The sequence below is a fragment of the Hipposideros armiger genome, unplaced genomic scaffold (genome assembly GCF_001890085.2).
Source record: "Hipposideros armiger isolate ML-2016 unplaced genomic scaffold, ASM189008v1 scaffold_18, whole genome shotgun sequence".
Taxonomy (NCBI): Eukaryota; Metazoa; Chordata; class Mammalia; order Chiroptera; family Hipposideridae; genus Hipposideros; species Hipposideros armiger.
This window is the reverse complement of record NW_017731368.1, coordinates 3310037-3433578: the sequence shown is the minus strand read 5'-3', so window position 1 is coordinate 3433578 and position 123542 is coordinate 3310037. Positions and strand designations below refer to the sequence as shown.

General features: G+C 52.1%; 7 protein-coding genes, 1 long non-coding RNA gene and 1 pseudogene across 17 annotated transcripts; 2 read left to right on the top strand and 7 right to left on the bottom strand.

Moving 5' to 3' along the window:
• Positions 1 to 4677: 4677 nt before the first annotated feature.
• FAM240A (family with sequence similarity 240 member A) lies at positions 4678 to 6308 on the top strand. The gene is made up of 3 exons (XM_019631144.1): positions 4678 to 4779; positions 5716 to 5861; positions 6076 to 6308. Exons 2-3 carry the CDS (start codon positions 5719 to 5721, stop codon positions 6206 to 6208), a joined length of 276 nt encoding a protein of 91 aa, XP_019486689.1. The 5' UTR covers positions 4678 to 4779; positions 5716 to 5718; the 3' UTR covers positions 6209 to 6308.
• On the bottom strand, positions 5867 to 20443 carry LOC109375659 (uncharacterized). 2 transcript variants are annotated; one of them, XR_002122613.1, is made up of 4 exons: positions 19473 to 20443; positions 13389 to 13475; positions 6307 to 6612; positions 5867 to 6218 (listed from the first exon to the last, which is right to left on the bottom strand). It is a non-coding gene; the product is annotated as an uncharacterized LOC109375659 (long non-coding RNA). The 2 variants fall into 2 exon arrangements; XR_002122612.1 differs by having other exon boundaries at positions 5867 to 6215.
• A 381-nt stretch (positions 20444 to 20824) lies between these two features.
• ALS2CL (ALS2 C-terminal like) lies at positions 20825 to 44931 on the bottom strand. 9 transcript variants are annotated; one of them, XM_019634250.1, is made up of 27 exons: positions 44858 to 44931; positions 42150 to 42282; positions 40986 to 41111; positions 40024 to 40216; positions 39611 to 39676; positions 39032 to 39197; positions 38417 to 38548; positions 37593 to 37712; positions 35993 to 36051; positions 35788 to 35854; positions 35124 to 35320; positions 33995 to 34060; positions 33470 to 33568; positions 33209 to 33370; positions 32409 to 32520; positions 31206 to 31283; positions 30248 to 30378; positions 28950 to 29123; positions 28710 to 28806; positions 28344 to 28501; positions 27737 to 27805; positions 26683 to 26856; positions 25644 to 25686; positions 24773 to 24834; positions 24516 to 24665; positions 24104 to 24200; positions 20825 to 23727 (listed from the first exon to the last, which is right to left on the bottom strand). In XM_019634250.1, exons 2-27 carry the CDS (start codon positions 42271 to 42273, stop codon positions 23677 to 23679), a joined length of 2973 nt encoding a protein of 990 aa, XP_019489795.1. In that variant the 5' UTR covers positions 42274 to 42282; positions 44858 to 44931; the 3' UTR covers positions 20825 to 23676. The 9 variants fall into 9 exon arrangements, with proteins under 9 accessions (XP_019489795.1, XP_019489800.1, XP_019489814.1 ...); XM_019634255.1 differs by having other exon boundaries at positions 28710 to 28788; XM_019634269.1 differs by having other exon boundaries at positions 42150 to 42225; positions 44858 to 44924.
• Positions 44932 to 49842: 4911 nt separating this feature from the next.
• Positions 49843 to 58855, top strand: TMIE (transmembrane inner ear). Its single transcript, XM_019631120.1, has 4 exons — positions 49843 to 50090; positions 53703 to 53820; positions 57116 to 57265; positions 57569 to 58855. Exons 1-4 carry the CDS (start codon positions 49995 to 49997, stop codon positions 57652 to 57654), a joined length of 450 nt encoding a protein of 149 aa, XP_019486665.1. The 5' UTR covers positions 49843 to 49994; the 3' UTR covers positions 57655 to 58855.
• A 1112-nt stretch (positions 58856 to 59967) lies between these two features.
• On the bottom strand, positions 59968 to 64430 carry PRSS50 (serine protease 50). Its single transcript, XM_019630954.1, has 6 exons — positions 64286 to 64430; positions 64041 to 64205; positions 62556 to 62718; positions 61273 to 61556; positions 60797 to 60963; positions 59968 to 60336 (listed from the first exon to the last, which is right to left on the bottom strand). Exons 1-6 carry the CDS (start codon positions 64428 to 64430, stop codon positions 60106 to 60108), a joined length of 1155 nt encoding a protein of 384 aa, XP_019486499.1. The 3' UTR covers positions 59968 to 60105.
• A 2179-nt stretch (positions 64431 to 66609) lies between these two features.
• Positions 66610 to 81132, bottom strand: PRSS46 (Putative serine protease 46). The gene is made up of 6 exons (XM_019631231.1): positions 81051 to 81132; positions 79414 to 79427; positions 78087 to 78250; positions 77651 to 77910; positions 76689 to 76852; positions 66610 to 66864 (listed from the first exon to the last, which is right to left on the bottom strand). Exons 1-6 carry the CDS (start codon positions 81130 to 81132, stop codon positions 66610 to 66612), a joined length of 939 nt encoding a protein of 312 aa, XP_019486776.1.
• A 4971-nt stretch (positions 81133 to 86103) lies between these two features.
• PRSS45 (Putative serine protease 45) lies at positions 86104 to 91955 on the bottom strand. The gene is made up of 6 exons (XM_019630943.1): positions 91826 to 91955; positions 89742 to 89768; positions 88715 to 88862; positions 87906 to 88180; positions 86880 to 87043; positions 86104 to 86555 (listed from the first exon to the last, which is right to left on the bottom strand). Exons 1-6 carry the CDS (start codon positions 91953 to 91955, stop codon positions 86322 to 86324), a joined length of 978 nt encoding a protein of 325 aa, XP_019486488.1. The 3' UTR covers positions 86104 to 86321.
• A 1874-nt stretch (positions 91956 to 93829) lies between these two features.
• PRSS43 (serine protease 44) lies at positions 93830 to 98000 on the bottom strand. Its single transcript, XM_019630931.1, has 5 exons — positions 97652 to 98000; positions 97193 to 97349; positions 96252 to 96517; positions 95334 to 95497; positions 93830 to 94741 (listed from the first exon to the last, which is right to left on the bottom strand). Exons 1-5 carry the CDS (start codon positions 97998 to 98000, stop codon positions 94508 to 94510), a joined length of 1170 nt encoding a protein of 389 aa, XP_019486476.1. The 3' UTR covers positions 93830 to 94507.
• Positions 98001 to 108931: 10931 nt separating this feature from the next.
• LOC109375520 (serine protease 42-like) lies at positions 108932 to 116927 on the bottom strand (annotated as a pseudogene).
• Between the last annotated feature and the right edge of the window lie 6615 nt (positions 116928 to 123542).

Below are 123542 nucleotides of genomic sequence, written 5' to 3'. Positions count from 1 at the left end.
AACATATTTTATACAAGTTTTGTTAGATTTATACCTAAGTATTTCATTTTGGGGTTATTATAAATGGTATTGTGTTTTTAATTTCAGTTTCAGCAACTGTTCCTTGCTGGCATACATTAATTTTGTGTGTTGATCTCATCCTTGCTAAACTCACTTATTCTAGGAATATTTTTGTGGTTTGCTTCACATTTACTTGAAAAGAACCTGTGTTCTGCCATCGTTGGGTAGAGAGGTTCACAAATTACACTTCGATCTAGTTGGCTGATGATGTTGTTCAGTTTTTCTATACCTGTGATGATTTTTCTACTAATTCCATTGTTTGGAGTATGAACGACGCATGTGCAGCCAGGATGCCAGCCTCGGTGTTCATAAGCACTTTTTAAGGAGCCTCTTTCCAGAGGTCTGCCCACCTCTGTAGTATCCCAGGTAATTTCCAGTTCCTTGGACTCCCCTTTTTTCAGTCCTTTGGCCAGAAAGGACTGAGGCTTTAGTTACCTGCTCTGCCAGTGCACTTCTTGGGGTTGCACTCACATCTGGGGTCAAATGTCCAGAGGTCTGAGAGAGAAAAAACAGCTAGGGTCCGCTCCACCTCACAGAACCACAACGCCTCCTATCGGATTAAGTTTTGCCGTTTTCAGGGCTTTGTGTCTGCAGGCCCTGCTGTTGCCTTGCCAGTCAATTCCATCGCTGCTGCCTCACCTTGGAGTTCCCTGGAGACCTGAGAGGATGGAGAAAGGAAAAACAAGTGATACCCATAATTCTCTGAGCACTGAGTCTCCTTTCTCCCTAGAATCAGAGGACTTCTTGGAGCTCTATCTGGCCATGTTCCCTCTTGTGGGTTCCCGGTTGCCTTGAGTCTAAACTGGGGAGCCCAGAGTAAAAACAGAAAATTTAGCACCATTCCATGGTAATTGGAATTCTGGTCTTTTCTGGGGCACCTGCTTCTGCCTGCTTTTCAGAGTCCTCAGTTAGCTGCAGTGTGTCCAGGTTTTGGAGCTGCCGTGTCTGTGGAGACAGGGTGGAGTGTACTTCCTCCATTTTATCTGGAACTGGAACGCTTTGTTCTGTTTTAAGCTGTGATCTTTATGGAGCCTTTTTAAATGTTGTGAAAAATAATCACAAAAACAGTTGCTCTTCTGAGGTGTTGGATGTACAAGAAATATACTGGTAGCATGCACGGTCGGCTGAGATATAATGAGCCACTCCAGCCAAGAGTCCTGAGAACGAACAGTTTAAGCCAAAATTCTTGTTTTAAAAAACCGCCCCTCTCTCATTCCTCAATTTGGGTTTAATACGCCGAGTAACCTGAGGCTTGGAAAATTAAATGGTTGGTACAGCGTTAGAACTTAAAACAGACAAATGTGCCTTTGTCTTAGTTGGTTCACTGAACATTACTTGGCCCCTCGTGCTGCATAGATGCTTCACAGATGGTAAAAGTTCAACACACTTTGTTTAACTGAATTGAGGTGAAGGTGTTACATGCTGCTGTCCTCTTTAAGCACAAATTAATATTGTGAAGTAAAGTTCATAACTGTCCTTGAAGTTATGGCTTTTCCCAGTTGGTGGTGATGGGCTGGAAGCGGTAGCACCAGTTCTCTCCAGAAAAGTGTAATCTGGTAGCTCGATTCTTGGACAAGGAGTTACAGAGGAATGGAGCAATTTATTTATCAAGGACAATCCCCTGTGTTTCCAAAGGGCTTTCTATCTACTGATATTCTCCTCCTCACATTTCTGCAAGGTAGAGTAGTATCCTCATTTTAGAAGCCAGGAAAGCGAAACACAAATACTCACAGAAAACAGGTGACGTGAAGGAACAGGCTGACCCTAACAATGAGATACTGACAGGGTCTCCCAGTAGGTTACAGCCAGGGAACATGGATAAATCTCTAATCCAAACACAGAAGACATTTTTTCTCTCTACTTTTTTGAGGCATAACTTACGTGTAACAAAATTCACCCATTTTGAATGTACAGTTTGATCAACTTTGGCAATTATATACAGCTATGTGACCATCACTAGAAACAAGATATAGAACATTTCCATAACCCTAAAGTCCCCCATGGTCCTTTACAGTCATTCCCCTCCTCCATCCCGAGCCCAAACCACCCCCATCTGCTTCTGAGGTTGTCAGTTACACTCTATTAGCTTTGGCCGATGATGTCCTTATGCCGGACACAGAGAAAACCAGAGGGCCAGGACCGAGCTTGTCGGAGTTGGACACACACAGTGATGCTCAATGCCCATTGGTGTTGACCATTTTCATGAACATGATCTGATTTAATCTTCAGAACAACCCCATTTCACAGATGACAAAACTGAGGTTCAGAACACATAAAGAAAGTCCCAAAGCTCTGAGGTGATGACCAGTGCCCCCTCCTTTATGGGGGGTGCCTACCCTCAGCTCTCTCATTCCCCTGCTTATTGAAATGTGAATCTAGGGCCCAGGCCTGAGCAGGGAGCAGACAGCATTAGGCAGGCAGGGCCGGTGCCTCTGTTCATCTGCTAGAGGTGAGGTGAGGTTTCATAAATATCAACTTCCGGAAGCTGTCAGGTGGGGAGGACAGGAGGGCAGCAGACTAGGGTAGCCTTTTCCGTCCTAAGGCACAGGATGTGGCTTGGAGACAGGAGAGGCCCAGAGGCCCAGGGTCACTCTGTAGCAAAAGCAGACAGAGCTGGAGAGTGCCAGGCATGCTGAGGAGGGCTGGGAAGCAGAGGTGGGCATTTCCAGATGGTTAAAGATTAAATGAGTTAATGGATGTTAGAACAGAGTAGATGTTCAATAAATGTCGGTGATGGCTGCCAATTCCTGGACTGCTCCCTCTTCACTGGGTCCCCAGCGTACAACTGCTGAATGAGCACTGATTGAATAACTGGGTGGTGGGAATGGCAGGCAAGTGGGGGAGGAAGAGTGTTTTGATGCTCTTGGGTAGGGCATGGATGGACTCTAGCGTCCACATCCCTCAGCTCCCTGCCAGACACAGCTGCTTCACTCCCGTGTGATGCTTGCCTGTCCCTAGGGTGCTGGGTCTGCGATTCTGCCTTAACTTCCCCTGTTCTCAGTGCCTCCCCTGGCCTGGAGCCCCAGAAGCTCAGCCCAAGAGGAGGCTGAAGCAGACGTAGCAGGAGTGGTTTCCGGAGCTCGCTGCCTGCATTCTTCTGGGCCCACCCCGATGTGATTTTCGGCTTGGCAGGGGAGGCTGCCCTTGTTTTCAGCAATTCTCTGAACCTGGCTCCCAAGTCCGGAGCTTGGGCAGCCTCCGGACCCACACGCAGGAAGAGCATCCTGACGAGAAAGTAGGTGTGAGGCCCAACGGCACACACAGTCCCTGTTCAGGCTCTCGCCGCTCGATTCTTCTGAAGTAAGTAGACACTTCAGAGTAAAAAATGAACCTTCTAAATTTGTGGGGAAATAATCTAATGTGCTCGTAACTTCCCCAAATTGTCTCTCCCCCCGGAATGCCAGAAGCTTCACGAGAACTCAAAATGACCAGAGTCACTGTGTGGCAGTGAACTCCAGTCAAAGACTGTGCAAACGGGAATGCCTTCCTGTCCTCCCTGAGATGCATGTCCATGGTAACACGTGCCGCCAGGTCCACCAGGGCCACTAGGCAGGCAAGGTGACTCGAGGGAGCCCCCACGTTGTCCCTATGGACTTTTCCTCAATGCCTGCAGCACTGTCAAAGGGACCACTGCCACTTCTGGGCCAGCTTTTGAGAATACTGTAACTTGTGGGGGTGGAGAAAGCATGTATTCGATCCAACAAGTATTTATTGGCCATCACTACACACTTGAAGGTATTTAAATAAAATATAGGATGGTTCCCATTTCCAAAGAACTCTGCTCTGGGGTGCGGGGCTCACTGCAAAGTCAGATCTCTGCTATTTTGCCAGGAAAGCATGAGGTCACTGAGCACTTCCAGGAGGCCAGGAAGTCCTCCTCCTCCCTAGGGGACAGTTAGGGGGCAGGAGATGGACCTGGGCCCTGAGTATCAGAGCTGCCCCTCCTACTAGCCGGATGACCTTGAGAGCATCAAATTGCTACCCCTGAACCTCAGCTTTCTTGCCTGCAAAATGGGAAAACGATGCCTACTTCGCAAGATGGCTGTGACTGTGCCATCCCTATGCCCAGCCTTAATCACCTCAGCCTCCCTGGGGCCAGCTCTGGACTCAGATGTGCCCAGAGCGAGACAAGACAGGATCAAAGACTGCAGTTCTCCCCTTGGCTCATTCATATTGGAATCACAGGGGGAGCTTTAAGAACCCTGATGCCCAAGACAGTCCCAGTTCATGGAATCAGAGTCCCTGGGGATGGAGGCCCAGCATCAGGTTTTTGTAAAACTCCCAAGTTGACTCCAGTGGGCAGCCAAGGTCAACCGCCACTGGTCCAGAAGGAAAGAGAAGACAAGTGGAATTATTTCATCCCTACAGAAAGAATGTTGGGGGAGGTAATTATGACTACTCATTGTTGATGACACCATTTTGCCCTGTACAGTTTGAAGTTTAAGGACTACAAAAGCCATATTCAGAACTTTATAAATTGCAGAATGCTTTCAGGTCATGATCAAATTTGATCTTCAGAGAAATTTTAAAGCTGAGGAAACTGAGGCCCAGAGAATTTGTTGACAAGCAGAAGGCGCATCAAGTCAGTGCACAAACCGGTCTGGAGTAAACGTCTGGCTTCAAACCCCTCTCCCCTTCTACCGTCTCTGCTGCCCAGTCACTCTCTGAGAGGGAGCTGTGGTCGGACCTTCATGCTGGGTTCCAGACCCGTGTGTCCAGGTGCGCTTTCTGTATTTCCCGAGGGTGTTAGCGCCCAGGCGACTCACACTGCATCCCGCACTACTTGAGCCGCCCCCCATGAGCCCTGTGCTGGTGTTACCCACCTTTGCACAGACACAGCCCCTGGAGGCTCCACTGATACCCTCCACCTTTGTTTACCACATGAGTTGGCACCCTCGCAATATCCTGTGAGCCCGTCCCCTTTCATTATCGGTGCTTCTATCCCCCTGGGCACTGCTTCACCCTGCACGTTTCCCGTAGCCCACTAACTCCTTTCTCTCACTGTCCAGGCCCTGCTTGTGACCTGCCCGCTGGACCCACTGAGGTCTGGGAGCTGGGCAGAGTTTTTTCATGTAAAAAAATGAACATTCTTGAGTGTCTGATGTGTATCATTCCACACACACACACACACACACACACACACACACACACACCTACATACACACCTCAAAGCTGCTTGCTCTGGTGTGCCAGACACTGGGACAGTCCTCTGTGACAAACCCCTTTAAGAAAAGGCTTGAAAACATCCAGAAGGATGCAGCCTGCCGTCTGCCAGTCACGGCTGGGGGACTACAGGCAAGTTCTGTAACTCCTCAGATGTCCCACCTCTAAAATGGGGAGGCGATGTCCACTCATGAGAAAGTTGTGACAACTAAATGCATAAAATGCCTGCATTCACTCCTGTTGATAACAAGCTGAGAAGCTGTTCTTCTGTGAGGAGGAAGGAAGGAAGGATGGAGGGACTGCCAGGTCCCTCTGACCTGCCACGCTCCAGTGGGGAGCGTCTGCATTCACATCACTGGACCCTGACAACAGGTGGCTGCGGTCATCCCAGCTGTGCCTGGCCAGGGTCTCCCTCAGGTAAAGGACATCTGTGCCCTCGGGAGCCCGAGGGAGCGTGCTCTATGGAGGTTCGGCTGATATTTTCTGTTTCAGGGGATGAACAATCAGTACGTCCGCCGGGAGGTTTTCTGCGGGAACACCTGTCACGAGCTCAAACGCTTCTGGGAAAGAGAAATTGGCAAACAGACTTACTACCGAGAATCGGAGGAATACCGCCTTGGGAGAAGTGCGCTGAGAAAGTATGTGACTTGGTTGTCTATTTTTTATTAATTAATCTTTAAACATAGACTTCATTTGTTCAAGCAGGCTCACAGCAAAATTGAGCAGAAAGTAGAGAGTTCCCATATCGCCCTCTCCACACGCACGACCTCCCCACCGTCAGCATCCCCCACCATGAACACAACCACCAAGAGATGAACGCTCCATGTGTGTGTGTTTTGTTTCTATTTTCAGGCTCAGAGAAGAATGGAGGCAGAGACTGGAAACCAAGCTGAGGCTGAGGAACAGCACAGATGAGACTGAAAAGCGGGCAAATGTTGGCCGAGAACTTCTTGGTTCATTGACACAAGACGATACAAAGCACTGAGGCAGCTCTGCTGGGAGAAACCAACACGGATCACTGAGTCCCTTTGCCTTACCAAACAGATCGCATACTAGTGTCTCCCCCACCTGCGAGGGGCTTACCTGCAACTCCCTTCCCAGTGCTCAGCGGGAATTATCAGCCACATCAGTCCTCTGCATGGAGGCCAGGATATTATCTCAAATGTCTCTAAAGATGAGACTATTTAATACCAAAGTTCCATGCAGCATCCTTTACTTCTATATAATTATTGTCTAATTTTGAAATCCAAATATTTTCAATTCTAAGCACAGCAGGTGGGGGATGATCTAAGCACAGACGGCTTGAAACATCGCATAGTAGCTTTGCTCCACATTTCTCATAGGACACAGTTTTATGTTTTCATTTGACGTGAAGAAAAATACACCTATCTGCAGAAATAAAAAATATTGTAAATAGTCATTTAAATAAGGTTTGCAAATAAATTGGTCTAATACTATTTTTGCTTCATACAAAATTAATTGGCTTGTTCAGAAACATGATTACCTAGACCCATTGAATAAGCTCAGGATAATTTTAATAAAACTTGGTTGCCTTGCCATCACTGGTGTGCGTGCTCTTAATCTCATTGCTTTATTTATTTATTTTTATTTTTTTTATTTTTATTGGGGAACTGTGTGTTTTTCCAGGACCCACCAGCTCCAAGTTGAGTAGTTGTTTCATTCTAGTTGTGGAGGGCGCAACTCAGAGGCCCATGTGGGGATCGAACCAGCAACCTTGGTACTACGAGCACTCTGCTCCAACCAACTGAGCTAACCGGCTGCCCCTTCATTGCTTTATTATAAATGTCCACGTGCTTACACTGGTTAGCTCCCTGTCAACTCAACTAAAGTATATCTGGCCACCCCAACAAAATGTTTGCCATATAGAATCTGAACTTTGACATGTCACTGTCACTCCCCAGCCATTTCTCAGGTCCCCAGCATAGGGTTGCTACTTCTGAAAGTGAAAACTGGAACTGGGCCTGGGGCAACAGTTTCCAACCAGGCCAGGGAGCAGAGAGATGCATCTTGTAAAGTGCGTGATGGTTGTCGGTGGCACCTGCCAGGCTTTCCACACACACACACGCAGGGCAATGTGACCAGGAAACACAGCGAGCACAGCAGGGGACATTCTGGACAGTAGCAAGTGCAGGCTGCAGTCCTCTAAGTGCCCTGATGTGCCATGAAGTGCTTCCATCCACATTGCCAGAGCCCGAAAGCCTTCATGAGGGCAAGGGGGGCCACCAGGAGGCAGGAAGGGTTGAGTGGGCGTCTCCCCTGGTCCCACACTTCTATGATCCAGGGAACAGGGCTCAGAGCCCCCCTCCTGCTATGGTCTCTCATGCAATCTGGGATTCAATTCAGCTAATAAACTCCAAATCCCAGCTGGGCTCATTTGAGAGCAGTTTAATGAAAGAGAAATTTTTCTTGGGCATAGGAAGAAAATAGGAATTAAACAGAGGGAGGAGAAAGACAAGGCTTTCAGGCTGAGAGGCTCTCAGAAGCAGAGGTCGGCCATCACAAAACACCGCTGCTGGAATCTAAATGCAGTAGAGTGGGGCAGGAAACGCAGGTGAAGAGTCATTGTTCATTTACTGGCTCGCCACATGCCAGGCCCTGTGTGTGCTATACAACCAGAATACAGCAGAGAAAACCAGAAGTGCTGGCTCAGGAGGCTACAGTCTAGGGAAGACAGCAGAAAAGGCAAGGCAATTAGTGTGAGGGACTTTAGCCCTGGGAGCCCCAGCAGGTAATGGGTCCCCTGGCCTAGGGAGAGTTCCTTAAGAACAGGCTAGGTAAGCCCAAGCATCATCTGAGCAAAGGTGACATTCCGGGTTCACAGGTCCTAGGTGCTTTGAGGGAATACATTCAGCCAAGCTAGAATGTGTGTGAAGAGAAGGTGTAGCAAAAGCTGAGTCTGCAAAACTCAGCAGACAGGGTCTTGTTGACTGACAGTCTGCACTTTTCTCAAAGACACAAGGAGCCACTGAAGTGTGTTGGCCAGGGGAATGCCACAACGGCCATGGTTCTGGAGGGTATCCTGCACCAAAAGGTGGCAGGACATAGGTGGGGAGGCCAGCCGGGAGCTTCTGCAAGGGCCCCACCCTCATGACCTCATTTAACCCCAATTACCTCCCAAAGGCATCCTCTCCAAAGACCATCGCGTTAGGGTTTAAGGTTTCAACATATGAATTGAGGTGGGGGCGGGGAGGGCGGCTGGAGGGAGCACACAATTCAGCACACAATGGGATGCTTTAAATCTGTGTAGTGAGTCCTGCACACATCCATTTATAAAACGAACCAGGATCAACGTGGCAAACACTGTGAGCTGAACTATGGTGTAGAATACGGCCCAGGTTTCAAACTGGCCTCTGGGTAGCCCACTAGCACAGACCACAGCAGCACTGCAAAGGCTTTGAAAAGGAAGTGACATTTAAAACAGCCCACAAACATGGGCCAGGACACGCGTTCTTAACATAAATAGACTGACAGCCCGCTAAAATAGACATGTAAAAAGGAGGACAGTCTTGTAACCTCATACTCATAGTGTCCAGGGTATAGTCCCAAATTACTCACTCCAAGAGCCAAGAAAATCTCAACTCCAATGAGAAAGGGTAATCAACAGACACACAGATGTTGGAATTATCTGACAAGGACGTTTAAGCAGTTATACCAATGCACCAACAAGCAGTTAAAAGCACTCTTTAAACAAATTTAAAAAGTGAAAAAAGTCTCAGCAAAGAAATAAAGAAGAACATCATGGAGATTTTAGAAAGGTACAATAACCAAAGTAAACAAACTAACAACAAAATAGCACTGGATGAGCTCAACAGCAGAATGGAGAATACAGAGAAAAGGATCAGTAAGCTTGCATATAGTAAAAAAAAAAATATCTAATTTGAACAACAGAGTCAACATAGTTTCTTTTTAAATAAAGGTACAGAGTCTCAGGACCTGTGGGACAATAACAAAAAATCTAAACTTTGTGTCACTGGAGTCCCAAAAGGAGAGGACGCCCACTTTTACCACTTCTATTCAATATAGTAATGGACACTTGGCCATCAGTTAGACTAGAAAAAAATAATAAAAGGTTTATCTCCTTTTTGCAGATGACATGATCTTATATACAGACAACCCTAAAGATTATACATACACACACACACCAAAAAAAACCCCTATTAGAACTAATAATAAACAAGTTCAGAAAAGTTGTAGGATACAAAATCAACATGCAAAAATCAGTTGCACTTCTAACACACCAACAATGAACTATCTGAAAAAGATTAGGAAACAATTCCATTTGCAATTTCATCAAAAAGAATACTTAGGAATTAGCATAACCAAAGAGGCAAAGACTTGCACACTGGAAACTACACAACATTGCTGAAAGAAGTTAAAGAAGATACAAATAAAGGGAACAGGCATCCCGTGTTCATGGATTGGAAATTTTAATATTGTTAGGATGTCAAGACTACCCAAAGCAACCCACAGATTCAGTGTAATCCTATCAAAATCCCAATGGTATTTTTTACAGAAATAGAAAAATCTGTCCTAACATCCACATGAATCTCAAGGAATTCCAAATAACGAAAATAATCTTGAAAAAGAAGAATAAGTTCCTGATTTCAAAACTTTTAGCAAAGCTAAAGTAATCAAAACAATGTGGTGCTGGCATAAAGACAGACACATAGGCCACAGGAATAGGATAGGAAGCCCAGAAATAAACCCTCACATACGTGGACAAATGATTTTGAACAAAGGCGCCAAGACCATTGAATAAGGAAAGGACAGTCTTTCCAACAAATGGTGCTGGAAACACTGGATAGCCACATGTAAAAGAATGAAGGTGGACCCTTCCCTTATACCAAATTCAAAAGTTAACTCAAATTGGGTCAAAGACCTAAACACAGGGCTAAAACTATAAAACTCTTTGAGGAAAATATAGGGGAAAAGCTTTATGACATTGGATTTGCCAATGATTTCTTGGATATGACTACAAAAACATGATAACAAAAGGAAATAATAGATAGATTGAACTACATCAAAATTTAAAACTTCTGTGCATCAAAGGACACAATCAACAGAGTGAAAAGGCAACTCATGGAATAGTAGGAAACGATTACAAATTATATATCTGATAAGGGGTTAATATCCAGAACATGCAAACAACTCTTACAACTCAACAACAAAAAAATAAAGAACCCAATTCAAAAATGGGCAATGGACTTGAGCAGACATATTCAAGTAAAAATTCAATAGATATCTCCAAAGAAGATGTCACTAATGGCCAATAAGCACATGAAAATATGTTCAACATCACTAATCATTAGGGAAACGCAAATTAAAACTACAATGAGATACCACCTCACACCCATTAAGATGGCTACTATTAAAAAAAAAAACAGAAAATAAGTGTTGCTGAGGATGTGGAGAAATTGGAACCCCACTGTTGGTGGGGATGTAAAATGGTACAGCCATTGTATGGTTCCTCAAAAAATTAAGGATAGAATTACCATAGATCCAGCAATTCTACTTTTGTGTATATACCCGAAAGAATTGAAAACAGGATCTTAAAGAGATATTTGTACACCCATGTTCATTGCAGCATTCACAACAGCCAAAAGGTGGAGGCAACCCAAGTGTCCACTGATGGACGAATGGATAAGCAAAATGTGGTATAATTCACACAATGGAATATTATTCAGCCTTTAAAAGGAAGGAATATCTGACACCTGCTACAACATGGATGACCCTAGAAGACATCATCCTTGTTGGGGACCAGTCACGCTCCTATCCTTGTCTGTTCTGAGCAGCACCCAACCAGAGCTAAACTCAGAGAAGACTCTTTCTGCCTAGTCCTCTCCAAATCTGTGGCCCCCACAACAGGGGTGTTTATACCACATAGCCCTACCCTGACTCAGGCTCAGAAGAGAGCACAGTGTGGACCCAGCAGGCATTTTCCCAGTGTGTGGGGTGGGACCAAGAAAGAATCCATTTTCTTCTGAGCATGTGAGTGAACACCATGGGAATATGAGGGCTCCAGGGGCCACTACGGTGACCAGAAAGCAGAGAAATCTAACTGCTAGGAAGAGGGAAGGAGGTGCTAGAGAAAATCATTACGGAGGACAAAATCACTCTCCAGGGTTCTCAACAGCTTTCCACTCCCGGTTCTGGTCCTTCCCAGACCATATATGCCGCATCCATATAATAAATTCCCTTCTTTTGAGCTGGCTGGAGTTTGTTTCTCTTGATCACAAAGTCATAAATAATATAGATTAAAAGGGGACTTCAGGGCCTGGATCAGGGAGTGGGGCTGTTCTTCAGGGAGGTCCTCCCACATCATCTGTAAAGTCGGCTGGGACCTCAGGCCTCAGAGGTCAGACAATACTCTAGAAAGCCAAGTTACACCTCTAGGGGAAAGCGTCAGTCTGAGAGCTGTGGTGTGATGGGTTATTTGCTGGGAGGAGAGCACCCAGAGCCCACTCAGCTCAGGGACTAAATTCTGCAAAGACATTTCAGTTCATCTCAAGGGGGAACCTAATAACCTGAGCTCCCCAGACCAGTCCTGATTTCAAAGGTGCTATTAATATCTGGCCCCATGTTGCACTTTTTGAGGAAGAAATATGGTCACCAAAAGTATACACCAAAGATTTTTCAAAGGCATCTCTCTCAGATTCACTTTTCTCAGCAAGTAGGTAGTACTGTGCACTCGCTGAATGAAGCATCCAGTGATCAGGAGAAGCTTCCAGACAGGGTAGCATGTATTTCACAGGGACCAGGGAGCTGGTGCTGTTTGTTTTTAAGCCAAAAAGTATTGGGCTAACTTTCCATGTAGTGTAACTATACAGAAAGAGAACTCTACTGTGCATAATTCTAACTAGGGGAGCTTAGTCCAATTATTCAACCTCTGGGCTTCAGTTAATAATAGTACATTCTTCATAAGTAAAGTACAGTGCCTGACACATAGCAAGTTATGGTACGTGAACAAATGGTGTAAATGATAGATGTTGTAAACAAGTTAGTGGTTGCTAAGCTTCTAAGAATGATAAATTTTAGAGTTGCAAATGAGGTTCAAGTGAGTGCACTTAAAGACTGCTCCTACGTTTAAATTTTCAAAATCAAAGCATTTTTTCCTTCTAAGAAGGTTTTCCCAGAAGGCTTCTTCACCCCCACCTCCAATCTCCACCTATTCCCAGTCTCATTATTTCCATAAATGATGCCCCATTCGCCCAGTTACTCAGACTAAAATCTAGTTGCCCTAACTCCTCTCTTTCTCTTAACCTTTTATATAAGCCACTCACAAATCTTGCCAGTTCCATTTTCAAAATTTCAGTTCCACCTTCTAAAGTTTACAAAGTTTAGAATCAAACCACTACACCCTAGTTCAAGGGCGACACTAATTTAAATACAATTAAAATGTATCGCCTTTGTACTGCTTAATTTATAAGAGAGGGTCAGAGTCTCCTGTCCAGCCCAAGGTCACGTCCTTTGGGAGGTGCGGCCCCATTTCTATGAGGAATGGCTTACTCAAGATAAGGTGCAAGGGAGCTGGTTTGGGGAGGGTTACAGAAGCTAACCACTCAGGTAGCTTGGTGGAATGTAATATGGAGAAGAAATTCTATTCCCAGGTCATCGCTCAGATATTCTAGAACACTACCTCCTCAGGACACTTTTCAGCTATCTCAAGGCCTGTCTGTTTTGATGTCTGCGTGGTCTTTTAAATGGGGGAGAGATACTTGGCAAAAATCTTGGCTGGTTCTATACTGGCCTCCAGAGCAAAGCATATGACCCATTGGAGCAAATGGTGAACTCATGGCCAAGGGGGTGATGAGTGGGAAGAAGAGGAATTGAGATGCCATTTCCAAAGGGAGGGGTCTTATTATGGGTGTGCTGACAGGTAAAGCAGTTTGTAAATGTCCTGTCTCCGAGTATTAAAAACGAATGTCTAGCTTTTGAAATGCCCAAGCACTGCTGACTTGCTAGGGCTCTATCCTATTCCCGGGCTGAGCCTGTACTGAAGAGATTTTTATTGACTGGTACGTTTTGGTTACAAATGTTTTAGACACTGTTTTGTAAAGATGTAAATACAAGTGGAATAAGATTACTCTTTCAGGGCTAATACATAAAGTCAGATTTTCATGTCTACCTAGATGGATGTAACTCACCATTTTTTTTTTTCAGCCCATCAGTTTTAAAGCTCCAGTGGAATTCTCTTCTAGGAAACCTGGTTTCTATAGAACCTGGTTTAGTTCCTGGAAAATAACACATAGGGTTCATTTGTCCAAGGTCAAAAGAGAGCTTTAGAGGACGAATCAGGCCTCGAAGCTCAGCTCTTGATTCATTCTGCTTCCTTGGCTTGTGTCCTTTCAGTCCTCATTGATTCTCCTTGGAAAACTTGACTCCCTGGAGACAAGCAGACACTGCTTCCTTTTTTCCAATCTATGAAAGTTTCACCAAGACAAAGCAGCTATGGGGTGGGAGGCCAGCTTTGGGAGAACTTCAGAAAGGCCATGGGAGAAGACCACCTAAGGAGAGTTCCGGCCGCATGGTCTGGCTGTGGGCCAGGAAGACCCAGGAGCCACCCCTGGGGCCTCAGAGGCTGACTGTGAAGGAAGAAGCCTTGGCTGCCCTGGCATCTGGCACAGCCCTCGGGTCTGGAACAACATTTATAACATGTTATAAAACTTATCTATTGGATGAGTGAACGGAGGGTTTGCGTCTAGCACAAGCACACTGCTTTATGGGAAACTCCCCAATAATACCCCATTCAAAGCAGGACTGAGGGGACTGAGTAAATGTCGCTGGGGGCTCATTTCCTACCCCTTTCTAGCAGACGGCCTGCCCAGTGTGTCTGAGTCAACATGAAACAGACTGATGTCAGTTGCTAAGCTTTAGAGGCTTCTCCTTTTTACAAGGCCATTTCCTGACCAGGAGGCTTTCGGTATTTCATAATTGTCCAAATCTTTCCATTTGGCCTATAAAACGAAGGGCACAACCGGGGTGTGGTGCTTTTGGAACCTTCCCACAGTGTGCCCAGTTCAGCTGTGCCAGGCCTGCGCCCACCTCCAGCTGTGCTCTGTGGCTTCCCTGCTTGTAGTTTTATCCTAATAAACATAATTGTACGTTTATGCCCTGAGTGGCTTTAGTGATGGGTGGTCCGTGCCTCATGGTCATGGCGGTGTCCCCATCCCGATAGGCCCAGAGGCTGTCTCGTAGGACAGCTCCCAAGTCCACAGAGGGTTTCAGACAGGAAAGGGGAAGGCTACAAAGAAGGCAGAGAACAAAACTGAGGGAAGTAAAACCCACAAAGGAGAGGGAGAGAATCGTTTTCTGGGAAGACTCTGGCATAGGGTTTAGAGTAATTCGTTCTTGATCGGGCTCATCTGACAGACACTGGCCGGAGTCATTCAGTTGACTCACATAGCAGTAAATTAAGCCAACCGTGAACAGGACTTCAAGCTGCCGATGAAGCCAACCTGCGGTATTGACCGTAGGTAGCCACATCCCCCAGGGGCCTGGATCCAACCAGCTGAAAATTTCCCATCAGCCATCAGGGAGCTCTACCTTAGGCAGCCAGGTGGCTTTCCCTTTAAGTTTCTGTGTTGACCTTTCTCCTTGGCCCACAGGATGAATCCAAGGACAGTAGAATGTACTAGAAATTGCAGACTGCACCTTAGCTTGCCAGGAAAAAGTGTAGAGAGATTTTATCACCCACCACAGCCCTGGCCAGTGAGCGGAAGCTGCCCTGAGCATTCTCCAGAGCCCAGGTGGTGTCACTGATCACCTTGGCTGACGCCAGGGACAAATTTCATACTGCCTTTTCTGATTGGATGACTCCCATTGTAGGGACAATGCCCTCAGGGTTACATACAGAGTCTGAGTTATTCTGAAGAGATCTTCACAGTTGTCTGAGGGCTACAGGATCCACTGGTGGTGTCTCCTTAAGCACTCAAAGATTATTTTATGACAACCCTCAGGTGCAAGTCACCTACAGGCTTGATGGGATGGAGACAGGTGTGTAACAGGGAAGGGGGCAGTCTTGTGGGACTGAGCCCTTAACCTGTGGGATCTGATGCCATCTCCAGGTAGATAGTGTTGGAATTGAGTTACATTGTGTGACTCCAGCTGGTGTCAGAGAATTGCTTGGTGATGTGGGGGGAAAACCCATTGCATTGGAACTAGTGAGCAGAGCCTTAGGAGAATCCTTTTCTTTTTTTTTTTTTTTGCCCTTTCCAGTTTCTAGAGACCTCACATTCCTATGCTCCTGCTCCTCCCCCACCTTCAAAGTCAGCAGCATTGCCTGTCTCTGGCCATTCCTTGGTAGTCACATCTTCCTCTGATTCTCCAATCTCCCTCTTCCACTTTTAAGGACTCCTTTGATTAGACTGGGTCCACCCAGACAATCCAGTATAATCTTCCCATCTCAAGGTCCTTAACTTCACATCTGCAAAGTCCCTTATGCCATATAAGGTGACACATTCACATGTTGGGGGAGGGGGGGAATTAGGTCATAGACATCTTGGGGGACAATTCTCCTGCCTACCTACCACACCCAGGAAGTAAAGAACTGAAAAAGCAAAACAAGAGATTCTCAAACAATTATAGGAAGCAGCTTCCTGTCCCCTAGGGCTGGGGGAAGAAATAGAAGAGGCTAAAAATATCAAAACCTCGGAAGATGGGCCCCATGGGGCAGGAACCCAGAACCCTGAGAAAGGGGTGCATCTCAGCTGGTCGAGGGGCTTGTAAGGAGGCTGGGTGATAAACTGGTTCTTGCACATCCACACATAGGCCCTGGAGGCAAGGCTGGACTGCAGCCTGACCTGAGTGTTAGGGAGGATGGTGCTGCGATTATGCCTGGAGCAAGAGGAGACGGGCCCTTCTCGTTTGTCTTCCTGTTTCTCTCACACACACCCAGCTTAGGGGATAGCCTCAGGCTATGAAACTGCTCGGCTGTAATTTGGAGGCAGCCTCTCAATGCCGAAGCCACCCACATCTCGCACTGTCGTCTGGCCCCCTGGTTCGATGTTATGCTGTGGGACCAGCCGGACCAGGGCTGCGGGGGGCTGACATCTGCTGATCTTGCTGATGGCGTCGGTGTAGACAATAAACCGTGTGAACCCACGTGGGCTCAGTGTTTCTTTACTGGCTGGGTCTCTGGATGTGTGGCAAGTTCTCCCTGCAGCTAGAATGGAATTAGCTGTCATGCTGCCACTTGGGGACTGCTTCGCTGCTTGAGAAATTGGGACCCAACATGGGACCCTAAGAGTATATATGGCCTTCTTGGAGAAATGACCAAGAGGCCCAAGAGGCCAAATTGAGGGATGTGAAAAGATCCCCTGGGATCCCGTAGGGCATGCTGTCACCAAGTGGTGGGTGAGAGGAGGGGGTCGAGGGTACCTCACTGTCCCACCTATAATTCAGTGTCTGGAGATGGAGTAGCGTGTGGTGGGATTGAAACCAGCCACCAGAATGTCGCCTTAGTTGTAGCTACGAGTTTGTTGAGGTGAACTGGAGGCTACTTGAAATGTAAGTCATCTCAGAGCGGGCCTGGGGTGCAGAGCTGCTCCCTCCTTCCCCATCTCTACCCCCGCCCCTCCTCTTTTGCCCTCAGTTGCTTTAAGACAAAAATCCCCCTAAGCACAAATACCCTGTGGGCACCAAGAGGGGCACAGGGAGAAAAGCCAAAGGAGAAAAGAAGGTGCCCCCCTCCAGCTCCCCCGCCTCTGCACTCTGGGAGCTCCAGCTGCAGGTAGCACGATCTGCCCACGTTGCTGCTATAATTCCTGAAAAGCACGTGATAACACCGTGGTCCATGTCCTTTGAACAAGCAAACAAAAATGCCTCGATGTAACTGATAAGATTTGGGCAAAATTTACAGTGAAAAGCAGTCCCCGGTGAACTTGTGAGCGGGGCCTTTGGGAGAGTTCCATGTCCTACTGTAGAAATGCAGAACTGAGGTGTTATACACTTGTCCTGCAAAAGCTCATGAGGGATCGGGGCGATTCCACTGTTCAGGACATGGCTACATGTAAAAACGTGCCAGTGGAACAAGACCCTTGCCGTGTGCCACCGGTGGGATCAGAATCCAGCACGAGTGGCTCTACCCTGTGACAAAGCAAGTTCTCACTCTACAAATGAAGTCTTCGTGTTGGCACGTCAGCAGCCTCTCTCAACAGCCTGACATCAGCACACTTCCACCAGCAGGGGTCTGCTTGCCAAGGAGTTTCTTGGAATATGTGGGTGGGTTCCCAGTACTCCATCCCTCTGGCAGCTAAGAAAAGAAATGCTGTCCCTTACGAGGCAGAGGAACGTATGTTTCTGATGCAGAAGCCATTGTGCATCAGAATGTCCCTATTACAGTCTTGAAACTAGTTTGTGTCATGTTTCATTTGATGGACATTCCACACACCCAGAAAACTGATCCTGCTGAGTGCATTATGGAAATGGATGTGTTAAATATAACACTCCTGACTGTAAGGGATGCTGCCACTGGGGAAAGGCCATGGTTAGGAAGGACAATGGCAGTGGGACAAGTGCACAAGTGGGAGCCCAGCCACATGGTGGCAGTAAAGCAAAAGACAAGGGTGGTCGGGGAGCCATCACCAGGCACCAACTGCAGAGCTGGGAGGTGCAGAAGGGCTAGGGCTTCAGGAAACCACCCAGCAGGCTGGACAACTGCCCTCCCTCAGGCCAGTTAGTCCTAAAGAGCCTTTAAAATTACAAGTGTTGGTGGCTGACAATTACACAGACCGGAGCCTATGGCAGAAGGGTGCTGACACTCAGCAAAGGCGACCCCTGGTGTTTTAACTAAGGCAATTGCCTGACAGACACCACTCGGCATATCCCATCTGAGAGCCACTTACTGGCTTGCAACGGGGCACTGGTGGACAATGAGAGACCAGCTTCTCGTGTCTTGTTCCTCCCTGGCATCTCCATTATGGGACAAAGTGGGCCCTGCTCAGCAAGCATCTGGTATTAAATGAAAATACATGCTACATCCAAGAAAGGAATAAATCAGCCATCGATGGACCCACCCACCTGCATGAAAGGTGGCCAGTCACCCCCAGGTGCAGTTATCCCAGATATGGAGGCTGGGCCGGCACCTCAGGCTCCTTGTGAGTGTCAGTACACCAAGGTCCCTGAGGACCCTGCATCCAATTCACAGGTGGACCAGCTAAGTTAAAGCGTTCACAGCAGCTGGGGAGCCATGGGGAAAAACTATAAACTGGGTATGAATAAAAACCCCTGCCTCATGGACAGAGATGCAGACTGTAGTGCTTGTCCTGGAAAACACTCCCAGAATGCACCTTGGTACATTTCACCCACTTGTAGCTGGTGGCCAATGGGCTGTCAGTGTGGTCTGACCCCTGACAACAGAATTGAATAATCAAGTCCCAACCCTCGCAGGGACAAACATTGTGGCAGCAGACTGCATAGGACCCATGCCCTCTGTTCATGACCCACATGGGTGCCTGTGGAAAATGACCCTTTGACAATGAACATCAGTGGGACTGACAAGCTGACCAATTCTGCATCACCCAGGTAAAGACCACAGCCACCTGGACACACCATCGCACAAGGCATGGCAATCAAGGTACAAATCAAAGCCTAGTGATGCCAGCACACAAAGCCAAGGAAGCCTGGCTAATGAGTCTGACTGCCAGCTCCACCATAAGTGAGTGACAGAAGGAATTCCAGGGGGCACAGTCCAGGGACTGGACCTGTCAGTCCTGGCAAAGAGACTCTATAACCCCCTACTCCCCTCCCAGGGGTACCACTGGGTATTGACTACAGTACTTTTTTTGGATGTGACCCAATTCCCATTTGCAGAGCAAACGCAGGCCATATACTATTCAAAAACTCCTCAACGTACAGGTGCATACTTGAACTCCCTGAACACACTGTCATTGAAGCCACCGTCATGATCGAGAGTACCAGCAGCAGGCAGCTACCTGCACATTCATGGGACATATCATATCTCGTATCACCCACAGACAACAGGTGCCATTAAAAGATAAAACGGACTCTTAAAAAAAGAACTGAAAAAAACAAGTAGACCCTAATTGTGGCAATTCCCCAGAAATGTACCACCCACTTAAATACAATATCTAATTATGGGGTGGGGAGGGGGAATGAGAAAAGACCCACACTGGTGGCAAGAGACCCCAAACACATGAGCGCTTTGGGAAACCAGGCTACTGGGACCTGCGGGTGGCGGAGCAGAGCTGGGGGGTGGGGTAGAGTCTCACCTGGGGCCTCTCCTTCCTCCTGCCTATACTTGCTGGATCCGGGCAGTTATGGACATTGGTGATAATCATCATGAGTGTGATCTGGGCAATATTCCAGGATGGCACATTGTAATCGCCTAGGGGTGAACCCAGCCAGAGGGGTATGAGTTAGAAATGGTGACATTTTAAAGGGTGAAGTCCCTGTGCAGCAGGGACAGGTCATGCTGACCATGCAGCTGTGAAAGGGGAGCAGCCCCACTGGTCGGAAGAAGCACCTTGGCCCCTGGGAGGTCAGGGATGGAGGGTGGGACCATTAGCATCTTTTGGCTTACCAGCAGGACACCTGGCCCAGGCTGTCATCCCAGAATGCTGGGATAACCTTGTCCCAGACCGTCACCACTGCCCTCAATCCAACTCCTGGACCTCCATTCTCTTGGGGGACTTTCAGCCAAGGACTATTGACTTGGGAGGCAAGATGGTTTCCACCAAAATAGCGACGCGAGGTTAATTTTCTAGATACCGACATGCTCTTCCGTGGCCTCATATTATTGCCAGTGCCCTGGGGTCTTTCTCTGCTGCCAAACAAACCAAACCCAAAGCTCTCGCATGTGCTTTTTCCAGACCATAACAACTACTGCCCTCAATTTAACTGATTGCTGGATCTGTCATCCCCCGCGTGACCCTGCTGACCGGGCCACCTTCCCCTCTCCTGATCTCTGCCAGCCACCCTTGGACCTGAGGGGGAAGGCTTCAGCTGAGGGCACATGGGAAGATTGCTTTGGGAGACCTGTCCATCTCGAGGCACCTTCTGTCTGTGGACAGGGACCCATGGGGGGAGGGGACAGGTGGCCCAGATGCCACGGCTCTAGGCTCACCACCCATGTGGAGCTGGGACTGTGCTGTCAAAGCCAACCAGAAAAGTTCTACTGGACCAGGCCATTTAACTGACCCAAACCTGACCATGACCCTTACTCTAACCTATCTCATCTTTTTTTTTAGATTTTATTGGGGAATTGGTGGAGGGGAACAGCATTGGGGACTCAGGGAAGGGGAACAGACACGTTGCTGTCCTTTTGTTCTTCAGTCTAGTTGTGGAGGATGTCGCTTCATTGGCCCATGTTGGTATTATCATTGCGCTCTTCCCAGGTGAGGCAGATCGGTCACCGGCCTCTGGATGGCCACTCACGGTGGCTCACGGCAGCTCATGGCAGCTCACGAAAGTGCACGCCAGCTACCGGCCAGCCCCACTGCAGCCTACACCGTCGCTGGTGACTCACGGCAGCCCAGCTCCAGGTCGAGCTGTTGTTCACCATCTTAGCTGTAGAGGGGCGCAGCATCACTGGCCCACATGTGGGATCCGAACTGGGGCCCTGGGGCTCAGAGTTGGCATCCCAAGCCAACTCTTAACCAATGTGCCACTCGGCTGGCCCTACCTCATTCTTAACTCCCACCTTCACTTCAATCTTAACTCCTAACTCTGACACTGACCCAACCCTGACCTTAACCCTAATCCCTCACTTTATCCCTAACACTGACTTTGTCCCTAGCCCTAAACATACCCCTTCCCCAGTGCCCACGAGAAGGCACCCCTCACTGATCCCGCAGTGGACAGCCATCCCTTTGGGACAGCCATGTGGCCCTACACGTAGGTTCCTGCTCAGGGAATACTGGCTTCATCTACACAGCATTGCTGAAGGTCTCCAGCAGCCCCACGTCAGCCCTCCGATTGCCCCCTCATGCTCCCACACCCTCCAGTCTTCCCTGAAGCTCCTGTGGGCAAAGGGCTGCACAGCTGAGCATGAGCTCCCAGCACCCTCGGAGGTCATCCAAACAAACAGAAGCTTGGTCAGAACTCAGGTCCCTCTAGACCCCTGCCAGCTCCCACTTGGACAGCTGTGGACTCAGTTTCTCCAGCTTCCTGTTCTCTCTGCCTAACAAGCACAGGTAGTCTGCTGGTGTCTTCCTGGGAGAGAAAGCCAGCCCTTCTCGCCTAAAAAGGGCTGGGAGTTTGTTTGCCGTGTTCGAGAGCATTAACCCACACAGGGCACAAGGCTGGTACCCAGGAATCTCCTGGTGAAGCTTGTTTACTGAGGAAGGGGAACTTCACAGGGCCACCCTCTGCCCCTCTCAGGAAGACATCGTCTCCACCAAGCACGCTGAGTCAGAGGCTGTGCCGTGGCCATCATGGAGTTCATGCCCTGTAGCAGGTCATGGCGTGGAGATGCCATACCAGACTAGCATCATCACTGTCAGGTGTGGACAGGGCCCTGGGCGAGAGGACCAGGCCTGAGCCCCTGGAGCCCAGGCGAGGTGGACCTGAGCCCCGGAGATAGACAGAGAGGGCGGCTGTCTTCTCTTCCCTTTCTCCTGAGGAGCTGGCATCAACTTCCTGTCTGCTTGCAGCCCAAGTTTGGCTGGACCTCCAACTCCTAGTGGGTCCCTGCCTGTCCCGGTCACGCCTGAGGGGCTTGTTTGCACAGACGCTGCCCTGGCCAGTCTTAAATGCAGCCCCGCCCTGGGGTCCAGGGCCCATCATAGTCTGACCTCCCCTGAGTGAACTTGTTTCCACGCACACCACCCATTGCTGTTGACACTGGTGCAGGAGAGGCAGCCAGCAGCGTGCCCGGGGGGAGCAGGCACCCACCTGTCACTCACCAGTAACGTAATGGGGTCAGGGAAGGGGCCCCGGAGAAGGGCTAGGGAGCAGGGAGGGCTCCTGCCTTGGGTCACAGGCACTTCCTGTGAGATGGGCCTGCGAGGCGGGAGCAGCCTGGAGCCCAGTGGACCTGGAGGAGGACATTTCTGGGACCAGACGAGAGGCAGGAACTCGGGAGCAGGGTGGATTTGGCTGTGAAAAGGAAGCAGTGGGCGAGGGGAAGCAGAGGGTGAGAAGTTGCAAGAGAGACTACATGCTGGGCCAGGGCTGCAGGGGGCGTGGCGGTGGGGTCACCAGGGCAAAGGTGGGTTTCCAGGGCCAGGGCCGCAGTCGGAGGGACTGAGACACATCTGCTCACTAGAGGCCATTTAATCTCTCCAGCGTCTCTGTCTTTCTCAGCCCTAAACCCCGAGGTCCTGTCCAGAGGCTCCAGTTTGGCAGGTGCTGGGTGAGGCCCAGCGAGGGGGCAGGTCCTGGTGAATCTGAACAGCAGCGAGGCTGCCCTGATCCTGGAGGAGGCCGTGAAGTGTGCGGGGCTCCGAGTGAGGCTACGGCGTCTCCCAGACTCGGGGCTGCCTTGAGGCAAGGCTGTTCTCACTTGTCAAGACACAAGAACCAGCCTGGAGAGGATTAAGATACTGGTAAGCGCTGCCGCAGTCCTGGCGAAGCGTGAGTGCCCGTGGCACCTGGACGTCAGGGACCTTCGTGGGGATGTCACAGGGTTTCTGGAAACACCAGAGCTCAAGGCCGTTCCAGCTGCCACATTCGGTGGAACCAGTCAGAGAAAGCCTCACCGCTGCCTGTTCCTCTGAAGGCAGCAGCACAGGGAGGCACCTGGATCTTTCCGCCCACTGCCCCATATCACCGCTGAGGGTCTGTGGGTGCCCCCCAGCTACCCCCCATCCTGAGGCCCCTGGTGGGGATTCAGCTTCAGGGTCAGGTATGATGGGCTTTCTCAGAATCTTCAGTTCCGAGGTCAGTGCTTCCTTTATGGAATGCAAGAACAGCGACCCGGATGCTTCAGCAGCGGGCATGGCAGCGGGGCGGGCCCAGCAGCTGCGTAACACCCTGCTCCTCTGCTTCACCCCTGGAGCAGAGTCGCGAAGGAAGCAGGTCCCCAGGAGACCACTCAGGGGAGAAAGGCCCGGCAAACAGAGTGGTCACTAGCAGCGTGGAGACTCTGATCAGGAGTGGAAAAATAGGGAACGACACTGCCAGTGACATGAGAATTTCAGTTACAGCCCAACAGACCGAGGTCAGACTTCCAGAGGGACTTCAGCAAGATGTATGGAGGGTCCTTTATAAGCTCTCTGGTCCACCATTTTACAGACAGCGACACTGAGGCCCAGAGCGGTTCCAATGACTTGGGGGCAAGGCTCCCTGCCCCCAGCCTGAAGGCTGCTCCAGGTCAAGCAGGTCATCTGGGATGGCCTGGTGGCAGGGGAAGAAGGCACCTGCCCTTTGCTCTTTGGGCCACAAGGGCCAGGCTGGGCCATGTTCGCTCCACAGGAAATCCACGGCGGGCCCTTCTGCTCTGGAGCGTGTCCCGGGGAGGCTGAGCTACCAGGGCTACCTGGGTGAGCGGTGCATGTCTTTCTTCTGGATGTGCTCATAGCAGGACTGGAGGAGACAGCCGAGGCTGAGGCCAGCAGCCACCTGCACAGGCTCCGGGGCCCAGTACTGGGGCACGCCCACCTCCCAGGCCTGGACCACCAGGTCTCCACCTCAGCCCTGTGCAAGGAAATAGGGCCTTCCCTCTCCTATCGTGGTCAGGGACACAGCCTAGAACACATTCAGAGGCCTTGGGTCCCCAGGGCTGAGATGCACTGTGGCCACCCCTCCCCGGCCCCTTTCAACAAGGGCAGGACCAGGGGCTCTGGGAGGACCCCTCCCACAAAGGCACACACGTCGTGAATGGGGGCGAGCTCATCCCCAGGATGATGGCTGAGGCGGGGAAGGGGCCTGCCCCAGTGGCCACGGCATTTCTGTCTCTCACCTCGAGGGCCGTGAGGAGGAAGTCAAACAGGCCCCCTGTGTGGATGGGGTCCATCATGTCACGGATCAGGTGGATCTCGGCCCCCAGGTGCTGGATTCTGCAAAGCAACCACCCCCAGTGAGAGGAAGAAGGGGGGGCACATCAGGGACAGGCACTGAGCAGCTGGCACAGAGAGCCCTGGCCTGGGAGTCTAGACACTGGGGTGTGGTCCCTGCTCTACTTCTGGCAGCCCCGGGACACGGGCTGGGACCCTGGGACCCTCTCCTCCCTGGGCCTCGGCCTCCCCATCTGTACTAAGGAAAGCTGTGTCCATAAACCCTGATGTTCAAAGGCTTCGTTGTTCAGAGTGTGTCTTGGTTGGGGGCGGGGCAGGGTGGGAAGGGACCCAGCTCCTGGTCCGGCTGCAGCTCACTGGGCACGTGACACCACGTAGATGAGCAGTGGCAGCAGGTCGTCCATGGGCAGCTTGTGCTCCTGACCCAGCACCCGAGACACGGTGGCCTCAATCTCCCGGTATGTCCTCTCCAGCACCTCCAGCTTCTCCCGGGGGTCCATCGTGGTGCTGCAATTGGGGCGGCTGGCTTCAGATCAAGGCCCTCAGGTTCTGTCCCACTGGGGGGCCCTGAGACTCCTGCCTCTCACCCCGACCCTGCCCAGGGTTGGACTCACATGACCTTCTGCAGACACTCAATAGCTGACAGGAAGCACTTGTCCTTGACCAGAGAGTGTCTCTGTGTGGTGGGGGGAGCAAGCTAGGTGAGGCCACGGTCCCCTCAGCTTTGTCACGTCCTCCTCCCCACGGCCACCTGGGCCCCTGGCCACCCACCCCATCCCCAACACTGGCTTCAGCACAGCCCTGCCCAGAGGGTTGAGTGACCCAGGGCAAGCCACAGTGCCACTGTGGCCTCAGTTTACTCGACTGTCAAGTGGGGTACATGGTCGGCAGGAGTCTGGGAGGATCAGAATGGATCAAAAAGATAATAATCACAACAGCCAACGGTCCCTGGGTGCCGCCCAGTTCTGAGTGCCCATGTGGCTGGCTCTCGAACCCTGGGGCTTGTTGAAACACCGATTCCCAGTCTGCTCCCTGAGTGTCTGATTCAGTAGGCCTGGACCCGCTTTTCTCACAGTCTCCCCTCTGCGAGGCTGGTCCAGCAAGCACCCTCTGAGATCGCTGCCTGGGGAGAGCCTGCCCACTTCCCCCCACAGCCACCCCATGAGTCAGCACTAGTACAGCAGAGGGGACACTTTCACAGGAGAGGAAACTGAGGCACAGAGATCAAATCCTACACCTGTGAAGGGTGGAGCCTGTGTTTGGACCCGGCCACTGTGGGGCAGGGCTGCACCCTCACCCACCGGAGACGAGAACAAGGCGAAGCTTGGCTTCTCCTCCCTCATCCGCCTCCGCCCCACCCGGATCCTCTGCAGCCTCTGACCAGCAACACGAGGCAAAAGGCTGCTGGGAAGGCCGAGTGGTATCGGCGGGCCCAGCTCAGGGCTCGGGCCTCCCCTGGGGCAGGTAAAGGACCCATCCTCTCACCTGGTTGGTCGTTAGTGTGAGGTCTTTGAGGGGCCACAGATGCCTGGAATTTAAAAGATGAGATAGGAGGCTTTGCCAAGAGGAGGGGCCGGAGTCTGAGGTCAGAGGGCAAATTCCCTGTGCCACCACCATGCCCCCCAGCAGGGCCAGATGCAGGAAACGGGTCCACCCTGGCAACCCAGAGCCTGTGCGTGGAGCCCAACGAAGGGAAGGCCAGGAGGGAATCCTGGAGAAGGCAGCTTCCATCTGGCCCCAAAACATGGGCAGGACTTGGCAGCAGGCGGGGCTGGGGAGGAGGGGCACCTGGGATGCTGTTGGCCACCAGGTCTCTGGGCTGGTGACCGGTCAGATGCAGGAAACATTCACACGTGGAAAGGGGAGACAGGGTGGGAAGCACTGTCACTGTGTGACACAGGAGACCGGCCATGGGATGGGGAGAGAGCTTCCACGCCCTGGTCACTCATAGTATCAATGGATCAGAAGGAGTGCTGAGGAGATAGGATATTTTCCAACCAAAGGTACGAGAGAGGCCCTGACCCCACTTAAGGGTCTCCCCTCCCCCACTCTCAATCCAAGAGCTGGGAGCAGGTGACCTTGCCCCAGTCCCAGTGGCATATGGAGACAGGCCTGGCCAATCTGGGCCCCTACCAGCATTCAGGGGCACACTCAAGACCAAAGCCAAGCCAGCAAGGGACTTCAGGGGCTCTGCTGGAGCTGTTGGGAAGGCGACACCTGCTCCCTGTGGGGACAGTGGGGGCACTGAGCCAGGAGAGTATAAACCTTGCGTGGCTGGTGCCATGTTTGTCACCGTAACGGGGGAGCCAGGCACAGACCAACAGAGAAAGAGAAAGAAAACGGCTTCCTTTTCTCATGCCGTAGACCCAGCCCCACCAGCATAACCTAGGGCTTCATGGGCACATGGCCAATTGGTGCCCTCCTTTTCTGGCTCAAGAAAATTTGAGTGGAGGTTGTATCCCCTGCTACACAAGGGCCCTGGCGAGCGTGGCGCCGGGCGTCGGGGGTGGGGGTGGGAACTTACTTCTGCACGTCCAAGAACTCAAGCAGGTTGGTGTCGGGGAAGAGGCTCAGGTTGGTGATACCCTGGCTGTAGTGACTGTCCTCTCTCTCATGAAGAAGCAGGTAGAGCGTGAAGAGCTCCGAGTAGAAGCTGGGCAGCATGAGGGGCAGCACCAGTCCGTGCACCCGCCGGTCCCTGCGCGACAGAGACCAGGACAGGTTGGGGCCGGCAGGGTGGAGGCTTGCGGGTGGGGATCGCTACTCGGGCTGCCCCTCAACAAGCCCACATTGCTCCTTGTCCCCCCAACAGTGTCCCTGCCTCCAGGCCCCTTCACTCCCTAGAAAACCCTTCCCAAGCCTAGTCTGGGTCACAGCGCAGCCAATGGATCCGCTGGGGCAGGATTTTGATCCCCATTTGATTGAAAGCCAAGCTAGGGCCCCGGATGGACAAGTGACTGGCAGCAGAGCCCTCAGCAGTCCTTCCAGGTTAGTGCAGTCCCGCCTCCTAGTTTTCTGTGCTTCCTAGGACTCCAGGGAGATGCTCCCCTTCATGTCTAACCCCATTTCCCATGCCTCCTTCAAGGCAGTGACAGAAAGGCCTCTCTGATCAGCATCTCTAGGCCTGGAATCTGAGGGCAAATTGTAAGGTTTGATCTCAGCAGGGCAAGGGAGCTGGGGGGACAGAGTTAATGACCCACATAACTCCTGCTGTGTGACCTTAGGCTCAGCCCCTGCCAGGCCTCAGTTTTCCCATCTGTACGCAGGGAGGAGGAGGGTGCCTGGGGCAGCTGAGTACCAGGGAGATGAGATTGGGCTAGCACCTTCAGAGCGAAGAGACACCTGATGCACTGACCCCCTCCCAGGCTGCTCGTGGAACAGAGGTCATGGGTCATTCTGATCCTCGAATGGTCAATAAACAGTGCTTGGTCAATGGCATGAACTCCCAACGTTTCCCCCAGAAGCGCCCCTTTCCCCAAGGGAGCCCCAGGAGAAAGGTGTGAGGCCTCCCTGGACCCGAGCCTGGCTGCCCCTGGGGAGAGGGCCCCACAGATCCCACGGGGGTCTGGGGCAGCTACCTTGCCTCTGTGTCTTCCTCTTCCTCCAGGGCCTGGCCCTTGCGCTGTAAGGCAACCTGCAGCAGACCCCTGCAAAGCAATGAGAGAGGGACGGCGTGGCTGTCACCTCCTACGGAACCAGAGCGCCACCTGCCCTGTCGCCAAGGCAGGTGGCTCCGTCCCTCAGAACTGTGGAGCAGCAGCTGCACAGCCCAGCCTCCTGAGCTGCAGTGCATAGGAATTTGGGAGGATAGGATGCCAGCCCGAGGCCTGGAACCCCACGACACAGGGCACTGCGGCATCCAGGGCCTTATCTGTAATGACTGATGGGGTCACAGGTCAGGTGGAACTGGAGGTGGAGCCTGAGTCCAAGGTCAGGCTCAGCCGGCAGTGGGGTTCGAGTTCCCCTGGGGTCAGGGGTCAGCCCAGAGCCCAGTCGGCCCTCTAACCCTCTTGCTCACCAGCTGCACACTGACCAACCCACCCTCTGATTCTTTCTCGATCCAGAACTGAGGAAGAGGCACCATTCCTGCTCAGGGTGCCAGGCAGAGCCGATGCCTGGAAAGGGCAGAGCCCACCCCCCCGGGGTCACAGGGCAGTGTCCGTCCACATGTGCCACCGAGCTTACCTGTAGGCAGCCCAGAGTTCCTGGGCGTGCTGCTTCACCTCCTCCTGGGCCAGCCCCTGCAGGTGCTTGTTGGCCCCGATACCTGCGTACGTGGCCTGGAAGGTCAGCATCAGCGTCTGGAGCAGCTTTCCCAGGGGGTGCAGCGAGTTGCTCAGAGCCTGGCCAGTGCATAGGCGACGAAGACAAGCTCAGGGCCTAGGGCTGCAGTGCAGTGGGCCCGGACAAGACTCCCAGGACTGCTCCCACTTCACAGACAGGTGCAATGAGGCCCTCGGACAAGGGGCCCATGGGCTTGTCCCCTCCAGTCAGCACCAGGGCAGTGAGAAGATCCCTCTGACATAGGCCCCTCTCCCTGAGGGCCCTCACCTTCCTGAGGCACTTCTGTAGGGCCTCGGGGTCCCGGTGCTGCAGCAGCTCCTCCAGGATGTCTTCCATTCTGCCTGCACTGTCATCCAGTTGGGTACTGGGGCACCACACACACACACACACACACACACACACACACACACACACGTCTCTCACCATGCCTGGGCCCAGTCCACCCCCTCCAGGAAGCCTTCCAGATGCCCCCATGCTTGCACAGGCACACGCACACCTGGGCCTCACCTCTCACAGCACAGGTACTCCTGGGACTTGCGCAGCTCCCTCGAGCTCTGCACATGGAAGCCCAGCAGGGCCTCCTGCAGGTCCCCAGGGCAGCCGGTGTGCACGAAGTCCCGGAAGGGGCCGTAGACGCCCTGCCAGCGGCTCTCCACAGGGAAGATGCCCAGGCCCAGCTGCCTGCGATGGGGGCGGTGGAGGGCAGTGGTGGAAAGGACCCTGTCCAGGGCCCTGGAGAGGTGGGGATAGCCAGCCTGGCCCAGAGTCAGGGCCCAGGAAGGGTGGATGGATCGGGAATACAGATGGGGCTACCTCCAATGCTCCAGGAAGAAAAAGGAGAGGTCGAGAAGGGATGGAGAGAATCTACTGCACGGTGGAGGAGAGAGACAGGGCCACACAGAGCCCTGGAAAGGAGACAGAAAGATGTGGAGAGCTGGAGGCCCAGTCTAGAGAGTAGGCTCTTGTCCTAAGACAGACCAGTGCCCAGAAGTCCAGTATTCCCCTTCCATGAGACCCCGCTCTCCCTCCCACCACACCTGGTTCCATCCTGAGCTTGATCCTGTCTTGGCCAACAGGCTCGGGATCTGGCTGTGTGTAGGTCTAATGGAGCACTGCGCTTCCATGTCACACTCACAGATTCTCCTACACCTGCACCCCACCCGGGCTGGGTCATGCCCCTAAGTTTTGCTGGCTATGCTCAGCTCCTACTGTCAGGGAGAAGAAGCATGCAGGGACGATGGGTCAAGAAGCTAACCGTACCCCCTCCCCACATCTAAAACACTGGCTGGGACTAAACTCTGTTACAACTACCACTAATGCCCTCATTAGTGCAAAACCAAGTCTTCCTCTTCCACTTAGCCAGTTTCCTTCTTCACCTTGGCTGCCAGGGAACTCAGAGCTAGGCTAATGCTCAATTATAACTATTATAAGATCTATCCCCCTTTCTTTTAAGTTCAACTCGCACTTTTATTTTCTGTTTTATTCTTGCTTGCTTATTTCGTTTTGTAAGCTATCTTGCACCCTTCTTAGATTAAAAGCAGGGTCTAAGCAAAGCCTACATGTATTCTTTTTCTCCAGTTTTGTGGCATGTATAGGTACCGCCACATACGTCCTTGATTCCAAGAGTGTCTGACTTGGAGATTGTGTGCCCTGGGCTCTCTGAACTCTCCAAAGAGCTAAGATGAAGTACAGAAAAGCCTCTCTGATGAGACCTGAGACCTTAGGGTGGAAACACAGACATACACACACCCGCCCTTGCCCCCAACAGGCTCTGGAATCCCCAGGCCAGACGGCAAGGCTCTCACCTATAGCAGGTGCTGCTTGGGTCAGGCGGGAGGGCATCTGTGTCCAGCACGCCCTGGGCATGTAGTCCTCTCCCTGCCCCACTGCCAAAGGAGCCCTCCAGGGTGAAGCCATTGGGAAATGTGACCTTGCCCTGGAGGCCGGGAGAGGGAGGCAGGGATGTCTGTCCACTATCTGTCTGTCCATCAGCCCTTCCATGCAATCATGACAGGCCTGTCCATCCGGGGTCATAGAGGCTAGGGACTGGCAGGGGGGCCTTCCCACCATCCATTCAATCTGCCCCACCCGAGGGGCTCATAAGGCTCCACCCATGCAGGAGTCCCCTCACCAAGAACTGTCCCCATCGCCCAGAGGCTCACCTCTAAAGGAGAAGGCAGAGAGAGAGAGAAGGGACTCATAGCTCAGAGTGGAGAGAACCACCATTATGGGGCAGGGGCGGGTAAGTCCAGAGGGAGGCAGGGGCCTGAGGAGGGCAAGGGGCACTACGGGCCCTGGGGAGGGGCAATTCTTTGCTGCATGGGGCTGTCCCATTCCTAGCACTCCTGGTCTCCATCCACCAGATGCCACAGTGCCCTCCAGTCATTACAAAACCAAAACAGCCCCCACACTTCCAAAGCCCCAGCAGGGACACCACTGCCTTTTGCTGGGTCAGCTCAGGCAGGAAAGACAGTCACTCCGGGGACACCTGCCCAAGGCACTGATGGTGGTGGTGGAGGAGGCGGATTCCCAACTAGGGGGCCTGTAGGGATACACAGCCAGGGGACCACCAGCACCCACTGCCCCCCACCAACTCCTGCCAGGATAAAGTCACCCTCCGCAGTGGGAGGGGTCGCTGAGCCCAGTCCTGGGACTCAGTGGAGATGGGAGAGGCCCTCGCCTGCCTTCTCTACCCACTGCCCACACCCTCAGCCTGGGTCCCAGGAGGTCACAGACTCCAGCTCGGGTCTCAGTGGCCCTCACCTTCCCCACGAGGGTCAGGTCCCTGGTGAAGGTGCCCTCGAACAAGGAGTCATCTTCAGAGAGGAGAATCCCTGGGCCCTAGGGAAGGAAGCCGGGGAGAGGAGGGGTGGCAGGTTTGGAAGGACCAGAAGTCAGGGGTTGGGGAGGGGACGGTAGGGAAAGGGGGGTGGGCATGAATTCATGGAGAGCAGGGTCCTGAGCCCTGGCACACCCCCCAGGACTGAGCTAGGTGGGATGCCAGCCCTTGCCTGCTGTGCCCCAAGCATGAACCCCACAAACCTCATCCCCACGTTTTTCCTGGGACCTGGCTCCTCCTCTCCAGGGGCCTCTGGGGGGCCTGCCTTTCACTCCTAATGGCTCAGGAAGTGCTGTGCTTCCCCTGAGCCAACCCCAATTCCCTGTCACTGACCCGGGGAGTAAAGGAGGGTGGCCCCGTGGAACTGATCAGGTGCCCGTACTGCACTGGCTGCCAGGAAGCTCAGAGCCAAACGGGATACAATTTCTGTTCTACTTATTTCTGAATACATATTATGTGCCCATTCTTGTCTTTTCTTTCTCCTTTGAGCCTTTCCAGAACAAAGTGCAGCATCAATAAACAAACAAGCCACAATACCAATGAGAGCCATCGGGCCAGAGCCCTACTATGCGCCAAGCCCCTGGCAGGGGTAGGTGAGGCGAGGCGAGGTCGGATGCCCCAGCTCGGCCATTCGGTAGAATGCGACATTGGATGGGTTCTCTGACCTCTCTGAGCCTCACATTTGTCATTCATACACTAGGAACAATGACACGACCAGCAGGGCCACTGGGAGGATCCCACAAAATCACGCTGAAAGGCTGGGCCCACCCAGAGCGAGGCTATCCAGTTACGGGGTGTGTAAATGTCAGTGGCAGAGGCTGCTGGCATCACCGTTACCACGCGCTTCATTCTTGCTATTTCACTGAGTCTTTACAATAAGTAGTTGACCTGATGGGGAACCTGAGGCTGGGAGGGGCAGGGACTTGGCCGAAAGGCCAGGGTAGGTGGCTGGCAGAACTGGACTCCTGCCCAGGTTCTGCCCCCGCCCCCAGCACCTAGGAACCCAGCTCGCCATCCCATCCACCCCCGACCAGCCTCAGCTTCAGAGACCCCAAGCGGGGTCTCCAGAATTCAGCCCCAGTGCAGGGAGAGGGTAGCTCAGGACACGTGCGGGTCACCCCACTCACCACCATCTTGTCTTCCTGGAAGGTGCCTTGGTAGCAGACTCCTGCCTGGGTGACCACAACCCCGGGGCCATGGCGCTGGTCAGCCTGCCACAAGCCAATGTAGAGCTCCCCCCTGGAGAGAAAGGGGGTGGCCAGACCTGGATCAAAATCATTCCCATGCACCTTCAGTGTGCTCTGCTGGCATGGGGGGAGGGGCAGATAAGGACCAACGACATTGCCTGAATCCACTCAACTCAGACACGGGGCAGGTGAGGTCAGGACCCCCAAGAGGGTGGAGATGGAGGAAGCCTGCCTGGAGGTGGAAAGAAAGACAGATGGAGTGGGGGTGCCATCCACACAGGCAAAGCCATGGAGGTAGGAGTGTGTGACAGATACGTGGGGGTGTTCAGTGGCTTAGAAGGTGGGAGGGGTGCAGGGCTGTCACAGCAGGGGTGAGGTCAGAGGGGGTAGGCAAGGCCTTAAATGCCAGGCCCGGGACCCCGAGCTTTGTCTCAGCCCAGAGCCTTAAAGGGGACCTTTAAAGAGACTTAAAGGAGAGCCTTAGATGGGACCAGATCTGGGAGTCAGAAACCCCTCTCAGACAGCGCAATGGAGGGGGGACGGAGAGGAAGGCTCCCACAGTCAAGGAGGCCAGGGGTCCCTCATCCTGAGCCCAGAGACAACCGAGGGAGTGAGGGGGAGGTGAGGGACTTCAGGGAGACTCCATGGGGACACACAGAATGGACTCACTCACTTGAGGCAATTTGGTATGTGAGGGTCTTCTCTGCCCCCATCCTGGGGGGTGGCCATGAAGCACTCACCTGTCACTGTCCTCCTGGATGCCATAGCCGTCCCTCTGGCCCCTCTCCCAGTGGCCCGTGTACTTGCAGTGCTGAGGGGCCTGCTGGGCGCTCTCAAGGACCCCAAACCCATGTCGCAGGCCCTCCTGGAAGTAGCCCTTGTACACCTCGTCAATGCCGTACCTGGGGAGTGTCACCGACAACTGGCCCTGCCTCCCAGAGCTCGGCCCAGGAGATGTGCCCAGCCCTTGAGCCGCCCGCCATCAGGCCGAGGGTACTTACTCACAGATGCCGTAGCCACACATGCTGCCTTCCCGCCAGTGGCACTTGTAACAGTCAAACTTGTCCTCAGAGGCCTGAGGCACCAGGCAGATGCCAAAGCTGTCAGCGCAGATGGCCAGGGAAGGAAGTCAGCACCATGGGTGCCCCCGCCCTGACCCAAGATCCTGGGCTACACCCCCTTCACGCCACTCAGGAGTGTCCCTGCCTCCAGGGGCTGCTCAGACGATGGGGAGAGTCTCACAGGTGCTCAGTCCCTCTCTGCTTTCCAAGGGCCCCTCTCAGGACACCCCCTCCATCGTGCCCCCATTCACCCTGGGAACTCCTGGCTCTGGGCCACTCCCTCCATGGCCTGCCCCTCCTCAGGGCCTCGGTTCCCCTTTGGTACAACGAGGGGACCTGGACCAGATGGCCTCCAAGTTCCCGCTTGTGGTTGGGGAATTTAGGAAGGGGCCGGACTGGTGGTGACTCTGGCAAGTGTGGAAATCACTCTCCTACCCACTGCACGCTCATTAGCCCCAGCCTTACCCGTGCTCCAGGCCTTGGCAGAAAGTCCCCACGTGATTCCGCCCATTGGGCCACTTCAGGGTTCCCCTGGAACACAGGTGAGGTCCACGGCATCAGGCACACCAGGCGCAGCCTCCTACACATATAGGACCCCCAGCCAGCCTCCACCCCAGACGCTCAGGGGCCTAGACGCCCCTTGGACTGCACTCTCTGCCCCACCCAGCCCTTTTCTCGGAGCTCTGTAACCCCACAGCTCTCAGCCCTTCTCTATTCCTGGCACAACTGCCCCAGCGGCCTCCAGGGGCACACTCACCACTCCCTATATGGAGGGCTCTGGAAACATCCAGGTTCCCTTTTCCCCTTGATGAACAGGAAGCTCAGAGCTAAACTTCAAGCTCAGGCCAAATGCTAGTCAGTGGGGTTTCTACCAGCCTCCTCTCCTCTTCTGACACGGCATTGTTTTTTCTGTCTCTTTGTTCACAAGCTTTCTCAAGCCCTTTCTGGAAGTCTCAGGGATCAGAACTAACAGATGTGCTTGGGAGCGTAACCTTGGGGAGTCCCTAGTGCTTCTGGGCCTTGGCTGTAGCACAGGGTGGGGCCACATGTTCTTCAAAAGCCTACCTACCTGGGGGTCAGGTAGGCCTGAGATTGTGGCCAGGGTCACCCTATAACCTGCCCTGAGGCCTTGGGCAAGTCATGCCTGTCCCAGGCCTCAGTGTGTGCACCTATCGAATGGGTGACACCACTCCCCCAGAGCACTGTTGTAAGGACTGAGGAAGGCAGGATGGATGTCTGTAAGCCATTTCCACCACCGCCACACAATTCTACGTAGATATGAGGACCACCCATCCTTTCACCTCCTGAGAACAGAAGGGCAGCTGCAGGCCCTGCAGGCCAGCCACCTGACCTCTGCCCCACGCCCTGACCATCACCAGCACCATCACCATCAGACTTTATATGGCACAGGCCTACTATGAGCCAGGTCCTGTCCAAAAAGACGCTACGGGACGAACAGAATTGACCAACTAACCGTAGGAAGTAACAGCCTTTGGTTCGTTTCCGAGGCACTTAGGTCTATGTGGGTCCTGTCTGCCCATCAGACCCCCAAGAGGAGCCCTGCCTTGCCCGGCTCAGAGCCCCAGTCACTCACTTGCCATGGGGCCTGCCCTGGTACCACTCGCCCTCATAGGTGGCCTGGCAGAGCCGGCCCTCCGCGAGGAAGGTGTATGCCATGGAGCGGCAGATGGGGGGCTTGGAGGACTCCAGGCCTGCCCCCAGCAGCGGGAAGTCCTTCTTCCCACGCAGGGCCTGGCACACGGCCTGGGTAATTTTCCACTGCCAGACCACCTGGTGGGGACAGGGGAAACACCAGACAGGTCATTGCTGCTGGAGGCAGGCCCTGCAGGAAGACTTCTGAGGTGGCACCAGTGTGACTCTCTCCACCGTACCCCCCGCCCCAACCCCACTCTGTCACTTGGAGGAACCTCCAACTGTTCCACGCTGCTCCCTAGGGCCCTCCAGCCAGATCTGAGATCCTTGTCTGCAGTTTCAGGGCGTGCCCAGAGGGGACAGACAAAACCACCGGGCAGGGATCAACACGGGCCCCAGTGCTGGCTTCATAGAGAAAACTACCTGCTCTCTATGGCTTTCTGCTGCCTGACTCCAGGCTGAGCCCTGGCTCACTCGGACCAGGACACCACAAGTCTGACCCCCAGGAGCCTCCTGCGTTGTGCACGCGCGCCGTCCCCTCCCTGCTTGTGGCCTTCCTCATGCCCCTGGCCCCACCCCCCAATTCAAAGTTGACCCACACTCACCTGGTCCTGGCGGTACTTGGAGCCAAAAAAGAACTCTTCCTCGGGCGTGAGGAGGTGAAACACACACCTAGACAGATGGAGGTGGTGAGTAGGCCCCAGCTCTGTCCAGGAGGGTGTTGGGGAGGAGTCGGAGCCTTAGGGCGCAGGCAGGTTTCATGGGATAGGGGGAGGGAAGGCCTGGGGTGTCACGGAGGAGGCTGCTCACCCGTTCTGCTCAGAATCCACCCAAACCAGCTTCAGATCGAAGGTGTGGACATTGTGGCCCTGGAGGAAGACAGGGCATGGGTGTCGTGCAGAGCCCAGACCAGATGCTCACCTGCTCTTCTGGCCCAGCCTTGTCCCCAAGCACCGGCCACTGGCACACCCCTGGCGTCCCCAAGCTGCTCGGTCCAGTATGCCCAGTGTGGAGTCCCTCACCACCTCAGCCTGTTCCCCATCTCCAAGGCAGTTCCTCCAGCTCCCTTCCCGCCTAAGGTTCCGGCCGGGAACCTGGGCTCAGCCTCCCCTGGTGTCGTAACACTGCTCCATCACGGGCCCCAGAATGGCCTTCTGGAAACACAGCTTAGGCCCCATCAGCCCCTGCTGGAAACCTCTTTAAGGCTCCTGCTGCCTGGGGAATGGAGACCTCACTGCTGAGCCTCGCACCTGAGTCCATCCAGACCACGCCCAGCTCGTGTGCCACCCCCCACCCTCTCCACACCACAGCATCACTGCCACTCCACACTCACACCTTCTCAAGTTTGCCCCAAAGTCTCCTTGATCTGATGTTCCTTCTGCCTGAAACACCATCCCTGCTCTGAGAACCAGACTGAACGTCCCTTCCTCTATGACATTTTATGTAGTGACCTCCCGCCCAGCCCAGCCCAAGGGTCACTGCCACAGGAGGCAGAGAAGGCACCAGGCCAGGGCTGAGTGAAGGGGGAGTGGGCCAGACACAGGCCAGGGACAAGAGCGGGTCCAGCAGAGACCAGAGGATGTGCAAAGGTCCAGAGGTAGGAGAGGGCTCAGTGCATTTAAATGACAGTATCTCCTCAGCGTACCTGGAACACAGAGTGTAAAGTCGGGAGTGGGAAGGAACGCAAACTGAATCAGAACCCCAAACCAGGCTTCAGGGGACACAGGTTTGGGGGATGTAAGTAACATCCCTCTGGGCCTCAGTCTCCCTGTCTACAGAGGAGTTCCAGACTGATATTCCAGAGCAGAAGAGAAGGCAGTGCTGTGACTGTCACAGGAGCAGTTAAGAGTTCAGGGGGTGAAGCACAGTCAAGGTTACTGGCCGCGCAACAATCGCAAACCCAAGCCTGGCTCCTCCTGGCTCCTGTGAACCTAGAGCCCAGGCACTGCTTCTGGGTGGCGCGCTTCTCAAGAAGCCTGCGCACACCTGGAGTGTTCGTCCAGCCCTCCTCAGCCCCCCAGGGCCACCCATGAGCCCCCATCTGGGGTTTCTCTCCTATCTGAGGAATAGAACTAAGAGTTGTCCAGCATCTGCTGAAGGACAAGCTCACTCACAATTATCCCATTCTCCAGATGAGGCACCTGACATGGTGACATTAGCAGGGACAATGTCAACGGCTGGGAAGGATTGAGGCCAGATGCACCTCGAGCAGCCCTCCCCCACAGCCCACGTTCCTTCCGGGCCTCTCTCACCTGCGGCCCCACCCTGGGCCTCTGCCTTTCTGCCCCATCGCTTCCCCCACGAGTCCCAGTTCTCGCTCCCCTCCTGCTTGTCCCTTTCCTACTCCTGTTTCAACCAGACCCCAGATCCCCGCTGTGGCCCCTAGACTGCCGGTCAGCACCATCCCAACCTGCAGAAGGACGAGGATATCATCAAAGAGCAGCACACGCTCTGCCCGCAGTGGGGTGACCGTCAAGGGCATGTCCTGGCTGTCTTGCAAGAGTCGGCGAGCAGGGGTGTAGAGTGCATCCTGGGGAGGTGATGGGGGAGATGCAGGATTCAGGCACCCCTGTCCTAGATGCTTCCGGCCACTCCACTGCTGTCTCTACCCTGGACCCTCCACCCTGAGCATCTCCTGGAGGCCCCCAGGTCAGTGATGGACACAGATGGACAGTGACAAGGCTCAGGTCTGGAAGGTCATTCCTGGCCACTCCCAGCAGGGCAGCACAACTTCTTTTAAAGTGTCACTTTGTCCTCCTTCACCTACCTCGAGCCATGGCCTCAGTCGAGCCCCCATCAGCTCTCACCAAGTTCTGCAATGTCTGCCTCTCTCTGACAATTTGTGTCCCCTTGACCTCTTCTCCTGATTCTCTACACTGGGCCTCAAGCCTGTCATACCCTCTCAGGGCACAGGGACTGTCCCCTCTGCAGGGACAGTTCGTATCACAGTAGGCAGGAACGTGGGGATGCAATCATTTGGTGACACCCCAGGAGAATGGGTCAGTTCTGCTGACTGCTCTTCCCCTGAGCCAACTCACGCCTGGCCCAGGAGGTGCTCAGCAAATGGGTGAGGATGGCCAGACAGAGGGACATCACAGCCACCTGGTTCAGCCACCACTCTGCTTTTAGATGGGGAAACTGAGGCACAGAGAGTCCAGCAAGCAGCTCGAGCCACCCAGCAGGTCCTTGGCCGACAGAACCCCTTCCCTGACCACCCTCAGGCCTCAAACTCACCCTCAGCCGGCTGCTCAGGGTGCGCCAGAGGCCCTGCGTGGCCACGGCCTGGTCCAGCGCCTGCCTCATGAAGGACTGTAGGTTCTCAAAGAGGGTGGTTGCGTGCGCCACCAGCTCGCAGGCGGGGCGATGCTGCAGGAGGACAGAGCAGCCAGGGCGGGGAGCTTATCAGCACCTTTCCCGACCCCATGGGGGCTGCCCCAGCCCTGGCCTGCGTCTAAGCCAAAGTTCACCCCTCCTCCCTGCCAGCTCGTCCTCAGAGGAGCAGCCAGTATGAAGGTGCGATCTGGGGGGTCAGGATCATGCCGCGACTCCCTCCGCTGGGCCTGGGCCCTGTGCTCTCACACCCAGTCGTATACGATTCCACGGCTGCTCTCTGGGTCTCTGGGGACTCAACCAGGACAGGGCCAAGTACCTCAGCTCCCGCGGGGCAAAAACATGTCCCTTCAAACCCCCAAGAACACAGCTGTGTCCACAAAGCCTGACCTGGTCCTTCTCAAACCAGGGTTCCTGAGAAAGGCGGGTGCCCTGAGCCAGAGTCCCCATGGGTCCCCTCCCTCGGCTTCCCCACAGGTGACAAGCATGGCGAGCAGCGCCTGGCCCCCTGCCACCTACCTCTCCCGCGGTGTCCCTGAGGCTCCGGAGGAGGGACACATACTCCTGCACGTGACGAGTGAGCGGCTGGCAGAGGACCTGGGCCAGCTTGGTGTCCATCGAGCCCTCGGAGGTCATGCCCCACAGTTGCTGCTGCAGCGCCTTCTGCCGGCTCCGCCAGTAGTCACTGAGTGGAGAGAGGGCCACATGCGACCGTCACCCTCCGATCCCAGCACCAGTCTCAGGCCCCAAACCTCCCTCCTCGCAGGTAAATGCAGAGCCTGAGTGGCCCTCTTGGCAATTAAGTAGCAATAGCTCAGCATTTCAAGGGATCAGTGATTAATTACAACCACCCACCCTGAGTAGCAGTGTCCCCCTTCTCCACCCCAGGGTCACCCCTGGCTAGTGGATACCAGGAGTCTGCCCACTAGGATTCCCTCCCATTTTTCTGGTGTAGATCCGTGAGGAATTGCTAGAGCCAGGGTTGCTCAGAATGCATCATACACTGTGATACTCGCTGCTCTGGACCGGGGCCTCCCTAGCCCTTCCCTCCCAGACACCCCACCCCCCCAGAGGCCCACTGCAGCACCCCATGCTCACCTCCTCTTCTTCACTGCCTTCTGAAAGGCCTGTGTCACCACGCAGCTCGTGTAGGACTCGATGTACCTGCAGGCAGCATAGAGACACCCTGCATACCCAGCCCCTGGCTCCAGACCCAAGTCCCTGCCCTTCTGGGGTGCCCAGAACCCACTCACTGAGTGGCTGCAGCCCTGAGTGGCCTAGACAGTGGCCTGGCTCTAGGCACTGGTGACCTCAAGTCTTGATCCACCCCACAAGACATTTCTAATTCACAAGATCTTTCCTCCCCTGGAGGCCCCAAGGCTCTGGTCTGGAGTGTCTGAGCCAGCACCAGGCTAAAGCCCTAGTCTCCTGAGGCCGACCCCAGGTGAGGCCTGGTGCCAGGTGGCATCCTGATACCCAGGCCGAGCCCCAGCCCCTCCTCGCCGTCTTACTCCATGTAGACCTGTAGGACACGGTCGGCACCATCCAGCAGCAGCAGGGATTCTAGACCGATGGCGTCCGGGTGGCGTAGCCTCTCCCGCAGTGAATGCAAGCTTTCCTCTGTCACCTTCCAGAGCTGCTGGGAGCTCTTGCGCAGCTGCTGCAGGAGCTGCAAGCATTCTCTGCTCTGTGGATCCGTGGGCTCTGGGGCAGGGGCGGGAGCACAAGCACACTGTGAGGGGGGACAGGGTCGCTCCACCTTCCAGGGAACACACAGAGGCCCAAGGTGGTCACCTGAGAGCCAGCAGCACCCCACAGCCCTGGAGCTGCTGCCAGGGCCCTGTATCCCTGGGATTAGATGCTGATGTGCCCCCTTAGAGCTCAGCAGGGGCCAGACAGGCTGGAGTGGTGTAATACGGGCACATATCTACCTCTTCACTAAACAGGGACAACATGACGACCTGGGACACCAAGTACACTAATGTCCCCAGATTCTCGGCTTCCTCGGACCCAGAATGTGGAGTCCATAGGGTCCTGCAGTCCCTGCCATTCACAGACGCATGGACAGAGCCCCCAAGAGGAAGGCACCTGCCCCAGGTCACGTGACAAGTGAGACCCAAGCTGAAAGTAACACCTAGGCATCCTGCCTGCCAGTCATGCCCTGCAGGAGAGCAAGATGAGAATACAGCCCAAGAATCCAGGCCTGTGCCCTGGGAGAGGTGGAATTTCGTGTCTATGCACAGCCAGGTCTGGGCTAGGACGGGGTTCATGGCCTGGCCCCTCAGAATCCCTCTGAGAAAGGAGCAGTCAGCACCTGGGGGCCAGGACCCCAGTCCCATCAGAAGATGCTGACACCAAGTGTCACCACTTCCATTTGAGAACGCTGAAGCTCTGAGGGCCCAACAAGGTACAACTCCTGTCCCTGGACGGTTCCTGTGTCCCTAACCCTCCTCCCAGGAGAACTGAGACTCACCGAGCATGAGCAGGGGCTGGAGCACAAGGCTGTCAATTCGGGCGAGGGTGGCTGAGAAGACCTCCTCCAGCTGCAGCAGGGCCGCCTCCTCAGGTCTGCCCATGGCCAGCGTGCCAGCCTCAGGGCCTGTGAACGGGGCACAGATTAGAGCGGGACAGCATGGAGGGTGGAGCAGGGTCAGCGCCCATCCTCTCAGGCGTGTACCAGAAGTAAGACCCATGATCGCCCCGTATCAGAATTGAGCAAGGAGCCCAGGCCACCTCAGAGGGAAGTCCCCTAGCTGGCCGCTGACCCCTGCCCCACTCTCCACTTGGACCCAGGTGAGGCGAGCCTGAAGGAGTGGAGACAGGACTCAGAACTGCCAACGGAAGCATCCCTTTTTACCCCCAAAAGCAGATGCTCCTCAGGCCCAGGCCCAGTTCTGGTCTGCTCACTCCTGGGTTCAAACACCCACCATGGCTCCCAAGGGCTCAGAGTGACCTCTAGCAGTGCTCTGGCCTAGCCCCCTCTCCACTGAGTTTCTGGAAACAAGGACATGCTGTCATAGGAGCCCAGCCTTTCTCAAGGCCATGGCTCAGGACTCCCTGTCACCCAATAGGGCTGGGAAGGCAGAGAGAGGTCTGCATGGCTGGGGGGGGGAGGGGGGTTCTGCGGGCACCATGAAGGATGAGCAAGAAATAAAAAAGCAGAGAGAAAGGCAAGGCATGCAGGCGAGGGAACCATGGGAGCCCAGGCTCTGCAAGTGGCCCACCAAGAGCAGGTGGTCGACAGAGGAGCCATGGAAGACCTCAGAGAAGGGAGCGGTGTTAGTCAGACTTGGGGAGATGGACTTGGTGACAGTTGCAGAGGAGATGGTGCCAAGCAGTGACAGGGAGAAGTGAGTGTGGGTGGGAGTCAGGCCCGCCATGCCCCCCACCCAGGCCGACCCTCCTGGATGAGTCCCACTTAAGATGGGGGGGCTGTGGGGGGTGGGCAGATGGGGTTGACCTTCGGACTTCCTTCCCTGGGGTGAGGACCCTCCAAGCAGGCAGGGGTGACCTGCGAAGGCAGCATCCTGCCTGGAGGGTGGGGCAGCAAGGGGCCTGGGCTCAAACCCAGCCCCACAGCCAGGCTGCGGCCTCCAGGTGGACTCAGCCCTCTCCTGCCGGACCGTGCCGCCCTCACCTGACAAAGGAGATCTGCCCAGACTCGACCTCTCCCTGGTGCTGACCGTCTGAGGCTCTGGAGTTAGCTGACCTGGCTGAGGCGGGAAACATAACCGAGGCAGCTGATGATGGGCAGGCGACATAGGCAGACCCTAGCGGAAAGAGGTCTCATCCGTCCCCACCCAGGCCCCGAGGAGCCTACAACTCCCAGGGCACTGGCTCTGGGGCAGAACGGGGCAGGTACCTCAGAACTCTGGCCAGGGGCCCAGGCCCAGGCATTCCTGCCCCACCTTTCCTGCTGCCGCTGCTTCAGGAGGGCGAGGCCTTAGGAGGGAGCGGCAGGAAGGGGAAGCCGCTGGACGCCCAGCTGCAGCCTTCGCTTTCTGCCAGCCCCTGTAGCAACCCCAGCCCCCGTCCCCCGGGGGAGACAGGCAGGTGGTTTCAGGTCAGCTCAGGCAGACCAGGAGAGCCCAGCCAAGGGGTCAGGGGTGCAGCAAGGGTGACCGGGGCCCACCTGACCCTCGCCCATATCTCCAGAAACTGATGGAATGGAAGCCCTTTGGGGGATGAGCTTCCCGCCCTCAGCTGGCAGGCAGTCGGGGTCTGAGCTGAGAGGTGTGGATAATGGCTCAACACGCAGTGGGGAGAGTGCGGCCAGGATGGCAAGTGCAGGCTGGGAACCAGATCAGGGTGATCAGGGGACCTGCGGTAAATAACTCACTTCTACAAGGCGCTGAACACCAGCGTCCCCCACACTCACCTGGGGGCCAGGCAGCCCTACCCACACCAATGCCACACACAGGGCACAGAGCTCTCTGCCCCTGTCCCCCAGGGGCCTGGCAGTTGCTCCCCTATGAGCTATGGCCCATACCTCAGCTGCTCCCACAGGACCCCCTGTGGCCTCCTATCCAGCTGTTCAGCCCTGGACATGCCCCAGCTTAGCCACAGCCCCCTCCTCTCTGGGCCTGAGTCACCTCCTCTATGGAATGGGGGTCCGAATAGATCAGAGCTTTTCAAATATTTTAGTCCTCCCTAAAAAGGATAAACTAGTGGAGGGAAGTGGCTCTGGGTTTGGGGACCTGGTCCTCAGCCTCCTCTGAGGCTGGGGCCCCTGGGGATGACTCTTACCTACCTGGCTGGCAGACACTATTTGAGCCCTTCCAGGTCTGTGGCCCCAAAAGGGTCTCAGACCCCTCGCTAGGAAAGTGAGTCACACTGTCTGGAGGAAAGACCAGTTGAGGCCGGGGTGTCTAGTCTGGTGCCCCATAGGTGAGGGAGCTTTGGGCTTCATCTTGGAGGTGACAAGGAGAGTGTGAGGGTAGGGGTGAGGCTAGGTGTGAGTACACTTAAGTGTGTATGTTTGCAGGCGGGGCGGAGGAGGAGGTGCTGAATGAACCTTAACATGACAGGGACCCAGCAGGAAACGTCCCCTCTCTAACCCAGTCGCACCCCCACCCCACCTCTCTCTGATCAGGGGCATAGCCTCTTTACGCTTTCGCTCCATCCAGTTATAAAGTTCCTCAGTGGTTGGCTGTACATGATTTATATATGGGGAAACCGAGGCCCAGGAAGGAACAGGAGACCCCGGAGACACTATCTGCAGAGCATGTGTGGGAATCAGACCCAGGCCTCTGGCTCCCAGTCCCACTAGCCTCACCTCAGCTAGGTGGTTCAGAGAGGCTGGGCAACTCACCTGAGGGCACACAGCAGCAAGTTCCCGGCAGGGCCCAGCCTCTTACCTCCCCAGGCAGCCTTAATGCTCACCATGGAATGGAGTAAGCACAAAACTAGCCAGTCTTGGCGTGCCCAAGTGAGTCAGCTACCTGTCCCTGTGTCGATCTAACCAGCAGCCAGACCTGCTCTCCCCCCTGCATTCCTGGCCTCTGTCCACAGTGGGTCCCTCTCAGGCAGGGTCACTACTAAGTCCTCCCCTGCCCTCTCCAAGGCCTGACCCCTCTGGCCCCTCGGCCACACCCTGTCATGGCACTCATTCTGGTATTTCCTGGTCTGGACAGGCAAGGAAGCTCTGCTTGCTGTGGAGAATTTTTCCTGGGCTGCTCTGGAGGCCCCTTGATCCACCAGCAAACCTAATGGTAGACAGAGAGAGGGGCTGCCCAAGGGAGGGGGCACTGAACTGTCACAGCTGACCCCTCAGTCTCCACCTCGACCTCTCCCCAGGCACCCCTTCTCTGCCCCTCCTTGGCTCCAAGCTTCTTGTCCTCGAGGCTCCCCAACTCCTGTCCGCTGGTTGCGTGCTTCACAACTTCCCTTCCTCTCCCAGCCCGGGCACACACAATCGCTGGAGTTTCCCAAACATGGGCTCCTGTTCCAGCCACCAGGCATGCGCCCATGCGGCCCATGCCGTTCTCACTGCAGGCAACACCAGCCGGTGTCACCTCCTCCTGGCAGTCTCTCAGGCTGGGTGACGCCCCGCGGCCCTCGCACCACGGCCCAGGCCAAGCCCCAGGGTACTGCGCTCCTGCCGTGCCCGGGCGCGCAGGGGCTCTCCCTGCGCTGCCCCTAAACCCGAACCAGCCGAGTGACCATGAGGCAGGGAGGACGAAGCTGAATTCCGTTGGGTCCGATAAACTCGGACGGCATGGGTGTGAGTGCCGCCGGGACCCAGGAGCCAGAAGAGAGGGACAGCGACGCCGCAGCACGAAGGGCGCGGAGACAAACGTCCCACCAGGAGCGCAGAAAGCGCGGAGCAAAGGAGCCCGCCCTTACCTGTGCAGCGCGGTGCGGAGCGCTGGCAGAGCCCAGCCGCGGTTTGCTCGCCGCCGCCCGCACGCCCGCCCGGGTCGGCCCACCGCCCACCCCGCCCCTCTGGGCATCACCACGCCCCCGCCCCGCCCCTCCACGCTACGCCACGCCCCCGGGTTTACTCACAGTGTCGGGAACGAGGGGGCCAGGCTAGGAGGAGGCGGGACGCGGTGTCGGTCCGCCCCGTGCCGGAGGCCTCTCTGAGGTCTCCCGATGTCCTTCAGGGTCCGGAGACTCCCGGGAGCCAACGAGGGGAGGGGGAATGGGGCGGGGCACGTGACCCTCCCACACTCGCTCCCGGGCTCGCCTCGCTTCCCGGAACTCTGGATGGGTTCCTGAAATCTGTAAAGTGGGCAAACCGAGGCTGCCCGCCCCACACCCTGCCCGTTAGGCCGGGCGTCCACGGCCAGCCGCCACGCCTGTCTGTGTGACCTTGGGGAAGTCCCCTTCTCCCCACTCCTGGGCCCGGTAGAGCGTGAAGCCAGCAGTTGTCTGCGCTAGGGACTTGCGACCTTGGAAAGGGTTTCGCGAACCTAGTCCTGAGGACCTCCCGGGAGGGGGAGGGACCCTGATTCACGCTTGTAACAAAGGAGCCCACTGTCTGCCACCGGGTCCCCCTCTGGCTGCCAGGCCAGTTCCCCCTCACTTCCTGTAGCACTGTGTTTTCAGGAGATGGCTGGTGTCACTGGGCTGCCTCCGCCCCTTTCACTTGCGGAGAACACTGAGGTGAAGAGGGCCCTATCCAGAGAGAGACCGGCTGTAGAAGAGCGAAAAGGGTGGCCCACCAGCCCCCTCCCCAAGTCTGAGGCAGTGGGAGTCAGGCTCCATTCTGCCAGGCCGAACAGAGGTTCCTGGTGGAGGGGGCACATGGCAGATTCGTCGGGTTTCTTCGTGGATGAGCAGGGTCTTGGTGGGTCTGTGGGTCCCCTGGCACATGGGGGTAGGGAGGCAACAAGATCTCTGGGGCCTAGGAGGAAGGGCCGAGGGCTGGAGCGTGGCCATGGCCACATGTGGAGAGAGCACGCTTGTCCAGGAGCATATAGTCTCACCACTTATGACAAGTGGGGTCGGCGGGCAGGGCTCAAGGCAAGAGGGATCTGATCTTGTGCTGGGTGTCTCTGGGCCAACCCGTCCCCTCTCTGGGCCTCAGTTTTCTCATCTATATCTGTAGCTGAGGGAAGTCAGGGCTGCCTGGGCTCAAGCAGGAAGGGAATGGCCCTCTCAGCTTCCTCCCGAGTCCCAACTTCCTGTTCAGTCACATCTAGGGGAACTGGAAGGTTGGAGGCCTGTTGTCACGCACCCACTCCCCATTCACTGGAAGACCTCACGTGCACTGCCAAGTCCAGTTGATTATCTGCCAAATGGGGCAGGACAGGCCCAGCGTCTCTCCGAGCCTGTCCTTGGCTTTGAGCCAGGTAATTTGAAGTGCCCTGGGTAGTGCCCAAAGGACAGCCTCCACTGGGTCTACCTGCCCTTGGCCAACTGCAACATAGCCAAGGGCCCTTGCCCAGTCCTTCCCCGCGCCCACAGCCCCTGCACCCATATACAATTCCACAGTAATGAGAATGTGGTGGCACGTACACTCACTTGGGCCACACAGACCCATCTACTACTAGTGAACTCACTGGCAGGGCCTCCATGTTACATAACTCAGGTGGCAGCCCTGCACATGAGCTCATGTGTTCAGATCATGTGTACATCCACATGCACTCAGATTTACACTGCTCCACATGCACACTGAGACTCACACCCAGACACAGGCACATGCAAAGTGCATGTGTACTCTCGTGTACACAAGTGACTCGAGACACAAGCGCATGCTTGTGCATGCACAGGTATCACCCAGGCTCGGCCCAGGTGATACAAAACTATTCTGGGTCAGGCCGAGGGCCAACAGGGTCAGAGACTGCCAGCTCCCAGCAGGTCCCAGCCGCTGTGTTACAGGCCTAGGCTGCCCAGCCCCCATCCCCAGCCTAGGCTAAGTCCAAGATGCACCAGATCCCAACCTGACTCTGTGACTGGGAGAATCCCACTGCTTCCCCAGAGCTTAACCTCGAGCCCTGGAGTTTCAGGCTCCAGGAGAGAACTCTCCAGTGTCCCCTGGCCATTGCCAACTGACTCTGCTCATGGCTTCCAACCCAGAGGCCCTGGAAGCTGGACTGGGTCCCTACAGGAAACCCACAGGGGCTAAAAATAGTACACAAGGGATAAACAGCGTTCTGCAGGCCAGCATTCATGCCACCATGCGTGGAGGGGACACTGTCTTTCAGGGGAGCCAGAATGGGGAACCTGGGGGTTCAGAGCTCCACCACCCCCAGACTTGATGGGCTCAGCTGGGGGTGAGATGCAGGGATATACAGACACCTCATAAGAAGTAAAAACAGTACTGGACAGTGGGCAGAGCCCTGGGTTAGGGGCTGAAGACTGAGTTTGAGACCCCAGTTCCTGAGTGCCCTCAGGCAGGACACAACCCCTCCCTGGGCTTCAATTTTTCAGGAGTAAACAAGGGAGAGGAATAAAAAGATGAATACGGCATTAGCTTTCCAGATGTTCCTCTCATTGTGGAGTTTACCATCGGAGAACTGGAAACAACGCAAATGTCCAACAATAGGGCGTTGATTGAACAAAGTATTGTTGATTTTTTATATGGTATAATATCACACTATCTTTAGTAACAACGACAACAATAATCATAATGATTAGCATTCACTGAAGGCTTGTGGTGTGCAGGTGCTACGATATGTAGTTATACCCATTTTACAGATGATGGATTGAAGCTCAGAGAGGTTAAGTAGCCCACTGAGGGCTCACAGCTGTCAGTATGATTGTGCCCAGAAGTCTTAGCTTTAAGCTTTGATAACTTCAGAAGTTATACAGTAACAAGCTATAAATTTACAAGGAACATAATTTGAAAGTTTAATTACATAAAATTTCAGTACTAGCCTAGCTTTGTGAATTTTAGAAAATAAGTAATTTTTTTCCATCAACTTTTGCCATCTTCAGAGGGCAAAAAAGGAAATTTAGATAATTAAACTTTCAAATGGCATGTCTTATAAATATGTAGCCTTACACTTCTGAGATTATTGAAACTTAAAGCTGCCCTGAGACTTTTGGGACACTGTTGTTTTAAGTCAGTTTGACTTCAACACCTGTGGAACAGTATTTGATAATGCGTTTGGGGGAGAATCTATGATGCTTGTATTGGGTAAAAAGCTCTGGGGAAAAGTTATTAAGAGCCTGCAGACAAGTGAAGCCCATTGGGAACAGTGGCCATCTCAGAGAACAGTGGGGACACACATGATTGTATGCCTTTTCAGAGTTCTTCAGTGGGTTTGCCCTGCTTCTTGGATGGAAAGACAACGAACTTAACAGGAAACAGCGAAAGCCCCCAGCCCCCTGGGCTGAGCAGTCCTATGAGGAGAGCCAGCATATAGTCAGCACCCCCATAATTATTAGCTCATACAGTCCTCCATCAGGCCTGTAATGGCAGTCTTGCCCTCTCTATCCCATAGATGAAGAAATCAAAGCAGAGAATAATGGTTTGCCCAAGGCCACTGTTAAGCCTAGTAACCCCAACCCAGTTTAGCCAAGTCCTCTCTGGCCTCATGTCCCAAGGGTGACTTCCTAGCTGGTCAATGTGGCTTTCTTTAGCCTGGCCCATGACCGATGACATGAGGAAGTAGAGCGAGGACAGACTGCTGCAGCAAGCGATTTAGGCTTTAGTGGAATTCCCATTTGTCTGGCCAGGGAAAGCATGGGGAAGATGAGGTGGCCCAGCCCACCCAGCGCCCCAGACTTTGCCACCCACTATTGAGGGTCTCTTTGAGGGGTCCCTTGGGCCAGCCGTCCTCTGCCAGTGGCTCTCCCCTTTTCCTGCCTTCCCTGTCATCTCCCAGACGTGATGTCCATGGCTGTCCACGGCCGGCCCTTGGCCCTCTGCTGCAGCCTGCCTTGTTCCTGGCCCATCTATGGCGCCTCCAGGCAAGAGCCCCACAAGGCTCTGAACTACAGCAAGCCCAGTTCTGAGGGTGGGCTCAAGGCCCAAAGCAGCCCAGCCTGTGCAGGTCTCCACGGGTGTTCTTGGTGATGAGAAATGAATGGGTCCAACATCTGAGCTGTTTCCCAGCACTCAGCAGGCAGGAGATTAATAATAATGGAAGGATGGGAGGGAGGGAGGGCAGATGGGCCAGAGGAGTCTCCCCACCCAGGCCTCCTCATTCCTCTCCCAAAGTCTTCCTCAGGTGTCCACAGCCCCTTAGAGCCTCCCTCCCTCCATCCCTGGGTTGTCAAGGCTCACCCTGGGGTCAGGCCCAGAGTGTAATGTGGGCCAGGTTCAGTGTGAGGTCTGGGTCAGGGCTCGGGCGTCTTCGGCAGAGGCTGAGGGTCAGCCAGAACCAGCCCTTCCGGAGGGAACCCACCCTGTCCTGCTGGCCACCGATGCTGGCTCCTTCAGGAACCTTTCATGGCACCCGCAGCTGGCGGCTCTGACCATACTGTCTATGCCCTGCTCCCCATCCCCCCTCCAGCTCTGGTGTCCAGGGTGAACAGAGCTGCCTCTGGGCAGAAAGCCAGCCCAGAAAGCCCAGGACAGCCCTGAGCTCCTGTCACCGTGGCAACCTGCTTACCATGCTCCCCCCACCCCCCACACCTGGGTCCAGTACAGTTTTTCAAATTCAGAATGTCAGAATGGGAAGGGCCTCCTAAATCAGCAGGTGCCACCCCCTCCCTTTGTCCCAGATGGAGAAACTGAGGCCTGCGTCAGGAAGGGTGGGTAGGACCTGTCGTTCAAGGCCCTGGCCCCAGCATGTCCTCCCTCCCACCCACTCCCACCCCAGGTCGGTCCTGGTCGGGGTAGGGGAGCGGGGAGTCTGGAGTCTGATCCCCAGGGAGAGGGGCGGGCCCTCCTCCACCCGTACTGATGTGGGGGCAGGCGCCACAGCAACCAGACACCAACGATGAATAAATGATGTCCATTCGCAGCCTGCGACCAGATCGCCACAGCTAAGCGCCAGCTGGCCAAGGGGCAGTCCCCGGGCCAACGGCCCGCCGGGCATCGCTCGGCTCCCGGACCTGAGGCCCGCCGAGCAGCGGCGGCAGGAAGATGGCGGGGCCGCGGCTGGGCGCAGCGCCCCTCTGGGCTCTGGGCGGCGCTGCGCTGGGGGTCTGCCTCGCGGGCGTCGCTGGGCAGCTGGTGGAGGTGAGGCTGGGTGGCGCGTGGGGGCTCCGGGTGGCTGTCACCATCCAGGCGGGGGAGGGGGGCGACTTTCTCACCGGGAGCTGCCTTTTCCCTTCCTCTTGCCCTGCCAGACCTAGCTTAATGGGGTGACCCAGCTCTGCCCCAAGTGCTTCCAGGCTGTGGAGGAGACTCACCCAGAATATAAGGTCCTTGGTCTGATGGGAGAACACAGCCCCTGATTTCAGAGACATTCATCTAATGAAATAGACTCACCCTGACCTGATCTTAAGGATTCCCATTCTGATTGAGGAATACGGCGGTGCCCAGTCTGATGGGAACACTCAGCACCTCTCCTCTAGTCTTTGGTCTGTTGGGGGGCCCTGGGGGTAGGAATCCTTGGTTTCAGTGACCTCTAGTCTGATAGGGGAGATCTAGTCCCTGATCTTAGGGTCTGCTGAAGGAAACAGCTTCTGCCTCCAGACATTCTCCAGAGTCCCCTGTCGGATGGGGGAGACACAGCCTTTGGAAGGAGGTGAAGGCATGCCAAGCTGGAGGCTGGGCACAAGAGGGTGAGGAGACCCTTTATAGAGCAGCCATGTGTTGAGTTAGACTCCATTCCTAGCACCCATCCCTGAAGGGGAGGCGCAGTCAGGGCAGGACTCAGGGCCCTGGGGTCTGTCTTGGTCCTGGCAATAACCAGGAGCTAGCAGAGGTTTCTGAGCAGGGGAGAATCCTGATGAGTCCTGGTTTGGATGGAGGAGAATAAACTGGGAAAGGGCGTGTAGTTGGGAGAACTGAGAGGAGCTGCTGAGAGTGTCCAGGAAGAGGTGAGGAAGATGGCTGGGTGGTTGGCCAGGAGCCTGGCTGTGGCCAGGAAGGGCTGGAAGGGGCAGGGTAGGGACCATCTGCAGCCTCCCTGGTCCCTCTGTATCTCATCGCTGCTGAGCCGGGAAGGCAGACCAGACCCAGAATTCTGGAGCATGAGGCCAGAGGGAGAAGGCCTAAGAGGGTGGTGTGGAGGACGGAGCCTGTGCAGGCAGAGGCAGCGTGGAGAGAGCAGAGAGGCACCCAGGAGCGCTCTGAAGTGGCAAGTGCTAGGGGACAGGATGGGAGTGGGAGGACAGAGCCTTATCCTGGGGGTCTGAGGGGACTCAGCCCTGAACTGGAGAGTCTGAGGGACATGGGCATGGAGCCCTGCACCCCGATGCTAGCCTGTCCCTGCTGCTGACCAGAGGATGTGCTCAGAAGGCTGGGCTGGAGTCAGATGTCAGCTCCAGTGTCCCTGTAAGGGGAGCCAGGCTGGCTTGAGCCACATTGAATGTACTTGGGCCCCTCACTGGCTTCCCTGAGGCCTTAGGTGCAGAAACCGAGCTAACCTGGGTGCAGGAAACCTAAGGGTGGGGGCTGAGTCACTTCTGAGCCAAGGACTCTCCCCAGCCCCCAGGAGCACATCTTATCCCAGCTCATGAAGGGATATTGCATTCGGAGTCCATCTACCTGCCATCGGCCGACAGCCTGAACAAGGGGCTGGCCGAGCCTGGGGGCTCCGGGGAAGCACCAGAAAGATGGGCAGTGCTGGGGTCCATGGCACCACCCACCCCAGCCCTACAGGCAGCATCCTCCATCAGGCTGTGAGGCTCTAATGGAGGCCAGGGTCTCCACGCTTCCAAGTTCAGCGCCCCAGCAGTGACTACCACAAAGAGATGCCCTCTACCTCTCCCTCTACCCCAAGCCCCTATCAGGGTGGGAGTATGGGCCCAGTTCCACCCAGAACAAGGCTGGAACAAGACTTAGTCAGAAGTGAGCTCTGCACAGCCCAGGCTCGGAATGTGAGGTCCTTACTCTGGCCCTCGGAGTCTTCCAGTCCTAAAAACCAGTGAGCCAACACACTTAGTCTGAGGATCAGTCAGGGGCCCCACCACTGCCCACGTGTACTCCAACCACATGTATACCCTGTACCCACAATGTGTGCCCAACCCCATGTGTGCCCCAATCCCATATACAAGTACCCTGAACCCGACATACATGTGCCTGACCCCACAAATGGATCAGGCCCCTGGGATGACGCTGAAAAAGGGTGTCTTCCCATCAATTTTACCACTCAGGTTGGGTAGACAGAGCTTCCCAGAGACCCCTGGAGGGACCCACTCGAGTTACAGATGGAGAAACTGAGGCTTAGCGAAAAGAAGGTGCCCACCCCAGTTCACCCTGGTTAAGAGAAAAGAGACAGGGCATCAGGCCCAATCCTGGCACGCACATCCTCTGGGTTACCTGGGACAGGCTGCTGATCTCCACGTGTCCCCAACACCTGCTAAAGGGTGGTGTTCATTAGATGAGGAAGCACCTGGCTTGTGGTAGGCGCCCAGTCCATGCTTGTGGCCTGGGGAAAGACTGGATGGATGGTAACCTATGGGCTGCCTTTTTCCCCCCAGAAAGCCAGAAGAGACTCCTCCTGCCTGTCCTTGTTTGGTTAATCAGAGGACAACATGTTACACGGATGTCCCAGGGTCCTCTCTCCTTCTAAGCACTAAGTCCCATTCACACCCCTCAGCCAAACTTGGTAACAGAGATCATATCCCTGTCAGCCCCATCCATCATTATAGGTCTTGCTCAGACTCCCCCCTCTATCCCCCCCAGAGAAGGACCATGTCCACTCAGACCCCAGGGCAGGGCCATGTCCCCTAGCTTCCTAGCGCAGGGCCTTGTCTCCTCAATCCCCCAGGGCAGGGCGGTATCCCTTCAGCAACCCAGGGCAGAAACATGTCCTTGCCTCTAGGGCAGGCCTGTGTTCCTTAGTCCTTCAGGGCTGGGCCATGTCCCTTGAGTCGCCCAGAACAGCATCGTGTCTCCTCAGTCCCCCAGGGCAGGGCTGTGTCCCCTCAGACCTCCATGGCAGGCTGGTGTCCCCTCAACCTTCCAGGGCAACGTGGGTCCCACTGGGAAGGCGGGAGGTGGCTGGCTCTGCTCTGCTCAGACTTCTCCAGCTGTACTTATACCTTTTGGCCTCCAGATGTCGCTGCCGTATTGCAGACAAATGATTTATCTGGTCCTGTCCTGTGAGGGAGGATTCTGTCCTAGATTTCTGGTCAGAGGAAGTGACTCTGGTAGGGTGGGCAACTATTGAGGCCACTTGGCGGGGGTCCTGACCGGGCAGCAGAATCAGAGGCCCTGACTCCAGCGCCACACCCCACCCCACACTGGGGGTACATGAGAGTAAAGTCCCCAGGGCAGCACAGACCTCAACATGTCTCTGGCCTTGGTCCTGAGTCCCCATCTGCCTGTGGGGGCTCAGGACTAGAGCAGGAGGAGACACTCACAGGCTGCCTGAAGGGGCCTTGAGCCTGATGGAGACAGGCCGTCCACTTTTGCCCTTTGGGCCTTGGTTTCCCCAAGCACCAACCACCCATGCACTCCAAGTCCCTGGCTCCATGGTTCTGAGACTCTGCTCTTTTCTCTTGTTCGAAATCTGGAACTTTCCAAGGCCCAGGGCATTAGTTGTGACTGTGTAAGACGCTTGATTCTAGGAGATTCTGAAATGCTTGGGCTGAGTCCTTGCTGAGACCTGGGCCTCTCTCAGCCCAGTCCCAGGCCCTGGCCTCTGCCTGGCTCACTCTCCTCTCTCCTGACTTCCAGCCCAGCACAGCCCCACCCAAGCCCAAGCCGCCTCCGCTGACCAAGGAGACGGTGGTGTTCTGGGACATGCGCCTGTGGCACGTGGTGGGCATCTTCTCGCTCTTCGTGTTGTCCATCAGTGAGTAGCTGCTCTCTGTCCTCTCCAACACACCGCAGTGGGAACACAGCACCCCCCCCTGCCCCCCAGCACCGCCCCCAGGGGCTCAGAGCAGCAATTCCGGGCAGTGCAAGCAGGCCAGGCGCCCGCAGGAGGCCCACTGTGGTTTCTGGCACCTCCTGAGCCACACAAAGTCCCTGTGGAGGGCTGACAGGCGGGTGGTGACCTGAAGTATTCATGGCAATTATGGTAATTACAGGGGACTCCATGCACCAGGACGAGGACGTGTCATTTTTCCCTATCGTGGGCCTCCTGATGCTTTTCCTGCAGCTTGGCCAGCTTAAAGGGCCCACACCCAGGGGCCCCAGCAAGGCCACCCTTGGCCACAGCTCAGCCCAGAGGCTCCCCAGATGCCCAGCAGATGTGGGAGCCACCAGGCTGCAAGCCCTGCTTTGTCAAATACCATTTCCCTAGAATGACTCACACCCACCTCAATTAAAAGCAGAGACCCCTTCCTCCCCTGGGACTGCGAGCTGCTTGATGCAAAGTTGCAACAGAAATGGGCTGGGCATGCGCCTTTCAATCGTCCGTCTGGAGTTGGGGGAAGGGGGCAGAGAAATGCCCGCTGGGTGGGGGAGGCCGCCATGGCAGAGTCTGAGGGAGGTGCTTACAGGCCAGAGGGGGTGGGGAACAGGCAGTGAAGCAGAAGGATACCCACTCCCCCTGCAAAGGCTTCAGAGAGGAGGGGTCCTCTGAGCTGCAGATGGGTTGGGGAATGGGCGGGGCTTCCAGGTGGGACTGCTAGAAAGGCACTCCAGGCTGAGGAGATGGTGTCTGCAGAGATGCGCGGAAATGCCCTCCACGCAGGTCTCCTACAGGACGCTGACCGAGTGCGCCATGGGTCTGGGCTAAAGCAGCATTTAAGTTCCAGCCGGAGCTGTCAGGGATGAGGTCCCCTGAGGGCAGGGCCAACAGCAAAAGGCCCATCCAGATGTGGGGGCTCCAAGGGAGACAAGGACATCTGATTTACATGTGCTTCTCTTGGCACCAGAAGTGACCTCCCTGCGGGAAAACATCCACCACACCCTCCACTATTTCTTCACAGCCAGTGGGAGCAGAATCTGAGCAGCAGGCTGCATTTTTTCCCTAGCCAAGGCTGAGAACCAGTCAGGCTTCTCAGTGGGGGCCCCATAGACAGATAGGTGTGGCTGCAGCTCCAACCCAGGTGTCCACAGAGGGGAGCAACCCCCTGCACCAAGAGGCAGGGTGGGGGACGCATCTGCCCTGTAGGGGCCACAGCAGCAGTCTGGGGTACAGCTCTGGGGCACTTTGGGGAGCAGGGGTGAGGGCACTGTGGGGCCTCAAAACACACAATGGCCTCTCCCACGCTCTGCTCAGCCCCACATGGTGGAGGTGCCTGGGGCCACACGAGAAAGCTGCAGTGCTGGACCCAAAGTGGCCCTTGGACACCAGCCACAAAGACCGACTCCAATTCCTCACCCCATTTCCTAGAAAAGGGTAAGGGATGGTCTCAAAGGCCCCTGAGCTGCAAGGCAGTGCTTGTTACCTCCACACAGGGCTCTAGAGAGTGGGAATGACACAGCCCCGTCTCCTGGGCAGGAAGCAGCTTTCTGCTTCCCCATCTGCTTCTGCCTGTGAGGTGCAGCTGTTCGTGGAGCACCACCTCCACAACCCTGTGCAGAGGGGCTGGCATTGGATGGGGTGCCTCTGGGGGTCTCCTCCAGCCTGGGGCCTCGTGTCACAAGCCCCTGCCTGGACCCTGGGACTTGATCCAAGGCGCTTGTTTCTCTCCTTCTTTGAAGAGAAAGTGACCAGGCCAGGCTGGGTGGGGCAGTGTTTGGGCCAAACTCTGGCCACCAGTAGCTGCCCTTTGAGCTTCCTTTGAAGCTCAGGCCTCCCAGGGCCTGGAACCCGTTCTTGTGGAAAGCCTGAGTGTGCATGGTACCAAGGAGGCACCTGATGGATAGCTGGAAGAGGTGGCCCACACCAGTGGGGTTGGGGTCGGGGACCAGCCTTAGGCCTCAGGCATACCCACCGGAGTCTAGAGAACACCAGGACCCAGCACTTTGAATAAGAAAGGTCGGCCGTCCAGTCTACCTCCAGACAGCAGTGTCCACTCAGACCTACTTTGGGGGCCCTCGTGCAGCCCCCTTCCCAGAGTGCTCCTGGATGCTATTGGCTCCCCTGTCTATTCATTCAGGGGTCCAGTCCTGTCCTCAGCAGCAAAGGCTTCGAGCCATCTCATTCATTCATTCATTCATTCATTCATTCTCCTTTCATTCTATGAGTCTTGGCAAGACTCAGTGGGGCCACAGTATTTGGTCGAACAGGTTGCACAAGATGACTCCAGAGGGTGCTCCAACCCAGGCCATGTAGGTCTGACCCATTCTCCCCAAAATAGGCCTGGCTTGTCCTGCCTGGCCCTCCTGGCCCAGGAAGTTGTGTCTGGTCATCTGGTTTATAATAGGAAGCAGCTCCATCCCCTCCCCTGAGGCTGGGGCCAAGGTGGTCAGACTGTGGGGGCCTTAGAAAAATAAACTCAGTCCAGCCAGGTCCTGGCAGCCCTGCCTTGCCTTACCCATCACTAGACAGGCCAGCTCCATGCCCTGGCCCCGCTTGCGTGGGCGCAGCCACCCTTGGCAGGAAAACCACTCCTGGAATAACTGTCTGAGGTGAACGCCCCAGGGCAGGGTCTGTGCCCTCTCATGGCTGTCACAGCCAGGAGGAGTCCAGGCTGGTCTCAGGAAGGCTGAGGAGGATGCAGCCATGTCCTCCGGCGTCTGAGGCCGCTCTGGCCCTGCTCTTAAGGGCCCAGGGAGGAAAAACTAGAATGTGTGAGGAGCCCAGAGGCCTAGGTGGGAAGCGCAGGACCCCTCCAGGAAGCCGTAGCTTGAGTCATGGTGCAGCCCTCTGCTCTGACCTCCAGGAACTCTCAATCTAGTCAGAAGGGCTCTCAGGACAAGGACCAGTGAGAGGGCCAGTGTCAAATGAAAATATGAGACCCCTTGTTCAAAAACGATGAAGAATTTCAAGATAGTGGCAGCACAGCATTAACCCAAGCACCAGGCCCTTCCAAGAGTGGGGCCCTATGTGACTGCACGAAGCCAGCCCTGCGTCAGGAAAGATATGTTGGAAATCCCACGGCCCACAGGGGTTTTATCCAATGTGGAGCTTGCTGCCGGAGTCTCTTGGATAAGACATACATAGGCAGATGGAGGCACACCTGAAGTTTGGGTATCATCCCCGGGGTGTCTGAGCTCCAGCCCTGGCCAAGCCTACTTTGTTGTCCCTACAGTTATCACTCTGTGCTGTGTTTTCAACTGCCGTGTGCCACGGACCCGGAAGGAGATTGAAGCCCGGTATCTGCAGCGAAGGGCAGCCAAGATGTACACCGACAAACTGGAAACTGTGCCACCCATTGACGAGCTCACAGAAGTCCCTGGGGGTGAGCAGGCCTGGGCCCCCAACCCCGCCACCATCCAACCCTGCTGAGCCAGCCAGTGCCTCTGCCCTGCCCCCCAGAGTCACCCTATACCTCTCCACTCACAGTAGATTCAGGGAGGGGACCCCTCTTTGGCCCTGGAGACCAGAGCACAGAAATGGGTCACTGTGAGGCAGGTAAAGCAAGGAGCTCTTCTGCAAGTAGGAGAGGTTTGGAAGGAAGGACGTGAAGGGCTAGGTGTGGGAGTCTCTGGGGCGAGCCCCAGGCCCCTGACTCACTCCTGTAATGCGCCTCTTTATCCCACAGCTGATAAGAAGAAGAAGAAAAAGGACACTGTGGACACAGTGGCCATCAAGGTAGAGGAGGATGAGAAGAGCGAGGCCGCGAAATGAGAAATACGAGCTTCCTGGAGGTGGCAGCTGGGGCTGGCAGGCCCTGGGGCGCAAGTGCTGGCTCGGCTCCAGGCATCTTAGACTCCAAGCTCACACGCGGAACACAGAGGTTGTAGAACATCCTCGCCCCGCTCAGAGTGGGTGGCTAAGGCCCACGGCCACGTCCTTCTGGCTAATCAGGGGCAGGGACAAGACTTCAGGTGTCCTGCCCCCTAGCCCGGACTCTGTTCCTTTTACCCCATCCACGTGGCCACTCAGCAAAGTTGGTCTTGGGCCACTGTCCCTACCGAGATCCAGAGCAGCCTCACACACCCCAGATATGACCCTTCTGCCAGACACAGCAGTGGCTCTAAAGGGATGACGGGATGTGGGCTCGCTTACAGAAAAGGATGTGAACTGGATGGACTGGGGGTGAGGCCACAGCCAAGCTGGCCATGAGGAGAGTGAAGGTCACTGGGGAAAGCTGGGGCAGGAGGTTCCCAGACTTGGCTAGATAGCAGCCCTGGTGGCTAGGGGGCTGCCCCAAGCCTGGCAGGGGTTCTGAGGTGAGCAGAGGTGGCCTGGAGGCAGGAGAACCCCCAGCCCAGCAGACCAAGCTCCAGGCGACGGGATGCACTTTTACACATTGTGATGGAGCTGTTGGGAGGACAGCATGAGGCCAAGGCACTCAGGGCTCGGGGTTGCAGGGTGGGTCACAGGTGCAGGAGGCAGAATCCAACAGGCCAGAGGGAGAAGGGGAGAAAGCTGGCACCAGGGTCCCGTCTTGGGAATCCAGGAGATATCTGAGAAGCCAGGGGGGACCTTGGACTGTTCTGTGGCCCTTTGCTCAGCTGTGGTGGGAGATGCCAAAGCCTTAGGGGATCACCACAGGGGGCAGCTAGGGGCTGAAGCAGCAACCAGCCTTCCATCTGCTGAATATAACAGCACACAACTTCCTTTCGTACCATTCTCAACTGCGGTGCCTAAAAGAAGCACTGCTGACCAGAAGGTGAAGGCCCAAAGGCCACCTGGGGACTGAATCCTCAGGGAGAGATGCACAGAGGGACTTCCAGATGGCAGTGAACATCAGCTGAGGCTTTCAGACCTGGGCCTGGTCACTGAGAAGGCACCGGAGAAGGCTCCTGAGCCAAGGGAGCTGCTGAAAAAGGTCACACTGCTCCCACGGCCCGTAGATTTATGAATAAAGCTGAGCGCCGTCTCACACTTGCGTGACCCGACATAACCCTCAGGATGCCCCGTCCCTGGGGCACTGATGTGGAGGGCGATGCAGCCATCAAAGACAGGTGGCGCAGGCCAGGCTGAAGGTCCCTCTACTGACTTTTCTCCCAGAATTAGGGTGAACTGGAGGGAGAGACGACGCAGAGGCAAAGGGGCAGCTGTAGCCAGCTGGGCCCAACCCTGAGGCAGGGCGTCAGGACCAGGGACGAAGCTCTCCACGCCCCTCCACACCACCCTGTGGCTTTCAACAGGCCTCTGATGGTCTGAGCCCCATGCTGGGACACAGGGGACTCAAACCTAGATCCAGGCGCGATGGGGGATGGTGCTCAGGGTCATGGAGCAGTGAGGGGACAGAGAGATTGCAGAGAGCCCTGCTGTGCAAGCCGGGTACTCACTCTGCCACCAGATGGGAACCCTGACTCTGCCCTCAGAGTCCAGCCTATCAGCTTCTCATGCAGAGGGTTGTGGCAATGGTCATTCTACCATACAGACCACAGCCCTCCCGTGTGGCCCGGCAGCAGAAGCCCAGACGGACAGGGGCCACTTGAAGTCAAGCAGACGAGCAGCTGGTAAAGCCTGGGGGAGTCCAGGCCTGGGCTCCATCTGTCCCGCCAGCTGCTTCCCTGATCTCTGACCTGGGTCTCCACTGGTCCTTTACGGACAGGCATGGCTGCTGATGGTGGGGAGAATGTCTGACCCCAGTGTTCCAGGCAGAGGGCAGCGCTGGAAGGTCAAAGTCCACATGGTGCTTCAGGGCAATGAGAGAGTGTGTTCTAGCCACTGGCCAGGAGATGGGCTAAAGTCAAGGACAGCCTGACTCCCACTAAAGTATCACAGAAACAAACGCTCACCTCGCTGGCCCAACAGAGCACACCCTGCCAGCTTCAGCCTGTGCAGTACGTTCTCGGCCCTCCATCCTCTGACCGCAGTATCATCCCGACACACACTTTCCGCCTTCTACAGAAGCCACCCAAACCTCTGGATGGGGCAGATCCCGGCCTCTGTGCTTTTCAATGCCCAGAGTCCCCAGCCCACCCCCATCTGGTTCAATCATCTACCATTCGAGCAGGCCCAGGGAGCGAGGGGCCGCCGAGACCCAGGAAGGAGCAGGCATGGGGAAGAAAAGTATTTAATTGAACACCTAGTCTCTGCCCTGCCCTGTGTAGCATTCTGAACACAGAGGGTGAGGGGGAGCCTGGGCAAGGGAGGGCGCCCCCAGGCACAGCCAGAGAGTCAGAAGGCAGCAAGGAGGCTGAGGGGCAGTGGCAGCGCCAGGAGCAGGGCCCCAGATGGGGCTGGCACAGCCTGCCCACTGATGCGCTCCCAGATCCAGTGTTGGTAGAAGGTGATCCGTACGTAGACGGGAGGGGCCTGGTTCTCCCTGCAGCCTGGGCCCCAGCTCACCATTCCCACCAGGTACCATGTGCTCTCCACAAGACAGGCCAAGGGCTCCCCACTGATCTCCTGTGGGGAAGGGTGGAAGAACAGGCCACATCAGGGAGGCCAGATGTGGCCTGAGGGAGACGTGACCCAGCTCAGGGGCACACAGGGTACCCTCACACCAGATCTGCTCCACAGGCCCCAAGTGTCAATAGCTGAGAGGTACCATGGAGGTCCAGGCCCAGGAGACCGTCCTCAGAGGGTTTCATCTCCCTTCCGTCTCATGCCACCTCTCTATGCCCCACCTCTTTAACACCCGCCCTCCATCTTCCCGCCATCCCCCATCCTTTTCTCTCGTCTCCAGCCTCCACCCCCACTCTCCATCTCTCACTTCCATCATTTCCTCCATCCTGCCTGGCCACCCCTGCTCGTCCCCCCCCCCACTCTCCCCCTGTCCCCCTCCTCCCCCTCCTCCCCTGTGCCCCTGGTCCCACTCCTGGCCAGGTGCCTGGGAGGTGAGTGAACAAAGGGGACAGGGGCTCACATAGCAGAACTGCTCCCTGTCAGCATCCTCCGCACAAATCATCTGCGAGTTGATGATCCGAATCACAGAGGGGATTTTGGAGAATTTGTGGTAGAAGCTGTCACACTCCTTGCTGTTCAGGATGGTGACATCCTTCTCCTGAATGGTCCGGGACTGGGGCCATTTACCTGTGGGACAGGGCGCCCCACTTCAGGCTTGGTGGCTTCTCGGCTGCCCACTGCCGCCAGCCTCGGTCCAGCCTCCCTTTGCTCCTCACCACTCCTCCAGCCTCTTCTACTTGCCACACGGCAGCGGCCCTGGAGCTCTCTCCAGGCTCAGCCCACCCGCCATTCCAGCTAACACCTCCCAAGCACCCTTCGATAGAGAGGGGGCTCCTGGGGACGGTGTCTCAGAAATGTCTGTCCATGGCATACCCCAGTCTGTGCCCAGGCCCTCTCCCCCACCACCCACCCTGGTCTGGGGAGGCTCCGACTCACCGTTAACCCTGGGGAGTCCCCAGCCCATCACAGTGCAGAGGGAGCCGTCCTTCAACACATAGTCCAAGCCGGGCAGGCAGATGGGCCAGATATACTTGCTGTACCTGACCGCCTGCTCAAGCTGCAGGAGCGCAATGTCATCGGTGTGACCGATCCAGGACCACAACCGTCGGAACCGGAACCGGCTGTTCACAATGACCTGACGCACCGGGACGTCGGAGGCAGTCTGAGCCGGCTGGTCAATCCAGGGGCTCCCCACCCGCACTGAATAGATAACGCCATGCCTAGGAGAACCGCGAGGCGAGTCTGCCATCAGCTCCAGGCCCCCACAGCCCAGCCTCCACCCCACTGTTGCACTCTGAGCAGATCCAGGCAGGCCACCCACCTGCTTCAAGCCCCCGAGGCTATTCCTCCCAACAGATGCAATAAGGGCCCTGCACACAGCGTGGTCATGTCCTCACAACACCCTTCATTTTATGGAGGGGGAAACCGAGGCTCAGAGAAGCCTAGTGACCGGCTTACGGCTACACAGCTAGGAAGTGGGGGAGCTGGGATGTGGACCCAGTTTTCTCTGGTTCCAAACTGGACTCTGTCCAGCGCCCTGTTCCAGGCCCTGGAAGCGACAGGCCCTGTGCGATCAGCCCTGACCTCACCCTCCAGCCTCCTTTCCCGGCATGCCCTTGTAGTCTCTGTGTTGGCCCTTAGAATGGGAGCGTGCTTCTCCCCTGGTCGGCCCTCACAGCCAGCACAGATATTACCCTCGGGCCACCACCCTGGGGCCAGAACATGGGCATGCCCTCTCTCTTGTCCCCACACCAACTGGATTCCCCTGTGAGCATCTATCTTCTTGTCTATCTTCCCCAGCCACCTGAGATGAGTGCTGTGTCCCCTCTCTGCCCCCAGGGCCCAGGCCAGAGCTCAGCTTCAAAGGAGTGTCAAAGGCTTTGGCGAAATGAAGGCAGGAAGGATTAAGTGAAGCGAAGGGTGTGGAATGAATGAAGTAGAACCTTCTTTCTGTGGATAGGAGGTAGGAGGCCTGGCAGTGGCTTCCAAGCCCCTACTTCCTATCTGTGGGAGAGCAGGTGAGGGGAGCAAACTTCCGGATTCCAGGAAGGAACCTGCAGAAGTCAGAACCCACCTGCTTGGAGCTGAGGTGAGGCTGGAGCTGGGGCTGTGGGGTTCTGCCAAGCGCACAGCTGCCACTGATGGGCCAGCTGGCGGAATGACTGGGCCCTCGGTGGCTACAAATGCCCTCCTGCCCACCCACCTAGGCCCCAACTCACTGGGTCAGGCAGTGGGCCACGGTCAGCACCCACCGGGAGGCAATGAGGGTTCCTGCGCAGGTATGTGTGCCATTGGCCTGCACACTGACCATCCACGGCCATCGCCGAACCATGGCCTCTGGGTTCCTGAGGGTAGGGTCCGGCTCATGGGAGATGCCGCAGACTGAGGAGGAAGGCAGGAGTTTGATGAGGGACGGGCCCTTCCAGCCACGTCCCATGGTACCTTCCCCTTCCCTGTCCTCAGCCTGATCTCCCACCACTCCGGCCTCTGGCCCACACCCATCCAGTGATTCTCCTTTTCCACTGGTCATCACACAACGATGCTGTCTCTGTGGAGACTGAAGTCTCCAGCCTCTGCAGGGCCTCAGCGCCCCCAGGCTTCCCTCTCCCTGTGCCCACTGCTCGGGCCCCAGAGCATTCCCAGACAACCAGCCTGGTGCACCAGTGGCCCCATTGTCCTGGCCAAGCAGCCCCTCAGGTCCGGCCAGACCCTTCACAAACTCATCCGTGTTTCCATCTGGTTCCCCCTACTTAGGCCAAGGCAGATTCCCCCCTTCCTCCTCTGGGACTCCCCTCCTGTGATTCCGTGAGAGAAAGGGGGGTGACCTAACAGACAAATGGGCCATGTACACGAACAAACAGCCCAGGGAGGAAACGCCAGCAGCAGACCAGCACAGAGCCCCATCAGTCCTCAGGGAAGTGGGAACATGCATCACAGTGAAGTTCCACTCCGCACACCTGCCAGGCAACGAAACGCCCCTGGTGCCAAGTGTTGGTGAGGGTTATTGCCGCAGACGGCTCACTCTCGGGAGTGTCAGTGGGCGCAAACCCTTTGGAAAAGATTTTAAGCCATAGACGCACATATCCAACATTACGGCAGTTCCGTTCCCGCATGTTCTCCACGCGGGTTAGTGGCTTGTGAAACCAGTGTAAGTGGGCCACGACCCGCATTTGTAAAGGCTAACACAGGAGAAGGAATGTCTGCATGTACAGCAGAGTACCGCTGGGCCCGGCGTGTGAGACTGTCGGTGGCACTTAAACTGTGCACTCAGTAGCTCCAGGATGGGAAGTATACCTCACGTGGGTCTCAGTTAAACATGCTTGAAAGCTGCACGTGGGCCCCAAGACACTCACAGGAGGGCTCCCCAAGAGCTATGCTGGAGATCCCCCAGTCCTTGGCTAGGAGCCAGGGGCAGGAACAGGGTGGGCGGGGCCTGGACTGGGTGGAGAGGTGGCAAGCCCCACAGCATGTTCAGGGAGGCGGAACGCGCAGCCCACCCCAGGCTCCTCTGACTTTCCACGCCTCCTACCTCACCAGGACGGAAGGCCTGGGCCACAGCACGTGCTCAATAAACACTTGTAAATGAGAGGACTCTTCTCACTCCTGCCTGCCCCTTCCTCCTCTGTCCCTTCTGTCCCGCAGGGATCCACGGTCCTGAAGACTCCTCCCACACCCTCCTCCCCAGCGGAGACCACTGTACTCACTCGGAGGTGAGTCGGTGTTGACTGGAGAAGTAGGCAACTGGGTGGTAGGGGCCTGCTGGAGGAGGCGAGGGCCGCCCGAGACACAGGTGGCGCCGGGTGCACAGGGGACGCCAGGAGCAGCAGGAGCGGCGGAGGGCAGCGCCGCCGGGGCTGCGTCTGCGCAACCTATGGAAGGACGCAGAGGGTCAGAGGTGGATCAGAGGTGGACAGCAAGGTCCTGGGAAGAAGAGGGAGGGTGGGCTCACCCGCGGGCCTCAGCAGCAGCAGCAGCAGCAGCTGCAGCAGGAGAACGGCCTGGTGGGGGGAGGGGGCGGGTGTCCTGCACCAGGGCTCCATCCTGTGGTAGCAGCGACTGCGCCGCGGAGCTCCTCTCGCGACGGCGCCCCCCATTGGTTGCTAGCAACGGCTTCTGGCGTGTAGGGGTGGGTGCCGGCGTTCCTGGTTCCGGCCTGCGTGGCGCCCCCCAGCGGCAACTCGCGATGGTGCTCCTGGTATCAGGCTCAGGAGGATGCCCCTAGTGACAGGTCTCCCTCATACCTGCCCTGTTTCTGGCTACACCTCTGTCCCCCTGGTTTCCTCACTCTGTTTAGCCAAGCAGTTTCCTGGAGCCCCTACGCAGCCTCGCCAACTCTCGTACCTCCTTGCTCCTGCAGCCGCTGCCCTGGGCTTGGTTTCACGCCTTCATCCCTCCCTTGGTGAGATAGCCCCGACCCCTGAGACTGGCATCCACGATTTCCAAGTGGCTCCCCCTTCCCTCCATCCCGGTAACTATAGTGGGGCTTTGCCCCAGGGCACTGAAATTAAGCAGACTGAAAAGTTTTCAATAAAGATTTTTGAAGATTGCATAATTTTAAGCAGTGTTCCCCCTTCTCCAATCCAACCTCCATTTAGCAAATGCCCTTCCTTTACAGATCCATCTGCTTAGGAAACATGACATGGGTGAGGTTTCTGCTTATAGAGAGTGATGGTAACCATCACGCCCTTCTGGGAGCAGAAGGCCACTCTGTATGTTGGAGTATGGGGAACATTTTGATGGCCCTGTGACACAGATGAATAATGCATTTAAAAAGTAGTGTGAGGGCCCGCCGAGTGGCGCGATGGTTAAGAACTGGCTTGGGATGCCAGAGGGCCCCGGTTCGGATCCCACATATGAGGGCCAGTGACACTGCCCTCCACAGCTAAGATGCTGAACAACAGCTCAACCTGGAGCTGGGCTGCCGTGAGTCACCGGCAACGGCGTAGGCTGCAGCCCCTGTGGCAGTGGGTTACCATGGGCTACCGTGTGTAGCCAGCAGCCAGTGTGAGCGGCCAGCAGCCAGCGTGAGCGGCCAGCAGCCGCAGTGAGCGGCCGTCCTTAAGCCGGCGACTGATCTGCCTCGCCCGGGAAGAGCGCAATGATGGTGCCAACTTGGGCCAGTGAAGCAATGTTCTCCACAACTAGATTGAAGAACAAAACGACAGCAACTTGTCTGTTCCCCTTCCCCCAATTCCCCAGCACTGTTCCCATCCCCCCACTGTTCCCATCCCCCCAATTCCCCAATAAAAATCTTTAAAAAAAAAAAAGTAGTGTGGGAAAAGCCTATAAGAAGCTTTGGTTCAAAGCTGTTGGAAAACTCTAGCCTAATAAAAGATAAGGTCAAAGTTAAATCAAAGCAGGACATTCTAATTTTTGCCAGGGCCTGCTGCCTTGGGAGAGACACTCAGGCTGGCGATCCAATGCTCCCGTCTCTGAAAAGACAGCAAATCCCACCCACTGCCTTTCTGGGGCAGGGGTATCTGGCTGCTCTGAACCAGGCCCACATGTGGCAGGACTCTGCCTGCTCAGTCTGGCTAGCTTGGGCCAGCCTGTCCTTGCTCTCCAGAGTCTGATGGAGGCCACTGAAGGCAGCTCAGGAGCTCAGGGTGCAGTTCACACAATTCATCTACGCAGGCACTATGTCTTGCCCCCCCCCCACCTTCCATCATCACCCACCCCTGCCAAGGAGAGAAGAGGAACTGGTCAGGCTCTGTATACCCTAAACGGGACATGAGGGATTGGGAGAGGCCCACAGGTTCTGAACAGGGTTCGCAAATGCAGGTCTGGTCATTAGGAGTGTCTTCAGAAGAGGCCAACCCTCGCAGGAAGGCCCGAAGGAAACTGTTGGTCAGAGACCCTGGTGAGCGCCATGGGGACCTGGAGATTGCTGGAGTGCTGGGATGACTAAGCAGGGGCTGGGGTCACAGAGTCCAGCTCCGTATTTAGCAGAGGAGGAAACTGCAGTTCAGAAAGGTGAACACAATGCACACAGCACAAGTAAGACTATCAGGGAAGGCTCCCCTGAGAGGACAGCCAGGCCTTTTGGGGGTGGGGGAGGCTCTGAAGGGTTCCGGCCAAAATCAGGAAGAAGGATGATGACCAACGGTGCAAAGTTCAAGAGCATCTTCATTGAACTGAAAACACAGTGGCTCTGGGGCCCTGCCCCAAGGGCACTCTGCCCTAAGGTCCTGAGCTCCTCCAGCCTCCACTTCTGAAGATGGCCAGAGGAGAGGAAGACGCGGCCTCTGAGAGGGACCACCGTGGAAACACCACTCATAGGAGCCACAGGGAGCCCAAGGAGACCAACAGAATGTAGCCAGTGAGTAACACCGGGTTCAGGAAGGTGAGGTGGGCCCTGCTGATAAACTTCACATCGGCGATCTGCTTCCTGATCCAGTGGGTGAAGTGGGAGGTGCTGGTGTAGATGCCTGGGAAGCGATGCTGTTTGCAGCTCAAACTCCAGCTCACCACCCCCATCTGTATCCAGGTCTTGTTCACTTGGCAGACCATGGAGCTGCCGGAGTTATCCTGTGAAGGGGAGGAAAGAAGGCATAAGGGAGGTAGCAGGAGGGCCTCACTGTGGGCCCTGGATGAACTCGCCCCTTCGTGGGCCATATGCTTAGCATGAACTGTGTTTGGCCTCTGCTGTCCCTGATAAGGGGGCCTGGCTATGGGCCTGCTCTGGGACATGGAAGCTCTGCACCAGGGCCCAACCTCGAGGACGAAGCCTCTCTCTTCATTCTCCTGCTTACTCTCTGGCCGTAACTCCCTGGTCCCCTTATCTGCCCTCCCCTTAAATTCTGGTAGGCCTCCAAAGAGCTGCTCTTGACTTCTTCCTTTCCTGCAATCCTATTTGCAGAGTGAGCTATTTGAAATGCAAGCCAGCCCCTATTCTTTTTGTGCAAAGCAGATGCATGTATAAGAATAATGTTTGCAACATCATAGATCACAAGGTAACAGCTGTTATTTCTGCTGATGGCGGGTTTATTATTTTTTTAAAAAACTTTCTTTACACTCTTCTGTATCATTGAAAAGTTTTATAAATTAGAAAAACCAGAAAAACAGTTCTCCGTATATAGATATAGATATGGATATGATTATGGGCATGGACATAGATATAGATACAGATTTTTGAAAAAGTAATGCAAACCAAGATTTCCAGGATATAATCTAATTAAAGAGGGCATAAGACACTGAAGGAAAAAAAAATATTATTATACCTAAAAATATAAAAGACGGCCTAGATGAATGTACAAATATACCACTGCTCTTAGGTAACTCAACTTTAAACAATGTAAAAATATCAATCCTCAGCATACGGCTTCCTACTGTATGGAAGACTTGCTACCCTACCCTACCTTGCTGAAGATAACTAAATACGTGAGATTTTTAAAAAATTATCATTTTAAATGCATGGGTGAGCTGGCAAGAAAATAAAGGCTCCCGGAGTCCAAAACCCAAGGGAGGGCTGAAACCCAGAGTGTTGTCGGCAAAGCCCCAACGATGGCTTTTGGCCCAAGGCCTTTTGCCAAACCCAGTGACACTGAGCTTCGGTTTTTCCCAGTGCAGGAGACAAAAGGCAAAACCCAATGTTGCCCAAGAAGGGAGGCCTAAGAGGAAACCTCCAGCAAGAAGCTATCTCTCCCCAAATAGGACCACACCTTCCAAGTGAGGACCCTCTGGCAACAACCACCCTCACGTGAACTTGCACCTTGAACTCACACAGTCTGGGTGGTTCAAAACACCCAAGCCACGGATGTTGTTTAAAGTGGTCCTGGGTTGGTCATATGCCCAGATATCTGGCAGCCGCAAATATCGATTCTGTCTGAAGGAGCCCACTTTTCAAGCCATGCTTCAGAAAATTCCCACAGAGAACATTCCAAAGAACAGGTCCTCACCCTTAGAACATTGTGCCGCACACAGAGACATTGAGGACCCATAAGTAAATATCAGCTGGCAGAAAAAAAAAAAACCTAGAGTAGAATCGAAACCTTCACTGTGGCGTCGATATTCGGGATTATCACACAGAAGCTTCAAAGCTCCACTTGGGGCGGGGGGTTGGGTGTTGCTTGTATTATTCTTTCTTCTCCAGACATATTTTATAAATATTCTTTCATCTCTATTCAATGTCATTTCTCCTTTTTGTCTCTATTCAATGTCAGGCCTCCTTACATTAATCTCTAAAGTTCAAACAACTCCTAATAAAATGCCAGCAAGAGTTTTTCAGGACCTTGACAATCTGATTCTAAAATTGATACTGAAGGATAATAATCCACGAATTCTATGACAGGTTTGAGGAAAAAGAGCAAATTAGAGAGTCAGGCTGGGGGCAGATCTGACCTACCGGAGAGTTAGATCTATTTCAAAGCTATAATTAAGAAACTGTGGTACTGGCATAGAAACAGAAAAATAGACCAATGGTGCAATGGAGGGCCAACGTGATGCCTGCACGTGAGGAGGCTTGGCACATGCTCCAAAAAGTGTCATGTCTGCGGGAAAGAAGATCTCTGTTGCAGATGGTATGGAAATGATGGAGAAAAATGAAGTTGGATCCTACCATAACAAAGCTCCAGAGGAACTGAAGCCCTAAAACACAAAAAGTTAAAAAGATCAAGCTAATTAAGAACATGTAGGGCCATGATTTTACGACTTGAGATGAAGTATATGTTTTAAAATAAGACCCAAAACCCACACACTTCAAGAGGGGAAATGTGTTTGGCTTAATTACATCAAAATTAAGACTATCTGTTCAGGGCCAGCTGAGTGGTGCGTTGGTTAGGAGTCGGCTTGGGACGCCAGCTCTGAGCAGCAGGGCCCCAGGTCAGATACCACATGTGGGCCAGTGACGCTGCACCCTCTACAGCTAAGATGGTGAACAACAGCTTGACCTGGAGCTGGGCTGCCAAGAGTCGCCGGCGATGGAGCCGGCGTGAGCTTTCGTGAGCCACTGTGAGCAGCCATCCAATGGCTGGTGAGCAAATGCCTCCCCCGGGAAGAGCGCAATGATAATACAAACATGGGCCAGTAAAGCTACGTCCTCCACAACTAGACTGAAGAACAAAAGGACAGCAACTTGTCTGTTCCCCTTCTCCTATTCCCCAACGTTGTTCTCCTCCCCCAATTCCCCACTAAAATCTTTAAAAAACAAAGACTATCTGTTCAGTGAAGGACAATAAATCTCACTGAAGATAGATGATAAATTAAGAGAGGGCATTTGCTTTGTCTAAAACCAACTAGAGGTCTCAATATTTAGCATATCTAAGGAAATGCTGAAAATTAACAAGTAGAGAAAAAGAGTTGATGGAGATTCAAGGTTTCCACGTCTAGATTACCCAGATGCCAGCTCCCCGATAGTTTGGGGAGGCTGGGAGCTTTCCCCCAGGAGGACTAGAGGAGGGAGATGGGGTAGGGCTTGTTAAGGTTTAAATCAAACCAGTTTTTAAACTGAGACTTACAATAAGACAGTAACTGAAAGTGACCAAAAATTATGGACTCAGACCAAAATGATGTTTGGGGGAGGGAGGAAGATTTGACATAGGGCATGTGGGGGCAATGACTTGAAAGAATAAAACCACTTAATGTGTATTCTCTAACACACTGAAACTCCTCAACAAACAAATAAGGAGGGACTATGTAGCACCACATCATTTATGCAAATTAAAATACACATATAGCAATATAGCAACACTATGTATTTTCCAAAGCTACAGACATCTTTAAAGGTATATATTAAACAGATTTGAGTAGGAGCCTTTTGCAGGAAAAGAAAATGGAAGATGAAGGGGAAAAATCAAGGTAGTGATAATGAAGTTAGTGATGATAGTATGAGGGCCCTTACCTGAGAGAGATGGTTAGCTGGACTCTGGGAACCCAGAGAAAAGGAGAACTGAGAGAGAGAGAATAGGGGAGGGAGATAGGTATCTTGTATGTGGACATTCTCTCAACACAGTGCAATAAAACCAGAAACCAATAACAACATGTGAATCATCTCACCAAAGGAAAAAAATTAACTTCCAAAAATATTAAAGTAAAAACAGAATTAAAACCCACAATTAGAATGTAGAAAGGTAAGAACACCACATATTGTGAAGACCATGGGATGTGGGCCTGAGTTACACACACAAGAGTCCTGGTCTAGCGAACATTTGAGAGCCTGCTCCACAGCATATGTCGGCAGTTTGGCTCAAATAAACTCTTATAACAACGAAGAAGGAGAAGGAGAAGGAGAAGAAGAGAAGGAAGAGGAGGAAGAGGAGGAGGAGGAGGAGGAGGAGGAGGAGGAGGAGGAGTAGTCCTGGTCTAAATACATTTAATATCAAGCAAGAGAGAATGAAAATAAATTATTCATTATTATCATTATTTATCACTGCACATTCAGCTCAAGGCACTTAAAAAGGAATTAATAAAGACAAAAAAGGGATAATTCATGCATTAGAAAGCAGGACAATCATTGGCTTGAGTAATGAAGTCAATAACTTGTTCTTAAAAAAAACAACAACAAAGTAGATAAGCACCTGGTAAGTCTTAACAAGAAAAACAGAAAGAGAAGGAAAATGCAAATATTTCATGCTGTGGGGAGAAAAGAAGCTAGACTCACCTCCAGGGAGAATATGCTTTCTCAGAGCCTAAAGAATGTTTATAACTTCTCCTGTATGGATTTAAATCCTGGATGAAATGAGTAATTTCTAAGGAAACGCAAATCCCGTAAGTCCAATAACCATGGGCAACTTAAAATATCTAGCATTAAAATATTGCCCAAGAGCTAACCCTCAAAGGAAAACAGGCCTATGTGGTTTTATAGGCAACTGCTATCCAGAGCTCAAGAAGTAGGTAATTTATGCTATTTCAAATGTTCCGGGACACAGTACATTTGTGAAGCATAGTCTTGATTCTATAACTTGACAAAGGGGGTGCCTTCCTCAACACTCCTTAACATGGAGCCCAGCCTCAAGAGAGGAAGAAAACAAGAAAAAAACGCAAAGACTGTGTAGACTGGGCCGCACAGGACTGCTCGTTCCTAGGCCAGTACCTTTCCTGGGCTGTGCTCCAACGTTACCTGTGCCCAGCACATGGGATCTGTTGGATGAATAAGTAAATTAAACATGTCCCCCCCCCCCAAAAAAGATATTATAAATCTGAATCCAAAAGATGAATCAAACAAAAGTACACCATGACCAGGGAGGGACGACCCTGGCGTGCAGAGTGATGGACGTGAGGAATCTGTTGTAGAACCTGGCCATGCACATTGAGTTAGAGCAGAGGGTCATCTTGGTAGCTGCAGAAAATTCATTTTATAAAGCAAGGCCCTCACTCCTGAAATAGGATGCCAGAGAAAAACAGAAAGGACTGGCTCTCTCCCCAACAGGTGACATGGCAAATAGCACCACACTTCCCGATGAAGTAGGAGAAGCACTTGCATGAAGGTCGGCAGCAAGAAAAAGCGCAGCTACAATTCTAGGCTGTTTTGGCGAGAGGTACCCAAAATAATGAAACAAGTAAAAATCATGGGGGGGAAGGAGACGAAATCATTACTAACTGCAGCTCATAGGAGTGTAGGCCTGGAAAGCCCAACACTCTTAGATCTAATACATGGGTTCAGTAAGCTGAAAGCCCAGGTGCCTTCTACAAGAGGATGAGCCTGCGGGGTGGACACAAAGCAAGTAAAAACGAAGGAAGGTCCTCATCCTGCTAAGGAGAAGCTAGAGACATTAACTCTAGGTGTTAATTCAAGTTTAAATATGTGTGTGGAAAATATAAGGTGACCAGTGGCAGAACGACATTGAAATATGACAACTTTTAAACCACTACCGGGGAAAAGTGGACTGGAAAAAAAAGATCAAACCAAATCATAAGGTAGTAAACGGATTAAAGGTCAGTTTCCCTGCTGTGTTGGAAAAAAAAATAGCATCCAGCGTCATGCTATTTACAAGAGACACACTTGAAACAAAATGGCACAGTGTCTCCTGGAAGACAGAGAAATTGTTCTATATAGTTCTTGACATTGCAATAGGAAAAAAAAAAAAAAAGCAAGGCACACACATTGAAAAGGAGGAGGCAAATTTATCATTGTTTACAGATGATAGACATATCAATTTTGGACCTACAAAATTAAAGAGATTCAACTAGATCCAAGAAGGTTTCTTATTACAAAGTATTATAAATACAAACCAAAAAAATCAATATGTAATGCAAACAGAAAATACAATGAAAGAAAACATACTACTCAAAATAGAAATATATTATAAAACACCTAGAAATAAACTTAAGAGGCAGCATGCAGCAACTATATGGGGAAAGCTATAAACTCCTGCTTGAGGGACATAAAGAAATAGAGCAAAATAAAAAAGTATTTTCTCTAAATTAATTTATTAGTTTCCACCAAAATTCCCACATGATTTTCTTTTTAACATTATATTAAGATTGTTCAATTAGAATGAACATGGGAGGACAACGATGTAAATTCTTTAAAAGAAGAATAATGGAGGAGGACTTGCCTTACCACATACAAAAAGAATTATAAAGATACAATAATTTAAAATGAGTGGTGGTGGCACAGGAATGAGACTGAAAAGGGCAGAAAGAGACCAAAATAAGATGGGAATGTAGAATATAACAAAGAGGGCATTTCTAATTCATTGCCAAAAAAAATAAGTATTCAATAAAAATTTTTTTACATCATTGGAGATAAACATTTGGACAAAAATAAATCTGATTTCCTCTTTCAACTTTCTAGATGAATCAAAATGTAAATATTTAAAGAATTAAAAACACATATGAGTAAATAATAGCTTAGGGTGGGAAAGATATTTCTAAGCACAGCTCAAAAACTACAATCATCAAGGGAAATAATGATAAATACGAACACATCAAAATTGTAAATAACTCTATGGGAAAAAATCCACACCAAATACACACACACACACACACACTCCACACCCAAAAAAGGTAAATGATGACCAAGTAGGGTAAAATACTATAAAGCATCTTACAAAGAGTTAAAACTTCTGGTTCCCATAGTTTTTGGGTAACTTCATTTTTAAGTAATTTGAGACTTACAGAAAAGTTACAAGTATAATATTTTTACCCAGATTCACTAATTTTTAATGTTTTACTGTATTTGTTTTACTATATTCCCTATAAAACATTGTTACTATAATGTTTTACTATATTCTATATATATATGTGTGTGTGTGTGTGTGTGCGCGTGTATTTATTTATTTATGAACCTCTTGAAATTAGTTGAAAAAGACATTATGTTCCTTTACCATTACTTACTACAACAAATAATAATCCAGAGTTATTACAAATCGACAAAAAAAAGTAGTTTAATTGAAGAACATGGGCAAAGGACAGGGGAAAGTGTAAATGGTACACTGAACGTAGCAAGCATCTTTATTTGGACTCCCTTTGTCCTTTTGAAATTTATTTAGAAGGTGAGATTTTCTCTCACCCGGGGTTAAAAACTTGGGCAGAATCAGAGCATTTTGCTCACTGTGATTAATGGCATCATAATCACTATGATTATACTGTCACAAAAACATCTCAGTTCACATCAGACTATCCATTTATTTCCATGCAATAATCACAGCGCTAGACTTGATTTAAACTAAAACATCTCCCCACTGCTAGCTGGGCTTCTAGCAGGCGGGAGGCCTGGGAGGAGGAAGCCAAGCCTGTTTTCTCCCCTTGCTTCCCTTCAGCTCCCGCCCCTCCTACTCCATTTTGCTAGCTTGTCTTCCGAACCTGCCACGGTTAAACCAGGAGGAGAGTGAAGAGGCAGGAGAACCAGCTTCCTTCCAGGGCACTTACTCTGGGCACTGGGGGAGATTTACAGCTAACTCTCCCCGCTGGGGTCACAAGTCACACTCTGAGTGATCCTGTTGAAACCCCTCCCAGGAGACTTGAAGTGTGGAATAGGAAGCTCTCTCCAGAGAAATCCTCCTCACAAACGACCTCCCTCGTACTCTACCCTCCTGACCCCTGAATACACACATGTAGAGGAGTCTCGGTCACACAGCTTTCTTTGAACCCTGATACATAGTGTAATTTGGTGCCTTAGTTGAAATTTCCTGTTTAATAGCCCGCTACACAAGCAATTTACAAAATTGTTCAATTTCATGAAGTTAAAGCAAAAATAAAAGTTTTAGTCTACCAAAAAGACAAAAGTTAAAATAAAAATAATGCCTAATGCTGGTGATGATGTGAGGAAAAGGGCACTCATATATTTTTGGTATTAATATAAATGGATCAAGTCTTTGGGGACATCTATTAACTTGTCAACATCTATTAAAATTTTTGATGTGCACACAAGTGTAGGAATATAAATTAAACAACATAGAGTGGAAATTTCTAGGTAATTTGATTACAGGAAAGTCCCATTTTCTAATTTTTGCATTTATGTATTACTTTTTTTTAAAAAAAAAGAAAATGTATGCATTTTCTTCCAAATCACAAAACATAATATTTTAAAATAAGGTAGCGATAATGAAATCACAACAGTACAAAATTTAAGCGATGAATCTGAAGCTTAACTGAAAGATGGCCTCATGGCTTTAAATATGTCAAACACAAAACTAGAAAGAATAAACCTTTTTGCTCAAGAAGACAGAAAAAGAAAACCAAATCAAGCCCAAGGGAAGCAGGAGAAAAATTAATAGAAATAGAAAATAATAAATAAACACTGAAAAATGTAACAACATACCAGGCCACCAAACAAGCCTCAACACATTCCATATAACTGGTATCACTGCAGAACTCATTTTATGACTAGAGGGCAACTGAGTTGAAAACCAGTCCCAAAAACAAACAAGCAAAAATGTATTTGGAAATTTAAAAAACACTTTTAAATAAGTCATGGCTCAAACCAAAATGAAAATGGAAATTATATATGATATTTAGAACTGGATGACTACAAAAATGTTACATATCAAAATATGTGGCATTAACCGAGAGCAATATTTAGAGGGGAATTTATAGCCTTAAATACTCATGTTAGAAAAGAAAAATAGACCAAAAATAAATTCTCCGGGTGTCCAACTCATGAAGTTAGCCTATGTGTATATAGAAATTTGATTTATGAGAGAAATGGTGACAGTCAGTACGGAAAATTTTTTTTTCAATGAATGGCATTGAGACAACTGGTAGTCCATATGGGGAAATAAATAGAAAGAGACCACTATCTTAGCACCATTCACAAAATGAGTGCATGTGGATTCAAGACCTAAATGTGGAAACCAAAATTTCCAAACTTTCAAGCAAAAAAAAAAAGGAAAATGTCTTTATGACTTTGGGAAAAGGAAGTATTTCTTAAATAAGACATAGCAAGCATAAACCAGAAAGGAAAACATGGATGTATGTTTGACTAATATAAAATCTAAATTGCTGTTCAGCAAAGGACCATATAAGCTAAATGAAAAGGTGAATAAAAAACTGGGAGAAGGTATTTGCAGTATACACAATGAACAGAGGATCAGTTCAAAATATAACAAAAAGGCGACCAATAGAAAAATATGCAAAATATCCAAATAGGTGATTCCTAGAAGAATCATGAATGGTGAATAAACATGAAAAGATGTGCAAATGCACTAGTAATTGGGGCCGCACATATTGCAACCACAATGGGACACTATTTCTCTATGTCTCATCCATCAGAATAGAAAACATTTCAGTCTGACGATACCAAAAGTTGGCAAGAATATGGAGCAAAGGACTTCTCAACCACTGCTGTAAGAATATAGCTTAATATGATCACTTTGGAGAACAAGTTGGCAATGACTATTCAAGATGAAGGTATGCGGAGCCTATGACCCACCAGCTCCTTGCAGGACACATCCTGGTGAGAAATTCTGGAATATGTCAACTAGGGAGATGTGTGTAAGAATATTCGGAGGAGTGGATTTTGTGATATGAGAAAAATTGGAAACTACCTCAGTGTGGAATGGATCAACGCTGGCATATTCTCAAAAGAGAAGATTGCAGAGAGAGCTAATTAATGAATTACAGCTGCACGTGTTATGACGGATACATCTCAAAAACAATGTTGAATAGAAGATGCAAGAGCCAGAGGTATGCTTACAGAACGATGCCATTCACGCAAAACTGGTTCTGCCAACACCCAGCCCAGATCCGGGCATGTGTCTGATTCAGGTTCGCACGTGTTCAAATGACCTGGGAAGGACTGCCATTACGACCATTCTTGGGGACAAAAGCCAAGAGTCTTTTCACCCCTATTTTACATAGTGGGAAACAAGTGCAGGGAAAAGAGCTTTTGCTAACGTCTCCTAGAGCCTTGTGAAAAGGCAGACCGTGGCCCCTCAAAGCCCCCGCCCTGCCCTGGACCACACGCTCCGCACCTGACAAGTGTCTACGCCCCATTCTGCTCTGGCACACAGGATGTCATTCCCGATGAACTTCTTCTGGCCCTTCAAGTACAGGAACTGGTACTGTTGGTTGCAGATCCCATTGTTGACGATCTTCACAGCCACTTCCTGGAGACTGTAGGGGGTCTTTGAGGTCCCTAGAGGAACAGAGAGCCTGCCTCATCATCCCTCCAACGATTTGGCACAGCTCCATCTTGGGGTTATCCACATCCCATAATGTGGGGGGCAGGGCCATTTCCTGGGGTGGTGATTTATAAAGGCCCAGCCCACAGCCTAACTTTTGAAAAAGTTCAAGCTCCTTAAAAAGAATAAGCAAAAGCCTCCCAAGGGGCTCAGGGCAACACCAGGCACTGAATGAAGACAAAAAGAGATTACCCCCCAAAACTCAGGTTCCATGAGGGTGAGGGCTAAGCACTGCTCCATGGCTACCTAGCAAGGTGTCAAGACCCTAGAGCCCAGAGTATGCCACCCCCTGGAAGGTAGGACCCCACAAAGGCTCCTAGATCCTAAAACCCCAGAGTGGCACCAACAGAGGGCAGATCTCCAGAAATCATTGGTGCCTCAAGGTAATAAAGGTATATGAGGGCTGCGCAATGCCTCAGTACGTCCTAGACATGGCCACTGTGCCACCTGCTGACAGGAAACCTCATTCCTGTTCAAGGATTAACTTCCTGCCATGCTGCAAGGTGAGAGTTTGGCATTGGATGTAACTTTGGGGGCTGAGGTCCAAGCAGGCCAGATGTGTCTTTTATGCTTGAGCACTGTCTATACCTTCCCATCCACAAAGGTCAGGAGAATGTGCAGCCCATGTAGGTGCTCAGGAAATGTTTAGTGATGGAGTGAACAAGTGAATAAAGGAAGGACGGCATGAGCCTGTGATGGAGCTGTGTTCTGAAGAGGCAGGCATCTTGGAAACGCTACCCGCCTCCACTCACCTTGAGTATTGGTATGTCCCCATCCGACCACCCAGCACAGGGTTCCAATAGACAGCTTGACTTCGGTAGTGGGTAGGCAGACAGGCTGGACGAGGGGGGACCAGGGCACGGGGTTCTTGAGCTTCAGGAGGGCAATGTCATCGGACATGAGGTTGTTGAAATCGTCGTGAATCACGATGCGAGTGAGCAGGAGCTGAGTGCCATTTTCTGGGAGGTGCTGAACACCCACCTTCACGACGTAATCCTCGGGGTTCGTGGATCTGCAGGGCCATGGGTAGGAGGCAGATTGCCAGCAGTGAGGCCGTAAGTGGCTGGAGAGACACAGGCTGAGCACAGAGCCACCCAGCCAGGCTCCTCCTCCCAGAACCCCAGCTTCACCAGGGCCCTCCCAGCCAAAAAACAAAACCCCTGGGACCGGCTGGCCACCCTGACTGACCTCTGTAAGCAGTGTGCGGCCGTGAGGACCCACTGGTGGTGCACGAGGGAGCCGCTGCAGATGTATACACCTAGGAATAGGATGCTCACCTGCCAGGGCCACTTGCCAACCTCCACCAGCTGCCCCTTCACCACCTTACAGGAGATGTTGGTCTGGCCACAGCCCTGGAACAACGGCTCTGAGGAAAAAGATAAAGATGGGGCCATGGCAGCCCCATGCCGACTCTCAGGCAGCACAGGCAGCCCTCAGGCCCGTACACAGCAGACCGTGGAGGCAGAGGGACCCACCTTCCAACCATCACAAGCAGCCACTGCCACATGCACACGTAGGAAGGAGCTTTTCCCACTGCCCTGAAAATGGCAACCAAAGACCCAGCGACAGCAGGTGCCCCACATTATAAAGAGAGCCCTCCAACAACGGGGACCAGACAACCCCGCCAGGGCTCTTTACCAGCCATCGCCCCAGGATTCATCCCTGTCCCCTGCTTACACAGCAGGTGGTTGGGGGAGTGAAAGAGAAGAGATAATCATCAGAGGGGTAAGCTGTCAGCCAACGGGTAAGTGATGGGGCACAGTGAGCACGGCTGCTTGTCGGTGTAGCCAGAAAGCCCTGGGCAGTGATGTCACATTGTACAACTCCAGGGCCTGCCTTCACAGCCCACCACCCCTGGAGGCGTGCTCTCCGTGACCATACAAGCAAGTGAGCAGAGAAGCTTGTCGCTTCCTTCTTGCCCCTCACTGGCTCCCAGAGCCCGAGTGAGAGGAGAGGGAGCTGCACTGAACTGGTTATGAAGTTGAGATTTTTGAACTAGACCATCTTGGCTGGAACATCATTGAGAACAGGGAAGGGAGAAATTCTACAGCAAAGGTCGGGGACCAAGAGTAAAGACAAATGAAATAGCCTGCTGTCACGTTTGGGCTGGCCAACATGCTGTTCCGTGCGCTCATGGACCTCCCCACAGAGGCAAAGCTGGACATGTGTTTACACTGTCACAAGCCGGCATGGTTTCAGGAAGCCTGCTTCCCTCAGCAGCTCGGTGTGCAGCGCCAAGCAGAGCAGCGAGGACTCAGCAGCACTTACCAAGGCTTGTCCTTGCCGTGGGGGGCAGGGGTCCATGGTGGCAGTGGAGGGGCGTACAACAATATATGGACAAGGCTAATAACCTATGGGGACCCATATATTTTAGCAGAAATGTCTGCTGGGCCCTACCTCAGAGCAATCCCTCAGAGGGTCACAAGCCATTGATGTTTGGGACGTTCTCCTATGTCCCAGGGTTCCTGGTCCTATTCAGGTATAGATGGCTGGTTCCCTTGCTGGACATGTTCACCCTCAAGCAGGGGCCTCCCACTGGAACTCGTGGGAACCTGCGCAAGACCCCACATCTCCACAGAGCTGCATTTTGTCTTGCCCTCTCACTGCTCCATTCTCACCCAGGTCCCTGTCCCATGGCTTGCTGTCCTGTTTACTTTCTCCCTCAAAGCAGAGCCTCATTTCTGTCCCTTCTCATATACTCTAGTGGGCGTGTGGCTACCTTGTTTCATATTCCAGCCTGCCGCAATCCAGGCTATTCCATTTTGGGAGGAAACAGGGCTCCGAGAGGTTTGCCCTTCCCTTTCTCACAGAGCTGAGGCCCCCGCAGAGCCGGGGTCCTGCGAAATGAACGTCACCACTTAAAAAAAGTGACAGTTCTAGGAGGCAGGAGTGGGCTTCACCTCTGAGCGCCACACCCTAAGTGGGTTCCCCAGTCTCAGAGAACAGCACTGCTCAGAACTCACGTCCAGGTCAACGTCAACTCCAACCTCCCTCCCCAAAACCTTACACAGGATTTGCAGGATTCAGCCTGGAGATGCCAGCACCAAGTACAGCAGCTGAATGTGGGGGGAGCCATGATGGATTATTTGGGGACATGAGGTGTTGCAGATCAACCTTGCCATAAGCACAGTGTCACCATACCGCAAGCAGGAAACAGTCAGTGGCTCAAATGGACTTCACTGCAGACCACCTCTACCCCTTCTTGGAGTCCCAGAGTCCGAGCACTCATGCCTACAAGCCCACACTCACACACGGTGACAGGAAAACAGGTCTTGGTTCATGACCTCTGTCCCTATAAGGTCACAGCCCCTCACTCCCACATTATCAAAGGCACAGCAGGAAGCTATGTGGAGCAGTTCTCATCCCCACCACCCCAAAACATCACAGATGCCCGAGAGCAGGGCAAAGTAGGGGGGCATTCATTCACTTACTCACTCACTCACTCACTCATTCAACAACGTACTAGCCCAGGAAGACAAGTCACACAGTGAAAAAAAAAAAACAAACAAAGTCCCTGAGTTCGGGGACATGTCCCTACTCACAGATACTGTTCCAGCATGTTTTCTGCCAAACAGCAGAATGGGCAGCTGGCAGGTGACCCAAGCCAGGGTAGCCACAGGGTTGCCACCACAAGATTACATGTGGTCAGTTAGGGTGGGAGCTCAGAGACCTTCTGTCTAATGAGGCCCCAAACTTTTCACCCCCAAAGAGTCTACTAAAAACTGGTATCGAATCCTGGCTCCACAAGCCACTTAAGTTCTCTAGGCCTCGGATTCATGTTATGAAATGGGATATTCACTAGCCTAGCTCACAGGGTGTTGAGACAGGAAGCCATCTGAAAAGTGCCGTACGCAGGGTGAGCGCTCACACGTCACACTGTCATCACAAGTCCTGGTTCTCCTAGAGTGTCCCCCAAACAAACAAGCTCATCTGTTCCACGGATGTGAGCATATTCCCCAGTTTTTAATAAGGCTCTTCCCTCGCGTTCATGTCACTCTGCAAATGGGAAAGGCCTTGACACTGTCTGGGCCCCCAGGCTTGGCACACCATGCCGTCTGGTGAGGGTGTGCCTGTCAGAGGTGAGGACAGCTGACACAGACACTCAGGCAAATAGACCCTTCCTGCCCTTCTCCCATGTCCCCAAAGCCCTACCTTTGACATAGAGTGAGTTTTCAAGTCTGGCAGAAGAAAATGGAGATGCGAGGTCCTGAAGAGCTCCTGGTCCACACGCCATGGCGAACAGGTGCCCAGCCCTCACTGGTCCTCAGAATGGAATGTGGGGGCAGGGTATCTCCAACGTGCGAGGATTCTAGAACTCATGGTTTGTTTACTCAGGGTAGCAGGGAGTGGGCCTCTGCCCCAGGGTTGGGGGGCTCACCCAGCTGGGCAGCATCAGGATGATGAGAAGGAGACAGTGTGATCACAGCAAGGCCCCACCGAGGCACGATGTGGTGCTGCTGTCAGGCACTGCTCTAGAATGGTGCCCCAGATGCCTAGCCCTGAGCCTGTGACAGCACCTGGTGTCTTCCTGGGCCTTGGTGGTACCCCTGCATGCCCAAGCCCGAGCCTGTGACAGTTCCTGGTACCTGACCTATGAGGCACCTCTAGTGCCCAGTCCAAACTGCTTTATAAAGCCGTGCTGATGGCCCCCTGGAAGTGTGGAAACTGAGGCACAAGGAAGGGGATGGTCAGTTCCTGGTGTGGGTGATTGGGCTGGAGCTGGAGTTTTCCTTTTTCCCCCACAGGTTCTGCATTTTTAAAAGTACAGCTTATAGGTAGACAGAGGTCAGGTGTTTCAGGCCTGGGAAGGTGGCTTCCTAAGAGGAGGCAGCTGGCAGCCCTGGCTTTTCATGCAGAATAAATGACATCTCAGGTCCCCTCCTGACCACCTCCACGAAGGCCCTTCCCGAGGATCCCATGCTCCTCACACTGTCCATGAGGACAGCTGACCCCTGCTCCACTGACCCCTGTCACCAGTGTGGGTGAGGACACGAGGTAAAGAGGTTGTTCACACACTGTAGGGGAAGTGGACTGGAGCCAACACTGTGGAGAACTCCGGAGTCATTTAGGAAAGCAGAAAATGGTTTCCCACAACCTGCAGCTCCACGCCTGGTGGGGTGCGCTGGAAACGGTCATGCACATACGCAGCAGGAAAGATAGGGCAGTGCTGTTGGGTAAAGCCCCACCAGGAAGCTACGCGGCGGCCAACAAGGGCAGGATGGATGCACAGAATCCTCCACAGCAATGACAATGGGCGCGTGGTGGCATGGTGACTCCCATAAACACGTTGTTGAGTGAAAGAAGTCAGACACAAAAAGGTGTCTGCTGTATGAAATTCAAAAACAGGCAAAACAAACTATTTTTAGGGATACATGGCAGAAAATCAAGGAAATCACTATCCCTACAATCAGATTCCTTCTGGGGGGAAGAGGGGTGCAGAGAAAGAGAGCACAAAGAAAATCCAGAGAAGAAAACCCCTATCTACTCTTCTGCCTTTGTGGAAAAGAATACTTTGGGGGAACAAGCAATAATAAAACAAAAGATAATTGAATAAAAACACATACCCATTATCACCACCAATAAGAATGCAAAAAAAACTCTTAAAAGTCAAAGATTCTTATATTGGGTAGGAAAACAAAACCCACTCACATGCTACTTATTAAGAGACCCACCTAAAATAAAATGATGTGAAGCAGTTAAAAGTAAAAAGATAAATAAAAAATGTTAAGTATATGCAAGAAAAATAGTAAAGGTAATGTTGATCTCTAAAAATGTGACTCAGGACAAAAACTTTAAACAGAAAAAGAAAAGTTACTTGATGTTGAAAGAAGGTAAAAATTACAATGACTGTGTAACATCATAAAGCCTTGCTCATCCATCACATAATGTCAAACATATAAAGCAAAATCAGCCAGCGACACATGAGAACTCGAAACACCTCACTTGTATGGGAGACTCTTCAACTCTGTCTTTGAGGAATGGAATACCTACAAAAGCCGACCGCACACTAGACTACTAAGGAAACCACAATAACTTCCCTAAAAGCTGAACGAGTTTGGGCCCCATTTTTTACCATGATGCAATGAAACACGGATTTAATAACAAGAGTAAGCAACATAAAACAAATTATTTGAAAATTTTAAAATAAACTTTGTTAACTTATTTTGAGGGAAAAAAACATTCTATAAACTATTTAGAAGAGGCTAATAATTAAAATAATGAATAAAAAACACTTACTGGGTGTGTTCAAGGCAAATCCATAACCTTAAAGTTACCTATTACTGAAGAACAAAAATAAAAGCAAATGAACTAAATGCTAAAATCAAGAAACTATAAAAGGTACAAAATAAACCCAAGGAAAATCTATGAACAGAATATAAAACTATACCCCAATCAATGAGAATAGCAGAATTAGGAATGAACTCTATGATCCAGGTCTTTGAAAAAAACAAATATTAAACAGGACAAAAGGCATATTTTATATTGCTAGAGTGTACCACACCCAGATGGTAAAGTAGGCACAAACCTTACACTCCTAACAACACAGCTTTGAAATATAAAGCAAGAATTATCAGAACTTCAAGAAGAAATAGAAAAAGTCTTAATTCCCATGGCAAACCTCTTGGAAATCAGCACATTATACAGACATAAAATATGTGAATAACACAATCAACAAACTTTATCCAACCAGTTTATAGCTAGAGCTCTTTGTTTTGAAACACACATTTTCATTTCAAACGCACGTGAAATGTTCACTAACATTGACCAACTATGAGGCACAAATAAAACCTCAATCAATTCCAAAATGCACAAATAATTAAGTTCGTATTGTGATATAATTTTTAATAGAGAAAAAGGAGATGCCTCTATCCCTCCCCCAAATTATCCATCAGGAAATTAAATTACACCCTTTTACATAACTGAGGTTAAATAAGAAAAATAGTGTGAAATTAAAAACATAGACATGAATGACAATGAGGTGAATACATATCAAACCCTATGAAATATGGCCAACATGAGACTCAGAGAAAATTTTATGGAATTAAGTAAAAACCAAAGAAGTCTATAATGAAGAACTAAGCATACCCAAGAAGTTAGAAAAAGAACAGTAAAATAAACAGCCTAAAAGTAGACGACTGGAATTACTGAAGTTAAATGAGCTTTAATGAAATGAAATAAACAACAAAAAAAAACAGATTTGATCAATAAAACCGAGTTAGTTTGTACCAGGAGTTCCCAAGCAAGAGAAACTTCTACTCAAACAGGCTTAAAATTTTTGCCTCCTCTCTCCAGCGGTGGCGGCATCATCCTGAGTTGGTCCCCTTGTTGAAAAATGGTTGCCAACAGCCCACATCCTCATGCTTCCTCATCCACGATCACAGAGACAGTGTGCCTGTCTGTCCTCGCACCATGCCTTATGGTGACTGCGATAACCCAACTGAGGCCAGGTGGCTGGGGCCCTGGACCGTGCTAACTGGTCACGCCTGTGAGCCACCCCTCCTGGGAGCTGGGAGTGTGACCGCTTCCCCCTGAAGAACACTAGCAGCATGGCAGAGGGTGGGGGCCGCCGACCAGGACCTGGGGTAATACGAGGGAAGGATGGATGATGCCATAAAGCTAACCAATAAAAGTACACCAGGTGGTTTTTTTGAAACCACCTACGAAATAGACCAAAATTTGGTGATTTTAATCTTTAATATTAGGAATTCTAATACATAATATTAGAAATAATAAAGGGGTCAAAGGTTCAAATTTTATACATCAGTTTGAAATTTTAAAATCTAAACTGAATTAAGCAATTTTTCTATACTAAAACTAACGCAAAAAGAGGCAGGGAACCCAACTGGGCCAATAACTATAAAAGATATTTTTTAAATAGTTAAAGATTGGTCCCCTAAAATAGGCCTCAGGACCAGCGAGTTTTATGCGCAGTCTACCAAACCTAAGGAACAAATGATGCTGGTTACATGCACTGCCCTAGGGCATAGGAAGATACTAGAAAGCATCTCCACATGTTTTAAGAGGCTAGCATAACCATGACACCAAACTTGAACAACGGGTGGAACAAATAGGAAAATTGTAAGCCAATCCAACGTTGGGGCAAAAATTCTAAACAAAATGCCAAGAAATTTTAATCCACAGTGTGTTACAGGATTCGCCTAAGAAATCTCTTGAGATCTGGTGATGTATTTCACTAGGTGAATAAATTAAATAAGAAAAACCATATCATCTTAATAGTTCACCATTGGGTCACTAGGGCCTAAAACAGTACTTGGCACAGAGAAGACTCCCAGTAAATATCGGTGGAATGGACGAAAGATTGTGTCTCCTTTCACTGTCCTCCCCTCAGCCGCCCCTAGGAGGACAGTTGCGGAAATGCTTTGGAGTGTGTCCTCTCCACTCCCACCCCAGGCACGCAGGAGTGTGTTCATGGCAGTGCTGCCTCATTGCTGACAAGTCAGAAACCGCCTAAAACTGGTGCTGCTTAAATAACATCCGTCACAGAACACAAGCAGGAATGTAAAGTTATGAAGTTATGCATCACTCTAGGAACTGACATAGAAAGGTTTTCAAGGCATATAATTTTTTTAAATGTAGGTTATTTATGATGTATATATATATATATATATTCCCATTTATTTAAATTCACAAAGATATTTTACTTAAGGATGCTAACAATGATTACTTCTGGGGAAGGGAGCAGCATTGGTGGTGGGGGTAGGTGACAGGAGAGGGGGGAATCTTTACATGTATTTCTGAATTTTTTTAGTAAATCACAACATATTCAGATTTTTTTTATCTGAATCATTTTTATCATTTTTTTAAAAATAGTAAAAGAAAAAATGTAGAAGTAAACATGCAATACTTTTGCAATCAGTATTTTTAAATGCCATTCAAAAAATGAAAGCTGATTTTGGAGCACTGTATGTGGGTCCTTCCTACTGTCAGCCTACAGGGAGTGTTTTGACTGCTTCCTACAACACTTCCACTTTACAGATGAGGAAACCGAAGCCTCAAGCCCAGGCCCTTTCCCTACGCCCCGGCACTGGTAATGTAACAAAAACCATCAGCCCCCACTCTGGGGAACCACCTGGCAGAATTAATTCTAGGAGACCCTGCCCTCCCATCTACCCCCAACCCCCATGGCCACCCAGAAAAGAGAACAGAGCCAGCTCACATTTGCACAAATTTAATCCCTGCTATTCTGGTCCCCAATTCCAGAGCCCTTTTAGGCCACACTTCCCTTCTCCTGGACACCCAAGGCCAGTCATCCACTACGTCCCTCCCCACTGGGATGCCAAAGCAGTCTCCCAGGAGCCACTCTGTCCCCACCCTGACTCTTGTTGACTATGGACACATGACCTTGGTCTAACCTTGATCGGGTCCCATTCAGCAGAAGCAAAGCAGGAAGAAGAGGGGCGATCAGAGGCCCACTCTGGGCTGCAGCAGCCGGGACAGGAGTAGGAGCCAGGCGGAGGCGCGGGGGCCTGACAGGGCCCCACTGCTCATTTGCTTCTTGATCCAGTTGCTGTATTTGGTGACACGGGTGTACACGCCTGGATTCTGTACTTTGGCACAGACCTTTTCCCAGGACAACACCCCAGCCAGAATCCACCTGTCCTCAACTTCGCAGGCCAATGGGCCCCCAGGGTCCCCCTAGGCAAAGAGAGGGGAGTGATGGCGGCTCTGGGCCCAGCTGGGACCCCGAATGCCCACCCTCTGAGTTCCGCTTAGAAGGGTCTTTCACTCCTTGAGAATCTCACTACCTGGGGGCCTCCATCAGTTCCTCAGTTGGGGACCCTGCCCCAGAATATCAGGCAAAACCAAAGTCACAGGAGAAGAAAGATGGGAGCAGAGCATTCATTGCCTGGTGATGGTGACAAGGAGGGAAGCCAAGCCAACCCCTCCCCAGGGAACTGCCTCCCAACCCAGGAGTCATTCCCAACAGAAAGAGAGCTGCAGAACCTTGCCGAAACTCACATAACACAAGTTTTCTTCATAGTTGGTGGCACAGATCATGTCCTCCATGACAAGGGGGAAAATGCAGGGGATGAGGGACTTCTTGCGGTAAATCCGGTCACACCTCTTGTTGTCCATGATAAACACCTCGGCCTCCTGCAGCTCTGGGGTCAGCGTGGAGTTGGCTGTGGAAGAGCCCAGTGGGGTAAGAACTGACTCCTCACTCCACTCAGCCCTGGCCTCTTCCCAGTGTCTTGTCACCTCTGTTCTCCAGACTCAGCAAAGCCACATCCCTTCACGCCTCCACGCTCTCCTTCACTTGGCCCTTCCCCCCTGCCAGGCAGACCATGTCTGGCAAGCCTCTTAACCCCTAAGGCTGTGTTTCAGGACCCCTTTCTGGGAAGCTTTTGCTTCTGAACCAAGCAGGCTGCAGTCCAAGTCGTAATACAAATACTCACAAATGGAGCCCCCAACCACAAACCGCTGCCCTCCACTGCACTGGCCATGCCCTCTGCCACCTGAGTGATGCTCGCTCCTCTGTCAGGCAGTTCAGGCAGATCATCCGCTGAGAACTCATCCCAGATCCCTCCTGGCTTGATCTCAAGATTACCTGACAAGATCACCTGCCTCTTTCCCTGGCAGCCTGCACCCCACCCACACTCAGGTATGAGCTCCCTGCAGGCAGGGCATGTGTCCCCACTGCCAAGGGTTCGGTATGTGAAAAATGCTTTAAGTCTGCCGAGTGAATGAATGAATGAGTGAATTTATGAATCCCTGATTCTGAGCTTCTGGGAGGCAATGATCACACCCAGCCAAGGCATGGCTAGACCTGGATGAGGTCCCCTCAGCAAGCACAATGGTATAAACCATGACAGTGGCTCCCACGTGAGCGGCAGGCCTAACACATCCAAGAACCAGGGGCAGAGGTTGCAGTTAAGAGCCTCCTGAGAGGCACCAGGAGGGGGTCCAGCAGGCAAGGCCCCAGAAAGAATGAACAGACTGTGCCCTCTGCACTACCACCCCCCACCCCCATCCCATCCTGCTCACCGGAGGAGCGCTGCTTCACCTGGCCCCAGCCGGTCACCCAGCACTGCGTCCCAACCTTCAGGTGGTAGGTGGGCTCCGGGAGGCAGATGGGCTGCACGTACTTGCTGAAGACGGCAGGAGTGTGAAGCTGGAGAAGGGCAACATCGCCCATGGTGAAGGTCCGGCCCCAGTACTTGGGGTGCATGATGATGTCCCTCACGGGGATCGCGACGGCCTTTGTGGGGTCCATGGGCTTCAGCTCGGAGGTGCCGAGAATCACCGAGTACTCTTTGGTGCTACAGGGAACACAGAGCCCCATCTACTCTGGTAGATGTCAGCGCTCCAAGCAGCACTATGCCCCAACCTCGGCCAAGGACCCTCTCCCCCGACAGACATCCTGCCTGATTTGCTCTGCACGTTCCATCTTGCTAATCCAGCCTGTGGGCCCTCGGGGGTCAGAGATCTGACTGCCTCCCCGTTCTTCATTCAAGTTGATTCAAGGTGGTCTGGTCTACGTGTTGTGTATACGGGCGTATAGGTAGGTGTTGGTCTACATGTATGTTCTCGTTGCGGGGGGCGGGGAGGGGGGCGGTGGAGGGTCTATACTGGGTTTGTTTGTTATCCTGCTTAGGATACAGTCTTCATTTGTTGGGCTCCTGCCCCAGCCCAGTCCCTGGCCCCCTGTGAGATTCTGAGCATGACTCCTCTGTTCTGGGCACCCCTTCCCACTCTCCCTACCTACCCCACTCCTACTTTGTTCCATAGGGGAAACGAGGAGGCTAGGCTGGGCCCATTGCAGCCCTGGGTCTCCAGGCCCTGGACACACTCACCCTTGGATGCAGTGGGCAGCAGTCACCACCCAGCTGAGGTCAATGAGGGCCCCTCCACACACGTGCTCATTTTCTAGTCGGAGGCTCACCTCCCAGGGCCAATGGCGGGTCACGTCCAAGTCTTCCGACCACCAGGGTTTCCCACAAGCTTCAGGGACAAGTGTGCCAGGGAGACACAGTGGACACATAGAGGAGGTTAAGAATGAATGAGACTTGGGCCGGCCGAGTGGCTCAGTTGGTTAAGAGCTCGCTCAAGAGTGCAAGCTCTGAGCAACAGTGGTTCAATGCTCAGCCCAAGCTCAGCTGCCTCTGAGCTGCCAAAAGGTGGCAGGATGGCTCAGCTAAAAAATAATAATAATAATAATAATAAAAAGAATGAATGAGACCAAGATGCCCCTGGGGCAACTTGCACAAGGCTGTAAACTCCAGGGCTTGGCCTCATTTCAAAGCGGGGGAGACCCAGGGGTTGAGGAGGGCAGTGATTTGCCCAAAGGCACTGAGCTAGGCAGAAAATGACAGCGACAGAGATAAACAGCATCAATAGAGACATCACAGGAAGAGAGAGTGAGATACTGAGATAACAGATAGCAATCAACACAGAACCTCAAAAAAAGGGAGATGCATAGAAGAAGCCCCAGAATTGTGTCTCTGATAAGTCCCTAGACCATGTTCCTGAAAGCTATAATGCTGGCTGCAGCTCTTAGATGCCCCCACTGCTCAGAGTCCGAAAAGCTCCAGACTTGGGTGTCAGAAGTCTCACACAGACCATTCCAGAAAGAGCTGAGCCTGGAGCCTGCAGGGGCCCCTGCTCACAGTTTACACTCTTAGTGTGCGTGGAGTTCCAACAATCAAGTTGTACGACTATATGAATGAATGGAGATGCAGATAGTATAAATAAAATATCAGCCAACACTTACACTAAATGGCTGCTTCCTACAGACCCAGAAACACCATCTATGTGACTCTAATCAGAACATAACCTCCCAGAAGCCGAGACTTTCCTGCAGCAGCGGCTCACCTGACCCACCTGGTTTGGTGCTGTCATCTTTGTAACCTGGAGGAGAAAAGGGGGACAGAGATGAAGTGAGGGGTCATGACAGGATGACAGTGGAGAGGTGTATTTTCATTAATTAGCCCCTCCATTCACCAAACATTTTCTAATTTCCCACTCCCACAGCCTGGAGCCGGGAGCTGGTAAGGACAGAGGTATATCAGACAGATACACATTGTATTTGCTCTTGAGGGACACACTGTCCAGCAGGAGAGACAGAAGTAAACCCACAATCACCTACGTGACATCAACGCAGGAACACGACCACAGGTGTCAGGTAAGCCCAGGAGAAGCAGTGGACAGAGAGGCCTCTCAGAAGACAGGTAATTGTGCCAGGTCTTAAAGATGAGAAGGCAAAACAGAAATGAAAAGTGGGAATGACATTCCTTGCAAAAGAAACATCATGTTGCGTGCCTGAGGCTCCAGAGGATAAAGGGAAAGGCCTGTGATGGCAAGAAGTGATGCCAGGGGAGCAAAGTCAGGAGTTCATCATGAGGTGCCTCCTAAGCCAGGCCAAGAAGCCTGAGTGGCACCTTCTGGGAGGAAGGAGACCAGCGGAGGAGTGACATGGCCAGGCTTGTACTGTGAAGGCAGCATGGAGAACAGGTAGGAAGGTGACAAGACTGAAGGCAGTGAGATCCCATGAGGTCTGAATGAGGAAGTGGCAGTGAGAACACACATGGCGAGCTAGAGGTAGGACTTAGGAAGACGGCTGGGTCTAGGATGACCCCCTCCATCCTGCCCTGTTTCTCAGTCAGAGAACAGAGTAAGAGAACACAGTTTGTAAGAAGAGGAAGATCTCAGCTTCGGCTCCCAGGAAGCTGAGATGTTTCCAGGTCATTCGGGTGGGAATGTCCAGTAGGTGGATGCACGTCCAGACAGGTTGTTTGGTGAGGTAGCATCACAACAATGTCCCAGGCCAAGTGAGTTCACCCAGGGAGCAGTGGGGAGGAGACCCAGACAGCACCTCAGGGAACACCAATATGTCAGGGATGAACAGAGCGTGGGTGGCTGCGAGGGACACAGAAGAGCAAGGGAGTTTCCCTGAAGGACAGGAGAAGCCGGGCACTAGAGGAAAATGAAAAAGGAGGGAGTGGTGAAAGGTCAGGGACAGTCAGGCAGAGACAGACCGGGAACCGGCTAAGGATTAAGTGAGGAGTAAGGAAGCCCAGGAAGGAAGCACAAAGTGAAAACTCTTATCCTGAGAAATCTGGCAGGGAGGGTCAAGAGACACGAAAAAAACACAGCAGCTAGAAAGGGAGAGGGTAAAGGGCTACGAGAGGGTGACGGAGGGAGCTCACACCGAGGGGACCTGCCGTCCACGGCACCTGGGAGCAAGCTGACCTTGAACAGGAGGCTTGTCTCCCATTCCCCCCAAAAATGGGTGAGGATGGTGTTGAGTAGTCAGGTTTGCAGGGGCCCCTGGGGTCTGGAGGGAGTTAAGGGAGATAGCACCTCACTAGGGTGCTGTCTGAGTGACCACTGGGTGAACAAAGCAGCTGCTAGAAAGGCACACTGGGTTTGAACAGGGGGTCTGGGAAGAAGGTGAATTCTGGAACATTCCTAAGTAGAGGGGGATCACCAATCTGTCTGGGCCGGACAGCATGCCTGAGTGGGGTCTCCAGTGATGCCCAGCTGCCTGGGAAGATCGGAGCCTGGGGCAGAGGGATAGAGCGCTAGAGGCCTAAGGATGCTGTCAAGAGGGTGGCTGAGGTCTTAGGCACACTATCCAGTGACAGCGGAAGGAAGTGGCTGACTGGCTGGGAGAAAAGCCAGGGGTCCCCAGGAGGCTGCGGAGCAGGTGGGGCCCAAGGGAGGAGGCCAGAGTAGGCAGGGGTTCGGTATCCCTGGAACAGCCCTGGTGAGATCTGGGGAGGGGTAGTGGAGGAGACGTGACTGTGGGTGGGTGGGTCCCAGAGTCCCAGGTGGCCAGGACAGACAGCCACACCCCTGGGGCCAGTCCCTGTCTGTGCCTGGGATGCGGTTTGAGGGTAACGAAGAGACAGGAGGGGTGTGGAGGGAAAGGCAGGATAACAGCCCCTACGGAGGCGCAGCCTCACCGGAGTTCAGCAGTGGCAGCAGCAACAACAGCAGCGACATCAACAGCAGCAGGAGCAGAAGGCTGCGGTTCAGGGCCCAGGGCCTCAAGGCTGCAGGCCCAGCGCTGAGGCGGGACACGGGGGCGGCCATGAGGCCCAGCAGATGCCACCTGGCGGCTGCAGAGACGCGAAAGCACCCGGATGCCGGAGGGCACCACCAGCACGTGACCTGACGGAGTTCTAGGCACGTGACGGCCCCTCCTGCGCATGAATACGGGCGGAACACGTGATGGCCCCTTGGAGCGGTGAACCTTCCCCACGCCCCCACCTTCTGCCTGCTCCTGGAAGATGACCTTGGAGCCCCGGATCTGTGATCGCCTCCGCGGCGGCCAGCACCATGAAAGCACCCCTAGCGCCTTAAATTGGTAACAGTGCCCCCAGAACCTCGCCGGTGAAGGCACACCTAAATCCCTGGACCAGTGATGGCACCTTCTCACCCAGCCTCTGACTACAGCGTTGGTCCCCTGAGCTTGGCATATTGGAGAGCTTCACAGTTTATATTGACTTAATCTGGAAAGCTGTAGAAAGCACAAGGGAAGAACAATCAAGTTAGGGAATCAGGGGAGATGCCTTTGAGAAAGTGACATTTGAGTTGGACCTAAGACTTGAACAAGGAGTCTCTGGGAGTCAAGAAAGGAAAGGCATTCCTCCTCTTCTGCAGACCGCCAGCTGGGTGGTGCAGCTGGAAGAGGTCGTGGCATATGCCAGGCCCCAGGCTTTCACAGGGCATTTCTGCAGAAGGCTACCGCCTTTGGGTCTGCTGGAGTGGCAGAGATTGGGAGATGACCAAGGTTCCAGTGGGTGGGGGTGGGTCGGGGAGGGGCGGGACCCAGCTCTGGTGACCACATTCCCCAACCGGGCATCTACAGGGGCTTCACATGAGTTGCCACCAGTAGGAGGTGAGTAGAGGTGATGTGTGCCACTTCCATGCCACAGCAGTCCAGGGGAGGTGGCCATTTGAACTCTTGTTACCGCACAGCAGTGGTTTTCACAGCCTGGTCCCCAGAGCAGCAGCCGCAGCAGCAGACAACTTGTTAGAGATGTACCTTCTCAGGCCCCACCCCAGACCTACAGAATCAGACACTCTGGGAGTGGAACCAGAGATCCATGTTAACAAGTCCTCCAGAGAATTCTGATGCAGGTAAAGAGTAACCACAGGGCTGAGTGGAGCTATAAGAAGAAAAGCTACCTGCTAACCAAGAATAGCTACTTGGGATGTTACAGGAACAAGAAGTTAAATTAATTTTGTTAACCCACAAATATTCAGGGGCTTCTTAAAGCATCTAGTTCGATACTTATTAATAGACTGGGTTTGATGTAAGCTCTCAATCTGTCAACCCCAGCCTTCCCGGGACAACACCTGGGACTGACACACACGGCCCTCTGAAACCCACGGATACCTGGGAGCTGAAACCTTGACCCCTGGGAGCGCAAGGGACAGAAGATTGAAAGGGAGTTGATCAGCAGCTAGACGGAGAGACTCCGGGACACTCGGCCCTGGAATGAGGATGAAGAACTGGATCCTATACAGTGAATCTCTCCTGCTCTCTCCTCCCTGGGGGATGCCTGTCTTTGCTAAAAAAGTTGGGTGAGGGAGAGCGGGGTTGTGAGCAGAAAGTAGAAGCAGCGGAAAAGGAGAAATAGTTCTCATGCCCCAACTTCACTCTTGCTCTCAGTTCCAGTTCTCTTGATCCTCTATTCTGAGCTACAGAGGCTATTAAATTTTAAAGATACAAAGCTCCAGGCAGACGTGCTGATGATTGTAACAGGAGCACAGGAAGCAGGACCCAGCTGCCTAAAACCATCCCCAGGACTCACATATGAAGAAGTGGGGACTTACCTCTCCCTCTAGGGCTTTATAAGAACCATATATAGTTCCTGAGCTAAATGGGAAACTAGTTGTCTACAGAGTATGTTATATGCAACCCCATAGCATCCAGGAGAACAGAGCTTCAGAACACAAGCCACATTCCAAACATTTATTCAGCTGACATCAGACATCTCCGCACTCCTCACTGCCTCAACACAACTTGGGGTGAGCCTGGATGTGGCCACCAGGGCACTGAGGAAGGGAGTTCCAAGATGGGCTGACCCAGGAGGGTTCGTGTGGCAGAAGCTGGCCACTCACAGAAAGATCCACACTGGGGTGCAAGGGAACGTCTCCCCACCCCAGACAACTGAGTTAGGTCTCACACCACAGCAGGGACCTGGCAACGCCTCGTCCACTCCCTCTGGACAATCACCAAGCTGACTGGTTTGACAAAGTGTCAGGTGAGAGCCTGAAACCACCCAGGTCTAATGCTGTTCACCACTGATGACTTCTTTGGTAGACGTTCTCCAAGATGCCCGAGAGGCACCATCTCCACATGGAGGTCAGCTGGCCCTCTAGCTGGGATGGTTTCACCCCTCCATCCCAGGGGGCAGAGCACAGCCAAGGTGTGGGCGTGGCCAAGGCAGGGGACTGGAGCACCAGGCTGGGACACTATGGGGACTCCGGTCTTGCTTCTACTGTCTATTGTGTGGATCTCCACAGGGTCGGTGGGTCCCAACCGGAATGTGAGGGAAGGGCACTGAGAAGACGTGGGACGTGGCAGGAGAGGCCTCATGCGAGACTCAGAACAGGAGGGGAGTGGGCCGCGGTGATCACGGAGTTCCCAGGATGCCCAGGGGCAGCACCAGACACCCGGGTAGGACGAGGAAGCCTGCTGAGTCCCGAGAAGCCTGATTCATGTGATCAGTGATCCAGTCCTTGTAGACACTAACTTCTGTATAAACACCAGGAAAATGTCTGCGACCACAGCCAATGCCCCAGCTCACAATCCCCACCTGGACCCACGTCTGATTATATTCACAGACCAGGGGCCCCCCAGAATCTCCCTGGAGAAAGAGAAAGAAACAGAGGAATGGAAGAGGATCAGCATCAGAACAGGCTGACTGCACTGCAAGGCACTGGGGAGATGGGCACACGCGGGGCTTCCCCAGGCTCCCACCAGGCCCAGCTCTCTGTGAAAGAGATTTGAAAGTTGAAAATTTTTAACAAACAATATTTGCATACATACTCCAAAAATTGTGTACAGAAAATATTGAATACACAAAGAAAACGTACAAACTTTGAGATAATAATGAATACAGTCCTTACCTGAGTACATTGCCTATCACATAGAGGGGGTTCAAAACATGTGACTTGTATTACTGGTATTTCCTGCCTGAACCCCCCTTCCTTTCTGGCCCTTTTCCCCCCCACCTTCGCCCCCTCCTTCCCCCCCAGACAGCATCAGCTCCTCTCTACTGAAGGACAGGGTCTGGCCAGCCTGGAGGAGTCTTGGCAGTTTGTCCCATCCAATCCCTTTCATTTGAATAAAGGGTGAATGGAGGGGCTGGCAGATGACACAGGCCCTACTGCCTGTGGATGAGGACCCTTTGAGGTGACAACCAAAATGCAGAGCTGGCAAAGGGCCCATGAACTGACCTGGCAGGAATCCTTTCCTAGGGCATTGTAACCACAGACAGTCCCTTTCTTGACCACGTTGTTTGTACTTTCCAACTTTTCCTTGAGTATCTCATTGCATTTCTCATGGCGGATGATGCTTTGCTCAGCCTCCTGAAGCATCTCTGGAGCCTCGTCTTTGGTATCTGTAAAGGTCATTTAGTAGGTGGGTCTGCTTCGTGTGCCAAGACACAGCCCCTGGCAGCCACTCTGGGTCTCAATACAGTGTGTTCATATACAGACACCCTCTTGGGGCAGTGGGTACTGTCCCCACTAGACAGTGGAGGAAATAAGGCCCAAAAATGACATGGGGAGAAGAGAAGGTAAGAGCCAAAAGCAAGACAGGAGAAGGACGAATACATCAGGACAGGAAGAGGCGAGGCCTTACCGGCCTGACAACCAAGTATCTGTCACTCTGCGTATCAATAATAATAGTGACAGGTGTCCTGTGCATCAGTAAAGTGTCTTTACTTTAGAGCAGGATCATAGACTCTCAGACAGGAAGTGCTCCAAAGGTACCAAAGCCAGCGTCTCCCCAGGATAGGAAGCCCTACAGTTTCACTAAGAGGCGTTCTCTGGCCTCTACTCACTCACAGAAAGCCCTGTCCACCAAAGCAAGTACTTCCACTTTGAGATAGCTTAGGTTAGCAGACAGATCAACACCCCACCCTCCCCCAGAGCTAAAATCCACCCCTGAAAGAACCCACCTTGCTTGTCACCCATGCCCCTAGGTCCTGACATACTAATAGAAATTTCCTCACCCTCAATTATTCCATTCTCCCGTACCCACTTGCTAGAAAACTGCCTCCCTGTCTCTCTCTTTAACTTGCAAGCCAACCCCAGGGCAGCAGGCAGCCTCTTCCCTGACCCGAGTTTCTTGCAGTCTCGCTTCAGTCTCACCTTTTTCATGTAGTTTTCCCCATCCGGTCACCCAGCACTCCGTTCCAGCTCGCACCTTGAAGGCCTTTTCAGGGAAGCACACAGGCTGGATATGTGAGGAGTACTTCACCGGGAACTCGAGCAGCGCCAAGGCAATGTCATTCTCGATTGTTCCAAAAGGACGGTAATCTTTGTGGATAACAATATCTTGAACTGGGACCTTGACTGCCGTTTTGGAGGCGTGCTTCACGTTAATGTCTCCCACCATCACCATGTAGTCCAGATGGCTGCAGAGAGATCCTAGAGGCTCTACCTTCCCCTTCCATGCATTCCAGGTTCTTCCCAACCAGATCCTATGCCCAATGCCAGCCATCAGCCAATTCCTTCCCTCCAAACCACACCCCTTCCCTGGACCCCTGGCCACTCTATCTTTGGTTCTCAAAGCAGTGGTCCGTGAATGAACAGCATTAATATCACCTGGGAACTTGTCACTCGGTTCCCATTCCTGACCTACTGAATCAGAAACTCTGGGGGTTGGGGACAGGCAATCTGTGTTTTAATGAGCTCTGCAGTTGTTTCCAGGCTCTTTAAAGTTTGAAACCACTGATTTAGCCAAATTACTATTATACTCCTCCTACTACACTGCACTCCCCTTAAACAATCCCCCTTGCAAATCTTTGCCCACATACCGTCTCCCAACTGGCATCTCTCCCACTTGTTACCACTTAGTGAAGGCTAATCAGCACAGGCTTGAAAGAAGTGGCTTTGAACCCGATTTTGGAACTTGACTTTCCAGGCTACCAAGGGCCTTGACATCACCCACTTCTAACTACAACCTGAAGAAGAGGGACCGTGACCCCCCTTTTCCAGATGAGAATGAGAAAGCTTAGGGATGGGGATAGGACTGGCTCCAGGTCACACAGCCCGGTCAGGAGCCCAAGCCCGGAGCCTCGAACACTCACCCGTATATGCAGTGGGCCGCCGTCAGCACCCACCGGTTGGCAATGAGGGAGCCCCCACACACGTGCTGGTCACTGATCTGCAGGCTCACCTGCCAGGGCCACTTCTTCTCCGAAGCCGGCCTTCCGCCAACTATCCTCATACTCCGATGGCCACATCCTGGAGCAGGTCAAGGAAGAGAGGGGACGGAGAAAGTAAAGCCACTGACACCACCACCATCAGAGCCAGATGATCCTCAGAACCCTCAGGGCAAGGCCACGGCCCCTCAGACACCCAGAGCAGGTCTGTTTCCCTTAAGACTCCTCAGAGAATGGTCATCTCAGATCTCAAGGGCGGGGCTGGATCTACTCAGAACCCCCCCCCCCCAGGAAAAAATCGTGATCCCCTGAGGCCCTTCTCCCCCAAGGCAGGGTCCCACCCTCCTCGGACCTGGCCAGTTCTCTGTGGCCCAGAAATATCACCTGAAGGAATGACTGGTGTTCCTGTGGCCGTTGCTGGTGCGAGTGTCCAAGCCTTGTAGGAATCAGAGTCACTCGGGGTCAACGCCGCCAAACGGGGTGCCGCAGTCACACGGGATTCGGGGGCTCCCGAGGATCCTGGGATCCCTGCAGGAGGCGGCTTCCATAGGCTCGCCCCAGGGTCTTCAAGGCCGCCAACGGAGTGGGTTGGAGCGGGTGAAGGCAGCGCCGACCCGCCCTGCGCCCCCTCCCCGCCCGCCCGGGCCTCACGGAGCGGGGGCTGAAGGAGCAGGAGCCAGATCAGCAGGCCCAGGGAGCGGCCACCGCGGCGGGAGCCGCCCAGGGACGCCATGAGGATCGCCACGTGGTCTCAGCCCTGTCGGGGCGCCCCCTTGCGGCGGCTCCTGCCCCTGCCCCGGTGTTGGCAGGAAACGGGTCTCGTAGGGAACTGGGGTCATCTGAAGGTCAGGGCGTGTGTGGGACTAGGCCGCGGAGTCCTGACTCAGGTGAGTCTTCTTGCTTTCCAGCTCTGCATGGACTCCTTAATGGGGTCGATCCCGGGCATTCGGGGCCCCCTGGCCTAGGTCTCTGGCCACAGAGAGAGGCAGCCACCTCACCAACGCTGTTTCCACAGATGCATCCACAGCTCCCTGCTGCCTTGAATTAGGCCTTTCTCAGCATTTCTCTTCCCTACTTGTTCGCAATAAAAATTTAAACTCCTTTACATAAATGTTGTTCCACTCAACATCTCTAACCACTGAGAAATAATAGTGTTACCTTTTTTAAAAAGCAACACCCACATGAAAAGAGCCATTAGCGAAATGCAAATTAAAACCACAATGAGATACCGCTGCACACCTAACAGACGAGCTAAAATTAAAAAGGGCGACACCACCAAACACTGCCAGAAATGCAGAGATAATGGAACCCTCATACATTGTGGTAGGAATGTAGAATATTACAACCTCTCTGGAAAACAGATTGGCAGTTTCTTGAAAAATAAAATACGCAATTACCATACGACCCAGTAATTGCACTCCCGGGCATTTATCCCATAGAAATAAACATTTATGTACACACACACACACACACACACACACACACACACACACACACACCTACACCTGTACAAATGTTTATAGTAGATAAATTCATAATACGGTAGTCTCCCCTTATCCACGGTTTTGCTTTCCGTGGTTTCGGTTACCTGCGGTTAACTGCAGTCCAAACACATTAAATGGGAAATTCCAGAAATAAACAATTGATAAGTTTTAAATGTCCCTCCGTTCTGAGTAGTGTGATGCACTCTCACACCACCCTGCTCTGTCCTGCCGGGTACATGAATCGCCCCTTTGTCCAGCGACTATGCTGTATATGCTACCCACCCATTAGTCACTTAGTAGCCATCTCAGGTATCAGATCGACTGTCACGGTGTTGTAGTGTTTGTGTTCAAGTTACCCTTACTTTATTTAATAATGACTCCAAAGCACAAGGGTAACGATGCCAAAGAGAAGCCACAAAGTGCTTCCTTTAAGTGAAAAGGTGGGTACACTACAAGATATTTTGAGAGAGAGACCACGTTCACATAACTTTTTATAGTATATTATTATAATCGTTCTATTTTATTATTAGTTATTATTCATCTCTTGCTGTGCCTAATTTATAAATTAAACGACCATAGGTATGTATGTATAGGAAAAAACAGTACAGTTTACCCTGGAAAAATGGCTATACCCCCATGTCACTTACTTGTAGTGAATTGAAGTTTCTCCCTCAGTTCACACCCATAGCCTTATAGGGAGTGTCCTATGACCAGCTGAGAGCTTCAGGGGTGGCCCTGAAAGGCAGTGATGAGGGGAAATCCTATGTATAAAGCTTCAAACAACATACCTGGCCGTCATCTTGGTGTAAAAGGAGAAGTTGCCTGAGTAAGAATATATATGGACCCCTGAGCAGTGATAAATGGCTTGTCTGGTTGATCTGGGGCTTAGAGAGACCAAAATTTCAAGACCTGGGGAAGAAGTACATGAATGGACCTATAAGAGTGAAAACGAAGTGTGCAGCTTTTTCTATCCCATGCCAATACCCACCACTGGGCATCCAGTGTACAGGAGGCACTCCACAACCAAGTGGATGAGACGACCCTCCAGTAGAGGCCAGCTAACTTCCATCCTTGTCAACGTCCATGCTCACACATTGTGCCCATGAACAGGAGAGCTGTGTTGGCAGGATTGGAGGTCATTCATTCACCCAATGAAACTACATGAGCTCCCTCTTACCAAAGCTGATGTAGCTACAACTGCTGCTGAATGTCCAGTCTGTCAGCATCAGAGACCAATGCCAACCCCTTGATATGCCACATCCCTGAAGGAGACCAACCAGCTGTTTGATGGCAAGATGATTATATCATCCTCCATCCACCCTGGAGGGCCAGCAATTCATTCTTACTGGGATTAATAGATATTCTAAATGTGTGAGTGTGTGTAGCATTGTCTGCCTGTAATGCCTCTACCATCACCACTTTCAGTGGATGCATGGCGAGTCTGATTTGTAATCATGGGATCCTGTCCCTAGGTCTAGAGACCTGCTTTTTGGTAAAGAAGCTACAACAGTAAGCACATGACTACAGGATCCACTGGGCCTATCATAAACTTCATTAGACAGAAGCTGGAGGCCTGATTAAATATTGGAATGGCTTCTGTATTCGTTTTCTCTTCTCTGTCACCAATAATCACAAACACAGTGGCTCAAAATAACACTCATTCATTATCTCACAGTTCTGTGGGCCGGGAGTCCAGGCACAGCTTAGCTGGGTCTTCTGTAAGGCTGCAAGCAAGGTGTCAGCCAGGGCTGGGTTCTCATCCATCCAGAGACGTGACTGGGGAAGGGTTTGCTTCCAAGCCCAGTCACCTGTTGCCCGAATTCATCTCCTGTGGCTGTAGGACTCATGGTAGCTTGCTTCTTCAAAGCTAGCAAGAAGAAAAAGACACACACAGAGCCTGCTGGCAAGAGAGGGTCTTACACATTGCAACCTAATCTCAGGGGCGACATCCCACATACAGAATCAGTCAATCAATCCCGCTTCACTTGTAAAATGTCCGTGATGGAGAAGTCAACATTATTCATTTTATTAACTACTGACCCGTTGGCCCACTTGAAGATTTCGTGTGATGAAATGGCACAAAGCCCTTCCGCTGTATGGAGAAGTATGGTGTTGACTCAAGCACAGTACCATTGTTTGAGTTGTGAGCTGAACTAGCCACTTTTATCATGGGACATTATTTTTACTTAAAAAGAATGACTAATAATCAAACTGTGGTTATTTAGACTTGCATATTTGGCAGACATTTTTCTCAAAACTGCAACTTTTAAGAAAAACAACTGAAAGTATTTGTCACCAATGATGAAATTTGAATTTTGAAGTGAAATTCTGAATTTTGGAAAATTTGTATTTGTTCCATGAGCTCAACGGCTTTCCAATCACTAAATACTTTGCTGACAACAGTAGTGGCAATATGACTGAATGTGATTTTTTTTATATTGTGTAATAAAATGTGTCAACATTTGGAAAATCTGTATAACGTAAGTGAATCAACATTTTTCAATGATTTACAAAATTATGGATGGCTAAGAGATTCATCCAACATGAAAGATGGACCAATGAATTTTAATGTAATGAATATAAAAAGTTCATAAAGTTTCGTATTCCACATTATAAGAAACTACTACTTGTCAAGTTTTGGTGTATACAAAACAATTTTGAAAAATCCACAATTACTTGAAAAGGCTATTAAAATATTCATTTTTCCAACTGTACATCTGTGTGAGACTGGATTTTCTTCATATACTTCAACCCAAACAATAAATTTTGGAAGAGAATGATAACCCAGCTGTCTTCTGTTAAGCGTGACATTAAAGAAGCTTGGAAAATTGTAAAACAATACCATTCTTCAGACTTATTTTTTTCCAAAAAATATGTCATTTATGCTTACATGCATGGGCTTATTATTTTTTATTTTAAATAAAGAATAAAATATATTTTTAATTTCTCTTTTAATTTCTAGTGCAGTGAGTAATGATAGATATAAAGCACATAAACCAGATATCTAGAATTCTCAAAATTTTTTGAGAGCCTAGGTGATCCTGACATCAAAAAGTTTGAGAACTCTTTTTTTTTCTATCCATTTACTATTTCATTGATTTTTCACTCCTGTCTTTATATTTCCTCCTTTCTCTTTTTTTTCTAGCTTCTTAAAGTGAAAGTTTGGATCATGAACCTAAAATCTTTCTCCTTTTCTAAATAAGCATTTACAGTTATAAATTTCTACCTGAGAGCATTGCTTCGGCTACATCCCACTAAGTTTGACATGTTGTTTTCGTTATAATTCAGTTCAAAGTATTGTCTAATGTCCCTTGTAATTTCTCTTTGACATATGGGTTATTTAGAGGTGTATTATCTCATTTCCACATATTTGGAGATTTTCCAGGTATCTCTTGGTTATTTATTTCACTCCACCATCATCAGAGACCATACTCTTTATGATTTCAATCACTTTACATTTATTCAGTCATGTTTTATGGCTCGGGACATAGTCTTTCTTCGTGAATGTTCTATGTGCTTTTAAAAACAATGTGTATTCTGGGCCGGCTGAGTGGTGCATTGGTTAAGAGCTGGCTTGGGACGCCAGAGGGCCCTGGTTCGGATCCCACATGAGGGCCAGTGATGCTGCACCCTCCACAGCTAAGATGCTGAACAACAGCTCAACCTGGAGCTGGGCTGCCATGAGTAGTCGCCTGCGACGGCGTAGGCTGCAGCCCCTGTGGCAGTGGGTTGCCATGGGCTATCGTGTGTAGCCAGCAGCCGCTGTGAGCGGCCGTCCAGAAGCCGGCGACTGATCTGCCTGGCCCAGGAAGAGCACAATGATGGTGCCAACTTGGGCCAGTGAAGCAACGTCCTCCACAACTAGACTGAAGAACAAAACGACAGCAACTAGTCTGTTCCCCTTCCCCCAATTCCCCAATAAAAAAAAAAAATCTTAAAAAAAAAAAGAGTGGAGCTGAGAGCTATGCTAACACTTAACAACTCTAGCTTTTCAAAAAAGGACAACTGGTTTTCTATATATATACTCATGACATATTTTCACTTTTGCTTATGAGCAACTATTTCAATGTACATCTTTTGAATGATCTCTGTCTTCTGAAAGTGTTATGACCTTGGATGTTAATGATTTGTGTGTCAATGTATTCATTTTTCTTTTTTAGTTTCTAATGTTAGCTTTCAAAGTAGTTTTACCAAATTAATTTCTATTAATCCTCATTCTTCTCAACACTTGCTGTAGCAGTTCTCATTTTTTTCCCACATGATGGGCATAAAATTATATCTTGTTATGGTTTTAACTTGCATTTCCCTGAAGTTAGTATATTTTTATAGCTTTACTGCCCACTTGTGCATTCTTTCTATATAATGTTTGTTCATAACATCTACCCAATTTTATATTTGGGTGGCTTTTAAAGTATTTTTTATCTTTAAGCTTAGTTTTTTTAAGTTTAGTTTTTTTAGGTGGACTAATCCTTTGTTGGTAACATGTTTCAAATATTTCACAACCATGATTCACCTTTTCACTTTCTTTAGTACAGCTTTTGATGCACAGAAGTTCTTAGATTTAACATAGTCAGAAATAGCAATCTTTATTGTTTATGCTTTTTGTGTCTGGTTTTAAAAAGCCTGCCCTATCCTGAGGTCTTAAAAATGCTGTTCTATATTTTCTTCTAAAAGTTTTTTGTTGTTGTTTTAATTTTTATTGGGTAACAATGTGTTTTTTCCAGGACCCATCAGCTCCAAGTCAAGTCGTTGTCTTCAATCTAGTTGTGAGGGCACAGCTCACTGGCCCATGTGGGAATCAAACTGGCAACCTTGTTGTTCAGAGCACATGTTCTAACCAACTAAGCCACCAGGCCGCCCCTAAAAGTTTTTAAGTCTTGTTTTCATGTTTCGTCTGTTATCCCCATACTTTTTTCTATATAGTGTAAGATAGAAATTCAGTTTCATTTTTTCTCCATTAAACTATTTACCCCACCACCATGTATTGAATGGCCCATCATGTTCCCATTCACCATCAATGTCACCTCTTTTATATATCAGATGTCCATATATACTGGGTCTGTTTCTGGATTCTCTAGTTTTTCCAATGCTCTATTTGTTTATCTCTGTGCCAATACCGTGGTTTTTTTTATCACTATTGCTTTTGAGCATCAATATATGATAGAATTCTCCTGACTTGACATCTTCTTCATTAGGGTTTTGGCTATTTTTGGTACTCCATATAAATTTTAGGATAAGTTTGACACATATTTTAAAAACTTGTTGAAAATTCAATTTGAATTGCATTAAATCTAAAGACCATTTTGGGGAGAATTGCCACCTTCATGGTATTGAGGCTTCCTATTCATGAATCTGGTGTTAGTTTATGAAAACATAAACCTATTTAGATCTCTCTTCTTTATAAACTTTCCCATAAAGTCATGCACATCTTTCAGAAATGAAATTTTACATTATTCCTTTATTCAATAATCTTATCAAATTATTGTATAAGTGTTGATAATTTATAGATTCTACAGGGTTTTCTATAATGACAACCAGGTCATGTACAAATAATTGTATTTTTTCTATAGTGGATATATTCTCTTTGTTCTTCCTGATACATTCCCTCCTTCTGTTTGAGTTAGTCCTGTCTTGCCTTTTTTTTAAAAAAAAACCAACAAATTAGAAATTATCATTGTTTTATATACTCATGATTTTAGATACTTGTTATTACTTGTTTCTTTACTCACTGTATTAATTAGGGTACAGGCTAAAATGTGGTAACAGAGATATCCCCAAATACAGTGGCTTTAAAAAAAAGATCTTTTTCTCTTTACCTAATAGTCCAAATGTAGGCAACCCAGGTCATATATAAGCTTCATAATTTTATATATATTGGGTTGTTGGAAAAGTCATGACGCATTTTTGCAACGAAAAACATAGAAAAAAATATCATGACTTTTCCGACAACCCAATAATATAAGCTTGTAGGAGAAAAAAAAATAGAAAAAAAAAATCTTTGCAATCCCCAGTTCAAAAGTGAAAAAAGCAAATCACAGACTTAGGACTGTAATCAGAAGATATGAAGACTACTTACAAATCAGCAATAAAAAAGAAAAACATCCTAATTAAAAATGGACAAAAGAATTGAAAAAGACTACACAAAAGAAGGTATCATATGACCAATAGCACATAAAAAGGTGTACAATACAATTAGTTACAGGGAAATGAAAATGAAAACCTCAGTGAGATACCATTTCATACCTATTAGAATGGGGCAAATAAAAAGACCTGTTATTGATGGGGATGTGGGTCAACTGGAACTCTCATTTATTGCTGGTAGGCGTGTAATATGGTACAACCAATTTGGAAAACACTTTGGAAATTTCTAATAAAGTTAACCATACATCTATTCTATGAGCCAGCAGTTCCACTCCTACGTTTATTCCCAAAAGAAGTGAAAGTATATAGACACAAAAAGTCTTGTACTATTGGTTGTTGGAAAAGTCATGATGTATTTTATCTATGTTTTTCAAAGGTCATTTATTTATATAAAGAACAAAGATCAATCAATGATATATTGCCCGTTTTGTTCGATAACCCTTTGTCATCTTTCAGTGAGCTTCATAATTCCTCGTTCATAGAAGGACCTGTCTTTATTTGCGAAAAACTGAACAAGGTGCTGATTTACAGCCTCATCTGAATTGAACATTATACCACGCAAGGAGTTTTGAAGAGAGCGAAACAAGTGGAAGTCTGATAGCACAAGGTCAGGCGAATATGGTGGGTGTGGCAACACATCCATCCAAGCTCCAATAACTTTTGACAGGTGATCAAACTTGTGTATGGTCTCGCATTGTCGCGATGGAACACAACTCCTTTACAGTTAACAAGCTTTGGACGTTTCTGGATGATGGATTTGTTCAAACTGTCCAATTGCTGACAGTACACATTCGAATTGATTGGTTGGTTCCTTGGTAGGAGCTCGAAAAACACGACAGCTTTAAAATCCCACCACAATGAGAACATAACCTTCCTCTGATGAATGTCTACTTTCGATGTCATTTGAGGCGAATCATCACGTTTGGCATCAAGACCGTTAGTGCACCACATTGTTGTAAACAATCCACTTCTCATCACTAGTTATCAGTCGCTTCAAAAAAGGATCGTTTTCCTCATGTTTAATGAGCATATTGCAGATGTTTATACACACCGTCAAATGCACTTCTTTGAGTTCATGCGGAACCCAAATATTGAGCTTGCTTCCGTATCCCAGCTTCTTCAGTTGGTCATCAATGCTTGAATGATGGATATTCAATGTTTCTGCAGTCTCTCATGTTGTGTAACGTGGGTTTGACTCAATCAATGCTTTTATTTTGTTGTCATCAACCTCGGTGGGCCTCCTTGATCGAGGAACATCGTTGAGATCAAAATCACCAGCACGGAATTTCGTGAACCATCATTGGCATTGACGTTCTTGTAGAGCACTGTCACCGTAAACTTTATGCAACTTTTGACAAGCTTGACACGCATTCTTCCCTTTATGGAAGTAAAACAGTAAAATATGGCAAAAATGTAGTTTGGTCTTCCATCTTCAACTTGTTGTAAAATCTCCAAAACTCAACCAAATCGCTCAGTTTTTTTTAGAATGAAGCTAGAACTGTCAGCTGTCAAATGACATAGCAATAACATAGATGTGAATGACTCTAGTACTTCCAAAACTGAACTAGTGCCATCTGTCGCAAACATGCGTCATGACTTTTCCAACAACCCAATAAATGTTTGTTAGCAGCTTTAGTCAAAATAGCCCCAAACTGGAAACAACCCAAATGTCCATCAACAGGAGACTAAACATGGAATATTCATGCAATGATTACTATCCAACAATAAAAAGGAATGAACTCAAGATACACATAACATAGATGAATCTCACAAACAATATGGGGAAGGTAAGAAGCCAGACACAAACGAGCACTTACTGTAGGATTCCATTAATATAAAGTTCAATAATATGCAAATCTGATCTGATAGTAACCAGAAAATGGGTACCTCTGGGAGGGGATGATTAAAAAACGGACACAAGGGAATATCCTGGATTGATGGAAATGTTCTCTATGATAATTTGGGTGGTATTAACATGAGGTATACGTTTGTTAAAACTCATAAAATTTTACATACAATGTGTTCATTTTACTCTATGTAAATTATACCTCGATAAAGAAAATAATATAGAGGGGCGGCCGGTTAGCTCAATGGGTTAGAGTCCAGTGCTCATAACACCAAGGTTGCCAGTTCGATTCCCCACATGGGCCACTGAGTTGTGCCCTCCAAAACTAGATTAAAACAACTACTTGGCTTGGAGCTGATGGGTCCTGGAAAAACACACTGAAAACACAGTTTCCCAATAAAAAATTAAAAAATAAATAATAATAATAATAATAATATAGAAATGCACTAAGAGATAATAGTCATTCATCAAGATTAACTTTTAACCTTATCAATTAAAAAAATGATACAGAAGAAAGCAATCGCATATAGCAAACTAGAGATAAGGAATTCAGTCTTAATAAAAAAAGATTTTAAAAACTTATATTGAGTGGTGCGTTGGTTAGGAGTTGGCTTGGGATGCCAGCTCTGAGCAGCAGGGCCCCGGTTGGATCCCACATGAGGGCCAGTGACGCTGCACCCTCTACAGCTAAGATGGTGAGCAACAGCTCAACCTGGAGCTGGGCTGCCGTGAGTCGCCAGCAACAGCGTAGGCTGCAGCGGGGCTGGCCAGCAGCTGGCATGCGCTTTCATGAGCTGCCGAGAGTGGCCGTCCAATGGCTGGCAAGCGACTGCCTCACCCAGGAAGAGTGCAATGATAATACCAACCTGGGCCAGTGAAGCAACATCCTCCACAATTAGACTGAAGAACAAGAGGACAGCAAGTTGTCTGTTTCCTTTCCCTGATTCCCCAACGCTGTTCCCTCCCTCAATTTTCCCAATAAAATCTTTAAAAAAAACTAAACAAAAAAAAATCTTATATTCATAACAACTCAGAAATAAAGCCCCAGGTGATACCAACTGAATTAGTTAGAATGAGGTTTTCCTATGAATAACTGAGCCCAAAGACAACAGTGACTTAATTAAAAGAGGTTATTTCTCTCTTGCATGAAGAGCTGTGATGGCAACCCTACAAATTCCAGGGAGCCAAGTATCTTCTAAATTTCTGTTCCATACCCTTAGATTATTCTTCATGTCCCAAGATGGCTGCTTAAGCTCCAGTCACGAGGTATACATTCCAGCCAGAAGAGAAGAAAGAGACAAAGAGGGACTTGTCCTCCCTCTAAGGACATTTCCCAAATTTCACACCCAACATCTCTTTTTATATTTTATTGCCCAGAACTTATGCCACACTTAGATATATGGGAGGCTTAAAAATGTAGTCTTTATTCTGATCAGCTATATGCCCAGATAGAAAGAGATGAATATCAATCTTTACCCCAGTCCACTGTTTTATCCACCTAAATATTCACATGCACCTTCTCATATGCAAAACGCACTAATCTCCTTTTTAAAAAAAGCAACCTCAAACTTTCCTGAACTGGGAAGGAAATCCAGAACAGCAGCGAAGTTCTCTCTGCGTCACAACAAAGAGCTACTCTGGGACCACAGGAGAATGAGGACAACGAGCCGGCATAGCCCTAGGAAGCACCCCAACCTACCCTCTCCCTGGGCTTCCGCGCTGTTTTCCATGGCCTGGCCAAGGCGATCTGGTGCTCAAGGCTTTGCCTACCTTGGGTAAGGTACAAATGGGCAGAACGCAAGGTATTGTATACAATACTTAGTTTTTGACCTTTCTTGCTTTTAGTCTCTCTGGCTTCCTCCTTCCCAGATGCAATGGCTAGCAAACTCAGCTACAAAGCTCCCTGCAGAGATGCTGACAGCTATGAAGAGCACAGCTGCAGACCCAAGTGCTAAAACCAACTGTGGAACTCACATCAGCGTAAGCAAGGGCCTCCCCTCTCACTCTCGGGGTTTGAAAGCATCATAAACATCTTCCTAAGCTAAATGTGAGATAAGTTCTCTTCAGTGTCCCCACGCCCCAGACCAGCAGAGACACAGAACACACAAGCCACGTTCCAAACATTTATTCAGCTGACATCAGACATCTCCGCACTCCTCACTGTCTCAACACTACTTGGGTGAGCCTGGATGTGGCCACCAGGGCACTGAGGAAGGGAGTTCCAAGATGGGCTGACCCAGGAGGGTTCGTGTGGCAGAAGCTGGCCACTCACAGAAAGATCCACACTGGGGTGCAAGGGAACGTCTCCCCACCCCAGACAACTGAGTTAGGTCTCACACCACAGCAGGGACCTGGCAACGCCTCGTCCACTCCCTCTGGACAATCACCAAGCTGACTGGTTTGACAAAGTGTCAGGTGAGAGCCTGAAACCACCCAGGTCTAATGCTGTTCACCACTGATGACTTCTTTGGTAGACGTTCTCCAAGATGCCCGAGAGGCACCATCTCCACATGGAGGTCAGCTGGCCCTCTAGCTGGGATGGTTTCACCCCTCCATCCCAGCGGGCAGAGCACAGCCAAGGTGTGGGCGTGGCCAAGGCAGGGGACTGGAGCACCAGGCTGGGACACTATGGGGACTCCGGTCTTGCTTCTACTGTCTATTGTGTGGATCTCCACAGGGTCGGTGGGTCCCAACCGGAATGTGAGGGAAGGGCACTGAGAAGACGTGGGACGTGGCAGGAGAGGCCTCATGCAAGACTCAGAACAGGAGGGGAGTGGGCCGCGGTGATCACGGAGTTCCCAGGATGCCCAGGGGCAGCACCAGACACCCGGGTAGGACGAGGAACACCACTGGACACGAGGAGGTAGCCTGGTTCACCATTCCGACTATCCAACTACTATAGAAGGCAATGTCTGTGTAAACTCCAGGCACGTTTGTATAACCACAGCCGGTGCCCCAGCTCACAATCCCCACCTGGACCCACGTCTGATTATATTCACAGACCAGGGGCCCCCCAGAATCTCCCTGGAGAAAGAGAAAGAAACAAGCTGCAGGACTGGACGAGCATCCGCGTCAGAGCGAACTGATCGCACGGCTCGGGGGAAACGGGCGCGTGTGGGCCTTCCCCAGGCTCCCACCAGGCGCAGGCTTCTGTGACTAAGAGAGCTGAGAATTGAAAAGTTAATGGGAAAACTTTAATATCCTCCGAGGATATTATGACTGGTTGTTTCCCAAACCACAGTGGCTGTTAAACATTTTGAGTATTACCTCTGTATGACAATCCCCTAAATCCTTTCATCTAGCCTAAAGTTTCTCTAGAGGGCCAAACCCATCTAGCCAGCTCCATTCCCATATTCTGAGCTCCACTCCCAGACACCCCATACACACCCCACCTCGCACAGAACTCTTCATGTCCTTTGAAGAGTTGGTGGCCTGCTCTGGTGGCCCCACCACCAACCAGCTCAGCCAGAAATGCTCAGCCTCTCCCTCACCTCCACCCTCACAGGCAGTCAGTCACCAAGAACTGAGGATTCGACCTACATACACCTCCTTCCCCCGCCCCACTGCGCCAGGTCCTACTCAGCACTCAGCAGCCTTGCCTAGCCTATAGTCCTGCCTGGACAGCATCTAGAAACTTGGCACAGCGTTCCAGGCACACACATTCTGACTCCAACCCCCTGCTCTGACCACAGTTGCCAGCTCATTGCTCCAGACCTATACAATGTTCCCTCAACATAACCAGTTCTCTGAGACCTCGAAGCTGCTCTACATGCTGTTCCCTCTCTGTACAATGCTGTTCTCTTTCTAAGAAATCCAAATACTCATCCTCTAATACCCGGCTCACATACCCACTCCTTAGGAAGGCAGCTTGGTGCAGAGGGCAGACAGTGGGCCCAGGAGTCCTGCAGGCGCTCACAGGGGGACCCTGAACTAACGTCTTCAAACCTCACATCTGTAGAATAGGTATGAGGTCTATGCAGCAGGGTTGTGATGTGGGGTAACTGAGCTAATATGGGGAATGCTCATACTGGTAGAGTAGGTGCCACATAGGAGGAACTCAATGAAAGGAGCTTATATTAGCATTGCCCGCCCCCATCTTTCCCACACCCTGGAGTCCCCCCCACCCCAGGCAGCAAGGGCTGCTCCCTTTTGAAGGAACAGGCCAGGCCAGCTCAGGGGAGCCCTAAGGGGGTCTCCTCATGAATCTCCTTAACTAAGGGAGTGAAAGGAGAAGGCGGTAAATAACCCAGGCCCTGCCACTTGGGAAGGAAGAAACCACCTTAATGCAGAGGTAGAAAAGGGTTCCGTGAACTTACCTGACAAGAATCTTTTCCTGTTTCTATATATCCACAGATCATCCCTTCCAGAACCACTTTCCTCCTCACGGCCATGGCCTTCTGGACCATCTCATTACATCCTTCATAGTAAATGATGTATTAGTCCACCTTCTGGAGAGTACATGAAGAAACTTCGCCACCTACAAACAGAGAAACTCAGCAGTGGGTGGACATGCACAGGTGGACAGTAAATTCCCCCAAGCACCTAGAATCCCCCTTGAAGAAGGCAGGACAGTGGGTATGTCCCCATTTGACATCAGGGGAAACAGAGGCCCAAAGTTGACATGGGGAGAAAAGAAGGTAACAGCCAAAACCAAGACAGGAGAAGGAAGAATACATCAGGACAGGAAGAAGCAAGGCCTTACCGGCCTGACAACCAAGTATCTGTCACTCTGAGTATCAAGAATAATAGTGACAGGTGTCCTGTGCATCAGTCAAGTGTCTTCACGTTAGAGCAGGATCACAGACTCTCAGACGGGAAGTGCCCCAAAGATACCAAATCCAGCCTCTCCCCAGGGGTAGGCGGTCCTACAGCTTCACCTGGCTGTGCCTGAACCCCCAAGGGAAGAAAGCTCCTACCCACCATGGGAGGTACTTCCAGGAGGGACAGTTCTGACTGGCAGACAGCTCATCACACCCTGAGCACAGATCCTTCCTGGATAGAGCTCCATAGCATCTGGCTCTGTCCCCAGAAAACCTAAAAACATCTGCAAAGCAGCCCCCCTCCCCACCACCCGCTCCCCCTCTCTCTCTCACACACACACACACAGAAATCTACAGGAGACTTCAGCCATGTTATTTCTTCTTCTCCTGATTGCAGCTCCAGTTCCCAGGACTGGTACCTTTCCTAAATGGCTGCCATCAAATATATGTGTTGCAACAAAAGACCTTAACCAATTTCTGGGCTCAAGCCAATCAAGAACTGTTACCCTAGCTGCTGTTAAACTGCGGCCCTCTTGTCCACCTGCCATGCAGTCTGCCTCCCTGCCTCTCCCTTTAGCCTTCTTGCCTCGTCCAGGGACAAGGCTGCCTCCCTCTGCCTGCCTCAAAGTCTCACCATATTGTTTTCTGCCCCTTCCCGTCACCCAGCACCTGGTCCCAGCTGCCACCCTGAAAGTCTCCTCAGGGATGCATATATGGTCAGAGATGGATGGTCACCGTGAAATTTACAGGGTGGAGGAACCGAAGAAGGGCAAGGTCATTTCAAATGGTTCCAGCTGCTGAGACCCGAGGGTGGACAATGGCATTTTGGATAGGGACCACCATACTCGTGACTTCCGTATTGATACTCCGATCACCCATCTCGACAGTGTAGTGGAGACGGCTGTGGGAGAGAGGACACGTCCCTCCCAGAGACCCTAGGAAGCATCCCTTGTGCCTTTTCCCACACATTTCAGGTGTTTCCCGATCTGGCCCCAACCTCCCTCAGCACTCTCTCTACCTCCATTCACCAAAAACCCCTCCTTCAGGACTCACAAAATGGGTTGGCTCGCCCAGACACTTGCTTTTGTTCCCCAAACTAGTGTTCCTAAGAACAGGACTACCAATGCAGAACCTCTCCCATTTGGATTCTATGTGCTTTGGTTTTGTTCGGCTTGGGTTTGGTTTTTGCCAACTTGTCAACTTGCCAGGGCGACAGAGCTTAGTGGGTGTCTAAGGAGGGCAGAACCAAGTCCACAAGTCTCACATCTCCCCTGGCAACTTCTCACCTTAAAATGCAGCGGGCTGCAGTCAGCACCCACTGCTGTGTGAGGAGGGAGCCTGCCACGATTCCTCAGGCTCACCTGCCAGGGCCACTCTCCTTCTCTGACATCCTCTCCTCCCAATATTTCCATGAGCACTCAGCCACACACTGGGGTGAAGACAGTGTAGGAAGAAGAACCTCGAAGAAACAGGCCCTGTCTCCCCTGAGCCCCCAGCTTCCCAGGAAAGTAGTGGATGCCCCTCAGACAGCCGAGAAAGCCATATCCTCTTAGACTGCAGCGCAGTGCTTCATGGTCCCCAGGCCAAACCACGTCCCCTTCAGACTCCACAGGCAAGGCAGTATTCATTCAGACCCTGGAGGGCAGAGCCTGGTCCCCCACAAACTCCCAGGAAGCCCTGGGTCCCACTCTGGCGCTTCAGCCCTCTCCTGGTTACTCTAAACATGAAGAACCACCTGGGAGAAAATCCACCACATCGAGGCCGACCTTAGTCTCATGGGGTTTGGGGGTCCCGGAGGATCCCGGAACCCCGAAGATAGCGGCTTCCACAGGCTCGCCCCAGGGTCCTCAAGGCCGCCAACTGAGTGGACTGGAGAGAGTCAGGGCAGCGCCAACCCGTCCTGCGCCCCCTCCCCACCCACCCGAGCCTCACGGCACAGGGGCTGAAGGAGCAGAAGCCAGACCAGGAGGTCCACGGAGCCAGCACCGCTGCGGGAACCGCCGAGGAACACCATGGGTACCGCCAGTGGTCTCACCCTGTTGAGTGCCCCCTAACAGCCTGGAGGCAAACAGGGGGGACTGCAGGTTCGGCTAAAGGGAATAGCAGGTGACCCAGTGCAAGCTAGCCAGTGAGATTTAGGAAAGGTCTCCCAGGACCTCAGGAGAAGAGGCCTCCACAGTCTCTTCAAAAAGTTTCCAACAGCAACTCTGCTCCCATCCCCCTGAGAGTAAATGGAAACAGGTGGGCTCACTGGGCTGGTGCAGACCCTCTGCAAGTCCACAGGAGACAGCCTCTGACATTACTGACCCTGAGGATGGCAGAGCACAAAGTGAAACGGGGCCCTGGGTGTACCTGAAACCAAGTGACCTATGCATTCTTGAGGGACAGCCATCCATTAGTCTTCTCTACACTCAGAGCCACTTGACATCAGTGTTCTGTTCCTCACCTCAGAGCATCTTCTGATTGGCACAGGCGTTCATTAGACTTCCCCTTTTGCAACCTGGGTATGACCCTCCCAGTCCCCACATCCACAGCCAGGCCCAGTCAGGACACCACGCTTTCTGCCCGCTACCCCGGGGAGGACAGCAACATTACATAATGGAGACACCTTTCATGGAGGCTCTTTTGAAAACTTACGCTCTCATCTTTATAAGGGGAGGGGAGGAAAGTGGGGGGAAGACAGAGGAGGATGAGGAAGGGAAGGGAGGAAGAAAAGGCAGGGGAAGGAGGAAACTGGAAGGGAGGAGTGAGAAAGGCCGAGGAGAGAAGGAAGGAAGGGAAGAGGGGAGGAGGAAGGAGGTGAGGGGACAGCAGGGAGGCAAGGAGAAGGGAAGCGGAGAGAGGGAAAGGGAGGGAGAAACTGAGTTATGTGCAGTCAGGAATATACAAAATGCATCATTTGTGGAACATATAATTGCCTTCTAAAACAAATCCAAATGAACCAACTGAAAAATTAATAAAACTGTAAGAGAATAAACTATGAGGGCTGGGGGAAAAGATCAATATACACAATCAATAACTTTGTCCTCTGCAGTAATAACAAATTAGAACATACAGTAGGAAAAAATATATTCTATTAATGATAGCCACACACATTTTAAAAGAACCTAGGATGGCACGAGGCCTTTGCGCTATCTGCCTGGGTTCCTGTGACCCTTTCGTATCACTCTCCTCCTCGCAGGGCTCCCACCGCCCCGGCCTCCTTGATGCCTCACTGGCTCCTGTCTCCGGCCTTTGCATCGGCTGTTCCCTCTGCCCTCAGATATCCACACAGCTCACTTCCTCACCCCCCAGGTGAGCAAATTTCTATAGAGGCCAGATAGTAAATATCGTAGGCTTGGTGGGCCAAGAGACAAAACCAAGAATATTATGCAGGTACTTATATAACGAGAGAAAACAATGATGTTGATGGATGAAATTTGCAATCAAATAAGAACTGACTACTTTTTGTTGTTGTTTGTTAATACAGGTCAACTAAAGACAAGAATGGAGTTCTTTCAAAGGGATACTATGATAGTTAGTGCTCCCTTAGAATCTATTGCAAATGCTCTTCTGGAAAAGCCATTCTCAGCTAAGAAATGGTGGGCCAGATGTGGTCCATACTCAGATGTCGCCTCCTCAGTAAGGCTCTCCCAGGACACCCTCTCAGAAATTGTGCCACACCCCCCACACACATCCCTTTCATCCTCTTGATCCCTTCTCATCCTCCTCTAATTTTCTCTGTAGCACTTCTCACAATCTGACAAACTATATCTCTCACTCACATATATACTGGCTGTCTTCGCCTTCCATATGTAAACTTTATGTGGGTGAGGTTTGTCTTGTCATGGCTGTATTCCCAGAACCTGGAACATGTCTGGCACATAATAGGCACTCAATAAACATTTGTTGAATGAATGAATAAACGAATGAATGATGAGAACCGTACTGAAGAGAGAATGTGTTAATACCTATAAGTGCTTAGAGTTGCCTGGCACAGGCGGTTCTCAGAAGTGTTTGTCACTACTATTGTTACTTTCAGGAGGGATTGCAAGCACCTGGAAAGTGCAGGCCCCCAGAGAGGACAAACAGAATCTGCCAACCACCTGACAGGCCCACCGCCTGCCTACCTGCCTGCTGCGTCTCCTACCTCCCCGAGCCTGTCCCAGGAAGCCCAGGGCCTGATCCCTGGACCCTGGGCTCCCGACAGTCGCCTCCTCCCGCCCTCTGGAAATCACTGTTTCTCGGGTCCATCTGCTCTCCCTCACTGGTCCCCTTTCTAATCCCAAGCAGCCCCATCCCACGATGGAGGAAATGCAAGGTGAGAGTTTGAGCGGTTTGCCAGAATCACAAGAGGCAGGAGTAAAGCGGGCCCTGGGCAAGGCTGAGAAGGGGTCCAGGGCACACAACACAGCAGACGGATAAATGGACAGCTTTTTGGATGAGCCAGCAGCTGAGCTGGGACTAGAAACCAGAGGCCCTCCTCTCTGCTGACTTCTCCGCAAGGCCAGGCAGCAGGGGCTCACTCAGGAGCCGGCTCGGCTCCCGCCCCCTGGCCCAGGGCCAGCCGTCATCCCCGTGAGGTCAGCCACGGGCCCGCGATTTCGGGGAAATACCAGCTCCTGATTAAAAACAGGCGGTGGTCAGGCCCCTGCTGCTTTCCCAGTAGAAACTAGAGTGTTTGTTCCGAGAGGAACAAGAGTGGGCAGGGCCTGGCCAGGGCCACTCAGGCGGGAGGCTCCAGCTGCAGTACCTGGTGGTGGGGTCCGGGCGTCCCCGGAAACCGGGGGTCGGGGAGAGGAGGGGGAGATCGCGAGGCAACCGCCACACAGCACATGGTGCTGAGCCCACAGGGGAGAGGTCGCGCGGGCTGTGACCTGGAAGCCGTGCGGGGGAAGGCAGGAGAGCCTTCACGGAGACACTTCACGGAGACGCCCCACCCCCACCAAGTCCCGAACTCCGAAACCAAGCAGTGGGCGGAGCCTAAGAGAAAGCCGGAGCTGGGGGGCTGAGGCCCTCCCCTTCCGGGGTGGGCAGCCCCCAGCCAGCCCCCAGCCCCCAGCCCCAGCCCCTCCGGAGCTGCCCACCCGCCCGCTCCTGGCGCCCCGGCGTAGCGCCCTGCAGGGGCGCCCAAGGGCAGTCCTCCCGGCGCAGACGCGGGCCGCGCGGCCGTCCGGCATCTGGAGCGAGTTAGGCCTGGGCGGCCTGGCGGGCGGTAGCGTGAGCTCATCCCGGCCCGCCCCGTTGCGGTTTCCCGGCGCGGCGAGGGGAACGGAGCACAGAAGCGCCGCCGCGGGCCGGCCGGGGGCGCGCGGCGGGAGCAGCGACTCCTCCCGGGATGTGGGTGTGAGCGGAGAGGCGGCAGTGTGTGTGTCACTGGCGCGTCGCCCAGTGCAGGCTGAGCCCTGGAAGCCGGCCGCCAGCATGTGTCGCGATGTGTCACATTGCATCGCGGCTGGTGAGGGTGTGTGCGTCCCCATGGGGAAAACACTGCGTGTAATAAGTTGCACACATCCCAGCACATACTTCTCATTTTACAGAAAAGAAGGCCAAGTGCAGAGGAGGGAGAGGGCCGACCCGGTGGCACAAGGCTGGGATTCCTGGCTCCCTGCCCCTGAGCCTGTGTCCTTGTGTGTATAGAAGCTCCTAGCAGATGGGGCTGGAGATCACTGAACCCTTTGTCTTAGGGGTCCCGGCTCCCTGCAGTGGGCCCTGAGAGAGCTGCCCAGGGTATGAAGGGCCTCAGAGGCTCCAGGACTCCCAGGGCCAGGAGCCAGAGTGGTGACATGGCACTGTGGCCATCACCAGGCATGGAGTGGGGAGCTGGGGCTGGAGCAGGTGCCTCAAAGTACCCAAGCCACACCCACCTACCCACCCATCAGGCTGGTCTTCACCTTGGGCCCTAACCTCAGGGACACAACTATTCCAGCTTTGGGTAGCCATAGCCTCGGCTGTGCCAGAGACCTTGGAGGTGGCCCTGGCCACCCAGCGCCCATCAGTCTTCCTAGCTGGGCTCGAATTGTCATTCTCCCACCCTCCTTTCACCTCACAGCTCTGAGACAAGGACCCTGGCTGCGGGATGGGGCACGTGAGTCTATCACCCTTCCTTACCAACTATTGTTTTGAGGGCCCAAAGCACATGCTTGCAGAGGGTTGGCAGTGCTGAGCTTGCTAGGAATCTAGGTCCCTGTGTCTGCACACCGGTCACACCTGTGAGACAAAGCGGGCACCATGCCCTGGCTTGGCCTCTCCAGGAAGTGTAAGCTCTGAAGGGATGTGCTTCTACCTGGATGTAGCCACCAGGGTCCTCAGCTCCCAAGACACTGGGGCAAGCTGGGTGAGGAAGTTTTTAACTGGAATATTCTGGTTTGCATAACCAGAGCCTCGAAATTACTTAGCAAAACATGTTTGCTTTTTAATTAACATGTGCTTGAAAAACAATGGTTTTAATTAAAGTGAGTGGGGGAGAGAAGGGACGGTGGGGGAGAATATTTCAAGGAGTTCCAAGTCCCAGGCCAGACTTCTTAAAAATAGAGTGGGAGCTTGCCCCAAGCCAGCAGAGGCTGGAAGGTCAGGATCGTTGGGGAGCCCTAGAAACACCCCTACCTGTCTTCACCCCTCTCCAGCTCCCTTGCTGAGAATTTGCCCTTTTGCTAACAGTTTCATTACTCACCCACTGTTTCCTGGGCCCCTCTGGCAAGAGGTGGGTTTTTAGAAAACAGCCTTGCGGGTAAATGAATGGGGGTTCACCAGGTGGATAAGAGAGACAGAAGAGCACAAGTGAAGACCTGGGAGTGGGGGTGTTGTTGGGGGAGGGAGAGACAAGAGGTAGGGGGAGGTGACCTGTAAAAAAAGCCAGATTCCCCCAGACCCGTGGACTGGAAGGGTAGGGCCTGACCCAAATGTCCAAGTCTCAGGGAGATGAGGAGAAGGGAACAGAGCTGGGGCCAGGAAGGTAGGGCTGGAAGGGAGGGTGACACTACTTGGGGCAGAGGGATTGGCAGAGGAGGGGAGAGGCAGTGGAAGCAGGAGGTGGCCTGGGGCCTGGGGACTTGCTGGTCAGAGGCTACTGGACAGGGCTGCAGGTTTGATCAGTCCAGCAGGGGGCAGCGTTGGCCCCCTCATTCTGCTCGCAGTAGGCACCCACAGCTGGTGCTCAGTAAATGCTTTAAGGAAGGGTCAGAATGAGGAGATGGTTCCTCCCAGTCAGCCACACTTTCTCCCCTTTCTGACCTTTCGAGGCCAGCACTAGGGTGCAGCCTGGGATCAGACGTCAGCATTGAGGTAGGACAGCACCCCCACCCCTCCACATATAGGCAAAGGGAGATTGAGAGGAAGCCTTTGGGCAGTGAGGGTACCCCAGGGTCGGGTCAGATGGCCCCAAACCCCCAGCCCCTGGTGGCCCCACCCAGGACCCTGTTTCTCATTAGGGGACTTCTAGCCTCCCCCACCCCACATGAAACATGCCTCCCTGTACTTAATTCATTACACTCCTCCCTGGGTGGGAGGCCCGTGGGGGTTATTTTTTCCCCTGAGCTCAGACATTCCTCGCTTTATTATTCTCCACATTTCAAAGCAGCTGTCACCTCCCCTAACCGCCCCCAACCCAAAGCTCAGAGACCAGAAGGGGCCCTCTCCAGGGCTCAGAACACCAGAGGCTCCCACACATCCAGCTCAGCACAGGAGGGAAACTGAGGCCCAGGCTAGAGTCCCGGGGTGACCTGCAGGGACTTTCCCTCCAGGCTGCACCTGAACTCACCTCCCCTCAATCTTGGATCCTCCTGTGTCCTGCCCCCCATCATCCTCCCATAACACTGCCTTCCTTGCCTCTGTTCGCCCCGTCTGATCCACCTTCCATGCGGGTGACCTCAGGGCCCCCCTCTACAGTGCAGAGTGAGCCCTTGTCTCCTCCCTCCTGGAGCAGGTGCTAGGACAGTTCTCAGGGTCTCTGCCCTGCTCAGAGCCCTAACAAACTGAGCCCCCAATGATTCAGTGGTTTTACAGAGGCAAAGCCCATCCTGGAGTAAGGGATCAACCTAGAAAATAGCAGGATTGGGGTCAGCCTAGTGGACCCCTAAGGGGCCAGGGGTGAGGAGAAACAGTTCTAAGGACCCAGTTTCGGAGTTTCAGAGAACTAGAGAGGCCCGGGGCAGATTTTTCCCCTGACATCAGAGAGCTGCCTCAATAGACGATGAGCTCCCTGTTGCTGGGGGTGTTCAAGCAAGCAGCAGCTCGTCAGACTCGCCCTGGAAAAGAGGTCAGCCCAGGTGTCTGAGGCCCCTTCCTGCCCAATTCAAGGTCAGAGTTTGGGGCTGGCAGGCACAGTGCCCACTCCAGGTGAATGGGAGTAGGGGTCCCTCCTCTGTCACTTAGGGATAGCTAGACAGACCTGGCAGCACAGGCCAAGGCACAGGACAGAAGACCTGGGAGCTGGGCCAAGGCCAGAGCAGGACCTGGCCAAGGCGTTTTCTTTGTTGGGTCACTGCAGTGTCTTGGCACCTGGTGAAGTGCTGGGGGCACAATAGACGTGCAATCACTGTGTCCTGATGAATTACATGGGGTCTGACCCGGGCCCTACTCAAAGGGTTGCGTGGTGGAAAGCAGCCTGCAGGGGTTGGGACCATCCACCTACAGGAGGGACTCTGACCACAGGGGAATCTGAGGCAGGCGTCCAGGTGGGGGTGCTGGAGACTGAGTTTGGAGGTCACTCTTGATATTCTGTGACCATCTTGCCCCTGCTGACCCTACACCCAGGCATGTCCACCCTTGGCATGGGGCTGGACTGGATCCTCAGGTGCCCAGACAGGTAGGATGTGTCCTGTGATGTGGCCCTGGAGGGCTCTCACCATCTACATCAAAACCTGGGCCCCAGGGCCTGCCCATACCTCCAGCTCTACTCTCCAGACCTACCCCAAGGCCCCCTTACTACAAGGAAGGCACCCTCTGTGGCACGGGCTACACAGAGCCTGCGTTTCTGAGAGAGGGAACAGCTACTGGCTGGCCCAGAGCTGTCTCCACCTAGAGCTGTGGGATCTGGGGGTGTTACCCTCTTGGGGGCTCCCAGCCCAGGGCCCCTCCACTCAGTGCAGCCCATGCCCCCTGAAGTTCCTGGGATGTACCCAGCTTTCCCTCTCTTATTCCTGAGCCTTTCTCTTCTTGGGCCAGAAACCGTCGAATGGTTTACCTTCCTGCCACAGCAGCCACTCCCACCCCCTGTGCTACACCTAGGTCACTGCCACTGGCTTCCCACCTCCAGGGGCAGGCTGTAGAGGTGGGGACAGGTATGAGCAACCAGCAGCTTGGGGACACTTGGAATTTCAGGATCCCAGATACTCCAACAAAGGGAGTTGAGGCATCTTCACCTATGTGCCCCCACCACACACACACCCCAACCCTGACCTCACCAGTACTTGCTCGTCCCAAGGGCTCACGTACGCTGCCCCTGTCAAGTCTCCGCTCCCCACTCGTTTCAACTGGCAGGGCTGGGCCTCTGTTAGTCATCTCAGATGAAGCACGGTTGGCACCTGATAATTACACAATGGGTGGCTGGCTGGATGAATGAATGAATGAATGAATGAATGGGTTGATTCAAATGAGTCTTGGGCCTGGAAAAGATCTGCCTCATTCAAGGGTCTCCACCCAGGAGTTTGAGAAGATGTTGATTGCAACAAACTGTGAGATTTCCTCAAAACTTAAAAATTGACTTGTAAGGTCTTTTTTTGCCAAGTAAAGACTTGGAAAACAGCAGCCACCAGCTACCACCACCATTGTTTTGTAAACAAAAAGATATTCTCAAGGCAAAAAAAAGGAGGATGTGATCTCAGAAGAAAGACAGGCAGGCCTTGAAGATGCATAAATTGAGCTTCATGAAAAACACACAACATGGGTCTTAGTTTTCTTTCATGAAAACTCTTGGATATTGTCACAGGCTGGGCCCTGAACCTCGGGGAGGCCCAAGTGCTTCCAATCTCTACCAGAGCAAGAACCAGTTCTTCAGCTTTGCTGACTGGAATTGGTTCCCTCTACTTGCACACCCATCAGGACAGAGTTCTCACTACCTATCCCAGTTAGCTGGGAGCTGAGGATGTCACCCTACCATGGGAGGGAGGGAAAGAGATCAGGAAGGGGGTGAGATGGAAGAGACGCTGAGAGGAGCGAAGACAGAGGCCTCCAGACCCGGGGGACAGGAATGGTGGGGAAAGCAGGGTGATCGTGTTCAGCTGGACCAAAGTATAAAAATCAGAAAGTAGGCCAAGAACTGAGACTCCCCAGGGGGCATTGTCTCCCCATCTCTGGAGTTCCAGAGTCTTCCAGCTGCCTTACCCCATGCCCCCAGCCCTCCAGAACGGCTCTGACGCAGCCATTCTCACCAAAGCCTCAGTGGATATGTGCGGTACCCAGCGGCCAGAGAAGGGAACAAGGATTGGAAGAAAACGGTGTCCTCAGCCAGACTAGGAAGGAAGGGGAAGGCACGGGCCCTTCCAGCCCTGACCTTCTAGGCCATTCCCCGTCCACGGGGCCCCGGCTGCTGAGACTGGAGGGGCTTGTTGGGCGGTCGGCCCTGGGGAGCCTCGTGTACACACACTCACACACACTCCACATTCCAGTTGTGCTCTGTCAGCATCTGGGCAAACCAGGATTGTGTGGCTTTGGGAAGGCGGGAACAAATAACCCCCAAACGTGGGCAAGGGCGGGCCCGGGGCTTGTTGGAAGAGACTTAGGAGAACCCCAGGGAGTCAGTCACTTCGGTGCTAGGTCGCAGGGTTCAAGTTCCGGAGTGTTCCTGCTATTCTCTGAGATGACTGGGTCAGCACTCCCTGGGGTGTGGGCTGTCCTTGTCCCTTCCTCTTAACGCTCCCCTCCACCCAAGGCCTCAGGACCAACAGCAGAGCACTCCAGCCTGGCACACCCAAGCACCCACTTATGCAACATGAGGGCTGCCTGTCACACTGCGGCCCAATTTCTTTTGCCCTCCTCCCCGCTCCCACCTCATCTCCACACCCTCTCTGATTTCATACACTCCATTACGTGGACCCTTGTATTCCACCCCTTGATTTCTCTTGAGATCTTTATCGGGTAGGCCCCTCTTGCCCTTAAGTGCTTTGAGTCCTGAAGACCAGTTTCTCATACCCACAGTCTGATTTCTTTCCTTCTGGTGACCTGGTAACATTTTTCTCCAGTACTTGATTTCTTCAAGACCCGGCCTGACTTCCTCCCTCTTGGGCCCTACTCAGTGCTGTCTACTCCATGATCCAGCAGTACCCAGTATCCCCGTGGATGGTGTCTGGACAGAGGATGCAGGGTGTGGCAGGCTGCCAAGGGCCATGGGTAGCCATGCAGGGATGTCAGAGCAGACAAAGGACGGTCAGTTCTGGGGTCCTGAGGCTGAATTCTGCCCTTGGTCCTCAACCCTCTGGCCCCACTGACCCTTGGTTCAGGCTAGCCCAGGACTGGAGAGGTGAATAATCCTGTCACCTTAGAGAGAGCTCAGAGATCAGGCCTGAGGCCAGATGGGCAAAGTGAGGAATAGAGAGATCCCAGCGTCACAGGACATGTGACCTGACACTTGAGGCGTGGAGGGGACCAGGCTGACAGGAGGGCAAACCCCTTGACCCCTCCCATCCCTTTCCACCAGCCGCAGGGCCACAGGCTGGACCACCCTGCTTGAGGGGGGAGCTGGGACCAGTGTTTATGCAACTGTGGGGAGGCCACAGCCTGGCTGGCAGTGCCGCCTGCTCAGTCCCAGGACTGACTCAGCAGAGCACCCCAGCACGTACACATTCAGACACACACACACACACACACACACACACACACACACACACACACACGTGGGCACGTACACACAGACAGATGGGCACATGCATACACAGGTGGACACACATGGGCACTCACACTCACAGGCACACTTGTGGACATACGAGTATGCACACACACACAAACACAAAGAAATATACACACAGTCCACCAGCCAGCGCAGGTGGGAAGATGCTGAGTGGGGGGACCCCTCATCCCTGCAGCTGAATTCCACCCTCTAGGTTTCTCCGCCCCACCCACTCTAACAA

Excerpts from the sequence above, each read along its gene's own strand:
- ALS2CL (XM_019634250.1), bottom strand. The coding sequence starts at position 42,273 with ATGTCGCCTGCCCATCATCAGCTGCCTCGGTTATGTTTCCCGCCTCAG. Across the intron at positions 28,807-28,949 it reads GAGTACCTGTGCTGTGAGAG|TACCCAACTGGATGACAGTG; the intron begins GTGAGGCCCAGG and ends GTGGTGCCCCAG. Across the intron at positions 24,835-25,643 it reads TCACACTAACGACCAACCAG|AGACACTCTCTGGTCAAGGA; the intron begins GTGAGAGGATGG and ends CCCACCACACAG.
- PRSS43 (XM_019630931.1), bottom strand. The coding sequence starts at position 98,000 with ATGGCGTCCCTGGGCGGCTCCCGCCGCGGTGGCCGCTCCCTGGGCCTG. Across the intron at positions 97,350-97,651 it reads AACACCAGTCATTCCTTCAG|GATGTGGCCATCGGAGTATG; the intron begins GTGATATTTCTG and ends GACCTGCTCCAG. Across the intron at positions 94,742-95,333 it reads TAGGAAAGGATTCCTGCCAG|GGAGATTCTGGGGGGCCCCT; the intron begins GTCAGTTCATGG and ends CTCTTTCTCCAG.
- PRSS45 (XM_019630943.1), bottom strand. The coding sequence starts at position 91,955 with ATGGCCGCCCCCGTGTCCCGCCTCAGCGCTGGGCCTGCAGCCTTGAGG. Across the intron at positions 89,769-91,825 it reads GCTGCCACTGCTGAACTCCG|GTTACAAAGATGACAGCACC; the intron begins GTGAGGCTGCGC and ends TTTCTCCTCCAG. Across the intron at positions 87,044-87,905 it reads GGTGAAGCAGCGCTCCTCCG|CCAACTCCACGCTGACCCCA; the intron begins GTGAGCAGGATG and ends GCTCTTCCACAG.
- PRSS46 (XM_019631231.1), bottom strand. The coding sequence starts at position 81,132 with ATGGCGTGTGGACCAGGAGCTCTTCAGGACCTCGCATCTCCATTTTCT. Across the intron at positions 77,911-78,086 it reads GCCGCACACTGCTTACAGAG|ATCCACGAACCCCGAGGATT; the intron begins GTCAGTCAGGGT and ends ATGGCCCTGCAG. Across the intron at positions 66,865-76,688 it reads GGGGCGTAGACACTTGTCAG|GATAACTCCGGCAGCTCCAT; the intron begins GTGCGGAGCGTG and ends TCCCCTTCACAG.
- PRSS50 (XM_019630954.1), bottom strand. The coding sequence starts at position 64,430 with ATGGGGGGCGCCGTCGCGAGAGGAGCTCCGCGGCGCAGTCGCTGCTAC. Across the intron at positions 62,719-64,040 it reads CAACACCGACTCACCTCCGA|TCTGCGGCATCTCCCATGAG; the intron begins GTGAGTACAGTG and ends CTTCCTCCTCAG. Across the intron at positions 60,964-61,272 it reads GGGACTCCCCAGGGTTAACG|GTAAATGGCCCCAGTCCCGG; the intron begins GTGAGTCGGAGC and ends CCTGTCCCACAG.
- TMIE (XM_019631120.1), top strand. The coding sequence starts at position 49,995 with ATGGCGGGGCCGCGGCTGGGCGCAGCGCCCCTCTGGGCTCTGGGCGGC. Across the intron at positions 53,821-57,115 it reads GCTCTTCGTGTTGTCCATCA|TTATCACTCTGTGCTGTGTT; the intron begins GTGAGTAGCTGC and ends TTGTCCCTACAG. Across the intron at positions 57,266-57,568 it reads GCTCACAGAAGTCCCTGGGG|CTGATAAGAAGAAGAAGAAA; the intron begins GTGAGCAGGCCT and ends TTTATCCCACAG.
- FAM240A (XM_019631144.1), top strand. The coding sequence starts at position 5,719 with ATGAACAATCAGTACGTCCGCCGGGAGGTTTTCTGCGGGAACACCTGT. Across the intron at positions 5,862-6,075 it reads GGGAGAAGTGCGCTGAGAAA|GCTCAGAGAAGAATGGAGGC; the intron begins GTATGTGACTTG and ends TTCTATTTTCAG.